This window comes from Bactrocera oleae, chromosome 2, assembly GCF_042242935.1.
Source record: "Bactrocera oleae isolate idBacOlea1 chromosome 2, idBacOlea1, whole genome shotgun sequence".
Lineage (NCBI taxonomy): Eukaryota > Metazoa > Arthropoda > Insecta > Diptera > Tephritidae > Bactrocera > Bactrocera oleae.
In genome coordinates this window covers 59,887,756-60,031,934 of record NC_091536.1, presented here as the reverse complement: position 1 = coordinate 60,031,934, position 144,179 = coordinate 59,887,756, and the positions used below count along the sequence as shown (strand labels likewise).

General features: G+C 34.8%; 6 protein-coding genes and 1 long non-coding RNA gene across 13 annotated transcripts; 1 reads left to right on the top strand and 6 right to left on the bottom strand.

The window, feature by feature from the left end:
• Positions 1 to 6,803: 6,803 nt before the first annotated feature.
• Osi6 (DUF1676 domain-containing protein Osi6) lies at positions 6,804 to 12,621 on the bottom strand. Its single transcript, XM_014239784.3, has 2 exons — positions 12,261 to 12,621; positions 6,804 to 11,321 (listed from the first exon to the last, which is right to left on the bottom strand). The coding sequence occupies exons 1-2, from the start codon at positions 12,405 to 12,407 to the stop codon at positions 10,611 to 10,613; spliced, it is 858 nt and encodes a 285-aa protein (XP_014095259.1). The 5' UTR covers positions 12,408 to 12,621; the 3' UTR covers positions 6,804 to 10,610.
• Positions 12,622 to 30,520: 17,899 nt separating this feature from the next.
• On the bottom strand, positions 30,521 to 32,600 carry Osi5 (Osiris 5). Its single transcript, XM_014239675.3, has 2 exons — positions 31,988 to 32,600; positions 30,521 to 30,955 (listed from the first exon to the last, which is right to left on the bottom strand). Exons 1-2 carry the CDS (start codon positions 32,499 to 32,501, stop codon positions 30,642 to 30,644), a joined length of 828 nt encoding a protein of 275 aa, XP_014095150.3. The 5' UTR covers positions 32,502 to 32,600; the 3' UTR covers positions 30,521 to 30,641.
• Positions 32,601 to 48,027: 15,427 nt separating this feature from the next.
• On the bottom strand, positions 48,028 to 48,623 carry LOC118683897 (uncharacterized). The gene is made up of 2 exons (XR_004979711.2): positions 48,433 to 48,623; positions 48,028 to 48,380 (listed from the first exon to the last, which is right to left on the bottom strand). It is a non-coding gene; the product is annotated as an uncharacterized lncRNA (long non-coding RNA).
• Positions 48,624 to 54,730: 6,107 nt separating this feature from the next.
• Positions 54,731 to 68,193, top strand: Osi4 (Osiris 4). Of its 2 annotated transcripts, none has more exons than XM_036378384.2 (4): positions 54,731 to 55,518; positions 61,857 to 62,214; positions 62,329 to 62,621; positions 67,648 to 68,193. In XM_036378384.2, exons 1-4 carry the CDS (start codon positions 54,942 to 54,944, stop codon positions 67,725 to 67,727), a joined length of 1,308 nt encoding a protein of 435 aa, XP_036234277.2. In that variant the 5' UTR covers positions 54,731 to 54,941; the 3' UTR covers positions 67,728 to 68,193. The 2 variants fall into 2 exon arrangements, with proteins under 2 accessions (XP_036234277.2, XP_014095149.3); XM_014239674.3 differs by lacking the exon at positions 67,648 to 68,193 and adding an exon at positions 62,723 to 63,271.
• Positions 68,194 to 68,314: 121 nt separating this feature from the next.
• Positions 68,315 to 75,574, bottom strand: Osi3 (Osiris 3). The gene is made up of 3 exons (XM_014239679.3): positions 75,072 to 75,574; positions 69,664 to 69,839; positions 68,315 to 69,495 (listed from the first exon to the last, which is right to left on the bottom strand). The coding sequence occupies exons 1-3, from the start codon at positions 75,159 to 75,161 to the stop codon at positions 68,919 to 68,921; spliced, it is 843 nt and encodes a 280-aa protein (XP_014095154.2). The 5' UTR covers positions 75,162 to 75,574; the 3' UTR covers positions 68,315 to 68,918.
• Positions 75,575 to 82,008: 6,434 nt separating this feature from the next.
• On the bottom strand, positions 82,009 to 93,244 carry Osi2 (DUF1676 domain-containing protein Osi2). Of its 3 annotated transcripts, none has more exons than XM_014239678.3 (5): positions 93,159 to 93,244; positions 83,405 to 83,807; positions 83,173 to 83,319; positions 82,925 to 83,082; positions 82,009 to 82,839 (listed from the first exon to the last, which is right to left on the bottom strand). In XM_014239678.3, the coding sequence occupies exons 1-5, from the start codon at positions 93,193 to 93,195 to the stop codon at positions 82,337 to 82,339; spliced, it is 1,248 nt and encodes a 415-aa protein (XP_014095153.3). In that variant the 5' UTR covers positions 93,196 to 93,244; the 3' UTR covers positions 82,009 to 82,336. The 3 variants fall into 3 exon arrangements, with proteins under 3 accessions (XP_014095153.3, XP_036234278.2, XP_036234279.2); XM_036378385.2 differs by having other exon boundaries at positions 82,946 to 83,082; XM_036378386.2 differs by lacking the exon at positions 93,159 to 93,244 and adding an exon at positions 85,484 to 85,679.
• A 3,720-nt stretch (positions 93,245 to 96,964) lies between these two features.
• Positions 96,965 to 136,915, bottom strand: Osi24 (Protein). 4 transcript variants are annotated; one of them, XM_070105448.1, is made up of 8 exons: positions 135,702 to 136,915; positions 107,432 to 107,526; positions 107,268 to 107,367; positions 100,680 to 102,299; positions 100,496 to 100,609; positions 99,118 to 99,270; positions 98,618 to 99,059; positions 96,965 to 98,229 (listed from the first exon to the last, which is right to left on the bottom strand). In XM_070105448.1, exons 4-8 carry the CDS (start codon positions 102,019 to 102,021, stop codon positions 98,019 to 98,021), a joined length of 2,262 nt encoding a protein of 753 aa, XP_069961549.1. In that variant the 5' UTR covers positions 102,022 to 102,299; positions 107,268 to 107,367; positions 107,432 to 107,526; positions 135,702 to 136,915; the 3' UTR covers positions 96,965 to 98,018. The 4 variants fall into 4 exon arrangements, with proteins under 4 accessions (XP_069961549.1, XP_069961547.1, XP_069961548.1 ...); XM_070105446.1 differs by lacking the exon at positions 107,268 to 107,367 and having other exon boundaries at positions 107,453 to 107,526; positions 135,702 to 136,008; positions 136,781 to 136,915; XM_070105447.1 differs by lacking the exon at positions 107,268 to 107,367.
• Between the last annotated feature and the right edge of the window lie 7,264 nt (positions 136,916 to 144,179).

The following is a 144,179-nucleotide window of genomic DNA, read 5'->3' as shown; positions in this document are numbered from 1 at the left end:
GTTGAATTTCTGAAAATAACTTATCTGGCCTTGTGTATGCCGCTTTTTTGGTTACGATGTGTTCAACAGTTTAAGATTTACCTTTATATTTCAGCTTAAACGGTGAGAGCACTGGCCCTCTTAACAAACCCAAAACAAATTACCTCTTTGATTGCAGTAGCTTATCATAAAGAAAAATAGAGCCTTAATCATATTCGGATCATAAAGTAACTACTCCCTAGTACGTTGTATGGAATTAATGAGGCGATACACAAGCTTTTTACTGCTAGGTTATTCCGTCATTTTGGTGTTCTTCATATTCAAATTGACCATCGAGTACGAACAAGCACGCAAATGGTTAAGCAAGTGAACATTTATGCTACAGCATCAACTCACAGTCTGTTACTTGACAGTGCAACACTTCACAACTTTCGCTTTTTCCCAGCACTCGAGCATCCAGCAAGCCCTACGTGAGTAAAGCATTCGTGAATATATGTACATATGTATGATTTAAAGCGACCGGCTTGGGGCAAAATCAAAAGTACATAATGCTAAATGACCAAGCACAATTTCTTGCTCACTTGGATGAATGTGGGGATGTGAGTACAAGCAGCCACACAAGCGCAAGTACACGTTCCTACCTGCTGTAAGATAAAAATTTATAATTACAAGCAAAATACGGAAACTTAAAAATTAATTTCACTTCTGTTTTGTAGCGCGCAGTTATGATGCGGGCCGTGAGGAAATAAATGACAAAAGAAAATATGTTTAAGCTTAAGTCATAAAAAAAGATGAAGAGGCCAACAACTCGAGCGATTAAAGCGGACAAGATGGTAGCATAGTGCCGCGACGCCAACGGCACAGTTATGAGTATTTCACAAAAACGTCAACACCGGCAGTGTGGCTTCGGCCAAAATGAAAACGTTTAAAAGCGGCACAGAAATAAGTTGTCGCTGATTATTTTACAGTCGCTTTAGCGACGGTTGGATGCTGCGCAACGTCCGAAGTATCGATCAACAGTAGGTAGCGGAATCTGTGCTCCCAGTTTCGTCTATTAAGATGTTTTTTGTCGGTGATGGTGCGGGGAAGTGGCAGATGTTGGCGACTGTGAGAGTTGTTGAAATTGTTTGAGTAAACAATAACGACATCAAAATGAAAGAATTTGTATTTAAATGGAGCAGAATTGAGCGACAAACAAATAATAAAAGAATGACTGCTTTAGTATCTTCGAGTATTTCTCGATTTTGTAGCTTTGCTCACCACATTAGGAAGTGGTACAACACTTGACAGTAATATGTCAAAGTCATGACAATTGAACTTCAAGAGTTACTTACTTATTTCTACGGAAATCGCTCTTAACTCTCATACATGTATATACATTTACGGTATAACAAATGAGAAAAAATTATATTTACATGTTTTATTTCATATGAACTTACTCATTTTTTACTTAAATGAAATAAATACAAATTAAATCATGACTTCAGGTCAATGGGCGTATCTCCGTACAAATATAGTAACTAGTTGATATCAATATTTAAGAGGAGGACTTGTTCACTGAGAGTGAAAATTGTCTTTATGCTCAGCAATAATATTAGCAATTAACTTTGTCTAATATAGTTTTATACTGATCATTCCGGAGTTCAAAGCCAAAATATGACATTCCCATTAAATGCATACGCACGTAAAGATACTAAAATAGTGTTAGATCTGTCGATTGTCTAAGCTTTCCAAAGCTTAACAATAGCAAACTTGTTACAAGTGCAGGAGTTGTCATACAAAATTTATACTAGCTGTGGCAAATATCAAATCTTGTTTTATATTTCAGATATTACGGTGCATAATTAAAGCAGCCTGAGTGAATATATGTTCGTTTGGATAATTTGGATATAAATAGTTTTTGATCTATTTGATAATAGTTGATCGATCAATATAGGTATTGTTGTTATATAATGGAATACTACTCATAACGCTGGTATTTCGCAAAATATAAGATATGTACTATTTCGATTTCACATACATACAATCTATCAATCATACCGACTTCAATTTTGTAATATGGAAGATATGAATAATGTGGCATAGGAGAGATCTTTTAAATTTAGGAGAGTTTGAAAACATGGTTGCGACTTATTTAATTAAAAATTTTTGGTTAAAAAATTATATTATTAATTATTAATTACGATTTCGGATTTCAATTTAATATTAAGTTTTAAAATTTTTAATATTAATTAAGTGAGTTTTTTAATGTTAAATAAAAATATTTAATTTTTAGTACCAAAATCAGAATTAAAAATTGATAACAATTTAAATTTTAAAATAAATGTATATTTTAATATTTTAATTTATGCTTAAGATCATTATATTTTTAATCTGATATTTGGCATTAAAATTTTGGTTTTTGGGATTACAATTCTTTTTAATTTCTTAATCCCGAAACTGGTATTAAAAATTTAATTTGGGATTACAAAATAAAAAAAAATCATTCAAATATTTATTTAATAATTTCTCTCTTTTATGCATTATTTGCAACCCCAGTGGGAAAAAACATCTTCTGCTAAATAATTCATCATCATTGTGTGGCATAAATAAAAAAAAAACTTTGGCACACATTCTTCTCGTGCAAGCGTACGACATTTATACAGACATACATAGTTGTACGTGCACAAAATGCTCTGTTTGAAAGCTCTTTTTAGTGAATGCTTGACCATACATTAAGCGTCTCGCCGTTTTGTTCGTTGTATTGCCACAATAAAAGGGAAAAGGTAAGTTACAGCCGCTGAGGGAGCAACAAGCTAATTGAGTGCGCGTTTGCGCACGCGCTCTTGACTCATTATGCGGACCATTAAAACGAAGAGTTAGTAATGACCGCAATGACAAGTGACGAGAAAACGGAATTTATGTCAGTTATGTATGTAAAGGCGAGGTATTTCTACAGAATTTGTATACCCCGAACGAAGTATATTAACTATGCCACGAAGTTTGTAACACGAAGAAGAAAGCGTTGCAGACCCTATAAAATATATATAGAAATGATCAACCTGACGAACGATTTACCTTTGTCTATCTGTCTGTCTGTATTAACGGGAACTAGTCTCACGTCTTTTTCCCCCCCAAAAAGTTGATCATTTGTCAGAACCTCCGGTATCGGACCACTATAGCATATAGCTGCCATACAAACTGAACGATCAAAATTAAGGTCTAACACGAATTACTGTTAAAGGCAAGGCTATAATACCTGAAGAATTTTTTCAGATCGTACCACTATAATATGCTACACTAAAGACTCAACGATCAAAATCAAGTTCTTGTATTTTTTATTCGATAATATATGGTATTTTCACGAAACTAGCGTGAATTATTCTCCAAGGCAAAGCTATAATGACCCAAAAAAAGTTTCCAAACCAGACCACTATATCATATAGCTACAATAAAAACCGAACGATCACGAAAAATGAAGTTCTTGTTTGGGAACTTCTTTATTTGTGAATGATATTCTAACTTCGGTGGGTTGTTTCTTGTTTTGCTTGCTTTGTCCATGGTATAATAGTTTTTCTCACCCAAAATTTGATTGTGTAAGACTTAAAACTGTTGGAGATAGATATAGAGTTATATATAACTCCAAATGATGAATTCCCATAAAAATTCGGACATGAGGTTGTTATTATATAGGGGTTGGATCCGACCATTACCAAGCCCACTAAACATATGGAATTTCATATCTTTCAAATTACTTGATCTTATGAAACAAACCACCTCGTGCTCCATTATCATAGTTTACCTATTAGAATAATAATACAAGTAGGGTATACTACTTAATAAATATAAAAGTGGGGATAAACACCGAGATCTACATCAAGTTTAAGGCAGTTTTATTAAACATAATGTGTTTTGGTGCGAAGAATATGTGACACTGATTCAACTTATATACCAAATTTCTATTAACGAAGTTGTCTTTATAATAAAGATTTCAAGATGTTTCAATGAAACAAAGAGAGCCGAAGAGCAAAGCTTGAATTCCTATGCAAGTATTGTATAACAAAGTTTTGCAGACAACTCGAAATATTCTCTAAACTACAAGTTCATCTAAAGTGCGGTTGCACTCGCACTTAGCCATTTCTTACTAGGTATTTATTTATTTACAAAATTGCAAAAGATATCAGCGTAACCGTCGACTATGTAAGTAAATATTTTTATACTCTTGCAACAAGCTGCTACAGAGTATAATAGTTTTGTTCATCTAACGGTTGTTTGTATCACCTAAAACTAATCGAGATAGATATCGGGTTATGTATATAAAAATGATCAGAATGACCAGAAAATTTGAAATCCGGTTGACTGTCTGACCGAGTAAGCGATAACTTGAGTAAAAATTCATGACACTCAAGGAAGGTTAGTATTGCAGATGGGCGAAATCGGATCATTGCCACACCTACAAAACGCCGTCAAACGAAAACCTTTAAAAAACCATAACTAAGCTGCAAATTAAGATACAAAATTATAATTTGGTACAGAAGATCGTAGTAGCCAGCGACACCTGTGGGCTTAAAAAAATTTTAAAGTGGGCGTGCCTCCGTCTTCTAAATGGTTTAATGTACATATCTTCCAAACCGCTTAATATATATCAACCAAAGTTGGTGAGAAGACGTCATAACCTCGCCCACTTCCCATATAACGGTTGTGTTGAAAACTACTAAACGTGCGCTAACTCACTGAATCAATGACCCACAAGCATTAAAGTTCACAGTCAAGATGGTAGAGAAGGGTTAAATAGGATCTGACATGAAAATTGGGCAATGGTCGTGGCACCACCCACCTTTAGGGGAAATCCTATACCTTAGGAACAGCTAGACCGATTTCAATTAAATTTGGGTTGTGAGGTTACCCAACATTCTTATTAGACACTGCAAAAATGTAATGCGAAATCGAATGACAACCACGCCTAATTCCTATACAACAAGGTTCTTTCACTTTAGAGTATACAAGTCAAACACCAAAAAATTTATCAGAATAAAGCTTTACACAAATTGTACCCTCAAGGTATTTCATCTTACGTCCAAAAATTGTTGAAATCTCACTATAACTTGTGCCAAAAATTTTTAAAATGAGGTCAACACTTTCCTTAGCCCCTTATATCTAACATTAAATATTTTCGATCCTAGGTTCACTTTATATCGCATCTATCGGTCAATACGTAAGAAATCTTAATGAAATTCACAAAGAATCTTTTTCTAATAACCTTAAATGAATGAAATCATGGCAAAACTTATCTAAGTTTGATATAAAGTTTTGCCAAAACCTGTATGTGTTCCTCCGTCTTTATTCATTGCAAGTTGCAATAGTATGTAATGTTCGGTTATTTGTTGTCACAGTCTGAATGATTCGAGTGAAAATTCGAATTTAAAGATTTTGTTTAATTTGAAAGCCACTTAGAGCAGTATTTCAATCAGGGGTGTTGTGGAATTCAAGACAGATTTGCGTAGTTGTTAGAATTGCAAACCAATTCTGATTTTGAATAGTGTCACAGAATCTGATTGGATTTGCGTCTTTTCGAACATATGCAAAACCAATATTCGAATCAGCTGTCTACTAATGTGACAAAATTTTCAAATGAATTATACATTTTAAATGCTGAACGAAGTATACTAAAGTTTACAATGAGTTCCGCTATTTTAGCTTTTATTTTATTTGAAGAAAAAAAAGCAACAAAAAAAATAAAAGGAATATATTAAAAGATCACAGTAATCCACTTGATGCACCAGGGGAGTCGCATGTGAAATTTGGCTTGCATTTACTTGTATGTTTGTATACATGCTTACTTTACAGATTTATATCACATTAACGACTGAATAAATTTTGGGTGTTAAATTACGTTTGTTACGTTTTGTAAATTCTCTTTAAATATCTTGATTTTTCCATAAACTCTATAATTATGACATTTTTTGTTTTATACTTATGTTTTCCCCTATAGAAATAACGATAAATTAAATCGTAACAATAATATAAATTATTTTCTTCACTTACATTTCAATTCTGTCAGCAAAAATCCTATTTCTTTGTTTCTGATAACAAAACCGATAAAATTGGTTTCCGTGACACCCAAAACCGATACCATTTCTGTTTCGAACGTCAAACCAATAATATCTGAATTCATGACACCTATTACATTTTTTATCGGTTTCAATTCTGATTCCGACAACTATCAGATTCTACAACACCCCCGAATATCTTAAATTTTAACTTCCGTGTACTTTGTTCATATAGTAGTCATGTAGCCAGTGTAATAATTTTGTTTTTTAATAAAAAAAGGGCAAGAACAATAATTTGGCATAAAGTGCTATTGCCTTTTTTTCATTAATGTGGGAATCTTGATGTCTTTATAGTAATGTAATATTTTAAGCCAGTTATTTAACATCTTGGATGGAATTTCTGGATATTATTATAAAATCTAACATATAGCCCTAAATGGGTGGTATTCGCTTCATGTCAATAGAGAAATATACCGCGCTATAAGGAATAAGCAAATCAGTTCAAAGCAACAAAAACCTTGCGTACCTTGTAAGTTGGGTATAAACGTTATAGTATGTTATATTAATAAAAACCAAAACCTGTTCTCTAAATGTTAATGAGTGGACCGCTATTAGACCTGTATAAATGCGACCAGTATGTATGCAGTAGATATTTTCAGTGTCATTAATGCCACCTTAAAACGGTTTCAGAGTGCAGAAAAGAAAATTGTGTAAATAAACAATAGCAACAAAAAACTCTTGGAAGTTGGAGAGACACAAAAAGAGTCAATGTAGAGAATTAACAGTAAAACACGATTTAAATATTCTAAAAATTAAACATATTTTTATTTGGTGTTTTGCCATAGTACATATATAGTCTTTAATACTAGTAACGTATTACCCAGATTCTGTTGTCGGACCGATTTAAAACACAGGATCAATTTCAACGCAAGTACTTATTACGCTAAAGTTTTGCATAATACAATTCAAAACTATATCAATGCGTCCAATATTGCTCTTTTGCAATTTTACCATCTTTCTTTAAATATTTTCTATATTTACCCAACTTAAGTGTGCAGGGTATCAATACGGGCAGAAAGTATTTGCGTGTGAAATAACTGCTTAAAATTGAGTAAACGCTTTTCTTCTGTCATCTGCCATCATTCGCAAAGCCCTGTTTGCACCGCTGGTAGCGGCATTACTAACCGGCTTTAATTGTATGCAAAAAATTACACCACATATATAGACATACATTCAAGGGTACTGAGTACTCTAATGTTCTAATTATTGAACAAATCTGACGCGTATAAATCTTAAAAAAAAATGACAAGATTTTATATTTTTTTATATTTAAACTGTTTATTGGTATATTTCTTTCTTCATTTACTTGTCTTATGCGATACTGCCATTATGCGTATATTATTGTTACTTTTGCACCTTATGTGCTGTTGCATTTGATTGTTGTACATTTGTATTTGAAGATTATGCATGTACAATAAGTACTCGGTATTTAAGGGAAATTTTGCCGATAACCCTATCCTTCTTCAAACTATTATGCAAAATTATATATAATAGGACTAAAAATCGAACTAGAACTCTTCGAACTGGATGAGAACTGATTCTGATAATTCTAATTTCCTAGAATATCCACAAATATCAGTTAATTGTATGAGAAAAGACATACGTATACCCAACAAATAATAGCACTAAAAAAAACATGTTGTTAATATTTGCAGATAAACATGTGTATATGTAGGAGAGTTAATTGTTTCGGTTTGGTTTTGATTTTATGAGCGGCGAAAATGCGCAGCTAATGAATGCTAAGAAGGCGACTATAGGTGAATGTGAAATGTGGAAACATTTTTTGATTGCAAGAGTACCAAATCCGGTGAGATAGCAGAATAAGAGTAGTGGAGCTCAAAATGTAGTTTAGGTTGAGGAGGAGAAGTGTTGTGAGGAATAAAGACGAAAACAAAAAGCAAAGTGCAAAACAAAATGGGTAAATTTGAGTAGCGATGATTTAGTGAATTTTGTTAATTTTTTGTGGCTTCTTTGCATAACAAATGACCATTATAGATTATTGCAATCAGCATAAAGTTGGCGTAGAATTGGGTAAATGAAATTTGAGCGCGAATTGATTAGCATGCAAGTGTTGCGACAAAAGTGGGGCAGTGAGGTGTGTGGGTGAGCTGAGCGTCGCAATTTTATATACATATCTATTTGATACTTAATGATTTCAAAGGAAAGTTTATGGATAGTTTAAATAAGGCAAATTAAGGTGAGTGAAATTGAATTTCAAATGCGGTAAATTCCACTTGTGTTATATCTATATCTACATATGTATGCATTCTTTGCTTCTCAAACCCAATCGGTCATTAATTGATTTTTTTGATGCTCATGAACTGAGGAATTTGTACGTGTGCTGTAAAATGCATGGCGAGTGTTTAAGCATGAAAGTGTAGGGTGATTTTCAATGTGCTGAAGTTGCGAATATCGTTTATTGGTTAGAAAATTTACCATGAATGTAAGTTTCTTTGGGCTTGAGAGTCAACAAAGAGATAGTGGTGTACTAAAATTTCAATTCGCTTTTAAGTTATCGATTTTTGATTATGCTGATAGCACTATGTTTAACGCTCCATCAGAAAGTTCAATGCTATTAATTGCTATGGATTTTAAAGAAATATTCGACAATCAAACAATTCCCCCCCCATAGATCTGTCACTGGCTTTAACATTTGCCATTAAATGCACTCGATTAAATCCATAAAGCTGTGAGCGGTTATTATGAGATTAAAATATTTTGATTATCAAATGCTTTGTTGATTGTGTTTGTGTTCTATGAAGTTAGAAAGCGGGTTTCAATTAGTTCAAACATTTGACATGGAAATTTGAAATGTGGAATACGAATTTAAAACCCTAGGAATGTGCAAGTACATAATTCGTACAATGTTATAGTGAATGAATCGAATTTCGCTAAGAATTGGAGGATTTTTAGGAAAATATGTAAAGACGTATAAAAGCTATATTATTAAGCAAAGAATATGAGTGTAGAATTAAGTACATAAATTAATAATCAGTATATATTAATTTTTCTAAATTTTTTAGTTTTAAAATACTATTTCTTAATCTCTTTAAGTGTGGATATTTACTGTAAAGATGATCGACAAGTAATATTTGATGTTTTAGAACCAGAAGTAATCTAATATTTTAAAGAAAATAAATGTTTTTTTTTTTTAATTTTTACATGAATTATTATTCATTCTTTTGTATATGTAGTTTTTTTTTAAGGATGTTTTCAGTTGGTGGTAGTCTTTTTCAATAGCGGGCAGTAAACAGTTGATATATAGATAGAAGATAGTAAGAGGTAAATAGTATTACATAACGCAGAGTGAAGATAATGATAGTGCAGTAAAAGAAAATGCTAAGTACAGTGCATGACTTTAGGTTAAATAGAGATACAGATAGGAATAAGTAGAGTATAGAATAAGATCTTAAGTTAACATAATAAATCTATAGTAGATATAGCAGTGATAAGTGATATATAAAGTAAGAAAACAATTACAAAAGACAAAAAAAGTAGCGGAAAAAGTCAGAGGTAGGAGCGGAAAATACAAAATAGAAAAAGTATATAGAGCAGTAAGGTGAAATCATAGTGGAAAATGGTGATTGAGTAGAGTATTGATAGCTATGATTCTGCTTCGGTAAATTTTTCATTGTTCTTTAGTTGCAAGTTGCACAATCAGCTGACTAGTAGGTACATGCGCGGTTTCTGTTCGATGTTCGTCGATATGTGCTAAGTGAAAGAGTTATGTGCGCGTTATGTTATTTGTTGTAAAGGTTGAAGTGACATGAGTTGTCTGTACGTTCACGTTGTCTTCACGTTATTACATATGCGTGTAGTTGTTTGCATATGGCTGTGTTTGAATAGCCTCCGCGTGGTGAACTTTGTGTGTTGTAATAATGCAACTTACAACAGCAAAGTGCAAAATTGTATTACGCAATACGCATTTACAAAAACACCAAATACTCTTATTGTTGCAAGTACATAACAATATTTCGCTTAATAATTTAATTAAATCATGAAATTAGATGGTTGAACGAGTATGAGGGTCAGTACAGTATGAAGAATGAAGTGAGCTGGAGCGATTCGTTAATTAACATACAGTTATGCGTTAATATGTATAGGTATGCACAATCATCTCACTTCCCGACCAACTCTTTACTGCCTCAGGCACATGAAGATTCGTTTTTGGGTTCGGTTGTTCCAATCGTCTTTCATTCCTTTTGTCCTTTTACATTTCATTACATACATTACAAAATATATATGTTTATGCGATAATAAATAAATTAAAATAAATTAATAATAAATAAAGTTTTTTCTTATGAATTCGTTGCAGTTCGGGTGCCGTTGAATCGATTACTTGCTTCGTAATGCTTTCCTAGCAATATCACTGCCGCGGCAGCGGGATTAATATTATTTTTATGAATGTACTGGTTATATCTCGTTGATTTGTAGTTTATATTTTGTAGTTTGTTTGTTTACATTACCCTAAGTGTTGTTTTGGCTTTTCAGCGCAGCAGCTTTTATGCTAGCAAAATGCGCTTCAACTTCCATGCGGTGCGCTTACCGTCTGGCTTGCTTGTAACCAGAGTAGGCGATTGTTTGCGCAACTGGCGAGCTGTAGGCACCATGGGAGTCCCAGCCGGAGTTACCGCCAGATGACCAGCCGCCTGAAGCAGCGCCCGATGACCAACCACCAGTGCTAGCGCTGGCACTGCCGGAATTCTTTCCGCCGAACAATCCGCCGAGACCGCCGAGCAGACCACCGCCGCCGCCGCCGCCCAAACGGCTCAGACCACTTGAGGCACCAGCAGCCAAGGCCAAGAAGAAAGCAATAACAGAAACAACGAGCGCCTTCTTGGCCAAGAAGAGCAGACCGAAGATAGCACCGACACCCAAAACAGCAATCTTAGCACCGACACCTAATAAGATTGGCAACAATTTTTTCAACAACTTCTTCTTCTTGGTACGCGACTCAACAACCAATTCACGCAAATCAGCCTTGATGTCATCGGGAATGGCACGTGCCACCGAGCGTGCGGCATTGGCAAAGTTGAAGTTCAACGAACGTTCAGCAAAGAAGTTCTTAGCGTGATTCATGAAGTAGGTGCCCATTTCGCTGGTGCGTGCCTCAACGCTGGGTGCAGCCTCCACGGCAACAGCATTGTCATCAAGTGATTTACCCTGACGTCCCTCGTTGGATTTGATGAGTGAGACGCCGCCGAAGACTTCGATTTGTGGATTTTCAAAGAATGATTTAGCTTTGCGGAAAAGCTATTTGTGCGGTCGGAGAAGAGAGTTTGGAAGAAATAAGAAGAAAATTAATTAAAAATTAGGTTGTGGAAATTGAAAAGTAAACTGAACTATTAGTTATTATGATAATATAATCGAATAAATTGTTTGCAATTTTTCACAAGAAAAAACTGTAAAGTTGAGTAGTAAAAATGGCAATTCATTTAAAAGCAAAAAGTATGGAAAAACAGTGATGCTCAAATTCATTTAAAACATTGTGGAATTAAGTTGAATTGCGGAAATGAAATTTTTATTTAAAAAAAATTGAAATACAGGTTTAATAACGGTTCAGTTCAGTTAAAAGAAAAATTATTAAACAGATTAAATTAATGATGGTACTATTTGTGGATTAATTGATTTTCATGGAATAAATTTATGAAATTAATTTAAATTATTAATAAACTTTTTTTTTATATAAAATATCATGGTGAAAATTTTACTAATTTTTTTCAATTCATTTGAGGTTTCTCTTAAAAATCGTTTTTTGGTCATTTAAATTTATGTTACTTTTAAACAACGTTTTAAATAATCATTAGGCCTTTAAAATAATAATACTTTTTGATCAAATCTATTAGCATTCTTAAACAATTATCAAACCATTGACATCATCATTCAAAGGTTATCGGCATTTCTTTTAAAATAAATATTATTTATTGAACACACTTTACTCTTGAAAACCCAAAAATAGTTTGACTTTGTAAAATTTCAAGTAATGTGCACTCTTCACAAGTTTTGTATGCTTTCTATGAGTTGTTCTCCATTATGTGCACAAATCGGAAATCACTTTTAATTAAATTTTCACTTTCATTTCTATTGTTTATCAACCTTTTAAATAATTTCATCAATTGCTTTCGAGTATGTGTTCTTAACTGTGTATTTTAATTATTTGCATTTTTTGTTCTTATGCTAAACACTTCGTACCGTTAGTTGGAGGCACGAGATAGAATCAGCTTCTAAGCACTTATTAAAACCACTAGCCGGTGTGACGACATTATTATCCTTAATGGGATCGGCAAATGCACCAGCGGACAGCAGCAGGATACAGGTGGCGGTAAGATATAAATTCATATTGTTGTAGTTGTTGGTTATTGTCGAACAGGACAGTATGGAAATTGTTTGAAAATTTTTAATTTTCGTGTTTTTACTACACCACCGTTTGCACTGTGTGTTTATTCGAATGGAACAACTTGCGGTTTGATAATTTTTCGACGATGTCAGGCTGTTTTTAAACAGTTCCAAACAATCATCAAAAATCTTAAAATTATGCAAAAAACAAACACAAATACATGCATGGCGGCAGCGACAATGACAACAGAGTGTGAGATGAGTACCGTTTGCTGAAGTTGAGCGCCGTCAAAACGTTGTCAGTTGGCATTGGTGTGGTCATACGTACAACAACAATGCATGCAGCATAGCGTCAACACGGCGTGTGTAGTGAACAAGGCGTCACCAGCGCGAAAGCGAGTAAAATATCGTGCGCATAACAAAGGCAAAAACAATTACAGTGTTGTTGAGCAGCAATGTCCCAAAAAAGCCCTCAACGGAAGACGCTCTCCCACTGGTGTTACAAAGCTAACGGCAAACCTTCAGTGACCGCTTCGCGCAATCGCATATTAGCGTTGGCCGTGCTCTTCCTCTCATTTTATTAAGAATGGCGCTGAAGAGGTCGTAAATACCCAAGTATGGTCGCGTAATTGCTCAGCTTTAAGTGTTACCTTCCGCGTGCGCGTATTGCTCATGTTGACTGAGGTGTGCGCGCGCGAAAGCGCATGAAGTAAGCAAATAAGAGAGTAAGACAAGCACGCTGCTGTCTCCATAAGTCGTGCATCGACTTTCCTTCTACTTGTGACAACGCTCTCCCACGCTCAACGCTGCTCAATGTTCTCTCTCGCTCCCATTTTGACTGGCTCATATCTTCTTCACTTCCTTAACCCAGTGGATTCTGACTACTGCCAGCGCTTGGTTAAATCTGAGCGCATGCGCAGCGCAAAGTGTTGACCACCGACACACCCCACCGTCTGTGGTTACTATCTAGGGCTCATTTGCATCTGCTCTCTTTGTCTGTTGGAGCTATTGGCAAGATGATCGAACTAAAAATTATCGAACTCCACGAACACAAATATAAACACATTGACATATTCACCACCTCAGTTGATGAACAGGTGTTGTTGCTCTTCTGTTGTCGACGAAGCCGACGCTGATGCTGCTGCTGTTGCTCTTCTTCATTATAACACCAACTTACTTATTGTAAACTACGAGTTCAGGCGTTATTGTTGTTGTCGTTTCGATCTGCGCTTTTGTTATTGTATATTGAAATTTGCTGCGCTTCAAGAAAAGAAAGTTTTATAAGTTGTAGTTTGCATAGTGACCTCGACAGCTCCCCGTAATCACCGCCACTGCCCTGCCATAGGTTCCGGATGATGTAAAGAAATAATGTCTGACCAGTTTCCATTTCTTGTTTTCACCTTCCGTTTTCCCTCCTTTACGTTGGCGATGAGCCGATCGCTCGGTTTATAGCCGCTATAAATTTTTGCGTTTTGTACGTTATATAATCAAATACTACGAAAGGAAGTTGTGTAATACGTTTAGTGTGCCGACGTCAGTTGTAAAGACACACACCACAATAGCACTTTATAATTAAAAATTACAATGAAATTGAAACATGCGTTCATACCAACAATTTAAATGCCAACTTAACGATGTTTACGTCGTAGTTATGATATATTCATATGGGCTAATCACATTACATTTCCATTACTCATGTGTTATTTTCCTATGTACTTACTCCAGTTTTATTGCAGTTATGTGCTATCCAAATTTTACTATAACTCTCGACAATCTATATAAATTAGGGTGGGCCATTTTCTCTGCCATAATATTATAAAATATGTGAATACTGGAAATTTGGAATGGAAATGAACCTTAAATAGATAAATCGCTTTTGGTATTTTTTGAAAGTACTTATATTTATGTATGTTTTTTGAAAATTTAAAGTTGATCATAATTATTTATACCGAAGCGGTTAAAATTGTTTTGAAATATACATTTATTATTTTGTCGAAAAAAGCGTTTTATTGTTTAGAAGGCGCCACTTTGTGAAAAGTCAAAATTGTGACTATTCCTTCGTTCGTTTTATTTACTTTGAAAATAAATACGTAGATACCTTTTTGTGAAGGACTTTCAGAAGGTCGCCTGTGACAGAAGTATATTCAATATTAAAAAAAATTGAGGGGGTACATTAATTTTAACATCGCTGAAAGTCTAATCCTTAAAAAAAACTCAAATAAATAATAATAATAATCCATACCCCGCAGTAGACCTCAATTAGCAACAAAAAATTTGCGACTGTATTGTTGACAAAAAATTCTCTTTTAGTCTAAATGCCATTAGTTTTCTAATTGGACAACCAAACATCTATCGAGATTAAGATATACATATGTACATATATGTAATTTACCACCCTTACATGACAAGCATTAATGTTTCGGTTTTCAAAAAATGGTATCACGAAATCTCACCAGCACGTGTCCACAGTGTAAATGGTTACGGGGCATGATAATTACCAGAAAGCGTGATTAAAAATCTATACCTTGGGCCATCATTCAACAAGAGATGATAGATCCTTTCCAAACAAATTTATAATAGTTCTTAGTCAAACAGTCTTCATTTGTATTTTGAACGTTGCTTTGAAGAAAAGAGCATTAACAAGTTGGGAAGTCCAATCCATCAGCCTTTAAATGCGTTTTAAAACTTTTTTGGCACTTATCGTTTAACCCCCGATGTACAATACATTAAATATTGGCGGAACCGAACATTTTATACTCACGCAACTTGCAAGAGTCAAAGCAAAGAAAATACCTTCCGGTTTTAGGAGAATTTTATATTAAAAAATATTGCGAAACAATTCAACATTAATTATTCGACAAAATCGTCAATGGATTACAATCATATTTGTATTTTATTAAGCTGTATTATAGGCCATATACTCACTTGGTTTTATTACTATTTTTTACTTTACGTCAGCTAAAATTGTATTAAAATAATCTTCAATTGATATAGATATATGGGATATGGGATATAAACTCACCTGAAGAAGCTAGATTTATTATAATGAGTTGATGTGAAAACGTCAATCAGAGGATCGTAATTCTTTATTTTAGGGATATAAGGTATAGACAAAAGTGGAGACTAATTTCATTCATATTCCCATTTTTAAGAAAACTTCTTCATTTTATTTTATTCAAGTATCATACATTTTGTCAGGTGGAAAGTCGGAAATTATAATAGGGCCTATATTGGAGACAGAGAAAGCGGTGGGCTAATTGAACTAATTTTGACATTGCTGAGGTATACTTGAGATTATGTTTTTAAGAAATTATATTAATATCTAACACAGGCCTACAAATAAATATTTTCTGTTTGGTGCCGCTAATTTTATGATATAACTTGGCCAATTGGCCTATAAGATGGCGCGTGAAGCTGTCAAAACATTGAAGCTACGTTCAGGTTTGTATCGATCGATTATGAACTAAAAAATGTGTTTTATCATACCATCAATAACATTAATTGTTATCAACTAATTTCGTTTGTTAATTAAGAATACCAATATGCTGTCGTCGAGAAGATGTTGTGTTAATAATCCACATACATTTTGTCAAATTTGTGGTGAATATGTAGTGCAAAAGTTTAGAAAATCTTTAACAAATTCAGTAAAGAAGACATACTTTGATTACTTTTAGATAGAGATGAAGGCTCTGGACAAACCGTGGGTTCTAAACATTGTATGTAAGGTGTGTAGTGAACATTTACGACAGTGGACAGTGGGTAAACGTCATCATTTAAAGTATAGTGCGCCAATGATTTGGGCAGAACCAAAAAATCACTTTAACGACTGTTATTTTTGTGCTGTAGAATTACATGGTATAAATAAAAGAAAAATGACATATCCTGATTTAACGTCTGCTAAAAGACTTCAACTGTGTTTAGATGACATACCATCTCCTATGACTCAAGATATTTCAGATCCTTCCGATTTATTAGATTTCTCGGATACAGAGATGCTGGAAGATTTTGTTGAGGAACAGGAGGTGATTTTGAAGTGTCAACAGCACCTTTACTTTATTCTCAAGATGATCTAAGTGATTTAATTAGAAACCTTGACCTAGCATCCATACTCAAAGAAAGAAATTTGTTGTCTCAAGGTACAAAATTAACGTTTTATCGTGATCGCGAAAAAGAATTTCTCTCATTTTTCAGCTCAGAAAATGATATAGTATACTGTAATAACATTGGTGGCCTATTAATGAAACTGGGTCTCTCAACATACAAGGCTGAAGAATGGAGATTGTTTATGGATAGCTGTAAGCGAAGTTTAAAATGTCTGTTACTACATAATGGCAATGAACATACAGCTGTACCTATTGCTCATTCAACGAAATTGAAAGAAGAGTATCAAAATGTGGATCTTGTCTTAAAAAAACTAAATTACTCGGAGCACCAATGGGTTATATGTGTAGATTTAAAAATGGTCAACTTTCTGTTAAGTCAACAAAGTGGGTACACTAATTTCAAAATATTATAAACACTCCTTTTTTGTCTAGAGATAAGATTATATATATATACCATTGCACATCAAATTGGGACTTATGGAGCAATATGTTAAGGCATTGGATAAAACCGGTCCGTGTTTTTTATATCTTTCACGAAAGTTTCCTGGTTTAAGTAACGAAAAGCTAAAAGCTGGTATTTTTGATGGCCCACAGACACTTTTAATGAAAGACAACTATTTCATACATTCATTGAATACGTTATAAGAAGCGGCTTGAACATCTTTTGTTGCTGTTGTAAAAAATGTTTTAGGAAATCAAAAGGCCGAAAATTACAAAGAATTAGTACAAAACCTTTCAATTAACTTTAAAAATCTTGGTTGTAATATCAGCATTAAAGTACACTATCTGGACAATCATTTAATCATTTATCAAATTTTTATCAGGGTACAAAATGTACTTGAAATCAGTTTTACTTTGAGCGGCACCAAAACCATTGTAGACCTGTGTAATACACACATTGAATGACATGCTCGGTATAAAGTATAATCAATATAGCAGTATTTGGGAGTTGGGGTATTTGTATTTGTGGCGTGTAAAAGATGCAGAGTACCACACAATGTTCCCAAATTATCTGTTACTAGGGATCCGAAATATTTTTCCTAAATTAATTTGACGACTATAGAATTTCCACTCAAATAAGCATAGTTATGAAAAAATTTTGATAAGCTCAATTCGGTATCACCTTCTAATGAAATTGACGCAATGTGAATTAGTAAGTAAACATTTTGTAATTCGATCAATTCGAACAATTTCTTGCGTGAGCGCAAAATTGGCGTATCTACACGCTTAATAATCTCGATAGAAGATGCCTATCTATTAGACTTACCGCAACTGACTAATGTCTAGTTATACTCGTATTAGTATAAGTTAGCCCTTGAAGAAATACCAGGATAAAAAGTGTAGTACAATAAATGCAACGCGCAGAGAAAGTAAGAGTGGAAAGTATTGATTGCCATTAAAACTACATTAGGTACAGCTGTTAAGAATTGAAAAACGTGCATAGCGAAATTTAGGTATGCGTAGAAAACAACAAGACCCGTGATATTCACGTTTGCTAAGTGCAATTAATTGACACAGCCATTGTTACTACTTTATTATAAAATAACTTATACAAATACAATAAATAATTACAATTGAAGATACACAGCAATGATAATAAACAAATATAATATGCAATAGTAGGTATGGTAAGTGCAAGCGAGCTGAAATACTTCCATGTATGTATTGTAAATCGAACTACCCGCTTGGGACTGGCTTTCGAATATATTTATCGTTTGATTTGAGAGCTTGTAGTATAAATATTTTGGAATACAAGGAAATACAATAAAACCGCAGATTCGCTAATGTAGAAGGTAATTTTGCTTCTAAAAATAGTTTATTCTGTTTAGAAGCACTGTGATTAAATGACTATTTTCCATAAAACTCTCTTAAATGTTTTGAAAAGACCATTTTACTATATGTGTGAGGTTTCTAGAAATTTTTTATTAGAACAGAGGGCGATCTATTAGCGAATACAGTTCTAAAAAGTTTTGGATATCAATTATAATATTGTGTGATATTTTATAGATTTTATAGATATTGTTTCGAATTTAACAATCTTCTTCTTTCTTCACCATAACCTAAACGTTTAATCATATTTATCAGCACGCCTTGTCGCAGCCAACGCAACGTTCGTACATATTTCCAGTTGGGTATGTGCTTGCAGGGAAAAAAACTATATCAAACAAGTAAGCAACTTCTAAGTTCGGGTGTAATCGAACATTTCATACTCTCGCAACTTGCAAGGATCAAAGCTCGGAAAATTACTTCAGGTGTTGGCAAAAATGTATATTAAAAGAAGTATTGATCCGATTCAACCCATTTTTTGTCACAAAAACAAATTATTATCGAGAGTAGTATTTATATTATTTTTATTTTAATATATGAATTTCAATTATATATCTTACACATTTACCGATATTTTCGGTTCATTGTTGCTTGATTTGCATAGCGGAAAGTGAAAGAATCAGATGGAATTCAAATTGGTGTTATATAGAAAAAAATCGAAGTTGTAATCCGAATTCTCCCATTTTTGCACTATGTAAATATATATAGAACAAAGTGAACAAACTATTATACTCTGTAGCAACATGTTGCGAGAGTATAAATATGTGAAACTTTCATTTTTCAACTAAAAATCCAACTCCAATCAAATAAGTGTCCAACAAATATGAAATGAAATAACATCTTAAAAAGACCAACAAAAAAATATCAAAAACAACAACACACAATTCATGTACACAAAAGCATTTAAAAGGTTTACGAATAAGCGATTATTGAGCATGAAAAGCGACAAATGCAGTGACTCTGTCATGTATGTATGCACGTACTTCAGTTATTTGTAGGATAGGAAAGAGGGATTAGAAACAGTCACTGCCATAATAAGCGTAAAAGCGCAAATTAATGAGGCAGAAAACGAAAAAAGAAATAAAATTGGTCAAAAGACCAATAGTGCCGCAGTTCGCTACAACTATGCCATGTGAGATGCTGGCAGCTTAGCGCTTTATAGATGTCGGGTCAGGGGCTAGCTATAGCGTCGGCAGGGGGGATTTCAGCGGTGGCTAGGGGTAATGGCAGAAGCAACGGCACTTGTGTGACACATTAGTAAACAATTTCAGCAAAAGTGCAAATAATGTCGCCGCACTAAAGTGAAATGAGAGAGAAATCGCTCAGAAATATGCAAACGCTCAGGCATTGGGCACACACAACACCGCCAACAACAATACACGTCTTTCACATATGCGCATTATTAACACTTGACGTCCGTATAAGTTGGGCGCGCGTGCGCTCGCTCTTACCAAATTGTACTTGGCGTTGCACATTGTTCATGTCTAAGTACACATTACGGCGGATGTTGCGCTGACTGGCAAAATAAACGCCTCTTTTTCATTTGATTATGAATTTACTATGGACGCCACTATGTATGCGCTTTCGGGTGTAATGAATCGTATCGGCAGACTATAATATTTTGCATATAAACATATTTTTCTCTATAAAATTATTTGTGAATGACCATGCAAAGCGCCAAAGTAATAGTATTTGAACCCGTGGTGTTTTTGTAAATATTGCCTACTACGCTTTGTTCTCTTGCCATTATTTGACTACCATTTTTTTTTTAAAAACTATAACTGCACAAAGTAAATATGATTACCGAATTATACAGTTTGACCATACAAATATTACTTATGGTTAACATCAACTTTGAATCAGTATTAAAACTTTTGTAATACGCCAATATTGCTATTCTTGGTTGCAGCTTAACATCGGAAACAATTTAAGAGAAAATTCACTCAAAGGTCAGTTTTCTGTAAAATGATGTGAGCTTTTTAGCACATCACTTAAGAATACAATTGCAGTTTAATCCCAAACATGGATAATATGATCCGAAACTCTTTGAATCAAGAGCGCGCTGTAAAAGTCCACATTTTTTATAACATTTTTTAATGTATTTCTTGGGTATTTTTCGGTTTCCATTTTACAGAAAAATATACGTAACTAAAATTAGTTTAAAAAGCTAGATATCCTATATGACTTCTAAATATATGTAAGTGTATCTTTTAATCACAAAAGATTTTCTAAATTAACTTTTAAAACTAATTTTAATAAAATATTTTAATATTTCAAAACATTTTCCAGTTTTAAATAAGTTAAACATGAACATTACTTAGTTTTTATATACTGAATAAAGAAATATCTTTCGATAATTTATTCGGAAGTCAAAGTTTACATAACATTTGCTGGGAATTCTAGCCAAAATATGTATATACGTTGACAATTGGTAGTGCTAAGCAAAACAATACTCTGCGACAAAATACACGCTCTTTCTTAAAATCAAAGCTATATTAAAATTTTTTAATTAAAGATTAGAAATATACGTAAAAGTCACCAAAAAATCTGATCTCACAAATTACCCATTGATTTCGCATTTTATTTCTGCGGGATTTTTAGTGGTAGTTCATTGTTTTGGTTGTCATCTGTTCAGTAGCTCATGAACTCGTGGTTTTTCTTGGCAGTACTGAAAGTTCATGAGCTCTCTCAGAAAGCAAAGAGAGGAGTTTCGGATCATTTTATCTATGATCCCAAATCCACATGCTGTTGACCGTCCCGTGCTTTGATGTCTTGTACCTTCCTTCTCGTTATGATATAATTATATGGATGTCTGTGTTTATATTGATTATATTAAGCATGTATGTATTTACATGCATATGTAAGTATATTCAAAAACGAAACCCGATGTATACAATTTATAATATAACAAGAAAAAACGTTAACTCCGGTTGCGCCGAAGCTATAATACCCTTCACAAATACAAAGGCCCCTTACAAGAACTTGATTCCGAACGTTCAATTTGTATGGCAGCTATATGACATAGTGATCTGATCTGACCAATTTCTGTGGAGAATAATTTGTTGCCTTAAGCGAAAACTCGTGCCTAATTTCGTGAAGATACCTCGTCAAATAAAGAAATCTTCCATGCAAGCACTTTACTCCCATCGTTCAGTTAATATGGCAGCTATATGCTGTAGTCATCCGATCTATACAATTTTTTGGAGATTGCATTTTTGCTTTAGGCAATATCCCGTGCCAAGTTGCGTGAAGATACCTTGTCAAATGAAAGAGTTTTCCATACAAGCACTTCATTCCGATTGTTCATTTGTATGGCAGCTATATGCTATAGTGGTTCCGACAAATGAGCAGCTTCTTTGTTAGAAAAGGACAGGTGCAAAATTTCAGATCGATATCTCAAAAACTGAGGGACTAGTTCGCGTATATACAGACGGACAGATGGACGTACAGACAGACGGACATGGCTAAATCACCTCAGCTCGTCACGGTGATCATTTATATATATAACTTTATATAGTCTCCGACGTTTCCTTTTGGGTGTTACAAACTTCGTGGCAAAATTAATATACCCTGTTCAGGGTATAATAAAAGTTATACACATAGTATAACTAATATAACTTACTGCCAAATGGTATAAATAGATTTCCATGTTGACATAGTACATACATATGTTTATATATACAGTTATGATTATGTTTGCTAAAGATTGAGACAGGCATGACATCTTGTAGGGGAATACCGAGTTTTGTTAAATTTTTGAGAATGAATTTCACTTTCTCCAAATCGGCCCACATCCTGTTACACTCCATTGCGTTTTGTCTGCATATTTGCGCACCCCACATTATTTTTAGCACTCCAAAAGGTACAGTAGATATGTGTGTATTTGTGTAAAATGACATATCGTTGCAAATACACATATATAATATTTACTACAAATGCGCAATTGCATCCGGCACGACAGTTGCTTATATTGAATCGTTATTGCCGTTTGCATTTTCGCTGAAACTTGAAAAATACGTACATATACTCGTGTGCGTATAAATATTATTTGTGTTACACGTTCTTAGGGAACAGGAACGTAGGCCGTTACATTTTGGGTAAGCTGTTACGTTTGGAATATAGGTTAAGGCTTTGTGATTGAACTTCGCCTTTCCGGCAGATTTTTATGCAAATTTATATCAGCATATGTTGAAATACGTCTATAATTGTAGAATTAATATAAAATATTCACTCGTGCATACAAATATTAATTCGTTTTATAACAAAGTATTTGCTTACTTGGAAGTTTTCGACACGACCAATGAATATCGAATATTTCCTATCATCAATCATGGAATCAACATAATAGAAGTTTTCGATCTAAAAGAGGAGCTTTTTTAACAGCAACCACTTTTGCCTGAAAAACACTATAGTAGGCCGGTAGCCTAAAGCTAAGCTTGACGGAGAGTTCCTTATTCTGAGATAATATACTTCTGCTGTCTCATCAGTTACAAATCTCATGTCAAAGAGCTAAGTCTTATTTCACAGATGCTTTTTTCTTAACTGCCTTTAAATTTAATGTAGCTTTTTTAAATTACATAATCCCGATTTCTCGAACAAAGAGAGTGAGTGACCGAATAAAGAATACTCAGATAACCTGTACTTTCCTACAATCAACAATGTTAGAGAACGACTTGCGGAACAATAGAGAACCTATTTCAATCAAAACGATTAATTATAACATTTTTGTTAAATATAAACATGTGTCGCAAAATTTGATCTAGCTAATAGTATTAGTTTATTGTAGTTTGCTTTAAAAATAAAAAAAAATTGTAATAAATATTTGGCCAATTTGTTCCACAGTATACCATACTGTACTATTTTTATTTATTCATTATTACTTCCATCTTTGGTATATATTCGTTAAGAAAACCGGATGAAGGGATCCAATATGTTTGCGGATTTCCAACCAAATACATACACATTCACAGACACAAACATCCATGCTCACGGTAACGGGTTTTTGGGAATTGTGTAATGGTTTCTATGCTGCTTGTTCGTTACCTGTATACGTACTTTCACGAATAGCCATGCATGTGTGTATAATGAGCTAAGTCTTTATTGAACCTTTTTGACAGCATTGAAACTCTTTACTTCGGATCAATTCATAAGGCGCATCGAATCTCCAAACCGTTTGGGTTATGAGTAACTTATGTAGTTGTGTTGTCGAATGGAGAAAATGTTATTGGTGGCGGCATGCTGTGGTTACTTCACTTGATTACCTAATACAGATGATGATAATGGTGAATAGCGTCGATGACAGTGACGAAATTACTTTCAAGTGCAGTTCACACGTGTTCAAAAGTACCAACATACTATACTCTTAGCAGTAGCTTGGTGAACAGAGAATCTCTTTCACCAAGGTTCAATTAACTTACTGTTGTGTGTAACAACTTTATAAGGCACAAGTGAAGTGCGTCTCTGGAATAAAATTGGTTTTTGTGATTGATTTTGCGATACTAAAATGTGCCGCACTCAAAATGGAAATCAACAATTTCATACAAGTATAACTCGACGCTTCGAGAACACCAATAGAGCCGATTGCTTCCATTATGTTGCTCCTTGTGGCAGGGTCAGCGGTACTCTGAATAGCTGTGCTATGTATTTGCGCATGTTCTTAGCTTATGGACATACATATGTAGATGTTCCTTCGTACAAAATACTTTCACCATAAGTGACTTGAAGAATAGCAAAGGAACCAAACATGAGTTTCTTCACTAAGGTCTTTGATCTCACCATCTAATTCGCTAGTTTAAAGATGCGATATTTTAAAAAAATTTTGAAATTTTACGGATACACAAATGTATGTTGTTGGTATTTCAAAGCAATTTATGCTAAGAATTAATGAACTCCACATATTTATGGATATTTACCAAATTTAATAACACGCGCATTCACATCGTTTGCTTTAATCAATTTGGCATTCCAAGAAACTTTCAATGCTCAAGAGTGCTTGGGTCCGTCTGTCTGTCATTTACTTACAAGACATTTGTCGCGATCGATTCTCAAACGCTACCAGACAGTATCCGCAATCAGGTTGACAATCTCTTACCCGATCGAGAGACGATCTAAGCGCTATTTCTGCTTTTCTTGTTGCTACTTAATATTCAAATAAATAAAAATAGTGAAAGCTGCGATTATTATGTATATTTATATTTATTTATGTACTTACTTCTACATTTTCACATACATAAATGCCTATATAGGCAGCCGAGCATAGTTGCACCTGCTGGCATCCATTTCCAATATATATCGTAAGGGCTAGGTTATGTTAATGAGGCAATATATTCGTAATATATTATTCATGTGGGCAGTTTTCGTTGGATTCTGTATTATACCAAAAAACGAAAGTTACTTTAATCGGTGCCAAGATGAATATTTGAGCTCAGCAATGTTTTTTGTTAGACAGGCTCGAGCTAAAGTGGCTTTCCATGCCTGCATGGTTTAACAACGCCTAAAAGATCGATAATCCCATTAAAATGATAACATTACTTCCAATACACGAGTATTCTGAGCTTATCGTCTAAATTGCTTATTTAACCGCTAAATGAATGCTCTTATCAAAATTTTGTGTTGCTTCGAACCAAAGCAAATAAGTGTGCTGTATATACCATTTCGATTTGTTGCTCCTGAATAGTCTGGTACATTCGTAAAGCTCCATGAAGCGCAAGCACAATAATAAAAGATTCTATAAATCCAAATATTGTAAAAAAATTTCAAAATGAAACTATTCGTCGTTATATTTTTGAACATACACATGGGTAGTCTGCTTTTAGCTCGGTACATTTAACCCAGCGTTGTTTTGACTGTTTTTTGGAGGTCTGCAAAGTGCGGCTGGGAAATGGTGGATGAAGCAGAAGTCCTTAGCCTAATTCGACGAATTTGTCGGTGGCAGCGGAGGAGCTGTGAGCCGCGCATTACCTCGATGATGAGATCTTTTTCTTCGCTAACTGTTTATTCTGTAGTCGATGTATATCAAACTTTGTTAATCCCATCACTTATAAGCCAATAGAGTCCCCATTTTTTGGAGCAGGTTCGCCAGGCGAGGTTGGCGGTCTCGAGGAATATTTTCTCGTTATCTTCTGTGGTAGTCGTTTTTGGAATACCCTGGGTGACTCATCATAAATTGATATCCGGCCATGTTGAAACTCGTAAGCCAATTTTTACGGTCGATATTGAAGAATCTATGTAAATTTTATTCAAACGCTCTTTGAGTTTACTCCGCAATTTCAAAATCACGAATATAATAACCGGATTATATTCTTCTTAATTTTTTTAAGATCCAAGGACAATGCCGCTTCTCCACGCGGCCAAACATAACTTTGATATTTTACTGAAATTTTAACAGAAATTGTCAACGAAGATATATTGTATAACCAGAAAATGTAAAAAAGGACCCCACAAAACGATTAAAAACTGATTTTCGTTTCATCTATCTATTATTGAGTAATAGCAGCTGTTTAGTGGGTTCTTCTTTTATGCATATGTTTTATGACATTACAAAGTAGAGATTTCAACATATATAATATAATGAATTTAAAAAAAAAATCGGATATGTTGACATGCTCATTTTTAATTGAAAATTACGATTTGTTTCGATTTTATGTCGAAGTCCTATCTTCCTTAATATTTTATAGAAAAATATTAGAAATTTAATACATGATTTGATCTCTTGTAAACCGGAAATATATAAACAATTAAGTATTTATAACACTATTTAACTAAATAATTATTTTTCACACTTCGGTCAAACTCGTTGTTACTTTTGCTGCCACTAGAGATTAATATGAAAAATTACATTCCTACTTGGAAATATGCCAGCAAGCGAAGCTGAAATATTTCAGGAATTTGGGTTAATTATCAATTTGCATCTGAATTGAGCGGGCAGATCAATTGACTGAGTCAACAAGGCGTAACGGTGCGTGATTTCGATGAAAAGTGAAATTTCTCAACGCATTAATGTGTGCCCTATACCCACACTTGGGTATGCTCAATAATAATAGCTAAGTTCGAAATAGCAAGGTGCTTAATAGTTAATGTGTGTGTAACATTTCGATAAATTAGTTTTGTGATTCACGCAGATTAAGTGTTTAAATGCAATAATCTCATTCTCTTTATGGGCAAATCAAATATAGTTATATAACAAGCATAATGGGCAGTTACAGAAGAAAGCCTATAGTCACTGGAAAGTCAATAATAGTTTGCATGACTAATAGTAAATCGACTGCTCACATTAGCACCAAATAAATAGAAGTGAATTTTACAACATTATTTCTATTAATTTGAGATAACAATGGGCAGTAGCCAAATTTAGTACATATGTATGTGCAATTGTCAGCTGATAACCTTCTAACTGTACTATACTACAAAATTTCATCAACAATGCCGTCATCGAAATCGAGACTGGGCTGTGATAGAAACACTCTAACACAGACTTACATAAACATACATTCATATATGTATACACATATGTATATATGTACTTACGAATGCATACACAAATAAAATCAAATCACCTTCCACCTTCAACCTATTGCCTCACTCTCCGCCATGTTGGTAGCAAATCAATCAAAAAAAAGCATAAAATGTTGCCGGTATTACATAAAATTTGAGGTACTATATGGTATGGACCTCTCCCACTATGGAGTAACGTCTTAAGTTAAATGTATACATTAAATAAACCATTGAAAAAAGTGTTGAAATCGTTTGGAAAGGGAAAACAAATATGTACGTATGTTTGCTCACGTACGATTATTTGTATGTTTCTGCCGTGTATTACTGTTTTCTGAGAAAGGGAAAGTTATGGCCAGAAATTAGTGTTTGTGATGCTGTTATCGGCAACGCTCGTTACACCAGCTTGCTATGTATGCATGCGCTTGCACAGTGGTTAAAGTTCGCACAAAATGTGGATACATTTTCTTCCGTCCCAGCTGTTTTTTTCACTTGTAACATCTTGCTACAGAGTATTATAGTTTTATTAACGGTTGTTTTTAACGCCAAAAATTAATCGAGGTAACCGTCTATCCATCAGTCCGTTCGTTCAAGTGATAACTTTAGTAAAAATTGGTACACGTGTTTTTTCTCACCCAAAGAACGTTGATATTGCAGATGGGCGAACTCGGATTATTACACGCCCACAAAACGGCATTAATCGAAAACCTACAAAGTGCTATAACCACAAAAGCTCCAAATTAAGATACAAAACCGTCATTTGGTAAAAGGAGACGCAGTGGTAAGGGCATTTGTGGTCTGAATACTTTTAAAAAGTAGGCGCAGAGCAGCCTTCTAATGGATTTAATGAGCATATCTCACCAAAGCTACTTTAACCAAACTTGCCAAAAGGCTGTAATCCCAGAGGTAAGTTAAGCGGAGCTCTCAATCGTTTCGCGAGATAAGTAAAAAAGTGTTAAATCAGCTTTTTATTAATCGACCCAAAACATCACTTACTAGCATTTAGTGCTTGCAACCATTAGCAATCTTCTATCCTTTACTTCCGATTCAATAATACGGTTACTTCTTGTTGAAATCGTCGTCTATTTTATTACACTTGTAATAAGTGAAATGCACTTTTGTTCCACTGTGACTCATCTTCACGCTTAACGGATGTCAATAGATTGTGCAACGAAACGATTTTCTTTAATTAACATTTGGCGAATTAGCATTGGGTGTTGGTCTAAACGGTATCCGTCAGTCAAGTTTTAACTTATCTATTGACGGTGCAAGCGTATGTATGTATTTGCGTGTCTTTATTGCAATGGGCAGCTTTGTTTTGCTGTGAGAGTTTAACATAGTCTACTATTAAACAATAATAATTTGATAGTAATAACCCTAGTGTTAATAAAAATGTTTATGCAAATACAAGTCTACAAAATTCACCAAGCCATCTCTTAACATAACACTAATAAAAACCAACACATATACATATACATACTGGTATTCACGAATAATTACTCGTATTTAATTTTTTACGATGTTTGTGTTGAATAAAAAAACACAAAAAAGGCAATCATTTTTATGGAAGGAAAATACTACAATTAAAAAATAAAAAATAAATAAATAAATGTTGTCATAACAGGAATTTTGCGTTCATATAGTATTTGTACAATTAAAGATGCATTGTGCAAACATCACTTTGATATAGTTTAACAAATAGTTTTAATTACTTCACATCAAACGAAGGCAAGAAAAAATGTTTACTTCGGCTGCACCCAAGTTAGAATACCCTTCACAAATAAAGAAGTTTTTCATACAAGAACTTAATTTTTATCGCTCAGTTTGTATGGCAGCTATACACATAGGGGTCCGAAAACGCCAGATCCGACTAATGAAAAAAAAAAATTTCAGAGTGATATCTAAAAAACTTCTCATATATACAGAACAGACGGCTAAATCAACTCGCAGCTTGTCACGCCGATCCCTTATTTATATTTTAATAACTTAATATACTCTTTTCAGGATATAATAATGCTTTAACTCAACATTTGAGAAATATTCCCCGTATACATACAAGTCCAATGAATAATCGCTGTAGACCAGATTGTTTACTGCTATAATAGGAAACGGGTGCAAACGGTTTCATATATGTATAAAAAAACGTGATAAATTACTGCACAAAGTAAAGAGAACTTTGTATGTCTATATGAACTTGTACTCACGAATATTCTTTTTTATATTCGCATTACTGTCTTTTGTTGGAACTACTATTCAATTACGGTTTTGGAAAGCTTTGAAAAATCACATATACTCTAACACTACTTTACTGTATTTTTTCTTCTGATCAAGCTTCGTTGTATTCCCGCTATATAATTATTTTATTAAGAGTGAAAGTAAATTTATATTAAATTATGCTAAGTTTTAGCGAGCTTTTTGATTATTTAATGAAAAGAAAAGTAACTAATTTTATATAGTATTGTATATAGAAGACGAGAAAAAAAAGAAATTTTTAAACCATTTTAAATATGGACAATAACAATAACGAATATAATAGATAAATAAAAATCAAAAAAAAATACAACGAAGACGTGCAAAGAGAAACCCAAATCAACAAATTACACAAAAATCTTCGGAAAAAATGTCAACATTAAAAGATTAAAAACAGAACAAAAAGAACGTTGGTAGAAATACCAAAAATGTCTTATAAATAAAAAAAAAAACAAGTAACAGAAGCGCAGCGTAATAGAAAATGCGAACAAGAAAACTTTCACCGATTTCTTTTAAAACGTAAAACCATGCGCTGTGGTATCCACCAAGCCGGAGACAAGCTAAAGAGGTTGAGAAGAGGTGAAGTAACGCAGCAGCAACCGGGTATGCTGTAGTGTGACACAAAAAAATTATAGGTACGCACACATAATACACATCGTGAATCGAACGTCTTGAAGGTCTTCTGGGCAAGGGAGAAAAAATTATCCGCAATCTGTTCGAACGCAACAAACATAAAATAACAACAACATAGCAGTTAAACAGTAATACACAAGGTACGAAGGTAAGTGGCTGGTGAATACCTGAGGATTACCTAGTAGGTAATACGAGTGTCATCAATGTCAGCGAAAGAATGCAAAGTGTAAGAAGTAAAAAACTAATTGGATGCATCAAACATAAATAAAGAAATATGCCATTAATCTTGTGGTGAATTTAAAATGCAAAACTGCCGTAATGCATTACGAATGTTGACTAACAAGCATGAGGTGTAATGAAACCTATGAAACACCGCAAAATGAATTATTACCGGCGCCAAGTGATCTCATAACTACTAAACTGATTGTCAGTGGTACCACTCTAAGCTAAATCTAATTAACGCTCGTTCCTCGGCACTACATATAGAATATCCGAGGGTTTTTGTGAAAAGAACATGCTAACTTAAAGGTTAATAGGCTCTTGGGATGCATATAACGTTATCCATGTTTTTGCGATACTCGAGCGACCCTTCTTAAATATTATAGTACTACCATAAACGTCTGTATTCCTCGGAGTGGCTTGATAACTGCATTAACACATTTTAGTCATTATTCCTAATCTCTAAAATATAAATTAGAAATAGTGCTTAGAGCATAACTCATGGCTAGTAGTATGATCTTTTTATGCTTTGATAGAAAAATCGGCACATTCAATTTCATAGGTTTTTTCAACTACTTTATTGAATTTGCCTTCTACTGGTCAGAAATAAGTATTAATTAGTAAGTGTTCTGTCATTTATACATATAAAATAAATAATTAACAACTAGCTAATATATATTTTTTAATAACTTAAAATATATTTATTCGTTTGAATCTATATTAACTCAGCTTGCTTTTGCTGCCAGCCACGATAGGGCAGTCGTAACGGATCATAACTGCTACGTCGACGACGCATATGATGATGACCATCACCACTGAGATACTGTACACTGTGACTGCTTTCATGACCACCATGCATTAGAGATTTTATACCCACAATACCGGCCATCATGAGAGCAGTCATTGCCACACCGAGCGCCTTCATAGCCATTGCTCCAATGCCGCCCAGGCCCATGACTGCCATCATTTTGCCAAACATCAGTGCCATGGCCAGGATCATCCCTTGTCCTTTGTCTTTCTTACGCGCTTCTGTATATTTAAGTACAAAAAATCATTATGAAAATTATAAATCAAGTCCTTTATTATAACTAAGCTGTGAAATTATATAACCAAGTATAACGGTACCAGAATAAAAAGCACTCGTAAAATGTGGAATAAACTATGGACACTTTGATTTACCTATTTTGATTTTACACTCATATAGATATCTACAGATATTTAGGTTGTGCACTTTAGTAAGTGATAAAATTTGTAATTATTTCAAGTTGCAAAGAATATTGATGCTTTTAACGGTTGTCTTACATTTCTGCTATTACATCTATCTAACGGGTGTTTTTTCAGACGTGTGGTTTTCAATGACGCAATACTTTTTTCAGAATTGGCCTTTGTGACAGCTGTTACTTTATTTATACTCAGTTTGGTTTTTTGGTGAAAAAAATACTGGTGATATCAGAAAATGGTTTGATAAGGGTTATTGTACTCTGCGACAAACGAAGTGGTTTGCTGAATCTCGTATAGACCATATGATCCCCGAATATGACTCAGTAAATATTTAAAACAAAGGACGAACATATTAAAGGTAAATTCTTCAAATTGCTTCCGTATCCAACGTATTCTCCGAACTTAACCTACAGCATTTTATTTCTATTCTCAATTCCGGAGAAGATGATCACTGCAAAGAAATACGCAAAGCCTATTTCGAAAAAAAAATTGAATTTTCAACCAGAATTCTAGAATTTCTATAGTTAGCCTATTCAATATGACAGCTTATTGTGTGATAAAAGCGTAATAGGTTGACTTGATGGAGTTGCGAATCATACCAGATGTGATTTTCTAGATACATGATCCTCATTAGCCCAAGTACATTCCATTTTCTTGAATTTTTTTTAGTTTGAGGAAATAGAACTAAGAATTCTTGATTTAACAACTATAAATAGTGGGATAACTTTAGGTCTCGATATATTTCAGGTTTTCATTATTTGGCTTTTGCGTATTTCAAATCTTCAGCGTGACAAATGTTGACTGTGCTTTATTGAACACTTTTTATAGTTTAACACCCACCTTGAATACCGTCCCCTTGAGCGTTTCGTTCCACATCGTACGCCAAATAACGTTCACTTTCATCGGCCAGTAAATCAGCAAATTTAATATTCAATTCATGACTGCGCAAATACTCTGAGACATAGCCCAAGAAGGTGTCATCATTCTCCAAAGCAGGCTCCGCGGGTATATCGTTTAACACTGGCTCAATTGGTACAATTTCTAGGCCACGCATCAACACCAATGGTTTATCGCGTCGATTTAAATTCTTAATTACGTTGCGAATGGCCCGAGACCCGCGACAATAAATTGAATCCGAGTTTAATGAATTGGTCAGGCAGTCTTCCGCTTTATAGACAGTGCCGATAGGACGCGAGGGGCTTTCGATATTCTCACGAGTTGGCGTTGGTAGAAAACCTTCCGTACCGGGTGTGGCATTATTCCTACCTTCGGCTGCTAATGAAGCGATTGTGGCGCGTGCACAATAAAGTGTGACAATTATTAAGACGCAGGACAAGTAATTAAGCATCCACATTACGAGTGTGTTATGTACTAACTTAAGGAAGATAGAAGTTTTGTTTAAAATTCAATGCGACCGAAACCGTTTTGCCAGTAGAACTGCTGCAAATTTGTTACAATTTGAAACTAAACCGCTTGTAAAGCCTTACTCTAGATTTTATAGAAACTTTCCAACTGCAATCCTATTCCACCGGAACGCTGTATGGCCGCATAAAGAAACGTTCAAACAAAACGAAAGTCTACGTAATTACCTGCTACAATTCTCCACTCGAAATTATACCGCAAAGAAAAGTGAAATGGAAATGAAAGGCTTTGGTCAACCTTCCAATCACCCAAACCATATCAAGCGGCAACCGACGTTTACTCCGTTTTTACGAGCACTAATTCTTCTGCTCCCTGCAGTGTAATTTTCCTCTTGAGTGGATCGGAAAGATTTCCCATTTTAAACGCTTAATTGGCTCAACTTCTTGGACACGCACACATATGCATTTATTATATTTGCACACACACACGTTCAGCAACGAAATGAATACGCAGAGAAGAAATGACTTTATTTCAAGGCCTCAGAAACAGTGCAACTGCTTGCGTGCAAAGTGTAGAAAATTAGAGGGGCCGGATAACGTTTAGAAAGATATGACATTCATAATTGTACCAGAGCTTTTATTGCTATGTAGAAGGTAGTGGTCTCTTAAGTGGTATGTATTAGCTGAAATGCTATTGTTTATTAGCAAATGATAGTGATGTGGTTGTTACATTTGTCCAAACCCTCATTAAATATATTTGAGTATAACAGTTCTTATTATACCCTGCACAGGGCATACACATGTGTATTAAGTTTGGAATGAAGTTTGTAAAAACCCAAAAAAAAAAAAACGTCTGATACCATATACGAGTAGAGTATATGTAAATGATCTGCGTGACAAGGTGAGTCAATTTAGTCTCTCAGTTTTTGCCATAGCATTCTAAAATTTTGCACACGTTTTTTTTTCTTAAAGAATCTACCGATTGTGGGTCACCTACATATATCTCGGACCACAACAGAATAGAGATGTAATTCAAACTGATCGATCAAAATCCAGGTCTTTTATGGAAAACTGTTTTACTTGGCATGGTATCTTCACGAAATTTGGCATGGCTTATTATCCGAGGCAATTCTACAATCTGCAGATATATTTTTATACTCTCGCAACCTGTTGCTACAGAGTATAATAGTTTTGTTCACCTAACGGTTGTTTGTATCACCTAAAACTAATCGAGTTAGATATAGGGTTATACATATATAAATGATCAGGATGAAGAGACGAGTTGAAATCCGGGTGACTGTCTGTTCGTCCGTCTGTGCAAGCTCTAATTTGAGTAAAAATTGAGATATCTTTATGAAACTTGATACACATGTTTCTTGGTACCGTAAGATGGTTGGAATTGCGGATGGGTGTAATCGGACCACTGTCACGCCCACAAAACGCCATTAATTAAAAACAAATAAATTGCCATTACTAAGCTCCACAATAAGATACAAGACTGTCATTTGGTATACAGGATCAAATTAGGCAGAGCCATCTGCAGTTAAAAAAATTGTATTTAAGTGGGCGTGCTCCCGCCCATAATAGGTTTAATGTGCATATCTTCTATACCACTGAAGCTATAATAACAAACTTTACTGGAAACAATTGCTTTTAGCATCTCTATCGACAGTGTGAAAATGGTTGAAATTGGGTGACAACTTTTTTAACAAAATTTGAACTGCAGATGCCCCTCCATAATGTAATAATGTATACTAAATAGCAGTCTTTTATGTTATTGTGGAGCTTAGTTATGGAAATTTATTTCATTTTAATTAAAGGCGTTTTGTGGGCTTGGCAGTGATCCGACCCATCTGCAATACCCAGAGTCTTACGGTACCAAGAAACATGTGTAGCAAGTTTCATAACGATATCTCAATTTTTACTCAAGTTACAGCTTGCACAGACGGACGGACAGACGGACAGACAGTCACCCGGATTTCAACTCGTCTTTTCAACAGGTTGCGAAAGTATAAAAAAGTTACATAATAATTCAACAATCAAAAACCATATGGAGTACAATCAGGTATGGCATCTCATTAACTTATGTCGTAGACTCACTTATTAGTTTCTACATTGTGTCCGATTTATTTATTTTAAAATCAACCTAATAAAATGAGATAATATACTTGTATGATATAAGCTTAACCGAAGAATATAAATTAAATATATTACGGATAAGGGACTTCAATCACGGTCTAGCTCGATTTCATTTATATTTAGCACTTATGCACATTGTGTTTAAGAAAATAAATTCTTGTCATATCATTGAATTCTAGTTTAATTAAGTAAAAGTATGATATTGGATATACTATAGTTCAATGACGAAAATGTGCGATATCGAACCACGAATTACACTAGCTCTCATATACCACATAGACACACACAGAATAAAATTGGGAGTCCCCATACTTTAGTTGATGTTTTCCTCATGGGGTCTATTAAATTAAGCTTTGATTGTGTTAAATCATATACTTGTATATCTCATATGGAATTGCTAAGGCATCCCGAAAGGTTAATAGAGGAACACCACGGGGTAGGGTACTTTTCCCACTGCTCTGGATCTTGGTGGTTAACGACCCAGTGAAAGAACTCGAGAAACGAGGCTGTCGGGCGGTAGCCTACGTTAACGATGTGGTTCCTATGGTAAAGAGAAAATTCCTAAATACCGTCTACGAGCTAACTGAAGGGTAACGTGGTATCCAACTGGACGAAGCGGCCTAACCGTCAACCCAAGTGAAACTGAAATTGTTTTATTTACTAGGAGATATAAGATCCCAAAAGTGCCTCTTCACGTCTTCAACCTGTTGAAAAATCTAGGGCTTATCCTTGATAGAAAGCTTTCTTGGAGGCCAAATATTAAAGAGAGAGTAAGAATCGCATCGGTTACCTTATATTGCTGTAGGGGAGCTATAGATAAAAGGTGGGGACTCTAACCAAAGGTAGTTTTTTGGCTCCGTTGTCAAGCCAATAATATGCTAGGTGTATTCGTCTGGTGAAGGCCGCTCGAAAAAGCTATACTTGCTAAAAAGCGTGAGCGTATCCAAAGAGCGGCTCTCATCGGCACCTCCGGTGCTCTACGGACTACACCAACCATAGCACTTAATCCCATTTTAAACATAGCAACCATTGCCGGTAGGTTTATTGCAGCGTAGTGTGCTCTAAAGCTCAGGGAAGCTGAGTATATAAAGGAGTCCGAACAAGGACACGGCGAAATTCTTTCCTCCTTCAACTGCATCCCTGACAAATGGATCTCTACGTCGATGAGGCCACTCGTGGCAGCTTCTTCTCTGCTAATATGCCGACGAGAGACATGTAGAGATGTGGAGAAGTCGCTGGAGAAGAGGCGTAGAGGACCTTTTCACGGACGGGTCGAACCTAGAAGGGTTGGAGGGGGAGTTTTATGTAAAGAGCTCTCCGTCAAACTTAGCATTAGGCTACCGGATCACTGTAGTGTTTTTCCGGCAGAACTGGCTGCTATCAAGCTGGCATACGCATTCACTTTGACAGCAGAGCGGCAATACTAGCTCTATCCTCACTTGAAATAGCAACAAGCTACTTCATCATTAGACTCGTTTGGGTACTTGGCCACAGTTGAATTGCTGGCAACTGCAAAGCCGATTAGCTAGCTAGAGGGGCACGCGTGCGTCGCTCACATCGGAACGAACCGAGTTGGATCTCCATTGACTTCTTGCGTTCTAGCATTGAAACAATGGACATCGCGGGCGCTGGTCAAAGACCAGCTGCTGTGCGACTGCGATACCATTTTGGTCTGGAGTAAAACGTAGCAGATCCACTGAACTACTTGCCTTGAGCAAAGCTCATCTTGCTGCAATCGTAGGAGTTCCTACAGGACACTGAACAGTAGGCATCCATGTGGTAAAGCTAAAAATCTTGACGGACGCTAGTTGTCAAAGTTGTATGTAGGAGGGTGAGGTGGAAACATCTAAGCAGTTTTTCCTCTATTGTCCAGCCTTTGCACGACTGAGCTTTAACATCTCGGTAGTCTTACCTTCAGTAAACTAAAAGACATAGCCGAAACTGACGTTAGCCGTCTCAACAAATTAGTGATATGCTCAAAGTATATAGGAGTTCGTATGATCCAGTATATAGGAGTTCGTATGATCCAGTATATAGGAGTTCTTAGGTACCACAACGGAACAGCGTTCTAAGCTGTCCAAGTGAGATCCCTGTTAGGATTGACCTCCTAACCTAACCTAACCTAACTCATTTGAGTTAATTAGGTTGATCTTAATATTACGGACATGCAAAATGTAGTAATGAAACTAAGTGAGTCTACGACTTTCCTTTCACCCTTTCATCGAACAATGAATATTGAATTCTTTCTCAATAGTTTTAGCATAAAGTTTTAGTCCTTCTTTACTTTTTAATAAGTACTATTCTCCAAAAAACTATTTTCCTTAGGTGTTAACTTATATTTTTATACTCTTGCAACATGTTGCTACAAAGTATAATAGTTTTGTTCACCTAGCGGTTCTTTGTGTCACCTAAAACTAATCGAGTTAGATATAGGGTTATGTATGTATATATAAATGAGCAGGATGAAAAGACGAGTTGAAGTCCGGGTGAGTGTCTGTTCATCCGTTTGTCCCTCCGTCTGTCCGTGCAAGCTGTAACTTGAGTAAAACTTGAAATATCGTAATGAAACTTTGTTCACGTGTTTCTTGTCAAAAAGTAAGGACGAGTTTGTAGGTGGACGTAATCGGACCACTGCAACACTTCCAAACGCCATTAATCGATAACATATAAAACGCCATATCTAAGCACTAAATAACGATATGAAACTGTAATTTGATACAGGGGATTGCAGTAGTAAGTGGCATTTATGGGAAATCTGTAAGATATTATATATTATTGAAATTCAGGGAAAATATTTAGGTATATTAATGATAATATTGTATTATACTCTTGTGTGAAAAATGGATTGTTTTGTGTCAATATTTCTCTTAGCCCCATATACCTAATATGAAGATTTTCGAACTTCCAGTTGACTTTATACCAGATATATCGGTCAATGTGGGAGTTATTTTAATGAAATTGAGAGCGTGTTTTTTTTTATAACAGTGCATCTTTGTGCCTAAAATAGATAAAAACTGGCGTTAGCCTCCATATATGTTAATGAGTTTTTAAGTATACCTGAGCAATGGCAAAAATTAATGCAATGAACCCCTCCATTCCTTTGCCCCCAATATACCCTACATGATAATTTCCGATTCTCCACCTGACTTTGAACCGTTTAGGTTGGTCAAAGTGTGCGATATTTTAATGAAATTAAATGGACATGTTTTCTTAACAGTCATAAGATTATATTAATGGTTTGCGGCTCAGTATAATTGCAATTGGTATTAGTCTAAACCTCATATCCCTAATGTAATGAATTCCGATCGTCTGGTTGACGTTTTCCACAACAACTCAATATATTAAATAACAATGAATGTTGAATTCTTGCAACAGTTTTGCCAACACCTGAAGGTATTTCCCGGCTTTGATTCTGGCCCAGAGTATTATTATCTTCAGTTAATTAAATTTTTTTTTTTTTTAAACATTCACGATACTGTCAATGCTAGATTTTAAAAATTTAGATTCCACTGAATATAATCAGCCTGCCTTGTTATGTTTGTGATATTAATGTAAAAATTATTTAAAATGCATAGACGAATTATAGTAACAAGCAAACAGATGATGGGAAAGATAGCGGATTAAGAGAAAGTGAAATCTGGAAAAACAAATTTCGTCCAAAGCCAAAAATCCAAACCCAATAAAGGCCATATTAGGAAACCACATGAAAGATGTGGGAGTAATCAAAGAACAGAGCACAAGCAAAAGATGAGTGGTAAAATAGGAAATAGCAACATTATTTCTTTTACATAATAAAAGCAAAGCAAAGAAATTATGGGAAATTTAATATGAAAAGGGTAGTAAGCCAAACGGAACCGGTCCACTTCTTAGCAATAGGCGCTTGTAGCTGACATGATTAAATAATAGGCCATTTTGGCGGATCTTGCGTTTGAGAACGAAAGTAAATACGATCGACCGTAACCAAAGATTGGAAAATTAGAAGAGGCTTACTTTAATCTTTTCATAATTACAGCACACAAATTTACGCAATTCAAATTACTGTAATACTTTAAGACAACAATTTTGGGAACATAACAACAGCAATATATTTTATAGCACGGACAACAAAGGGGCGGTCTCATTCTCATAATTTGAGATAAAGAAGTAAATTGGAAAAATAAATTAAATATTTTCACAGCGAAATTACAAAGTCACCAGCCGTTTAACTCGACAGATCGTTGAATGACGGCACCGAAACGCGCCCGCTGTTAGGCGCGAAAGAAATAAAAGAAAGTCACAGTCGACAGCATAATCACTAAATATGAATGGAAATCAAAGGCTAACAAAGAAAAATCCATAAAAGTCAAATTATTATAAAGTTTTAAAGTACTTAAATGGTTAAGCTCTTGTAGCTTGTAGGCGTCACTTGTGCTCCCATCACACAATATTCATTTGTTAACGCTGTTGATTAAAAAAACATTAAAAAACGAACTTTGATTGCACCAAAGCTATGATATATATGATACAAACTTGTCACGCTCATGATCATTTATATATAGGGTCTCCGACGTTTCCTCCTGGGTGTTACAAACTTCGTCGCAAACTTAATTAACCCCGTTCCGGGTATAAAAATGATATATTCGTATACGCGTGATTTACTTACTTAAATACAAGTACAACTTGTATATACATATACTTTGCGTACAAAGTTTACCTATCGGCGGACAGCGCCTCCGTAACTACCTCGTTCTGGTTCCGTTTGGCACCGTCTTAACGCAACAGCATCACTGTCATAACAAAGTGTTCGTAAACACACACACCCACTGAAAACATTCCATAATCGTGTGGTTTTATTATCGTCATGCAGCAGTCATGCCGTCAACAATCATTCAACCATACGACCAACTTTCACTCTCATCGAATGAATTTTCGATTTCGATTTAACTTCTCTATACCATTACATATGCATGTATGTATGTGTGAGCGTTTATATTATATATAGATATATGATATTTCTTCTCTGCCTTTGTTGCGCTGTTTGCCGTTATTGTTGGGATTCTTATATTAAAATAAATTATTATAATTTACATTTCTTTCGCCTACTTAGTGTGTGCATCTCTTGTGGACTCTCCTTCTTCTTTCATTAACATATTATGATCTTGATGTTTGACTTTGGAAAAATTGTAAACCAATAAAAAGAGAGGTCAGTTAAATAATCGCGTGCATCTCATAGTGGTCTCAATGTACTTATGTATGTGTTTGAAGAGGGTTTTTCTAAAGCGAACACCCCTCGGTAGGATAGGACAATGCTTATTTTTGAAAACGCTTCTGATAAGTTCCAATTAACAGCTTGACAAACCAATTAGGAGAGATATTAGGGCCAGTTATATGTATAGGTATAATACATACGTATTAACGGAACAATTTTTTGTCAGGCCCATTATGAGTATAAAAAGATCCCGATGAATATTACTAAATCTATTCATATCAATGCTTTGATGTATTAAAAACCGTTAAATATTACCCTCGGCCCTGTCTGATGAGCTTGAAACTTTCGTCGCTTAATTTAGAAAAGTAAGTAACAAGTAAGGAAGGACCAAGTTCGAGTATAACCGAACATTTTATATTCTTGCAACTTTTAAGGATTAAAGCCGATACCTTCTGAATTTCAATAATTTACAGGGTCTAAATTTGGGCAAAATGTTTTTTTTTTATGTAGGTAATTTTATGCCATTATGGTTTGAACAAAATGATGGCCAAATAGCCACTACGGCTCCGTATTTCCACCCGTTTACGCCAATATTCGATGATCTGGTGCAGCATTTCGGCTGGAATTTTGGCTATACTTTGCTTTAAAATACCTCCAGAGGTGAAATTGCGTTTCCTGAACAACACTAGGGTTCGACTCACCCCAATTGCTACCATTTTGTTTGTTTACGAAGTCTTAAAGCCAGAAATGGGCCGTATCTGAAACTATCGTGTTTTACGCGAAGAGCTCTTGCAGTAGCAAGACAACGTGACATGATAAAATGGCAAACCTTACTGAATAGACAAACAAAAATTAACACAAACTCGTAAGTAAACATGACCGACACGAGCTGTGTCATCCCTATTAACAGACGCTGTATCTGACATATTGACGGATATTTTTGATAAAAATTCCGGAATAAAACTGGCATATTCGGTATCAGGGGCTTGAATAGTTGTAGTGCAATTTTGACAATGTTTGGTTGTGTTAAATGAGAGTAGGTGGCTTTCGTCTGATTTCGCCCATTTTCACACCGTAATGTAGGAACGTTAGGATAATAAAATTTGGTTGAAATCGGTTGAGTAGGTCGCAAGGTATCCATCGAATAAATTTAACACCGACTTTTGCAAAGCCCTCTCGTATCATTTCGGGTGTAAAATTGTATGTCTCTGGCCCATTTATTTATAGACTTATCGCGCTTTTTGTAGTTTTTATTATAGTTTGGTTATTATGTCATGATTTTAATTCTCATTCCAGCACATTTGACTTATCTGACTCACTTTTCAAAATTAAAAATACTTTATTGTTTTCTCTTAATAAATGAAAATGTAACAATTTATTATATTGTAACTTTAGATCTTAGCTGTTGAAATTTTTGTTTCTGTAGCTGAGCAGTTTTTAGATCTCAACACTTAAAAAACTCTCTTGCCTTTTCTGACTCGGCTAATTCCGCGCGTATGCGGATTGCGCTCTCGCGTCGGTTGGGCGGTAATCGGTAATCGTTGGGTTATTATTATTATTATAGCTTGAACGGTTTAGGAGATATATACATCAAACTATAAAAAATTCAATCACAGTTGCTCCTTAATGCAATTCGCTTTACTAATATAGCAAAACTTTACATTAACATAACATAACAAACCGTAATATATTGTAGCATAACATACTACAATATAACATAGCATAAGTATGTTCGCATATACATATATAGCGAGCATATATATATATATATATATATATATCTGCAAAATTTTCGATGCAAACGATACAACAACAAATAGTAAGTCGTACATATACATTTGTATATGCTAATAAAAATATCTTGTTGCTTCAGTTCATTCACAGCATCAGTTAGCGGTTATTCAAGAGCGAACCGCCAACTATTCGGACGTGAAACGCAACTTTAAATGAACATACATATGTACATACATCGTACAAGCATATATATTTGTCTGTGTAATGTGAAATTTGAAACGAGCTAAAGCTGCACTTTGTGTGTAAAAGCATTGAGTGCAGACTTACACTGCCACATATATTGCTTTCTTGAACCATTTTCAACTAGTTTTTGCAGTAGCGCACAACACACTCATGCAATTATGCAGCCAGGATTGGTACATGCATGAACATACCTTACATATGTACACATTTCGTCTGGTGAGCATGTTTTAAAGCAGAGACGTGAGTGCGCTCATGTATATTTAAATGCATCACTCATTATATACATACAAGTATAGATGAATATGTATATACTTAACTATATAAGTAAGTATATATGTTTATGTAAATATATTGTATATTTATATGCATAAGTTTGGTTAGAAAGATATAATTACGGTTTGTTTATATTTTCGTTAGAGCATGGTGTGAAATGTTAAAAGCTAATTTTTAGCATTTTACTTTTGTTATCGTTTTGAAATAAATAGTCATTCACATTTTTCTTAGCTTTTCTTTTATTTCTTATTTTGACTATTAGTTTTTGTTTCGTTTTGGAATTTCTTCTTTTTTGTTGGCGGTGTTGGCTAACAAAGTAATTGTGGTGGTCGCGGTGTTAGCCACCACATTGCCACTGTCACTGCCACTGTCGCTACATCATCTGCTAGTGCAAATTGATAAATTGACAGATGTTTTATGGTTTACTTTGCAGTAACTTTCCCTTCGATAGTTTTATTAACGGTTTCTTGTTAGTAGACCAAAGAGCGCTCGTTACAAATAATAGAGAAATATTGATATTTTACAGAACTCAGCAATTAAATTTCCATTTGTTAGATTTATTTATATTTATGAATTGCGTACGATAATGGTTTAATTGTAACAAAAGTAAATAAGGACTGAAAATAACCGTTATTAGGCATTACAAAAACTAAAAACTAAGAGAAAATTGTTATTACCATTAGAAAATATCGTAAGATCTAGAAAACCCATAACTTTTCTCCTTTTTTAGAAGTATCTTATTATACTCTTGCAACATGTTGCTAAAGTGTATAATAGAGTATTGTTCATCTAACGGTTGTTTGTATCACCTAAAACTAATCGATATAGATATGGAGTTATGCATAAATTAATGATCAAGCTGATGAGATAAGTTGAATTCCGAGTGACTGTTCTACTGTCCGTCCGTCTTTCCGTCTGTCTGTTTGTCCGTCCGTGTAAGCGATAAGTTAAACATAATTTGAGATTACTCGATGAAACTTGGTACACATGTTCCTTGGCACCTAAGGGGGATAAAAGGTACAACGAGTTGCATTAGTGGGTTTGGCCCCGCCAATTAATAAGTTTAATGTACACTTCTCCTAAGCCAAATTCGCTCAGGGTAAACCTTTTTGGCATCTCTACCCACCACGTGAAAATGGATGAATTCTGATTATAACCCCGCCCACTCCCTATATAAAGGTTTTGCTAAAAGCTATCAAAAGCGCGATAAATCTATAAATGCGCTAGAGACGTAAAATTTTACACCCTAGATGGTATGAGAGGGCTTTATAGGAGCCGGTGTTAAATTTAGACGATGGGCATGGCACCGCCAATCTTCAGGTGAAAACCCATATCTCGGAACGTACTTGATCGATTTTAACTAATTTCGGTACGTAATATTGTTCTAATATTTCTGTGCGAAACTCTGCGAAAAAAAACCACGACCACTTTTCATATAACACAACTTTAAATTCCATTTGTTTTTTTCACTTTCCAGTAACAAATCAAGAATCAATCAGTGTATCCAGATAAGACTTTGCCCGAATAGCGCCTTTGAGGCCGCCCAGATACCGAATATGTGGACCCCAATTCTTAATGGGAACTTTTTATTAAAAATTACGGTTAATCTGTGAGATATACTCGTATTATGAAAACTCGGAGAAAATCTTTTCTGAAAATAGTATGTCTGTACGTCAAGAATGAGTTCGGTCGGATCAAAAAATGGTCCCCATATACCTAATAGAATACGAACTACCGGCTGACCTTATAAAGCCTTTGTTGTAAATAACGAAGTTTAATACACAATTGTCTACTCACGCCAAAGTTGTTGCTCGAATTATTTTCTCAAAAAGTTGTTCAAATAAAAGAGCACATGATAAGGAATCACATCATCTAAAAACCTATTTTAGTATTAAATGGGCCTCATGATGTTAAAACAACACTTAAAGATCCCAGCAGTTCGCTCAAGTACACACAACATTAAAATAATCATGTAAGAGATATGTATATAATAGGCCATTTCCATTATTGTTAGCACAGTTTATCAGACAAATATCAGACAATTATCTTGTTTTTAAGTTACAATCGGCAGCATTCTTCAAACTTTTGATACTTCATATAGTCCCTCGATCTGCGAAGCTTCTAGTTATCTAAGGCGAGTTCTAGGTAAGATGTGTTTCAGCGTCTTTCTCACGCCACTTCCTGCATGTGTCGTTCTTGCCCTGCCCATTCGGCTTAAATGCGAGGCTAGTAAATTGTAACCTGTCACTAAGCCAACAAACGTTCTGCAGCGTTTTCCACACCGTATGAATAAAAAATTATGCGCGTTTTCCTTCGGAGCCGTTGCACATGATCTTGCCGACCCTGTATGTTCTTAAGGCATTCTTTATCACCTTGATCCGTTTATAAGTCGGAAATTTAATTATTTATCATTTTAACGACTTGTGTATTTCTTGTATTGGTTCGGTAACTAGACAGATTTCACTTTTGGCAATCATGTCAACTATTTTGTTTCGCGGAGTGCCCATGTGGCTTGGAACCCAGTATATATGTAGCTGCTTCCTGGTAGCCACTACATCTACTGCCTCCCAGTTTTTAAGGATATTCTCTGACGTAATACGATGTGCGTTGGGCTATCGACATATATTGTGATCTTCTTTATATTATTTTCTACGTTGTTAACTAACTCAGCCGCTTTCCTAATCTCACAGACTTCCGTCTGAAAGATACGGCAGTATTCCGTAAGCTTAAAGCGTCGCCAGAGATCTAGCTCCGAGCAATAGATTCCAATTTATGATCAGTTTGTGTAGATGTTGCGAATTTCGTTTTCGGGCCATCCACTCTCCACCAATCCCCTGCTTATCGAGCTATGCCAAAACGTTCTTGTGAAGCATTCAACTTCCTGGATCTACGCTTCGTAGAGGCTTGCGGTGCTTTTGATATATTAATGTAGGGCTTGGACAATAATTTCCTTAGCCTAGCTACCTCGGTTTTCTTTTCTACCTTACTACTCTCTTTTTTATACTCCTTGAGTACATCTTAATATTCCCTCCAGCAGGACTCATCTTGACCGGTTCGAAGAGTTCCTTAACACTACGCGCAAGTTATCCGAGCCCCTTGTTCCACCAAGGTGTACTGGCTGGCACGCGATGTAATACGCTTTTTAAATAATATTTGTAAGTGTGGCTGTTCGTTCCTCTAGTTCAGGGATTAGGTCACACTTCTGCTTATTTATATGTACATATATATAACTCTATATCTATCCCGATTAGTTTTAGGTATTACAAATAAACGTTCGGTGGACAAAACTATTAAACACTGCACTTGTGCGCCTAAAACTATGCAATTGCTTTATTACTGTTAATAATTTAACTAAAAAAGCGGTTGCGGCTTAACAAAATGTACTTTACTGTAGGTAAGCTATGTCATAAACGGCTACTTTCGTCTCTGAAAATATGTATTAAAATGTATTGTATAGTTAGCGTGTTTGAAAAGATTTCCATAAACGATTATTAATATACTAACATAAAACTATAAATTAATAAAATTATATCTAGAAAATATTTTGGTGACTGGAATAATTGCATAACAATGAACCGCTAGGCTAAGCCCAGTAAAAGTAAAGTGTGGCCATATTATTATTCAATTACTTTTATAAAATAAATAATTTGCCACAAAACAAAAATACGCTCAGATACTCCCAGATGTTACTTAAAAATAATCCATTTGCCGTAAAACATTGGGCAATAAATATTGTCTAACTTTGAAACAATAATTTTTTAAAAGTCACTAACCACAAATACAATGAGAACATGCTTGACTTGTGAGTTGTTATCATGTTATCTTTAGAAACGTTAGCCTCTAGCTTACAGCACCGACGTCATTTTCTGATTTCTTCTAAATTTCTGTAGAATCTTCTCCATACCAAATTTTCGAAGCGTCTGCATTGGTCATAAATACTAACTATGTTAGGTCACTTCAGTATGCTATATATGTATGTACGTAACGTATGTTTACAACAGAAACATCAAAGGGCTTCCGCCAGGATTTCCTTCAAGATAAATTTTTATATTTTAGTTCTCAGAGATTGAATTTATGCGTAGAGAAGATACATATTTATTTGCTATATTTTTAGATCCTGTAATATTGAGTCAGCTACCTTCAACTCATATGTGAAGTGTATGGTTGTGAGGCAGTACATTTTTAAACACTTTTGCTTAAAAATTTTTGCATAATTACCGTAAACGGTTGCACGCATATACAAAGCAAATACATAGGCTTAATTGCCTGATCCCAAATTATTTTCCAATTATTATACGCATCGCCTAATTCATTGCAATTTTTATTGTTCGCTTCAATGCATCCATCTCTAAATGTACAACGAGTATTGAAAGCTTAAAACCAGAGCAAAAAATTATAAGAAAAAAATACCAACCAACCACAAAATGAGAAAATGCAATAACATAGACGTATGAAGCTTATACATTTAAAAAAAAGCCAGCGAAAGAAATTGTAATAAAAAAGGAAAAAAAAAGAACGAAGTAATTACTACGAGTATAAATTGCTGTTAACCGCATTAATTGGGAAACAATTAGATTAAAGCGTGCAGACAATTGGAGAAAAGTAAACGCACTCAATTATGCGAGTAATGAGTAAAATATACAAACATATATGTATATATGTATGCTATTTAAATATAATATTATGTTGCTTAGTAAGCGATGATGTGAGTAGTAAATTCCAGCGAAACAGAAAGGAAAAATAAGAAAAGCAAAAATAATAGAAATCTGGGTCAGTGAAAATAGCACTAAGAACGGTAAATTTAAACTAACCAAAATAGTATTTGTTCTGTCTGGGTGCAGCGCATTTATTTGAGGTTACGATGTCGTGTTTAAGCAAATAATCATTTATGAAACTTGGCTCTGCAAATTGTTCGATTGCGTTGATAAAAGACGCTGTTGAATGCTAAAAGCGTGCTCAACGGCACAAAAATAGGAGGAGGTTGGCTTAGAACAATTGCATGACTCCAGCATAAATAACAAATCTCATTTAGAGCATGGCGGCTAAAGTAAATAAACAGAACCATAAATTGTCTTCGTGTGTTTTGTGCTTTCGTGTCGGCATTTCGTTATGCAATATTACATATGCCTGAGGCTTCAGTTGTCTGATTTAAACTTTTGTTTCCAATTTTCTTCGTCAATTTGCAACTCTTTGGTGCTTACAATTTAGTAAGCATCGATGCTCCTGGAGTGCAATAGACCGTTTAATTCTTTTGGATCTACTTCTTCTCTATTCAGTTTAAAATTTCGTTAAAAGGGATTTAAGTACAGTGCACATATGTGCGAAAAACATTTGGAAAAGTTGAGAACCTCGAAACACCAAATAAAGTTAAGTCTTCTTTTTACCATCAAATATTGAAAGTAACAATGGGTGGGTCTTTTATGCTTATGCAGAATCGTCAAACTCGTACAGAAAGTCAGGATATGGCGTCACCTACTAATTTCATATCCTATAGATTTCTCGACTGTTTTCAACGTAATATGGTTCGCGGCCCGTTACACTTAAACTAGTGCTGTGACCTAAAAAGGATCGAAATCAGCGTATAAATTCATCTAACCTGTGTTAGTGGTTTGAAGTTAACAATAGATAAAATCATTTACGTTCCTAGCCCCCCATATACCAAATGGATTGATTTTCAAACTTCTAGTTAACTTTGTGTCGAATATAAGATATAGGTAAAACTTTGCAATATAACGAGTACTAAAAATTGATGATATTGACCAATTTCTTATATTATCATAAATAGGCGCACGACCTATAAGTTAATTGGTTTATAACTTCCCGCAATAATACTGAATATTGAATCCAAGAGCAGTTTTATAATTTTTTAGATACCTAAAAATATTTTTCACAACTAATTCTTACGAATTCTGACAGTATAAATAGTTAGTATGTACCCGAACTTAATGTTTCCTTCTTCATTTATTTAAATATTCTAGAAAAAATCTATAACTACTAAATCAATCTACACACGAGGGCTGCTAGGTAAAAATCTACTACCGTGTAGTACATTCTCATAGACGGCTGTTGTCAAAGTTTGTTTCGAATTGGACACGTCCTTTTGTTTTGATCTCATCTCAAAAATCACTTAGATCATTATCTTGCTTAAGACTTTGGGCAGTGTTTGACGTTCGTTGCATGATCGCCGATGAAACATGAATCCACTGGTACACACTAGAGAACAAGAAACAGCCAAAAATGTGGAGTCCACCCTTCGTTAAAGAAATTAAAGCATCGTTGGGCCAATTATGCCTAACTAAAAAAAAAACAATGATAAAAAAATTGCATTTTTCAAAATGTACCATTACATCTTTTTTCTGTGGTAAAGAACGGAAATTGATCCATCTCCGAAAATTTGTATCTACATGATTTGTTATTGACCAGGTCTGATTAGATGAAAAAAGTTATATGTATGTGGTAAAAACACGCTTTTAAGCTAAGGCAATCGCATAATTAGCTTTATAAATTTAAAAAGTTTTTTTCAAAGCCACTAAATCAAAACTTTGTGACAGATTGCCGAAGTTCACAATAGCATAATTCACATTTGAACATAATTTTTCATTCACCCGAAATTCGTGATACGAATGTTTCGATCGCGTGAAAATAAAACTACATACGAGGTGTGTTCACAGAAAAATGTGAATTTTGAATTTTATTGAAAAGAACTTATTTATTAATATAGATATATTTCCCTTCAAAGTAATCCCCTCGAATATAATACACTTGTGCCAACGCTTTTTCGAATCCTCGAAGCTCTTCTGAAATGCGCGTTTCGGTATAGCCATAAGCTATTTCTTCGATTCTGACTTGATCTCATCAGTTGTGACAAAACGCTTTCCTCTAATTGATTTCTTCAGTTTTGGAAATAGAAAAAAAGTCACTGGGAGCCAAATCTGGTAGTTTGACCAAACCTGAATTGTTGCTGCCGTCATTCAACAACTCCTGAGCGATACTAATGCGACATTGCTTTTGCTCAAAATTTAGCAGTTTCGGAACAACTTCGCTGCCACACATTCCAAACCCAAACCATTCGAGAAAATTGAATGGCGTGAACAGATTGATGTGACAACATCCTCTGCAACTTCCTTAATAGTGATTCGACGATTTTCAAGAACATTTTCTTTTCACTGCTTTGATGTTTGCATCGCTTGTTGACGTGGTCGCCCCTCCATGATGCTCATCGTCATCAGCATCTTCTCGGCCTTCTGTAAGGCGCTAGTGCCACTCATAAACACTTCATTGAGACAAAGTGGGCTCACCGAATACTGTAGTCAACATTTCAATTGCCTTGGAGCACTTTATTCCATTTTTATCGCAAAATTTAATACATATTCTTTGACCTATTTCTTTAAAAAGTTAAAAATCGAAGAGCTTAGAAAAACAGGACTAATCTTTTTTGGTGTCGAAAACAAACTACTAATCGAAATTGGCTCCTAATGCACGCACATGATAAACATATGTATCCGATTATAACAAAAGCAAAATATCGATAATCGAATATACACAGCCCGCGAAAAACCGAAATCCACTTTTTCCTTCGAACACAGCTAAAAAGCACATTAATTATTTATTCGAAATAGGTTCCATTAAACTCAATACATCGATTGAAAAAAGCTGCCAGATTTTTTTATGTTATATATTGGAATCTTCCTCGGTTGCCTGAATGGATGAGATATTTATATATTATTACGCTAAAACTATTAATACAATAACATTAGTTATCAGTTGTATTTTCTATTAGTCGAATTTCAACCACCGGCGACCCTAAGACTAGGCTCCTTCATGTTGGTTTTCAGTTTTGGATATAGAAAATAGTGACATGGTGGTAAATCAGGCCTCATTTTACACCCTGCCTTTATTTCAATTGTGACCGGTGTTCAAAAGCACGATGGTATGTCATAGATTGGTTATCCACTTATCATCATTATCGAACAGAATGCGAGAGGAAATCGGAAACTACATTGAATGGCTTCTTGACAAAAAGGTAAAAAATTTGGAAACACAAAATACACTGAATGATCTGACTGACTTAAGGCCGTTTTCTCAATACTCGGTTAATTGGATGTATTTCTGCTGCCCAAACCGGTTTTCGTAGACGACGGGACGAAGCGGAAGCACGGAGGGACCATGCCACTAGTGCTCTTTTTCGTAACAGCTTGCTGCCTAATGTACATTTTTTATAAAAAAAATAAGCCGGCTAGTTAAATTTATATGGAAATACTTTTCTTCGTATACGTAAATGTTTAAAAGCTGAAATTTTAAAAATTCCTAACTCCAAAATGTTTCATACGGGTCAAAATAAAAAAAAATACGTGTCCAATATTATTTCTCAAACAACGCTTTTGTACGAAAAAATTTTTTGAATGTAAATGATCGATGGAATGAGTCATATATAACCCTAAATTTGGGTGAAAACTTAACCTAGCCCAAATATAACGAAAGTCAGAATTTTTGAAAATTTGGCTGACTTTACTCCATATAGATTGCTGATAGTATGAGAGGTACCTTAGTGAAGTCCAGGGAACATTTTACATAGCATGTTAATAGTATGTGGTATTGGCAAAATAGGTAAAATCGGGTCAATACTACCCCCAACTCCCATATAGTACATATAATGATTTTCATTTTCTTAAAAAGTTTTATTGCGAATATCTCGGTGAGTGTATGAGTTATGTATTTAAAAAATTGCATGAAAATATGTTCTCAAATATACCTGAGCAATGTCCAAATTAATGTAATCAGCCTTTTCTCTGTCCCCAATTCTCCCCATTTAATGATTTCCATCTTTCCACCTGACTTAAAACCGTTCAGGTTGATCGAAATGTGTGATAGTTTAATGCAATTAAATGGACAAGTTTTCTTGAAAATTATGTGGTTTAGCGCTGAATTAGAATGAAATTGGCATACCTTGGTTTAAACCTCATATCCCTAATATATAACTCAATAAAATTAAATCTATGTTAATCACTTTCAACATAAGTCACGAAGATACCAAATTGGCTTGTAAGTTATTAACGATTTCTTCGAATAATGGATGTTTATTTCTTTCGCAACATTTTTAATATAAAGTTTTGCCAGCACCAGCGTTTATATTGTTATTATTTTTGTAAGAAATAATTGCTTCAGGTTCTGAGATATCGTTTTTATTTGACGAGATATCTTTACTAAGTACGGCACAGATTATTGAGTAAGGCATCGCTACAATCTTCGAACATATTTTTCAGATGGAACCACAATAGCATATACATAGCTGCTATATAAACTGACCTATAAAAATCAAGATAAAGATCATTTTATGCCCTTTTGCGCTACAAAAAATGCACCTGTGAAAGGTATTATAGCTTCGGTGTAGCCGAAGTTCTTGTGAATGCTGCAATAGATAACGTGCATGTTGTATGATTTAAATATAAGGTTCCGTTATCTTTGCAACTCCACCAGTAATGCCAATAATATTTGTTTTTTAAATGTGTGCTGAAAGCCGATTTTCAGTTTTAAATATTCATATGTCTGATTTAAAATACATTAAAAATACATTAAAAATATCGAAATACTATTTTTAAACTATATTCCTTTCTAAAACCATTCCATTTGTGAAAACAATTTTAATTTAATTTTCATCTTTCACTATAAGCCGGGTGCACACCATTTAACTAAAGGAAAAGCTAGTTATGCGGCGTATAAATGTAAAACTACAAATATTTTAAAATATAATGCAATGTAAACACGACAACGCAGCATTCGCCATAACTAAAGCAACGCAACATGAATTCACTGCAAAGCAAACATTTGTATAAATTTCACTCTGCCCATGGTGCTTATACAAAACTTAATTACGATCACTCGTTTACAGAATCGGTTTACGTTACACACATAAAAAATATATTAAATTAATTTATTTTGCGTGAAAATGAAAATTAAAACCTGTGTTTATCAGTAGAAAACGGTGCTGTAAATACTACAGAGTTAGAAATGTGCAACAAACACGCACAAGTCGGCTTGTTCAAGTAAGTATGCACCGAAATTAATCCATAACTATGCGCGCTAATAGTGGTTTTCAATGAAAATAACAGTGTTTACTATATGCGTTAACATCATTACTCAATTTACTATAAATTAAAACCACTTATTAGGTGATTTGCATACACACACACACACACATGCCACTACATTAAAAGTGTGTGAAAACTGAAAGTGAAAATGAAAATTAGAAGTCTCAGTTTGTTCATCAAACGATTGCTTTGAGCACCTTACAGGCAACTGTACCAACCTGAATAAAAGCTGGTATATAATATGATTCACGTTGTAATGGACAACTGAATCAACCGTTGCCTGCCTTACAAAGAAAGAAGTGATATACCTTCCCTTAAAATTTCAGACTGCCTCCTTGATCTACTTCAATCCATGTACATTTGTAAGTAATAAAGGTACCTCTGCAATATTCCTGATAATGGCAATGAACGAGATGCTCTTTTGTTCCTCAAAGCAAATGTCTAAATTCGGGTACCCGAAAGATACAGAGAGGCTAGTAAGATGGCTGTGAGGCTTATCTTTGAATTAAGTTCTTAGTTTTTTTGGCGGATTTTGTATAATTTGTCGCAATACTGATTATTTCATTTGCATAACCTATAGAATTTCGAGATAGATTCTGCCAGAAATGTGTCTTACCTTAGTACTTATATTTTCGTCTAAGAGTAACCATAGTGAGAAGTGCGATACATACCATAAATGTGCGAATTAACACAACAACAAGGTTTCTGCAAGCAGCAGGAAGGACGGGTCACTATTTTTAATAGGAGTGGCACCTCTTTAATGTTGGCTGATATTACTTATACCACACTCTAGTATATGCACATTCGAGTGTCGAATTTTCTTTACAATAAGCCGAGAAGCCATATAGTTTTGAGTTGTTTATTTAGAGTTAAACTGTTACCAATTGATTGAGGCCACACCATCGTACTAAAGTTTTGTTTTTGAGTGCTTACCATTGTTTGAGATCAAAATAAATGATTATAAGGAATGAGAAAGGCCGACCTTCAACAAATTTAATCTTCAACAAAAAAATATCATAAATTAAGGAGAGGAAATCGCATTTATGAAATAGCGTATTGAAGGTATACAAAGTTATTTTTTATCCCTCTGTATTTCCCAATTACAGAGTTTTCGGGCAACATCATTACTTACGTGACATTGAGTATATGATGTGTACAATATTTGCGGTTTTTCTTCTCACTGAAAGATGCGGAGATGTAAACTTGTGGTTTAAATGAAAACGCGTATTTAAAAGAAGAAAAATTCCGTAGTTTACGTTGCCTTATAATCACTATACTTTATCTATATATATAATCATATTTCCATAAGTTTTAATCATGCATAACAGCACACATAATTGGTCTACAGTACTAATACTTTAGCGGCATTGAAAAGAAAATTAACATAAATACAGATAATCTTGTATAGCCAGGGTAATTATGTCTTGTAATCAGAAAACCCCGAAATTTATCATAAATCATTATTCGTTTTTTTTTTTGAACGATCATATCTGCGTAGACAAGCGAGTTCTCATAACCCCTCGAAAATGACTCCAGCTGATCTCGGCTGATATACCACCGCTACACTTATATCCTTATTAGAAACCGGTTTAACGTAAAACCAAGCTAATTGAATAGGATTTTATCTGCAGTTGTGGCACAGAACATTTTTTGAAATGTGGGCAACACATGTCACTACAACTTGGTGTTTCTAATTATCTTGCCTGATTACCTCAGTTCTACTTCTGATAGTATTCAACTGCAACCCCTTTTCACTTAATGATCTGCGATTTGGATGCAGGCACACTTTCCTCCTTGCCTCTATCTAAACGAATTAAGGAGAAAATGAGCAGCGCAGAGCCGACGCACCGAAGCCGCACAGCAATATACGTACTGTTCGCATGCAACACCACGAGCACAATATGTAACTAGCTACACATTTGCACAGCAAAGAGCTAATAATCTGCGACAGGCAACGGCTACGAACGTATTGCTGTGTGTGGCATTTAGTAGGTGTTGTGTGACTGACTGAAAGTGACGGTGTTCGTGATAGAGCCAACATCATTCATAAGCGCGCGCCAGGGGGTACACCTTGGCATTGGATGTTGTTACATATTGGTATGGCAGTCAATGCTAATGTGATGAATGCTCATGATTGCTAGTGCTGTTTGCTACATACCACATATTGCATGCCGCACTAATATTTGATACTTGCGAATTGCAGATATGTTAGCCGATATGCTTGCAAAAACAAAAGGCGCCACAAATGCCAAGGCGGTGTAAGTGAATATTAAAAGCATAGAAATTACACATGATAAGTGCGAAGATTGCAACAAAGAAAAATGGTATCTAAATTACTGTCTAATTAATATACAATTACATACACATACATACTTAAATACAAATGCGAAACGTTCCTATGCACATAGGAGCAGGGGCAGATAAATCTGTACGGTCTTATTGGCTCGCAAAGACAATAAAACCATGTTGCATGCCCAGTCGAGTGTTTAGTCGACATCGCATTTTGCCGCAAAATACATTCGTGCTCGCGTTCTATCGACATAACTCCATATAGTCTTGGCTCGAAAACTGTCCGAAAAGTGGTGCAACAGTGGTGGCGAATGTGCAGCCGCGGCGTCCAATGTCAAGGACATTTGCGTTACATTAACGGTCAGTGTAGACAATAGATGTGCTCACAATATAATATAAATACGAACATACTCGTATAAAGTTACAATCAGAGAAAATTGCCATTATTCGTCAATATAAAAAATTGAAAATTCGGCAGAATGTCATACTCGAATAAACGGGCGATCGCAGCTTCGGGATTCTGTTTGTGGCTTGTTCTTTGCGTGCAAATTTCCGCTGTGCGATCAGCATTGCATTCGCGTGCGCTATCATCGGTTGCAAGTGGCAATAGTAATGCCATTGGTGAAGGCGAAGCAGAGACAGAGGAGGCAGAGTCCGTTGCGGCTAATGAGCCAAACTATAAAAAGCAACAGCCTACACGTCAGAAGTCAAATGTCAGCGCAAAAAGGGACTTTTCGGAAAAAATGTCTTGGCAATGTGCGAATAATGCCAGTTGCCTTCATACACTAGCCAGTGACATGTTGCAAGCTTACAAGCACGGCGAGACCATTAGCTTGGGTTTCATGGATTTGGCAAAGTTGCCACCAGTGGGAGATAAGCACAAAGAAAAATTTGGTAAGGTCGCAACGGGCCGTGGCATTTCGAGTTTTGTTGATTTTATTGGTGGAAATGCTATACGTATACCAGTGGGGCCGATGGTGTTCAGCGTGCAACGCGCGGAGGATGATGACAATTACATTGAAATTGCGTTGCTGAAGAAGGCGAGCGGTAGTCAAGGTAGTTTTGCAGTGTTTTAGGAGTAAGAATAGAGTGATTATTAATATTAAAGTGTTAAAGTGCAAAAGTGATTTATTAGCACGTATCTTAAAAAGTGTGAAGTTGCGTAAACGTAAAAAAACAAAGCTACAAGCGAAAATACTAACAGAAGTAATAATTTAGTAAAAATAAAGAGAGTAAATATTTTTCCTGAATAATTATTATCATGTCTTTTAACGGAAGAATTACAACTATAACAACAACGAAATTATATACGGCTTATGAGTGCAATAAATTATTTCATTTTATTATAAGCAAGAAAAAACGTTAACTTCGGTGCAGCCCTTTCCTAATGCCCTTCACAAATACAAAATATTGATTTTGATGGGTCAGTTTGTATGGCAGCTTAACAATTTCCCCGAAGATTACACCATTGCCTTTAATAAAATCGTATCCGAAATTTCATGAATATATTTCGTCAAATGAAAAATTTTTCCGTACAAAGACTTAATTATGATTGTTTAGTTTGCATGGCAGCTATATGCTATAGTGGTCCGATGTCGACGTTTCCGGCAAAGGAGCAGCTTCTCGAGGCTAAAATGACGTCGACATCTGAAAAACTGAGGGATTAGTTTGCATATTTCTAGACAGACGGACATGGCTAAATCGACTCAGCTCATCATGTTGATAAATTTTATATATTATATATAGTTTATAGGGTCTTCGAAGTTTCCTTCCGGGTGTTACAAACTTAATATACCCTGTTCAGGCATATATATAATATATTTGTAGAGAGAAATGTTTGTGGTCTTATTTTAACAATTTTCACAAAAAGTTGTTAGGGCAATATAAAACCAGCGTTTAAAAGCTAAAATTTGCAGGATCACGCTAGCAGTTTGACTCAGAGTTTTCTAGTAATGATCATATTGTTATCCTGTTTTTAGTATAATAAGATAACTAGTACAGCAGTTTTGAAGAATTTTCTCTGAAGCGATAGTAGTGAGAACTGTTTGATTCCTCTTAATTTTTAATACAAGTGTACGAAGTTTGATCAAGAGAACTAAATTTTTAAATAATTCTTCTATCCTAGATCAAGAGCAAAGACCGAATTATCAGAGCGGCGTGTTTGAGTCAATCTGTAAATCATTAAGTAATGTTGAACCATCATCGACTATATTTTATTCTTTTGAAGTTTGTGTTTAGTTCGAAAGATAACGTTTTCTCAATTCCTTTCGTTTAGTCCCACATTTCAAAATTGTGTATACACAAATCCGCTAGGAGCAGCCTTCCGTCTTCAGTGTGTAATTTAGACCATTTCTATGAAACAATACTCAATTTATTATACAGCACCACAAACATCTCGGCTCTAGTTTTGAAACTCATTCGTGATGTATCACAATAGCTAGACGATATCTTTAGACATTTTAGTGGTCATGTTTAGCTTGTTCTACTTAATGAAACGCAGAATTAAGAGTATTTTTATTTCCTTGTGTAGATTGAAACCACCCTCGTATAGTATAGAAACACGCAAATTTTGAAAACGAATTTTTCTAAACAGAAGTCTTGAATTGCTTTAACCCGTGTGGAAAATTCATTCACGAGCTTTTCAAAGTAAGCATTCAAAGCGGTGACAATCTACCCGTTTAAGTGCCTTTTCGAATTTTAGAAACAAAAAAGAAGTTGCATAGAGCCAAATATGGAGAATATAGCGGATGAGGCAGTAATTGGTAACCTTGTACAAACAATTGGGCTATGGCGGAGATGTGAGCCGATACATTGTCACGGTGTAGTGTTTTTTTTTCTATGATAAATGATAAAAGAAAAAAGAAAAAAGAAAAATAAATACGGACTTTTGAGATGCCTACTATTTCGCACACCTTCAATCGGCGGTCTCTGAAATGGTCAAATAAAATCAGTACATCGGAAAAAGTCCTTTTGTTTTTATAAAAATTATACCGTTATCTAAAAATACATTCAGATGGAAGATTTGGTCTTATTTGGAGGTATTTTAGAGTATTTGGCTAAGACTTTACTTTTTACTAGAGTAGACTATACTTTTTTATTGTTGATGCACGATGAGTAGTTCTTTAAGTGTTCATTGATTCAGTATTACTTTGCGTTATCTAATGTTGAAATTATTAGAGCTTATTTTAGCTTTATAATATTTTTGGATGAATAGCAGACTTCTATTTCGTCGTTTCCCTTGCGAGGATATTTGAATTGAAAAGTTGAGTACATCAGATAGTTATATAAACATTTGGATATAACTTTTTCTTCATGGAAAGATTTAGGCAGACATGCTTGAAAAAATGTACAAAAATTTTTTGATATCTCGTTTCATATCAGTAATTTCAGCTTTCACTATTTAGGTAGGAGACATTCCTATAAAATTTTCATATATAACAAGAATGATTCATAAATCTTTTATATAAATATAAGTATGTCATAGTGTCATGTAATTAACTTATATGACAAAAAATATAAATTTGGGTGCGTAATACAAAAGTATCTGATCGAGTTTTATCCCGTAAATAAATGGATTTCCGATTAAAATTAGTTAGATATAAATGCTAGAATCATGTTTGTGCTACACATACGAGTATGTCCATACAATTATTATATGAAAATAAACTTAAAATATATAGTTGTAACTACACTTTTAGATACATAAACTTTAAGGTTTGGCACTACGCATTAATTCAGTAACTTTTCCCTTACCGGGCCTTTTCGCCATATTCTTTTATCTAAAATCGGCGCAAATGGTACTTTGGAAAATATAGTAGAATCATGTTTGTATTTTTTGTATCAAATAAACGTTACACATAGGCCACACGCGTGATTGGTTTCACTAGGATATGTATCTTCCTTATTATCAGAAATATTAACCGAAATTAGAGTATTCATTTTATAAGTGCTCGGAAAGATATGGTCCGATATCATAAGATCACATAATGTAAAGCGAAATATTCTCACATATTTTTAACCAAAAAGAAAATGTCCATTTCAATCATTAAATAGATATATATGTAGATATATTCTAAACTATGTAAATCAGAAGGGTGAGAGTTCCCATATTTGGTATATTGTGAAAAAAAAAAAAATTATACGAACGTTTTTTATTGCTATTTTAATGTGTTATATTATTATGAAAATAAGTGCTTTATACATAATGTGGCTTATCGCTGAATGTACAATATTTTTTGTCAGTCTGTCTTCAGAGAATACAAAAAAACTGGATGGTTTGCTCACGCGCGCTTAAATTCAATTGATACATCTGAAAGAGTCATAGGTATTCGTGGCATCAATACATTTTCGCCTCGAAACTTTCGATTCAAAATGGTGCCTTCGTTAATGTTTGTCTTTAATTTTTTAATAACTAATCTTGTGCCATTGCAAAGCTGTGGTGGGTTTAAATTACGAATCCAAATAATAAGATCCAACGTTCAGTTGTAAATGATGTGGTGGCAAGCCCGGCATATCTAATGAATTCAAAAACTCAATTGGATAATTCACAGCTTCGTTGGCATCGCAAACAGCATCAATAGATTTATATTTCACCAAGTCCCCTGACAATGACTGCCTTATTCTTGAATTTAACCCATTGACGTCCACAGTTTTTACTGCCGAAATCAATCTTTCTGCCAGTCAATCTTCTATATTGTGTGTACATCGGGAATATTATCGATGAGAGTATTTTCTGAGTTGAAGATTATGCAGAAATCCGTAATTTTCTGTCGGCAGTATTTTAATATACAGCTAGTTTTCCATTGCTAATATGAACAATTGTTTTAAGAAAGTTTTGGCAGATGCATCTCGAAGTATATAAACGCACATGTTCTCTGTCAGTTGTATTTTTTCAACATTACGACACAGTCGCACTTATTTTAAGCAAGCGTTTTTTTAATCAGCTTACGTTGAACGTGGAGTGTCTGTCTGAAATCACCTGAGAGGAGCTAGAGAGTGCCGCCAAAAAGTTTGTCACTGTGCATTCATTCAAATTGTTAATTTCTCACCGTTTCAGCACTGTGACCATGGACGATTGTGTTTTTATGTTGCACACTGCATCTGGGTTATTTTGAATGTTTGAAGGCTTATATGTTAAATGAGCTGTTCTACTTCCCTTTAATAAAGGTGCTGTGATGCCAGATGATACAACGGCCATTGCGATGTCATTTCTTGATCATATATCAGAAAGAAGTAGCGAAATAAGGAATGTTTTGCACCTAATGCATCAAAAAAAAAAAAAAAGAATCCCCATTGCTCTGCCTAAACAACCAGCATAATGCGGTCGTCTATACTTTTTTGTTTTCATTTGAACAAAACTATTGTACTCTGTACAACATGTTGCAAGAAATTTGCGTTGATAAAGTACACGATAAAGTTTTTTCACAATTAAAGATAGTAGGCATAGGCATAGTGCCAATAGTTTTAATTACTTCTCATCAAATGAAGGCAATAAAAAACTTTAACTTGGGTTCTACCCAAGCTAGAATACCCTTCACAAATAAAGAAGCTTCCATGCAAGAACTTTAATCGTTCAGTTTGAATGGCAGCTTTATGCTATATGTAGTTGTTCGTTCCGGAAAATTTTGGAAAATTTCGTCATTGCATTAATTCAAAATTTTGGGAAATTCTCCCCGTATATTTGTACAAGTATAATGATGATAATCACAGTAGACCAGATTGTTTGCTGCTACAATATAATGGGTTCAAACGGTTTAAAAAAAAATAATATAATAGATATATGGATAAAATACATGCGAAGTGATAAATTACTTCGCAAAGTGAAGAGAACTTTGTATGTCTGTAATTCTTTCTCTTACAAAAATCGATTTCTTATTCGTATTACCGTCTATTGCTGGCACTTTTATTAATCTACGAGGTTGATCTACTTGTAGTTTTGATGAATCACATCTACTCTATCATTACTTTACTGTCTTTCTTCTTCAAGATACCTTGTCAAATAAAAGAACTTTCCATACAACGAATTGATTTGATATTTCAGTTTGAATGACAGCAAAAAAAATTATGCGCTACGTCTCAGATGGTTTATCCGTTGAGTCCAATTTTCGATGACCCGTTCGAGAATTTCGACTGGTAACTGGCGAATGACACGCGTGTCCAAGGCCTGACTCGATTGTCTGCATAGACTTTAGATATTACATATCCCCACAGGAAAAAGTCTAACGGTGTGATATCGCACGATCTTGATGGCCAATCGAACGGTCCAAAACGTGAAATTATCTACTCACCGAAGTGTTCTCTCAATAAATCCATTGATTAATGCGATTTGTGGAAAGTGGTGCCGTCATGTGAAACCAACTGTCGCCGTGATCACGAGCTTCAGTTTTAGGCATCAAATGGGCAGTTACGATAACGGTCGCCATTGACAGTCTCACTGGCTTAATTTTAAAGAAATATAGACCGATGATTCCACCGGCCTACATACCACACCATGCCGTGGTTTTTCTGGACGAAGTGGCTGCTCTTGAATCTCTTCAGGTTGCTCCTTGTCCGAAATGCCGCAATTTTGCATTACCCAGAAATGGGACTCATCGCTGAACAAAATTTATCTCGAAAATGTCGGATCTTTTTTTAACTTTTCAACACTCCATAGAGCGAAGCGATGTCGCTTGGGAAGGTCGAGCGGCTTCAGTTCTTGCACAAGCTGTATTTTGTACGCTTTCAATTTAAGATCTCGACGTAAAGTGCGCCAAGTCGTTCCATGTGTCAGGCCGAAGTGGCTACGAACGGCTACAGCCGCTATATTTTCTTTATTACGTGCTGGACGTGGTATAGTGGGTCGAATATTATCCAGTAAAGAATGCTGGGTCTCAAAATGGGTGATGGTGTTGCATACGCTCAGTAGGCCGACTATGTTGACCATAAGTTCAGCAAATCGCGCGAAACACATTCTTTACAGGAAGTGAATTTTCGTAATATAGTTGAACAATTTGTGTAAGACTTTTCATGATGAAATGCCGAACAATACTTACAAAAAATAACTTAACAGCTTGACATGACTCACACGTGATCTGTCAAAAAAGGCTATTGAAAAAGGTACTTCTACTTGGATCACCCGTTATAATAAGGCTCCGTAGATCCTTACCTAGCCTTTGTTAGTCGAATTAAATTATATCGCGATATATGGTTGGCTTTATGCAATGCGAATAAATTTCAGCAAAATTAATTCGTTTAGCATAATGTGATTTTATGACAAAATAATTTTGGTATCGTTCCTGGCACTAATACTACAATATTAATGAATATCATATAGCTGTTAAGTACGGTAAAACTATAAAAGGACAGTCTTTCTTTCTTTTATGAAATTACTTGTAAATTTAATTTGTTATTTGCAGGTCGAGGTGGCCTAGGCGGCGGCGGTGGAGGTGGTGGAGAAGGTCTTCTTAGCAGTTTAGGTGGTGGTTCAGGTATTGGCGGTGGCAATGGTGTTGGCGGTATGATGGGAGGAGGAGGGGGTAATGGCGGTGGTGGTGGTCTTCATGGGCGATTCCGCAAACAGAAACAGGAAAAGGACAAAAAGCAATTCCAAATGTACATACCAATGTATTTAGCTGCAACCACATTTGGATGGACTATGGTAGCTGCAAAAGCAGTCGGTTTGCTGACGCTCAAAGCATTAGCCGTCTCCAAATTAGCATTTATAGTAGCAGCAATGGTTATTGTTAAAAAGCTTATGGATAATGCCTCGGAAAAGTGAGTATCTTCGCATAATTTTACATATTTGCACAGTGCTTCACACATATTTGGCTATTACTACTTTGCTAAGGTTTACATGAATGTAATTAAATTTCCTTCACTGCAATACAGAATGATGTATCAATTCCCTGAGCACACACCGTACATGATGCCATACAGCATGGATTACGGCATGCACCCCGAAATGGCATCGGGCGGTGAAATGTACCCTGCCGGATTGCAATTAGCCGCAGCCCCCATGCAACACCACGGCGTCGGGCATTCAGGTATCGAAAATCTCGCTGCAGAAAGCAGTTTACATCACAATATTGCTGATATGCAAAACAGTACACAGGTGTTGGCTGCGCTGAATGCGGTACATTTGGGACCGAAAGTAAAGCGCGAGGATTCCTGGTTGGGAAAAAGTGAGTATACTTAGCCTGGCAACCATTAGAGGTCGACCTTGACAATATGTGTATGTTTGCGATTTTCCTACCTTTCGCTTGCATTCAATTACATATCCCAGTTGGCTGGCGAATGCCACTACGCTCCGTTAATAGTCCATTTAAGCGAACATTTCACGGGCATCCGTTTAAGCCAACTCGTTATAATGAATTATTGATGCGCAACCAGAATTGGCGCCGACGCAATGACGAACAAATAGCTGTAAAAGTGGCTTTGGCTGCAGCAGCGGCCACAAATGAAGAAGAAGAACAGAATGAGTTGGAATTAGGCGAAGACGATATATTCAATGAGAAGGAGAATATTAAAGATACGTTCGAGTTTTTGGGCATGCAACTGAATAAGAAATCAGGAAGTGTTCATAACCTTTCATATAGTTAACTAGCCAAACTTGCATATGTATGTATATACGTGTGTATGGTATATATTTTACAATCGGTCAAGGAAGAAGATAAATTTAAGTTAGAATAATAAACAGGCTTTTCCATAAACTTTGTACTTTATTTTGCATATCTTGGCTCATTTTGGTGCAAGGCGGTGTTGGGTTGAGTGGAGCTGAAATTCATAAGTTAGGGATGGCACAATACTTGTATATTTAGTATTAGACAATTTATCTTAACCTGACCTAGAATACTATTAGTAAAACCAAGTAAAAATTAACTCCGGAGCCACAAGACAGCAATGGCGTTTATGTATGTATATCTACAAAATATATAAAAATGCATCTTGTTACATCTATATATCCTCGCGTGGAATCTTGTCTCAATCCGCATGTATGCGGTTTCAGAGATGGAAGGTTTTGTGTTCTAGCCAACTGTTTTTTCAGGAGAACCCATAAATTTTCGATTCGTTAGATAATACCTCCCGCATCCTTGAGGCAGCAGACGTGTTGTGATTGTGACGGACCACGAGAGCTAATATTGTGTCTTTTTTAAACTTGCAAAGGGATCGGTGACCAAACATAAGTGTTTTGGCAATATCCCGTGCCGATTTGTTGTTTTTAGTCATTAAATATAAATGTTAGAAAATAATACTCCAAGTTTGTTGCCAGGGAAATAACTCTGCTAGGCCTATTAACTAAGGAACTGTTGCACTATATTGCGTTAATTCATGTAACAATTTCACCAATTTTCGGTACCAAACTACAATATAGCCAACTTTTCCTCACCGACACTTATTTTCAGTGTTTGGGGAAAAACGCGTTTAGGTAAAGTTTTGAGCAACCGAAACCATTTGCCGAATCAACTTCAAATTTTTGGAGGATATTTTCAAATGTATGTACATTTGATATATAAGCGACAGTTTTATATGTTAATTTATAAGTCAGCTAAAGCTCGTTTTCATTTTTCTTTAATGGACAGACAGAAATACGGATATCAAACCTTCTCGTCACCCACATATATCTTGTTTAGTTTTGGGCGATAGAAACAACCTTTAGGTGAAAAACACTATTATATTCTGTGGCAAAAGGTTCCGAGTTCATTTTATATTTCTGACCATTTACGGCAATCTATCCCAGATTCTGTTATTATTTTGTGATGATATTTCGTAACTATGCAGACATGTTCATTTTCTTATAGAAAGATCGCACTTCACAGGGTTGCATTTGGCTTTTAATATTTGTGAATTAATTGGACAAGTAATGTATTTCGCCATTATCTGGTAAATTGCAAATAATTAGGTTTTAACTTGCTCTTGATCAATCAGTAATGTTTTTGAATATTATGTTAAACTTTATAATATCAGTAGTACCCGAGACGACGTCCATTAACCGGAGAACAATTACAGTAATCCACTGCCCACTATAATAGCTCAAGTTTATACTACTTATGTATGTATGTGCAACTAAATTTAGTTTCGTTAGTTTATAAAACCTTACAACAATCAATATCCACTCCCACCATTATTTAATTGGTTTATAGAGATGCTAAAAATAATGGGCACAAAAGCCGGAGAAGTATTTAGGTTCAGAAAATTATTATGAAAACGAGTAAGGAAGGGATAAATTCGGGTGTAAAAAACATTTCATACTCTTGCAACTTGCAAGGATCAAAGTCGGCTAAATACCTTGAGAGGTGATATAAAAAAAAAAATGCGAAAGGGATAAACTTAATTGTTCGACGAAATCCTGAATGTACTAAAGTCAAATTTGCTATCATATTAACTTATCTTCAAGGTCATAGGGTATATTATTATCAAACAAACATTTTCCCCGAGTTTCAGTTATATATGTCACAGTTTTAGCGATATATTTGGCGAAAAATCAGCTTTCGACTCGGAGGTCCTTATATCCGGTATCTGGGGGCTTGATTAGTTAGGGTTCGATTTGGAAATTTTTGGACCTGTGATGGCATACCTGAAAAGAAAAATTCGTGCAAATTTGAATCCCGATATATTAATTAGTGCTTGATTTGTACTAATACTAAAAAGTGAAAAAATCAGATGGAATATTAAAATGTGTTATATGGGATGCAGGCGTGGTTACCGTCTGATTTCGCACACTATGAGATGAAATTGGTTGAGTAGATTCGGATATACGTGAGATCACCTAAATGTGGCGATGCCATGCCCATTGTCCAATTTTGACCTCTGCTCCTATAAAGCCCTTTTTTGTCTTCTCAAATGTAAAACTGAATGTCTCTGACGCATTTCGTTATTGATTTATCTTAGTTTTAGTAATTTTTAACAAAATCATTATGGGAGGAGTGGGCGTGATTATTAGCTGATTTCACCCGCTGTCGCTATAGGAGTCAGAATGATATTTCTTGTGCAAATCACATTAAGCCTAATAGGGTGCGAAGCCAGTTTTAAAAAATTGTTCAATCACAGGTCCCCCTCATTATTGCGATTCGTTGTACACAAATAACGGTCTTGTATCTTAATTTGCGGCTTAGTTATGGCAATTTATAGATTTTCGATTAATGGCGTTGGATGGTCCGATTCCGTTCATCTACGAACTTGTCCTCACTTTTTTTGCCAAGGAATACGAGTATCAAGTTTCATTAAGATATCTCAATTTTTACTCAAGTTATTGCTTGCACGGACGAACAGATTTCGGATTTCAACTCGTCTATATATAACACCGTTAGGTGAACAAACTATTATACTCTGTAGCAATTTGTTGAAAGAGTACAAAAATAAATTCACTTCGCTTTACCTTTTACTTTATCCATATATATGTACATATGTATATATGTTCTTTCGACAAATTTATTTTTCATTATTGAAATTTTATTCGAGAGTATACATATGTATGAAATATATAGTAAGGGCCTTCGGAAAACCGTTTCAGACTCTTATTAGGATAATTTCCTTACCCTTTTCGGTAGTATACCTATATTGGTTTAAGTAAAGAGTTGAAATCTGTGCATACACAAAGGAAATTGATTTCATTATCATCATTCTATTCAGAAAAATCCAATATTTGTTATTCAAAGTTGAAAGCAGTGAAATCCCTTTCAGCCTTTCAAACATATCGCTTTCAGGGTAACGTAGAAAGCAAAAACTTATAATTATTTTTAATTCATCAAAGCTTTGTGATGTGATTGGGATCTTACATTTCTTAAGGCAACTATGGTATATATATAACTATCTAAACTATAAATCTGTAAATTTAACCGGTCACCCCTTTGCATCTAACGGAAAACGTTTTGCTGGCTCTTTTCAGTCACATTGCTTGATACGAAGGTCTTTCTCTTGATTTTCAATCAGTTTGAATGGCAGATATAAGTATGCTATAGAGGTCGGATTTCGGCGGACGTGTGCAAAATGTCAGAACGATACCTCAAAATCTGAGGGATAACTTCGCGTATATACAGACGGAGATTGGTGAAAATTTATATATATATTTAGAGTTTCAGCCGTTTCTATTTTGAATTAAAACCGAAAAAAGTCAGTAAGCTTTATATATGTTGAAATTTCTACTTACTGATGGTATAAAATATATATACATTGCATTTACATTATATTGTACTACCCTCAGTTTTCGAGATATCGACCTTAAATTTTGCACACGTCCTTTTCTCACCAATTTGCTCATTTGTCAGAGCCGCATATAGCTTCCATACAAATTGAACGATCGCATCAAGTCTTTGTATGGAAAACTTTATTTTTTGACCTTCTCTTAATGAAATTTGCCATCGCTACAATCTCAAAAGAAATTGTTCACGTCGGAACACTCTAGCCTATATGTACATATGTAGCTGCCATACACACTGATCGATCAAACTCAAGGCTTTGGATGAAAAACCTGTTTATTTGTTATTGTATTTATAAGATTTCTTTACGAAAATCGGCATATATGATTATCTAAAGTATCGCTACAATTTCCGAAGTAATTGTTCAGATCGAACCATTATAGCATATAGTTGCCTTTTACACTGACCAATCAAAATCAAGATACTTTTCTTTTTATACCCTTTTACGCCATAAAAAATACGTATTATACTTGTAGCTTCGATGCAGCCGAATTTAACGTTTTTTCTTGTTTGATATAGAGTTTTGTAACACCTCAAAGCCCCGGCTTTGATCTTTGCAGATTAGGAGAGTTTAAAATGTGCGGTTACACCCGGATTTAATTCTTTCTTACTTTCTAACTCGTAACGTAACCTAAACGATAAACATACTATATTTGAAAGAACATTTTACTATTTTTCATTCAGGGTTGATTGATACAAATAAAAATTCAAGCAGTCTTTTTGGTTTAACAAAATCATGAACTCTGTCCTACTAGTAGTAAGACCACTAATGGTAAAAGATAAACATATTTTATTGTTTACTGCCTGCTAAAATGGAAATTAATTTTATTCTCTGAAACTAACTTTGGTTTACTAATCTGGATTTATTGACTATATTCGACCGGCAGGCGCCTATCAAAAAGTTCTAAATATAAGCATTATTAAATTAGCGTATAATTTATTAAAAATATACATCAAAGCAAAATATATTGAAATTGATATTTTGTTTTTGATATTTCGAATTCTGTTTCAGCTGCTGCAGTGGGAATTGGTGTTAGGCGGCCACTAGTTTACAATTACCTGCAACCACACCACCCATATTACCGCGCATAACAACAACGATCTGATGACTGACTCACGCCACTCTTAAGAAATGTGCAACTCCCTTTTGATATGTTTTATTCATATTGTAATTACAAGTTATATTTGTAATTTATTTACCGTAGATTTTTAAAGCAATCATACAAAAATGTGCTGAAAATACAAAAAAAAAAAATCGTTATATATAAATACGTATGTGTTATGGATGCGTCCTTCTCAACGATTTAAACTAAATGTTAATGCAGAAAACTGTTAGACACACATACGTCATAAATTAATTCTTATTATATTTTAGAGCAAGTTTAACTAAATAAATGCAGCTTAGCAAGAAATGCTACAAAATCTAATAAAATATAATATTGATAAGATTAGCCGTACATTGAAACACCATAAACGAAATCTAGAAATAAGTAGGATAAGTAATCTGCCCTGTTGCCAGTTCCATGGAAGAAATATATTTATAAATCCTTAAAACAGATTACGTGTTTATATTTGTTGATATTTATGACATCGATTTCTTACCTTGGAGTTGTTTAACCTCTTCGATTTGTCATTTGTTTACAAGGTTTAAGAATAACTAAAAAGGTAAACAATAAAGCGATGTTGAAAGCTACATTCGTTTTATTTTAATAAATTATTGTACAATAAATAATAAAATAAATATTACCTTACGAAAATAAAAATATTATTATACAATTTTTCTCTCTTACATAAAACAATAGTTGGGTTAAGTAGTTAAATAACGGGTTGCGAATAACATACATATATAAATTCGAAAAAAAAATTAATAGAATAAAACAGTTAGATGGTTAGCAGCACCGTTCCATATTATTATTTTCCATTTATTCCATGAAAATAAAATATTTTGTTGGTAAAATAAATATTTAATAGATATCTTTTATTAATAGCACGAATAAAAGTATATATTATTAATTTGTTTGCTTTCGTAGTGTTACGCAAGATAACCGACTGAACTTACTCGTCTGTAGTTATTAGCTTTGGATTTTTACATTTTATTGCAGTTTTTCTGCAGCTGCTTGTCAATTAATATTTTTTAAACCTTTTTATTTTATTTTTTGTTTGGTTGTCCCTTACCTTCTGTCATTAAATATTCCTATTCGTTTTTAATGAGTACTCTTATATATCTGTTCATAAATAATCGTTTGTACCATATAATTTATGTATTGACTATCTAGCTTGTGCCTAATGCACTTCCTCTGTTGGCATTTGTCCACTGTATGCCATATCCTGCGCTTCCTGTGCCATTATTTGCGCCGGCACTTCGGCCATGCCCTCTATGAAGCCGTTCAAAGCTCTCGCCCAACCCGAACTGTATGTATCGTGATGCGGTACTTCAACGATATGCTTCTTTTGGGACAGTAATTTCTTCAATGCGATTATCACCGACAGCAGCAGTGCAATCTTGGAGACAATTAACGCTTTGCCCGCCAGCAGGAATAAACCTTTGAGCATTATAGCGCCCACCATGCCCGCCTTGGCCATCATTATCATCAACATTGGGCCCATATTTTTCATCTTGCCACGTCCTTCTTCGAACGTTTCAACCGGACTCACAGATACGCCAAAGTTTAAATTGCCTTTGGGTTCGGTGGTGAGCACGAAGTCTGCATTGTCGGAAAATTTATATCGCAGCGTACGTGAGCGTATGAATTTCCAAATTTTTCCGGCCATCAGCAGACCTAGCGTCTCATCATCTGATTCAATGGAACGAGCTAACATTAAATCATCATCGGGGTCATCCGGTATGGAGTCGATATCTCTGCAAAAGAGAAATTCGAAATAAATTTTAAATAGTGTTGTTGTTATTTTTATGTGTGTCAACGGCAGTGTATTATTTTGATGTGCTTTTATGGCTTTCGATTACGACACTTATTCACTAAAATAATTTCGCGTAGACAACTTCGGGACAAATCTACCTATTGCTTACCTATTTTGGGAAACCCTTAGATTATCATTAATATCGATTGAAGACTTTTGAAATATTCGATTCATGTACACAATCAATTTGAGCATCATACACGAATGATTATCCCTTTGGCTGCATTTAATGTTCAGTTTACGCAGGAATCCCTCTTCCAGTTGATTACGATTCACTATGGGAATCTGTTGGCGAATTGAATAAAGTGATATATAAATATGTATTAAAAGTTATTAATACTATAATTTAGCAAGTAAGGAAGGGCTAAGTTCGGATGTAACCGAACATTTTATACTCTCGCAAAGTCAAATGGTATACTCGTTTTAGATTTCTTTGTGGATTGGCTGATATTTTCGGTAGAAGGTTAACTATAGGCACTGGGGTCCACATATAATATTTAGTACTTAGGGGCTTGAACAGGTTTGGTTCGATTTAGACAATTTTTGGTCACAAGGTGGCATACATTAAACGTATTATTCACGCAAAGTTTTATCCCGATATAATCATTGTTGCTTGATATGCATAGTGGAAAGTGAAAGAATCAGATGGAATTCAAAATGGTGTTATATGGGAAGTAGGCGTGGTTGTAGTCCGATTTCGCCCATTTTCGCACTATATCATAGAAATATAGGGGGAATGTTACGCACCGAATTTGGTTGAAATCGGTTAAGCAGATCCCAAGATATGGGTTTTACCTAAAAGTGGGCTATGCCACGCCCACTGTCTAATTTTGAACGCGGTTCCTATAAAGTAATCTCATACCATCCCAGAGATAAAATTTAATGTCTCTGGCGTGTTTAGTGCTTGATTTATCGCGCTTTTAGTAGTAACAGTACCGTTATATGGGGAGTGGGCGGAGTTGCCACCCGATTTCAACTGTTTTCACACTGTAGGTAGAAGTTCTAAAAACCTTTGCTACCAGTGAATTTTGTTATTATACCATTAGCGATTTAGGAGATATGCACATTTAACCTATTAGAGGCGGGACCACGCCCACTTTTTAAAAAAAGTTCTAACTGCAGATGCCCCTCCCTAATGTAATCCTGTGTACCAAATAACAGTCTTGTATCTTATTGCGGAGCTTAGTTATGGCAAGTTATTTGGTTTTGATTAATGGCGTTTTGTGGGCGTGGCAGTGGTTCGATTACGCCCATATGCAATAACAACCGTCTCACGGTACCAAGAAACATGTCTACCAAGTTTCATAAAGATATCTCAATTTTTACTCAAGTTAGAGATTGCACAGTCGGACGGACGGACGGACAGACAGTCACCCGGATTTCAACTCGTCTCTTCAGCCTGATCATTTATATATATATACCCCTATATCTAACTCGATTAGTTTTAGGTGATACAAACAACCGTTAGGTGAACAAAACTATTATACTCTGTAGCAACAGGTTGAGAGTATAAAAATATTTCATATTTGTTTTAATTCAGAATTCACAAGTATTCAGAACTCAAAAGTTCTTAATAGAACTCATAATTTCGGACAGAACAGCATTAGCAAACATTGAAATTAGTAAGTAGTGTTAATCAATGTGCATTGAAGTGACCGCCTTTATAGGTCGCAGTAAAATTAACTTGTTTTTTTTTGCAGCCTTTCCCTTTAGATTTTCGAACACAAAGAGCGGTATAACTATATATATAAGTACACTTTGCTTTTTAAATAATAATGACATGTCATACGACATTCGAGGTTTAGTACTGTATATTTAAAATTATCCTTTATATAAAGTACTTCTTTTCAGCATGTGATCGATAAATATTTGACCTATGCATATGTATGTGAAATATCTATACGAAACTTTCATCGTAACAATATACAAGTATAATATGACATGTGGTAAGCTTTTACAAAGCTCTCCGGTGGGAATTATATTACGGTTATCGTCCTACTGGTTTCACAAGACTTCCAAAACAGTAAAACCTTTAACTCATATGCATTTGTGTATAATAAATTTCTAACCTAATTGGTATTTTGGACGTGATTCCATTATAGATTATATTATATTATGTCTATGTATTGTAATCTGCAAACCTTGGCTGTGTACTACATTTTCAACTATTTTATTATACTCTCGCAACCTGTTGCTACAGAGTATAATAGTTTTGTTCACCTAACGGTTGTTTGTATCACCTAAAACTAATCGAGTTAGATATAGGGGTATATATATATAAATGATCAGGCTGAAGAGACGAGTTGAAATCCGGGTGACTGTCTGTCCGTCCGTCCGTCCGTCCGTCTGTCCGACCGTGCAAGCTCTAACTTGAGTAAGAATTGAGATATCTTTATGAAACTTGGTAGACATGTTTCTTGGTACCGTGAGACGGTTGTTATTGCATATGGGCGTAATCGAACCACTGCCACGCCCACAAAACGCCATTAATCAAAAACAAATAACTTGCCATAACTAAGCTCCGCAATAAGATACAAGACTGTTATTTGGTACACAGGATTACATTAGGGAGGGGCATCTGCAGTTAGAACTTTTTTTAAAAAGTGGGCGTGGTCCCGCCTCTAATAGGTTTAATGTGCATATCTCCTAAACCGCTAATGGTATAATAACAAAATTCACTGGTAGCAAAGGCTTTTTGAACTTCTACCTACAGTGTGAAAACAGTTGAAATTGGGTGGCAACTCCGCCCACTCCCCATATAACGGTACTGTTAAAAACTACTAAAAGCGCGATAAATCAAGCACTAAACACGCCAGAGACATTAAATTTTATCTCTGGGATGGTATGAGATTACTTTATAGGAATCGCGTTCAAAATTAGTCAGTGGGCGTGGCACAGTTTTTTCCCACCAATTTTATTTCATTCTTTGTACTCCTCTTTCTTTTTGTACTACATAATAAAGAATCTCTGCAGGATTGCTCCGAGCAGATTATTACATAAACTTCTGCTCCTCTAACACATATGTGTTAATATATATATAGATCAATTTCGAGTTTATTACATAGAACAAGTTCTGAAATTAACTTTGCGTTACAGAGGTTATAATTGTTTGTGATCTATCAGTTGACTTTGTATTATAAAGTTGACACCATATATGGTATGTACTTATATAAATCGAGAACTGGGGAAAATATCTGAATGAGTGATATGAATCCATATCTTTCGCTAGCTTTAATTCGATACATACTTTTTGTATTCATTAGGGAATTTAAAATCCATAATTCGGGCTTAAGTAAGATATTTAAAAGAAACCACTTATAAGTGGTACTCATAAGACCTAAATTCAATACATTCGCCTATAAATTCGAATAGTCTTAATTCTAAAAATAATATGCCACAAATTTGTAGATTAACTAAATATTTCACTTTTAATCTTTGCAAACTACACAGAGATTAATATATTAATAGCTAGAGACAAAATTTGTATTATCTCACGACTATCACTATATGATTTAAACCACTTTCACGCCATATAAAGCAGATATTCAAAAACCTTTACCGCAAAACACTTTCAACACAACCGTACCAGTCCGTGTATATCTTATAACGGGTTCAAATCTGGCAGAATGAATGCCCATTGCCGTTCTATTCACTGGGCACATTGTTTCCGCTGTACAGCGATACCAACACTTTAATTTGTATACCTTGAACAGGATATATTAAGTTTGCCACGAAGTTTGTAACACCTAGAACAAAACATCGGAGATCCTATGAAATATATATAATAAATAAATGAACAGGCATGACGAGCTGAGTTGATTTAGGCAAATCCGTCTGTCCGCCTGTATATACGCGAACTAGTCTTTCAGTTTTTGACACATCGGTCTGAAATTTCGTACACGTTCTGTTTTCCCCAAGAAGCTGCTCATTTGTCGGAACCGCCGATGTCAAACCACTATAGCATATATCTGGCGTAAAAACTGAACGATCAGAATATTGTAAGACATATTTTTATTTGTGAAGATTATTATAGCTTTGGTGCAACCAAAGTTAACGTTTTATCTTGTTGGAAATAATTTCAATATTTTTATTTCCCAAAGTATCCCCAGCCTCATCACAGTGTGACGATTGTATGATTATATATGATCTGTTAATTAGCAAATGAAGTAACTTTTTTTTATAAATAACTCAGCTCCACAAAAACAAAACTTTTTTTTGTTGCGCTGAATATCCTGCGCACCTTTACATACAAACATCAGCACTGCCAAGATCCTAACCGAAACTATGCAAAAAAATGATGCGGAAAGTTTTAAGGTTTTACTAAAAGTCAGACCTGTTTTGCTCAATGAAAACTTCGCTTTAGTTTCAAAAGTAATTCGCATGGACTACTCAGAAACAAAGATGTCGCTAAACACTCAGATATGGGGATGGAATAAGAGGGATAAACATCTACAACAAAGTTATGTATATCCTCAAAATCAACTCAGTGGTTCAATACGTGATCTACTTGTAGTTAGGAATGATAAAACAATTTGTTAAAGCGTTGGACGTGGAAGTATTATATAAGAAATAATAAATAAATATTTTATTTAGTTTATTTTTTTTTTAAATTTTTAGTGTAAAATTAAAATAAAGATTTAAAAACAAACGAGAGCAAATCTTGCAAACTTATTGATAGTTTCATGAACTGTGGGCACAAATATATCCAAAATCGATCTTATATTTAGAGAAACAAAACAACTTTAGACCAGTGTAACTCTACGACAAAGATAATTAACTTTTTTATATGACAAGATATCCTATATAGGATATTGTCCAAGCTACAATATCCGAACAAATTTTTAAGATCGGACAACTATGGCATATATATAACCGATCGATCAAACTCAAGTTAAGGATGGTCATAAAAGATCTTCTTCCGTATTTAATAACCTTAATTCGACTTGAGTAGTTTATATCAAACAAGAAGGAATAAGTAAATGATTTTCAATTGGATACCAACCGTTGGCTGGTTATGTTTTCAGATTTAGTAATTCAAATAGTTGCTATAAGAAATTCACTTGTGAAGGGTATTATATCTTCGGTGCTGCTGAAGTTAACGTTCTTTCTTATTTTAGATTATATTGTTCGCATTGCTAAATCATGGGGATTCATTTTAATTACTTAAATTCAGTTAATAATTCTATTACAAATTATTATTGACTTTAAGTGTAATTCTGAAATCTTCGGACGAAGCCTGCCAAACGCAGACGGAAATGTCGAATACCTCTAAAACATATATATGTATATAAATTTTCAGCGTGACGAGCTGAGTTGATTTTGCAATGTCCTTCTGTTGGTAGCTAGTGTTATCGCTCTGAAATTTTGCACAAATCCTTTCCTCACCAAGAAGCTGTTTCTAAAACATTCCTACAATATCTGAATATATATATCCTGTGAAGGCTATTCTAGCTTCGGTGCAACCGATGCTAACGTTTTGTCATGTTATGAGGTCACTTAGTAAAACTTTATAATTACCGCATTTTCACTGGAACTGATGGCGGGAGTAGCACGCACAGTAACGATGGCAAGAAGTGATATTACACCAAACGATATTAGCGCTTTCATTTTGCACTGGTTTCAAAGAGTTTTAACCGCTTCGATTATAGGGTCTATTGAAGCGTGTATTCAGCGGCACAATACACTTTTCTTTGGAATATTCTGTAGTTTTCAATGCTATCTAGCTCACTGTTCCCGACTTGACGCACACACACACTCAAATACACCAGGTTACTGCACTTTAACCGCTACATGTGTGTTTAATTTGACAGGATAACAAGCGCATGCGTTGCAGGATACGCGCTTTTAATCCTTTAGCTTTTAGTCCTTTTAATGGTTGGGCTTAAATTTGCACACTTGCACCTCAAAAGATTTTGCTATTTTATTTACAAATCACATTGACACTGCACGAACGGTTAGAATGCGATGACATCGTCGTGATATCAGAAGACCTAATGCGAATTTCATGCCCGTGATTAAGATTTTATATGCACTACTAACGTACAGGCGGCAAGCGGCAAGCGACTATCCGTGTGGCTTCTTCGGGGCAGCTTGAATTGCTGCGCTTTGCAGCTAACCTGACTGGCGCTGCTGCTGCTAAGCTGAGCGGGATCAGGCTGCTTGTTGTAGTTGTTAGAAAACCCGATCGGCGGCTTAGTTGTAGAATCCCAGTTAGTTAAATGAATGAGTGATATGCCAAAAGAAGCAAGTCGACAGTATGTTGCAAGCAAAATAACAACGGGTTCAAATTTGAAAAAAAAGAACAACAATAAATGCAACAACTTGTTTTTCAAGTGCAAGAAATAAGATGCAACAGCCACTACTGCGCGCAACACAGCCTTTACCAAAGTCATTGTTGTTGTTGTTTGTGTGTCCCGCACATTGCAACTTGCAGCAAATAAATCAAAAGCAAGGCAGCAAATTGCTGGAGTAGACTTTGGTTTTATAAACTTTAGTTTATTGTTGTTAATCTAATAACATTGCACTTAAATAGTTGCACACATACATGTACAGATGCGGTTAGTCGCTTCTACTTGGCCGACGTCTTTGACCAAGTTAGGCGGAGAACGACATCTTCCTAGCACTTGCCACTAGCATAACGTGCGCCACACTTTCCACCTTACCGATGCCCATAAGTATATACATACATATATGCGTAGAGCTATATCAAAGCAGGCAGCACTTCTAACATTCAGGAAACCTAATTCCCAACACTGATTTCCATAGTGAAAATTGAAATTTTCTTTAATGTCGTTGGTTGCAGTTCAGCGTCATTACTCACATACTCGCGCATACGCAGGCATAATTATGCTTGTGGTTAAACCACACACGAGAAGATACCTTATTTACGATTTTCACTTTATTACTGCAGGTCGACGGCGGTGCGCGTCTGTAAATAAATATTTGCGCTTCTGTCTTTTTTGTTTACAGTGCAAATTGCCATCACAGAAAGTGCAACACTTTCCAGTGTGGGAAAATCTCTTGAGACTTTTTTTCATCTTTCTACATAATTCGCAGTTCACAATTAATTGTTTGCGCGTTGAAATTTGTGATTCACACATTCTTTAACTACTCGTCTGCAGTTAAATCACCCAGTTATAGACCTCTTTACATATGTACATAAGCCCAACTTGTCAGCTTTCGGTTTCGGTTAATGTCTGATGCTTTTTTGACCAGATCAGAGAATTCTTATTGTAGACTGGTATGTTTCCTTACTGATATGATATTTCAATGAAGGGTTCTTACATTTGCAAATACACAAGTATCATTTCAGATATGTTTATAACAATCCAATTAATTTAAAGTTTACGAGGGTTACTTGTTTTTATCAGTAGAGTTTTGAACATGAACATCTTCTGACAAAACCAATCTTCCTATGATATAGATATACTTGTACATACCATATTTATATAATATATATATTTCATGGTGTAGAATTTGTCGGAAACTGCATCCATTTTCAAACATGAAAGCTATAAGTATCTCACATTTTATTATGCCAGAAAGATGGTGCCAAATACATTTTGTCAAATAAGCTGTAAATCAAATGAAACCAACAAACAAATAAGTGCCCTTTAAATAATATCTTCTAGTATAGTTACGAGCGATAAAATATATGCATCCATGATTTCCGAAGATGGCTTTCTAAACACTCTAAAATCATACTGGGAGCAACCAATGTAATTTCGTAAGCTCATTATAGTGGCCGCTAAGGTTAGACGTGTTTTTAGCCTCGCGATTTTCGTTTGTTAAAAAAAAAATTGGTCAAAGAATTTGTTCGTAAATTCTTGGCCAAAACAATACTGTAACGATGTGCCAGTCTCCATATTGGTCAGACATGAGTTCGTGTGACTTTTTCCTTTTTCTAAAAATAAAGAGAACTTTAAAATGACGTCGTTTCATAAGATAGATGAAAATCGCTGAAAGAGCTAAAGGCTATCCCAAAAACCGAGTTTGAGAAGTGTTTCGACGATTGGAATCAGCGTTGGCATAAGTACATAATATAGAATGGCGAAACTATTTTAAAGGCGACAACATTAATATATTTTTTTCAAAAAACCAAAATTCCCGTTATTTATTGAACACACGTCATTACAGCAGTATGTGGTATGCAAATTACTACTTATCTACCGTAGTTTCGAAATAACTTATACTTACTTCACAAACATCAAACCTCCCCAAAAAATAATAAACGTAACCGGATAACCGGAAAATTTTTTTTTTAGTAAATTTACCACACAACGGAAAAACGAATTTGAGAAAAACTCCGGCAACATAATGCAAGATATTTTGCTTCTAAATGTAAGAAAGAAAGTTAAGACACAGTCATGTGAACCATATATTGTCTTCTATTACATGTATATTCCACAACTGACTTGCACAAGAGCAGAAATACCAATGCTATTAAATGTGCTAAATAATCTTCGTCCGAAAACTGGGTTAACTTGCAAAGAAGAATGCAATAAGGAAATTATCAAGTCTAGAATAAGAACTTGATCATTACAATTTGGAGAAGCAGCCGAGAAAAACTGGTTGAATAAAAACTGAAAGGATTAATCATTAGCACAACGGCACGTAAACCCGCCATCACACCTCCTTTCAGCGCAGGAATGCGGGCATGAAGAGCACAAGTGCCTTTTTATTGAAACTGCAATTAATATATGTTTGTATAGAAAATCATAAAGTTCAATAAAAGCAGTTGGCGAAGACAGAAATAGCAGTGACTGTTTCACACAATGGACAAGCGCACAGCTCACCAATCTACTAACAGACTAACTGACATATTGACTCGCTGATAAGTTGCACAGCTGCGCGGCCATTTGAGCATTCGCTATATTCATGTAAGCACACAATGCCATGTTTGGAGCTGTGGCAAATACGGTTAATGTTGCATTGTAGCAATTTCACTGTATATCTCTAATCGGCATTTGACCAGCAAACCCGCTACCTCGCCATCTATTGTAGTTGGCTAAGCAACTAAACCACGCGCCACCTTGTGAGCTAGTGCCGCTGTCAGCGCATAAACACCATCCACCAGCCGCCAGCAATTGTTGTAAGCAGCTTTCTTTTGAGAAATGTTGCTTGGATGCAACAACAATATGGTCATGACCATGGCGGCCGCTAGTGGCATGCCACTTGTGTTTTCGTACAATATGTAAGCGCAAGTGTGTGCTTAGTGGTGCGCCGTTAAGTGCCTTTAATGGTAAACATTGAACGCTTTATGGCATTAAGTTTTCACGCGAGGCAGACTCATGGCAACAATAATAACCGTGGGGGTTGGAAATCGATTTCTGCTAAAGATTCAGTCGTTACCACTTCCCAAGCTTTGTTGAAATATTTTAGTTGGTTGTTTAGGCAATCATCATGCTTTGAAATGGCATGAGTTTTGCAGATTAATAGTGAAACTGATTACAAAAACATATACAAATTATCAACAGTTTTTTGCTTAGAATATACATTACTCACATACTCAACGAATATAATACATCCAGTTCTTTTTCTCAAAATATATGGCTGTTCATTCGCGGTCGAAGGTGCTATATTTGCGTTAGACATCTGTGAGATTCTTTGAGTAAAAACCCTTTTTCTTTCACGATATGATGAAAAACGGCTCCTCGTTGTAATTTGATAAATTTTAATGGGTAAGCCGTTAGCAGCGGACAGTTGGGTAGCTGTTGTACGCAAGTCGTAACTTTTGAAAATTAATGGCAGGAAAGAGATGTTTGTTCCTGTCTTAGTCAAAAAGCGTTTCTTTGTATTTTTGTCTGCAACTTGTGCGATTCATTTCTGCGTAAGAAATTACCATCATCTCTGTTTGTCAAGAATAACGGCATTTGAGGTTCATTGTTTTCGACAGCAATTTGTTGATACCAACACTCTTCTCGACTATTGGATTAACTTCGTATGTATGATCGGTCATTTTGTGTTAATGTTATTGCATGCGTTTATGAACGTGAATACAATTTTTTGAAGGAATTGCTGAGTTCCAATTCAGCTGCACGAACTTGAATTTCGCAATAAGAGCTACTAATTTGACTTTATTGGTATTCAACACGAGGACAATTGTATATCCTTTTACTGAGAATTCGGAAGGACTGCCAGGTGATGCAGCGAAAATAGGTTATGCAATTCCGGAACGTTCTCGCAAGCAAGCGGTAGCGCGTCTCATCTCAATGGCAATGTCATCATTCTCAAATGGAAGCTAAGGGAAGTCGATATCTACCGCTCACGTAGAAAAAATGCAAACGATGAAAGTTTCTACATGGATGACCTTATGACTTATTTGGTGAAAACTTAAAATAAACAAAAAGGGGTGTTCTCTCCAAACTTACACAAATATTAGACCCATTGGGCTAGCTTTCATCTATAAGTACAGTCGCAAGCTTTGAACTTTTCAATCCAGCTTGGTCTGCAGAAAGCCTGCAAAAGAAACGTACTTTATAGGAAGCTTAATCCTGAGTCGCTCTAGAATTTGGGTTTTGAAGAACGTGTAGCAGTCACTTGATGGTAATGCGTTGATTGCATCCCTGAGCTGTGCCTTTAGTTTGATTGCAGATAGAACTGTAGCGGCTTTTTTTATCCAATATGATTCCACTTGCTATACATTAGAAATTCATCGTTGTAAACAACGCTTGGATAGCTGCATTTGGACATCTGCTGTCGTTCATAACCCCCAAACCTTATACGCGTGATTTTTTGTTTACGGGGTCACCAGTTTTTAGTGATTGGTAGTAGAGGGAATGATTACCGATTTTTATGGCACAATTAAAATTTAACTTCAGTTAATTTTACAAAATGTTTAAATTTATTTATATATACATATATGTATATATAGAGTTAATGTAATAAGTTGAAATAAAATAAAACACAATAGACAAATGGATAAAGAGCGTGGTGCCGACCGTGTGACCAATTTTAAATTTGATACATGACATTATAATTATATCCACTAGCCCTATAATAAATAATATATAGACTTTTGAACGTTGGGCCGACTTTATACCATACCTCAACCATCAATCTGTGAGGAATCTTATTGAAAATCAGAGAACACCTTTATCTGATAATAGTATGTCCTGATGCCAAAAATTGTTAAAATCGGGTCAATACTACCACTAGACAACATGTACCTTATATAAGACATTAAAACTACGGTTTGGCTTTATATGGTTAATACGTCAGATATCTGGATATATAAGAATATAGTTAAAAGCCAAAAATGTGTGAAGTTGGCCAGGGAATTACCCCCATACCGGCAAATTACCTACCATATAGTACAAATATTGATTTTCGTTATTCCAGCTGACTTTGTACCTAATATATCTGTAATTTGGCGACAACAGAGGGCTTAGATTTTTTCTACAATAATAAAATCTAAATAAGTAAAATTGGCGATTTGTGGTTTTTCGGTCCAAATATTTTCCTACTCCTCAATAAAACGATTTTCGTTTTTCCAATTGAGTTTATACCCTATACATGTATCGGCCAGTATGAGAGTATTTTATTAACATAATCTTAAGCGAAGATATTATTTCAATCATCTAATTCCATCATTTACACACTGTCCCATTAGCTGAAAATAAATATATATACAAAATGTCTTGCCTTTGCCCGTTGAGAGTTTCTGATCTTCAAAACATATCTTAACTTATAAAGTGAAGTAGCACAGAAAATGTAATCATTGAAACGGAAATGAAATTAATAGAAAAAGTTTCACATTAATCTCCAACATTGGTATTGAAAAACTTTCAAAGGAGGATATTGAAATTAATTCAATTGAAAATGAAAATATACACATATGTATGTAGGTACTTTGTACTACCTAGAGCTTGAAACAAAACCAAAGCGAATAGGAGGAAAACTCCTTTAAAAAAAATTGTACTTAAATCATGTAATATGGATGTCAGTACATATACTCGATTGAATGACTATGTTGACAGGATGCCTTTTGGTTGTTGTAAATGATTTGTGTTACAAATTGAAGCTATTCACATACTAACCATATAAAAACGTAGGTAAGTGGGAACGTCATAAGAGGAAAACCTATTGGAAACTCTTCTCTTCTCTTAATACAATATTTCTAAGGTAAGGATATTCCATCGCTGTTATTGTTGTTGTATTTGTTTGGCTGACTTTTTTTTATCGCTTTTTTTATTACATTAGAATATTAGAAAATTATGGTGGGTAAATAAAACCTTTCTTTTCGCTTGGTCCTCTGAAAAATAGGTGTTTAGACACCTTTTAGAAAGTTGCCTGTTTTACAATAATGGTTTCTTATAATTTCTATTTTTGAGTCACCCTAATAGTAGAAACTGAAGGAAAACTTCAAACCATCCAAACCAAATTTTCCCACCAGGCTGCATACGTGAAACAACAGCCGATTACTGAAACCCATTAAAGTTAAAACAACATAGCATTAAATGGTAATTCAATTTATGAAAATAGTTTATAATTTATTTATATAAAATACATTCAATACATATGTATAGGTATAATAAATAATTTAGCTAGGACAATGGATGAGAGCCCAACACTAAAGTTACGTAGTGATTGAGCAACTAAAATATTTACAAATCAACTGTCGATGAAACCACGCAAACCACGCACTAGCATATAACAAAATCACTACAAACAACAGAAACTTAACTCATAGAAGAAAACATAAACATGAGCATAACTTCAAAGAGTGATGTCACTGGGATGGCAAAGGGATATGGCTGCGCTCGGCCGACTTTCGTCGCAGTCTAACTCTTCTGCTCACTCTGTATATCCTTGCCAGTGTTGCGGCCATAATATCCCGAGTAGGCGGCTTCGTGAGCATCACCAAAGCTTACAGAATTACCGCTGTTGCCAACAGTTTGGTAATTTTTGCTGTAGTAATCTGTGTATGGTTTCGAAAAGGAAGGATCCTGGCGATAGAATTGACCATGTCCAGCGCCAGCACCTTCGTAATGATCATGATGATGGTAGTAAGTGGCTGAGCCGACGCCTTGTGGAGAGTATTCGGGAAAGGTGTTTTTGCTGCCAAAGAGGCCAGAGAAGGCGCCACCGCCAAAACCTGGGCCACCTTGTGGACGACACAATTTGAAGTAGGCAAACAAACCGGGCAGTATGATAGCAGCCAAGCCAAGTATTTTTTTCAAACCAGCAATGCCAAGGATGAAGGGCAAAAAGAGCAACAATTTCAGCTTAAAAATTTTCAATACCAACAACAATGGGATGATCATCTTCTTCAACTTCTTGCGAGCTATTAAGAGGAATAGTCAAGAATTCAAATATTAATTTTCGATTCCATATGATTTAATAGCAACTTGAGGAGATGGATTATTTACATGTTTTGGAGCGCGACTTACTGAAGACGGGCGCATGCTTATCCTCAATGACGTCCAATTCGCTGTCAATGTCGTTACCAATGAAACGTGCTGAATATCGCCCCGCCTCGGTGAGCTCCTCAGGCACGTCGATTTCCAATGCTGTGGACTTGACAAAGCTACAAACGATATGAAGAAGGGTAAAATTTAAAAAAAGAGTAATAAGGATGGTGAAAATAATTGATAAAAATAAACTGTCAAACTCTCACCGTTCAGCACGTCTCAATGCGTATTTTACCAATTGGTCCCAATCGGTATCCTCGTTGCGCGGTTCCTGGGAATACTCGAATGGCTCTTGCAAGAGGGAGCGTTGCTGCGTTTCGGGCAAACGAATGACGCGGGCGAAATCAGACAAACTATAAAAAGGAGAAAAGTTATATAAGTTAAGTTTTAATATTTAAGTATATTTTACATTAGCGATGGTTACCATGTATAACTTACGCATATTGGTCGCGATAGAAAATTTCATCGAAACTGCCCAGCGCTTGTGTTTTAAAGCACTCGGATAAATCGCCACTCACGCAATTTTGATTTGTGCGCGCCAAATAGGGGTCATTATCCTGCTGCAGGCCAATTAAACTCAGGAAAGCTGAACCCAAACCACGCTCCTGTCCATAGCTTACAGCAGGCGACTGCTGCTGCTGTTGCTGTTGTGGATGCAATTGTTGTGGCTGCGGAACGAAAACCTGTTGAACATTTTGTTGTTGCTGTTGCTGCTGTTGTTGAGGTTGCTGATCGGGCAAACGCAGCCCCTGACTGGCTGTCATCGCAACACTGCAGGCCCAAATTAGCAACAGTGCGGGCCAAGTGTGCCTTAGATGCGTTTCTGTTCGTGTTGTCATTGCTGAAAACGAAAAATAAAGATAATTATATGAAGAGAAAATCGAATAAAATGCAGTGATGAATGTTGATAAGCATATTTTACATATATAAATATTGGTTAATAAAAATGCGCAAAATTTGCATAAACTTCACAAACAAATTTCACACTCTCTCTTTTACTACGAGAGGTTTATCTAAGTCGAACACAACAATAACAACTTTTGCTGGTTCACGTTTCACGATTTTCCCGCGCAATGTCAAGTTTACTCCTCGAAAACAACAACAAAATCACACGCGCACAAATGCATATGTAACCATCAGTATGTACATACATGTATATACATATGTATGTATGTAGGCGAAACTTGTACCAATCGTTTTTGGCGGTATTGACTGCGTCTCGATCCAGTTTCGAAATGAAATGACCAAACATCGCCAACAGTTTGAGAAACTCGCAAAGCCCGTGGTCGCCGGTCTGCCAACGCAATGTGGGCTTTTCACTTTGCTGCGACGATCGAGATCGCCGCAAGCGCAGCACACATGTAAACAATTTTAACTAAAATTTATAATTTTTTCTTCAACTTTCGGCTTTTTTCGAAGAATATCTTTTACGTATATACCATAGTATGTATATGCGTCTTTCTGATATAGAAACACAGCGGCAACAAAACGGAAAAGTGACCAATCGCTTTATGATTGCTCTGCGTTGACCGCATTTAACTCGTGGCTTTGCTGGCTACACGGTGCAGAATCTCTTTGACATCTGGCATACATTCGGTGGACGACGCAATAATAACCAACATGCATGCGTGCAGTGAGTACTGCGCTACTGGGTGCTGCGCATGAGCACACGCAAAAGTCACTGAATAGAAATAATTCAATTCTTTTGTCAAGCGACTGACACCGTTATTTTCTATTGTTTAGTATTGTGTTTGCCCATTTTATATTTTTATTTATAATTATTTAATCAGTATCAATTTAAAACAAAAAACTTTTTTCTGCTTTAAGTGCGTTCCACCATTACACCGCCGCTGGACAAAATAGTATGAAGCGCTTCAATTCGCTTTAAAATGCGATACAGACCATAATAAAAAACAACAAGTAAATTTCACTTTAGTCTCAGCTGTTTTCAGTTGTTGTGGCACGTATGGTTGTTGTGGTTACGTATATAGCAAATATGTATTTATATATTTGATGATACCTCAGCGCTTGCTTGACTGCTTTCTGCCAGCTGTAATGGCGCTTTGCATTTGTGTGTGTGCAATATTTTCTATTTCATAGATTTAACTTTAACTCAAGATATGGCCCAATAGAAACCAAAGCACATGTACTTATACAATATTATATGTAAATGTTCATCATATCAGACATACTTATGTTTTTGTGGTAATTGCAACCAAGTCGAATTAATACCTAAGCATTTTTGTTGGAGTAAATGAAGATATAGAAGGTAAAATACTGAACCCTAACCAAGTTGGATATAATATTGTATTTTCAAAGTTAGCGTTAGAAGAGAAATATTGGGTTTCTAACTTTCTAAAATCGAAGCAGGTATATAGCATAAGACCTTAACGGATCTTTAGTAAGCACATCAACGAATTTAAAACTGCAAAAATATTCAATTTTAAAATTATTTTCAATAAGTAATTTCTACTTACAAGTATACTCTCATAGTAAATTAGTCATACACATACTTACAAATATGAGAAGAATTCCTATCCACTATTTTCTTCTAACCTTCCTTGCCTCTATAATTTGTATTTCTTTTATTTTTGAGTCATTTATGTGAGTACTGCTGAGGACAACGACGCCGCATCTTCGTACCGCATTTTCACTAATTAAACATACCCAACGTTTGTAATGCGCGTTTCTCTTTCTTGCGCTTGTCCATTGACTTTTGGCGACTAACTGATTGCTGCGGCACGGACCGCTAGTTTAACCGATAGCCAAAAGCAACAACGAATGACAGCAAAAATTTGTATTTCTGCTATGGTTGTTGCTAATAATGCTATTACGGTTGACGAGCGCTTAAGCGCCATGCTCACAAACTGATTTCTTATATCAGCAAAAGAAGAGAAATAACCGCACAAAGAAATGGACATAATTACAATACTTGTAAATTGTTTGGAAATAGTTTAATGTAACGTAATTTAAAAAAAATGGTCTCCATGCAATATAGTAAATTGTGAATGTAGTTGTTGTTGTTCAATCGTAACGGTTGCTGTTTGAATGAAATTTTATTATGTTTCAGAGCGACTTCAATAATGTTGCTTGAGTTGAAGCATTGACGCGAATATTGAACTATGGTTTACAATTCCCATTCCTTAAAACTAAGTACCGAGAAATATTGTACCTAAATTTTCTTTAGAAAGTAATTTTTGAATATTTATTAATTTACAGTCATTTTCAAAATTTATAAGTTTCAAAAACTAAAAATTGAGATTAAAACAATAAATTGAAAAAAGTTGAAAGGTTAACAAATTGCAGTATTGATTTATCTTCAATCATACTTCATTTAAGTATGTGAGATAATGAATACCTCCTTCAGTTTTTTCTGGGTAATTAAAAAAAATTGTCAGTAATTTTTTTATTCATTGTGGTTTGACCATAACTTCTGGCTTTTTCTCAATTTGGCGAAGTTGCAAGTCATGCCCAAGGTAGTGTTTTACGTCATTTAGAAACATTAAACACATTTTGACAGCTAAATCTATCTATCTTAGGGGGCGTCCATAAATTACGTAAGATGATGATGATATTGGTCCATTTAATCCAAATTGTATGTACATGCTTAAGATTTAATCTTAGGCGTCATCTTTCATTCATACTTTGACGTTATACATATACTGAATTTCATACCTCCATATTTATTTTTCACCAAATACTTAGCTCAATTTTGTCTGAATTTACGGTACAGTGTAGTCCGTCCTTAGTTTTCGCGCCACTGTTAGCCGAACTTGCGATTCGATGAACGAGAGCGTGCGAGCTGAGTGGCAGCAACACACGGACAGGTTCTAACTTGCTTTGTTATATATGCATATGATTCTTCACGACCGTTTTCTGCCACCTCCATACCCTATAACTCAGGTTTATAGACATTTGACAATTCCGGACTTTAAAGAGCATGACGGAAAGTCATTTGCTCCATTTCTATTACGAAACTGCCTACCGATTCAACCGCTAAATGCCGTCGTCAGCACGCCTTATGGTCTCTATTGCCCAAGTATACATGATGATTTAGAGAAAATATGCTGCAGTACATGCGATATTTCCTTTGCATCTATCACAAGAGTTGTAGAGCACAGGCGAGCCGCCCACATTGCACCAGCTAAACAAACACGTATGCTCCGCAAACTGCGACCATCACGGATTGTCACAAGACGAGCTAGTGAGTTACTGTGCGCAAGCGTCAACGGCTTGGAGTGATTAGATCAGAACGAAGTTGAAGGAGCAGATGATTTTACGGAAAATCATATGGACATGTTGGTTCCAATAGTCTCTCTTGAGACAGCGCATAATTCTCCATGGACTGAATTAGGATAGATATTCTTTTTTTTACTCGCAGTAGTCACGATTTAAGTATTCTATTGTTAAATTTTTATTACATTTATAACTCTCGGCAATATTGATTATATTATTAATTAACTAGTCGTAAATAAAAAGACGACAATAACAACATAACATGAGATTGGTGGTTGGAGAGGGGGTTGAATAAAATCTATCGACATCTCACCAAGGGGGAGGGGGGATAGAAAATTAAAAAAAAAACGCTAACTTCGGTTGCGCCGAAGCTATTATATCTTTCACAAATAGAAAAGCTGTCATATAAGAACTTGATTTTGATTTGTCAGTTAATATGGCAGCTACATGCTATAGTAATCCGATCTAAACCATTTCTTCGGATATTGCACCGTTGCCTTGAACTATAATTCGTGCGAAATTTCGTGAAGATATCTCGTCAAATTAATAAGTTTTCTATACAAGCACTTGTTTCCGATCGTTCAGTTTTTAAAGCAGCTATATGCTTAAGCGATACGATACCGGCCGTTCCGATAAGTGAGCAACTTCTTTGTGAGAAAATGACAGGTGCAAAATTTCAGATCGATAGCTTATACATATACAGACAGGCGAACAGAAGGATCAACATATATATTTTATTGAGTTTACGACGTTTCCTTATGGGTGTTACAAACTTCGTGGAAAACTTAATATACCCTGTTTAGTGTATACAAATATACTCGTACAAAAAAATTAATAAAAATGTCGAATGGACCAATACGAGTATACTCGTATACGAATACGTAGTAAATAGCAAAAGTGTTAATTTGCTTTGTTTAGTCTGGGAATTGTTCTGAAAAAGGCAAATAAAGATTATACCTGGAATGGTTTCTTTTGTGTGACAGTTATCAATAAATAATCCAGAAGGAAAATATTTTATTTACCGGAGCAGAAGCAACTTCTTTGCTATAATTCGTACACATCACCACATACTTATTTAAGCTTCCTTACTTTAGCGCCACCAAATACACTGGTCTTTACTCAAAAAATGTCCATTCTTCATACTTTTACAATTTCGCTTTTAAATTACAAAAGCTCTAATGACCAAATTATCATTGTTAAGTTGTGAACTGCTACCGGTTTTCCGACGCCTAAAAGGCAAAAATATTCGTTGTGCAAATTTGTGTTAAGACTTGTAAGAAATCGCACAAATTAACAAATTACTCCCATTTGCATCGTGACAACTTGTTGTTGATAGTGCCTCGTTTATGGTACTTGGTATTATGCTCATAAATATCACTGCCATCAAAATCAACAGTTATTTATAGTTGTTTATGGGCGCATGGGCCATGAGATACATTTTGTTTAGAAAAGAAGCGAAGAGTTGCAAATATGAAATTTTAGAAACAAAAGCGACAATTTCCAATTTTACTAAGCATATCTAATGCAGTAACAAAATATGTCATGACAGTTTGCTTCTTAGAGTTCACAGAAATATAATGATAATGTAAGCTTCCTGAAGTGGACATAAAGCGAGGCGACCACAATGCTTGCCACTTTCAGGTGCAGCCAGCGAAAACGAAAGCATGGCGAGTATCTATTTACAATCTGCGCGTTAAAATTGTTACCGAAGTTAAAATGTTTAGATGCTTCTCAAAAGCGACGTTGATTTGCGTCTAAGCTCTTAACAACGTCATTGTTGTTTTCTTTAACATACATATGTATGTCGATACATAAACATAACATAAACTTTTACTTTCAGGTTTCCCGCTACACAAACTCTTGGCGCCTTAATGTGACTGAGATTTCATATTTCTTCACATTTATGCTTTCTTTTCTCCGTTTCTAACATTACCATAATTTGCTTTCGCAAACTTTTTATCTCCAATCGTGGAATGGAATAAACGTGCGCGTTTACGTGCCGGCATAAACGCCCACACACACACACACAAATACTTTTGCTCCGTTGCGGTGGTTATGTGGATGTGTGTGTGTTTGAATGTGTGGACGGCGTAAGAGCGCTGGTTAAAGCCGTTGAACCCACAATATCTGCTCTGGCACTATTCGTCTCAAAAGTGTGACTGTACGTTTGTGAGAAAATACAGTTCCTGAATTGAACTTTGACCACTTCAATGTTATTATAATTTTTCAGCATCACACCACAAGGCCGGCGAGAGATTACTTATTGCATACGTTCAACGAAACTGTTGTGAATTTCAAATAATGGCATAAATCTGTTGTAGCAATACAAAATCTAATTTTTGTAATAATAATAAGTAAATTTAATAAGAAGTTGTTTTCGCTGGTAGGCGGGAGAATAAAGATGCCTACCGCTACATGGAAATCAATCATTGAAGCATTGAACTCTTTAGTAGAATCCCCTTCCAAAAACTTTTTGTAAACGGTCCAAATATCATATACTTTTGGGTGTATTGTATATCGGTTAGAATAAAATTTAAAAGATATACATATGTATGTTCTCACTAATATGTAAGTCCTTGAATTTACAGCAGTTGCAACAAATGCCTATAATGTCCTCGCATTATTTCGTTAAAATAGTTCCAAAACATCTTTTAATATCCGCACGAAACACCCGTATGTAACGGTATGAACTTAAGTGAATATCTTTAGCGCATTCTTCACTCAAGAGTGTCATCACAATGACAAAATTTATCACAGATGTCTGCAAAAGCTCGAGGTACTTGGCAAATTGTTTTCAAGGTAAATTTAAGAATGCTCGCTTCTTGAATTTCCAGACCGGCAGAATTTCGACCAATTAAACTTTTTACATACAACTTTGTCAACGAACTATTTCAGGAGCGGCATAAGGGTTATTTGATGTGATGTTATGCTGTAATTGCTTGGAAATTTCTATTGGGTGCGAAGTTTTTCGTTACCAAGTAAATCAATGGCAATTTAATAAATGGAAGTTCTTGACTTTCAAAATTTAATCAAATTTTAGCTCTGAGTGTGATTAATAGTTAACGGCTGCATTGCAGAGTCAACGAGTAATTTAGGTTATGTATATTATTTAGTGCTCTTCTGAACAGCCTGTTTGTTTGTACCATATTCGACTTAAAGTTACATAAAAGTTGTTTAGCACTGAATAAAAACTTTTTAACACCACTGTTCACAAGCGAAATGAAACGGTAGTGATTATTCATCAATAATTGTGAGCTTTCCAATTCACTGGACGTGCACAAGCAAAAACTAAGCTACTTCAATGCCGGTTTGCCTAAAATTATGTTCCATATCTTACTAATGCTTACGCAATGAAGACACGCGATTCAGCTTATCTTGTAACACAGCTAAAATGCCTAAAATTATGCAATAAAAAAGTGCAGTTTTTCATTTTATATCATTGATGTTTGACTTGATTAAGCAGCACAAATGTACGTTTGCAGTATTTTACAAAAAGCAAAGGAAAACGTTAACTTCGGTTGCACCTAAGCTCTTCACAAATAAACATTATTCCATACAAGAACTTGACTTTGATCGGTCAGTTTGTATGGCAGCTATATACTATAATTGTTCGATCTGAACAATTTCTTCGGGGACTGCACTGCCTTGGAAAATAACCCACGCGAAATTTCATGAAGATATCTCGTCTAATAAAAACGTTTTCCATCCAAGTACATATGTATACAGACAGACAGACAAATGTGGCATTTTCGCTTGTCATACTGATCATTCATACATATATTTTATAGAGCCTTATGGTAAACATTTCCAATATTTTTTATGAAATAGTTTTCCATCATCCAGATATGCATATACAGATATATGTTATCTATGGGGGAAAAGTAAGTAAAAGTAAAAGTAAAAACCCATACAGAGTTTTTCTTAGAAGCTATGTATTGTATTGCATAACTGTTAAAGATTTCATTTGAAAATTATTAGTTGAATTGTATCCATAATTTCGTGCGTTTTGTAATTACTCATTGCAGCAGATAACAGTAAAACAAATACCACAACGACTGAAATGAATTTATTAATTTCAATTAATTATTTTTTAGGAATTAAAAAGAATTTTTCAAAACTAAATAAAAATACTAAATTCGGTTCGCTCTAATTATAATATATATTTTGAAATTTATGTTCTCGCAAAATATACTAAAATAATTGGTGATTTGTATTTCGAGCGAAATGATGCGTACTGAAAATGTTTATTTTTATGTTTTATTGTGGCTCATCAAGCATTTCCATAGAAAGCATAAATTAAAGCTGAATATCTGCATTTGTAATGTGTTTATTTCGACTATTCAATGTCAAATAGTAGCGAACTTTACTTTTGATAAAAATACGATGTACTATTTAATTAATATTTCACCTATTACAGACGAAGGTCAGCAAATGCTTATGAATATTTACAAGTTGCGGCTATTTGTATATCTTTTATATTGAAGTTCGCATACTGAATCGTTTGCATTGCGCAACCGCAAACGTCTGAAGTAGGTGACCATTCACACATTCACGAACACACACACATGTCGCAAATGACGCTAAATGATCGCCCATTTACAGTCCACACTGCGTTACGAGCACAACTCTTCCGTCCACCGACCGTTACACCGACACACTGATAGCTACCAATTTTTACTCACAGCTTTATTTATTTTGCTTTCCTTTTTGTTGTGTGTGCCCATATATTATTTTTATCTTTATTTAACGCTGGCTTCTTTGGAAAGCTTTCGTTTTCATTGCCAGTGTTCACAGAAGCATTGACGACCTCTTTATTTCTGCGCTTGTGTTCAGGTTTGTTTTTGCAATTTTCTTTGTAATTGTTTGCGAGATTTCATCTCTCACTCGTTCGGGGCCGACCTTCTTTCGCAATTTCATCGGGTTGCAACAGCAATTATTAGTTTTGTTTATGTATGATATCTTTATATTGGCATTATTATGAAATACTCTCTAGTATCTGACACATTAACATTCACTCGTTTTCGTGGCAACAATTATCTACCATTATTGAGGTGAGTTTGAGGTTGGGTTGAGTTTTGGTTGCAGGAAGGGGAAGTTGTAACACAATAGTGGGAAGTTTAGAAGAAATTACAATACAAACCCTATACAAATAAAATTGGTTTCCTAGTCCAGCGTTTTTTAGTGTTATACCGCACTTAAGTTCGTCTTTTCAATTTCATCAATTAGACTATTACATTTGTTATAAATGTTTACACTTAGTGAAAACTTTAATGCAATAAGTAACCTGAAAAATTTGTGAAACATTTCAGTCAATTACACTGTAAACAAAAAAAAAAACAATTTTTTGTCTTCGGAAAAGTTGTAATTTGGTTGTTGGGCAGAAAACCTTCCTCAACAGTATGTGAGGAATTTAAAGAAGGATTTTAAGAGGAAAATAAAAATTTAGGTCCGTTTCGATTACAAAGAGCCGACTGTTGTGCGAACCGTGCATACACAACGATTTTATGAAGAGCTGTTGCAATACCTTCAGCAACAAATTAGTCATGTCTGTTTAATAAAAAATAAAATTAATTACATAAATACACAAATAGACTTTTCAAAGGGATTTCTAAGAATTATTCGCCAACCGGTTTTTTATAATATATTTCAAAATAAAAATGAGGGTTTTAATTTCGATGTCAAATTTGCATTTACGAAATACTACAAAAAAAAATTTTCCTTTTTAGCAATTTTTGTTCAATGAAATAACGATTAAAATGGCTCAAGGAATTCAATAATTGCCAGAAATCGCTGTTATTTAATCACTTCTATCCACAACATTCATAAAATACAACAATTGTTCATTAGCTTATTACACAATCCTCACTGAAAGTTTGCGAGGTAACAAAAAAAATTATTTTTTTCAAAAACATAATAAAACACTTTCAATGCACTAAGTTTTAAGACGACTGCTCACCTTTTGTTGTTGATTTTAATCGTTTAGGGGTTTTCATAAAATATCCTTCGACGGTTATGCGTCTACCACTACTTTGCACCGCTGGCTCTACAAATGAACTGTGCCAACGCCAAGCGACCGTAAGCAATTTATATGAAAACCTAAGATTTACTGGATCACAATGCGAAAGAGCGATTTTTGTTTTGAAACGAAGAAACAATGACGCTGAGTTGTGGAGTTGGTAAAACCGAAATCGAGAAATCTATAATTGCAAAGGGTAGAGGAATAAGCATGTGAAGGCGCAAAATCAAAGTAAGCCAAGCAGTTGACACAGTGAGAAATTAAACGCCGAAAAAACTAAAACTAACAACAACAAAAGAAACGATAATAGCCAAAGATTTAGCGCGACGTTAAAGCGTCACTGTGATGCGCATTATTGCGAAAACAACAACAACATCAGCCGAAATAAAGTACAAACCCAAACTTAATCTAGTAAGGAAGAGCAAAGTTCGGGTGTAATCGACCATTTCATACTCTTGCAACTTGCAAGGAACCAAGCCGGAGGAACACCGATAGGTTTTAGCAAAACTTTATATCAAACTAAAAAATGTAGACTGTTATTTGAAAGAGATTCTGTCTAAATTTTATTAAGACCGGTAGGTGCGTTTTAAAGTGAACCGGAGGTTCGAAATTATTTATATTAGGTATATGAGGCTGATTTTACACATTTCTGGCACAAGTTATAGTGCGATTTATTTGTAACTTTACTTGTTAACTTTATTGATGTTTCATTTGTATACTATAAAGTGAAAGAATCTGACGGAATTTAAAAGCTTGTTATATGGGAAATAAGCGTAGTTGTCGTCCGATTTCCCATTTTTGTACTATAACATTGATATATGAGAGGAATATTATGTACCGAATTTGGGTGAAATCGGTTAAGCAGATCTCAAGATATGGGTTTTCACCTTAAAGTGGGCGGTGCCACGCCCACTATCTAGTTTTGAACATGGTTCCTATAAAATCCTCTTATACCATCCCAGAGATAAATTTTAATTTCTCTGGCTTGTTTAGTGCTTGATTTATCGCGCTTTTAGTAGTTTTTAACAGTACCGTTATATGGGGAGTGGGCGAGATTGCAACCCGATTTTCACTGTCGATAGAGCTGCTAAAAAAATTTGCTGCCAGTGAATTTTGTTATTATAGCTTTGGCGGTTTAGAAGATATACACATTAAATTTATTAGGGGATAGGACCACGCCCACTTAAAAACTTTAACTGCTGATCCTGTATACCAAGAAACAGCGTTTATATCTTATTGTGGAGTTTAGTTATGGAAATTTATTTGTTTTTGAATGATGGCGATTTGTGGGCGTGGCAGTGTTCCGATTACGCCCATCAGCAATACAAACCATCTTACGGTACCAAGAAACATGTGTACCAGGTTTCATAAAGATATCTAAATTTTTACTCAAGTTACAGCTTGCACGGACGGACTAACGGACGGACGGACGGACAGACAGACAGTCATCCGGATTTCAACTCGTCTCTTCATCCTGATCATTTATAAATACATAACCTTACATCTAACTCGATTAGTTTTAACAACAACAAACAACAAAACTATTATACTCTGTAGCAACAAGTTCCGAGAGTATAACAATAACGACAGCAAGTCAGTTGCGGTAGGTTGTTAATTGTTTGTTTTGATTGTTTTCTGCGTATTTTTAGTCGTTTCCTTTTATTCGATTTCCCATTGCTTGCCTAGTGAAGTGTATGGTGTCTGCAGACGTGTGACGTTAACTCTTGCAGCGTCGCATGAGCCCAGCTTGCACCTTGAGAAAACCCACCAAAAACATTCGGTCAGGTTGAATTACACACCGCCGCAGCCTTGATGCCTTCGTTCAAAGCCGTATACGACGGAATGGAATTAATGCGACAATAAGCGACAGCTGATCGGAAAACATGTTCACAGTGTATTAGCGGTGAGGATGAGTCACGCTAGGTGGGAAAATACGAAACGCATAGGCGCAACAGTTGCATACATACATACATGAAATTATGTAATCCCTTCAACTCAATCGTCTTTACGCTTTGCCATCCATTCAACTGAAGTCATACAACTCAAAACTTATTCACTGTTATTCATTAACTTGCTGTTTGTCTGCACCTCGGCTAAATGTGTTTGGCCTGTGGTGAATAATCGCCAATTATTGTTACCGCATCGCACTGCGAGATTGGCTGTTTTCATGCATACACACACACAAACTTACACGTGCTTCGTAACAACTTGCATGCTCGGCAGTTGTCTCAAATTGTACCACATTTACTTTTTCCTCAGACAACTGGGTTCATTATCTCCTTCGGCCTTTGTAGCTCATTTACCTTTCCATATTTCCACTTTGGTTCGCGAGTGGCGAGATTAATGCCTTGTGGCTGTAGCTGTAGCTCTCGATTGCTGCCGTTTGTCACAGCTGTTGCAACACGCCCACTGGGTTCGTTACTCATGTCCTCTGTTGGGTTTTTCATAGATTTTCAAGTGGGTCCAGCGAATTACATATTTAAATATTATAAGCTGTTATGAGTTTTCGCTTCGGGCAGTTATTGAACGCGTGACATTCAATCGGATGAGACTGAACTTTATCTGGGTCGCCTGCGGTCAAACTTTTTAGGTTTTAAGCGTACATTAATTAATCACATGTTGAGGCTAACAGATGTGTTAAACAAATAACATTTCCATAGTTTTATAACGCCAGATATATATAAAATTACCACTAATTAAAGCACCACCACTAGAAACGATCTTTTGTGAATCGACATATGAATCGCAGCAATTGTTACCAAATATTAGAAAATGCTAAAGGTGTTTCCAAATGACGTCCCAAATGAGGTCCAGAAATTATAACAAGATAATCTTGATCAATATTGAAGATGAGAGAGCAAATAGTTTATTATAAGCAGTCTTTCTGCTCTAGCTTCTGAATGGTCTACAAAATAAACTCACTTTTGCACGAAAAGAACCAGTTCCATCTATGTGATGTTATTTCCCTTCACAGAAATGTTAATGATATATGTAACGTCATCAGCGTAATTTTATTATTTACAAATGTATTTAAATTTATGTTTAATATATGTATGTATACTAGATAATACATGGACCAATTTCATTCCATCATCCATCATTTATGCGATATGTATGGTATATTATATTAAACCAATTAGAAGGCGGGTTCACGCCAACTTTTAAGCCTTAGAAGCCACTTCCTTCTGTATTCCTGTATACTTTACATCAGACTTACGATTACATAGTGCGTGAGTATAAATAGACTACTGGAGCTGGAGGCTCAAAAAGGAATCCCCTTCAAAGTAATCCTCGTGTTCAATCGTGTCAAAACCGGACAGGTATACTTAATATAATTTACGGAAGCTTTCTTCAATAATAAAATCGGCCTATATACAAGTATATTATGTATAACTTTAATATATTGAACGAACAACTCGTAAAATAAATACGATAGTTCATGTGATTATTATTCTTACGTAGACTACTTCACGTACATGTACGTATCTAGTGTTCGTTTCCTTTATAACATAAAATTTGTATTTTTCATAGTTGGAACTATTCCAAATATTTCAACAATTCGACAAACGCTTTTTATATGGAGGATTTTTAGTTAATCGGAAACTTGCTGTATGTCATGGTTTTTGGTATCCTAATATAAAAATTTATACAGATATTGTAAAAAAATAGAAGGTGTACTTCATTTAAGAAAATAAGTACTATTTATTGAATGATATTTCCGTTAAATTTTTACTAAATTTTATTGGCAATAGACTATTATAATTATGAAGCATAACAATGATCAATATAAAGAATTTAATAGATCTGATATTAAAATAAATATCTATAAAAACAACACAATTAATAACAAAGTTCGTTTTACGTGTAAGCTAAAATAAAATGTTTCAATTAAACTAGATACAAATATACTTAAATTTTCTATTTCAAAGATTTTATAGTTTAAGTGCCATAGCTTAGAAGTTTTACGATGAAATTATTCTGTCGAATAGCTTGAGGTCATTTCGCTTTTAACACAATTACATGCAATTAAAGTCTAACTCAAATTTCAAATTATATTTGGTTCAGAAGAAATTTTATATGAGACGCACATATATATACACATATATATATATATATATTAGTATATACATAGGATTGTTACTTATGCCAGCACTTGCCCCAGAGCAAACGGCGTAAATAATTTATTCAAAAACTTTACTAACTATTTACTATATGTATCATATATGTTAGATGTAAGTAAATTAATAAATAAAAATAAATAAGTTAAAAATATTAGATAAATTAATTTAAAAATAAATATACGTAGATTAAGTTTCATGCTAAATATGTATGCTCAAGTATTTACAAGTATTTTTTTTTCCTTTTTTCATTGAGTTTTGATTTTTATTATTATTAAATTTTATTGTTGATTAATAAATTCGTAGCGGCTTTCAGTTGTTTACTTTAAAGTATTTGCAAAAATAATCAAAAAACTCGAATAATATTTATGAAACTATGTGCTAAAGTTTTTGTAAACTTTTTTATTGAATAATATTTTTAGCCAACGAACTTAAGGATGCGTGAATTTTTTGTACAAGATTAATTTATTCTCGATTTGGCTTTTCCTCTAACAGTCTATTTAAATATATGTATAGTTCATACAAAACTTGTACACCTGCAAATCTGAATTTTTAATGCCAATGCCCTCAATTCTCGAACGTTAATCATTTTCGTTTACGCTTATCCATTTTGTCTTCTTCACGTTTGCCAGCTTCGCTTTTGCGGTTGCTAACCCTTATCAAGATGACGGTTCACCTCCATCTACGCCAATTTTCGTGCTGATACCAATTTGTTAATATCGTGATATGTTGAGACCATGGCTGGATTCTCGAAATCTTTAAATTCCTGACAACGATCAAACGATTTTTCACAATCAATGCCATCCTGCCCGTCCTTGGCGGCGCGCATATACTTGAAGAATCTCAAAATATCTGCATTATCAGAGGTTGGTTTGCGCAGCTCATTCAACTCACTGCAAAAAAGCAAAACAAACCAAATAAACCAAATGAAAAATGATACTTAACAGTTAAATATTTTAACACTTGTTAATATTTCAGTATTGAGGTTTCCTAGAAAACTCAGTTTTGTGCAAATCGTTAAAACTCTGCAATATTTTTAACCTCATAGGAGCCATGTACTTGCTACCGCTTTACAAAACAGTTTTAATTTATAAATCATACTTGGTGAGAGTGAGGAATCGTACTACTTATATATAGACTCTCAACCACACCATCAAATTTGAACTTGCGCTCCGATCAAGAGAAAGCTATGTAAGATAAATATATTGCCTACTTTTAGGCATCGTCAATTGTGTTTCATACTCCTACACGTCATACATATAATTTTCAGACAAAACTTACCGCGATAATTGCGCAGACACTAGGTTACTATAGGGCGCATATTTCGCTGGATTTGCGTACATTAGACAAATCAGCTTTTCACGACAGTTCTCGTTGTCGGAATTTAATTTCAATTGTGCGAAAACAGAATCCAAGCGTGAGAGCAATGGACTGTAGAAGGGGTCGTAGTTGGAAAGCAGTAGCGACGAGGCTGGCACCTTTTGGAAAGTCTGGAAAGTGTTGGTGTTTGCTGGTGCAATTGGTTTTGTACGCATTGGTGCGCCGAGGCCCCCTCCGCCTAGTCCTCCCCCAGAGAAACTGCCCGAGAGCGAACCGGAATTTTTAAACGACGCGGAGCCGATGGTCTGTAATGCACTCAAATAGCTGTCTGGCATTTTGTTTTGTTGTTCAATGCGATTTATGCCACCTGCCGCATTGTAAGTATAGTGTGTTTGCGAGGCCTCTGCGAATGACAGTTCAGAGTAAAATAAAAAAATATAATAAAATTTAGCTAAACTTACCCGCTTGATTGTAGGCATAGCCATCCTCTTTTGTGGCCTCCTCGACGGCGGCGAACTTGTCATCGTCAAAATTGATGGTATTATCACGGAAATCTAAATCCTGAGGCGTATCCGGCGGACGTATGAAGAGCGGCGCAGAACCCGAGACGATGCCTAAAGAACAGATGAACAAATTCTTGCAATTTTACATTTTAATTTATTATACGGACAACTAAAAGTTTTCGTACTTTTCTCAGATTTTACTGTTGTTATTATATATAAATATGTATGTATGTATGCTGGGAGATGTTCCGGTGTGAATGTTGCATTGAAAATGTTGCAGCAATCCACATTGTCATTACTAGAGGCATTAAAATTTTTTTGACAACTTCTTTCAAAAATGTTTACAGAACCACTTGTTGTAATAATTCCATTTACAACAACTCATCATCAGCAACCATGAAAATGACCGCACGCCCAACGTATGGAATGGCAGATACAACACTGCTTACAAACACTGAAGTTTCAAGGCATACCATCCAATGTTGCGAACCGACTAAGTTGGTGTGGCAATTTCGAATGATGTTACATTGATTTTTTGTTGCATTTAGACTCAACATAAACACTTAATCAGGACTACTAGTTAATGGGTCAATGATACGAATCACAAGTGAGATTTTGCGACGCACGGATCATAAAGAAGAAATTGTGAGCAACAACTCTCTATGTTTATCATTGTCATGCTCTTAAGATAGCCCATATCTCGTCCCCTAGCGATTACAAAAGTTAGTCAATTCAAATGCGAGATCGTAACCCAAACATTTCGAATGATCGATTGAAAATAGCCTTCCTATACAATGCTAACCTCGAACACTCCATCGTAGTTACGTGGGCAGGAGATCTGTGGCAATGTCAGTCAGTATTGACAAAGCGCTGTGACCTGTCACAAAATTTGTTGAGGCGGCTAATATCAATTCTACCCAATTTGTTTAACTTTAATGTTTATATCTCTGTCTAGAACAGTGAGAAGAAAATGTCTTTGGCCTCACCGCCATTGTTAGAACTCTAACAATTACGGAAGTTAAACCTTGCTTAGAGCAGTCCAGTCAATTTAAAAGTGTAAAAAGCCCAGTTAACTTAATTTGTTGCCGGGTTAACACGACAATATGAAAATGGCCAAAAGCAACGATTTTTATTCATTTTCTAAATTGCTTCAGTATTTCTTCAAGACACTGAAGCTAATTAACATTGAAATTACACATCATCAAGTACCTTTGTGCCATTTAGGCCAGATGTTTTAGTCATTAAAACAATAGCAATAACAAAGCTACTAGGGCGCGGAATTGCAATTTTGTCCCGAATATTTAACTCTCACTCGTACGCGTTGAGCTACACTTACCCTTGCCCAGGAATTTGCTGAATGAGCCAATCAATACCGGCATGAACAAAGCCAAAAGCAATGATTTCAGCACCTGCAAGCCTATATACACTGGCCATAATGCCTTTTTCAAACCTATGAAAAGTGGTTAGCAGAAAAAGCAATTAATTATCGGAATGTATGCAATGAACACATTAAAATGCACCTGAAAAGAAGAGCAGCCTTCCAGATTCTAAGGCACGCGGTATATTCACACTCACATTGCCATCTGACTGACGCACAACGGCCGGCAGTGAATGCGGCTGGTACTGCAAGTGGTGGTGACGGTGATGATATGGATTGGCGTTGGCGTCGGCATGCCGTGTCGGACGCTCTTTGTACGAGCCACCGTCCGTTGTGTGATTGTTTTGTAAAGTATTTACCAGTTCATTAGAAGGCTCATATTGGGCTAGGTTGAAAAAATTTTCCGCATATTCGACCAGCAAGGCCTCCAGCTCCTTTATATCACCACCGACTACATTTTGAGACACATCCGCAAAGTCTGTTGTTATCGTGGCTGTTGACTCTGGGGTGACATTTTCTTTGTGACCACTTTTTATCTTCCTTTCCTCTTGAGCTAGCTCAACAGTAACGAAACTTTTCAACGCTTTGCTTTTGTGTACCATAACTGTTGCTGTTGTTGGGATGTTAGTTGATGCATCCACTTTTTCAACTGCTTGTCTTGTTTGCTCCTTTCCGTTTTTGCTATTACTTAGCCTGAACGTTTCTCCCCCTCCAGCATTTTGTTTGCCATTCGTTACCACTTTCAACTTTGCCACCGTTGCTCCTTCGGCTGTAGTTCTTATTTTTTCGTCAACCCTACTGATATCACGCACCATGTTGATATTGCGCTGTGCTATTGGTGTATTGACATTCACGGCCACACCATCGTCACTGTTAACCTTTTGACCCAATGCCATTTGGATTCGCAGGCCGTTATCTGTTGGCTCAAACACACGATACTGACCTCCATTCGTAAACACATTTTGTGCAATATATTCTGGACTAATGTCTTTGGGGATAATCGGCCGGAAACTATTGTTATCTTCATTGTTCTTTCCCCCCTCAATCGATAACGGTTGACTATATTGTGCCGTTCGCGTCGCTCTGTGGCCGGCTGTATCAGAGTGAGTGCTGATTATTCCCTCGCTGTGAGGGTGTGGCGTTTGGACTGCTGTTGCGTTAGCAATTACGCCGCTGTGACACATCAAAAATGCTGCTATTGTGAGAAGCAGTGGGGTCCTGACTTGTGCGCTGGGGCTGAACACATAACTCTTGATGGTGGGATTTGTGCGACGGGAGAGTCGTTGTCGCTGTGGAACGTGTTTTCTGGTATGCACGATATTGCTTCGTTGTCGATGTTGTTGGCATTCGTATTTACCGTTATAAAATTTAGTTTTATGTATCACTATTGTTATGGTTTTTTGTTTTGGGTAAAATGTGTGCGTCATAATGTTTTCACTCATTTTTGCTAAATTATTCGGCCTCGGATGCATGCCTATTGCCATCAAGCGCTGTGTTTGCTAGGGTTCACCAGTATTCTTTTACGTTATTATCCTCAACTGCATCTTATCTACCACATCACGGGAGAATGCGGTTTGAGGAATAAATTTGCTGACTAAAACTCTAATTTGTTTGTTCTCTTTATCGTCTGCCTTTGTTTGCGCTTCTTTTGTCTCCTGGATTTCGTAGTACTTTTTTGCAGCCAAGATCCGTATTAGTGTTTTACTAATGAGAAACTCCTCTTGAGATTTTCGTATGAGGTTATATTAAGTTAATTTGTATCCTAAAATAATTAGAAGAAAAAAGAAGAAAGAATTTGCTTCAATCACAAAATCTACAATAAATGGCAAATGAGTCCGCTTAACGTTAATTGTTTGAACAGTTAACTTACGTGTACTATGCATACAAGTATGTACATCTTACTATAAGCTTAAAAGTCCTGAAATGGTCCTAATAACAATCCCTACAATTAAAATTTAAATTTTGTTTATGAGCTCACATGTGTGATTAATTGATTCTAAACAGGACCCAGGAGTGGGATATTTTATTTAAAAAGTTTGAATGCTGAGGATATTTAATAAGGAATGCATTAATGTTAATTCATATCGTGGATGGTTTAACTCAAAAATATTGTTAGATATTACCAACTTGAAAAATAAAATAAAAAAATTAATAAACAGTTAACACATGGGTATAGATGACAAAATACCATATAACTTTTAAGTTATATGCGAACATAAAACCAAACAAATGGTGGAAAGAAATGATAAGCAGATTCTACAAAAATTCGTTTTTACCTTTGGACCGAACATCTTTGATAATTTAAAAAATATTCTACACATTTTGTAGCATAGTACAGGCAACTGGGTCTACCAAATGGAAACATATTAATAATTAAGTCAGGTATTAAGTAAAAAAATAACTATAACAATATTTTTTGGCAATTCTTAAATCCTCCACTCTATATTAAGATTAGTACTCTTAAGGATTTTTCTTTATTTTACATGTAATTTTTTTCACCACATCAATCACACGAAATGTGAGCGGTAAAAATAACGAAATATTTCATCACATTTACATAGATACAATTTTTTTGGCTGAAAGTCAAATGCTGACTACCATCTCTAGCTACTACAGGGTGGTTTAATTATACTTTTATGTGAGTAGAATTTGTTCGCGTATTGATTATCCTGAAGCACTGCAAGTTACACAGTTCTAAAAAAACAAATTATGACTTTAGCGACATATGACTCTGTTAAGTCTTGAAGCTATATTCAGGTGTGTAACGATCGGTAATAACATAAAAAATGTAATTTTATCATCATTTTATGTAATTATAATTTCATGTATTTGTTTTTATAATTAACAATATCGATATGCTGTCGTAGAGAAGGTGTTATGTGAATAATCCAAATACATTTTTACAATACGCGGAGCCCTAGAGATGTCTTGGCTACCAGCACCAAAACATAGATCTTATTTGAGAGGATTGGTTTTAACACATAGACTAGCATCACTAAGAACGTGCTGTGAGTTTAGAACTGTATGCGATGATGCAATAAGTGTTATCTCAGATAGACTACCAATAGACTTAGCAGCACTGCGTTGTTCACTAGTGCGTGACATTCGACACGTTAAAACATCCAACCATCATGCTCAAGATCTTGGAAAAATCGACGAAAAGTGCCTTGATCAATGGCAGAAAGTGTGGAATGCGTCAAGTAAGGGACCCACACCTTGATACCCAATATTCAAGAGTGGATTATGCGCGAACACGGCGAGGTGAATTGTTACCTCCCACAGTTTTTATCTTTATAAATACAAGAATGTTGAAACACCGTACTGCATGTACTGTGAAAATTGCATTGAAACGGCAGATCACCTCTTGGTAAAATGTGTCCGTTTCCGAAATGAAAGGCGAATACTCTCCTAGAAACTAGGGAAACCTCTATCAGTACATTCCACTGATATTTTGAGTCATATGCTCTCTTCCCAAATTAAATAGGATACAGTATGCGACATAATAACGTATATTATGCAAAAGGCCTGCGAAGATGAAATTGCTGAAAGACCGAGAGCGCAGTCCCGAGATACTGCAAGACACAATTAGGTCATCCTCATAACGAAATTCATATAAAGGAGCATTATTGTATACATATAATACCTGCTCTGCGAAGGAAAGCCTAACGGTAGTTCCGAAGGAAAACACAGGTCTGAGAGCAAGGGGATGATTTAGCACGTATGCGCTCTACACTTTATATTGTATAGTGAATCGGGCATAATTGATGGGCCCGTACCAATATATTACGAAGATTTACACCCATTTTTGGCGAATCCATAAAACAAAAAAATAATATATATATATATGTTGTAGTAGTTCGATTTGAAATTTTTTTTTGGAGATTATAGCGATGTGTTAATGTTATGAAAATACCTTGCCAAATAAAACGGATTTCCATACAAGGATTTGAGTTTGATCATTCAGTTTGTATATATGCTATAGTGTTCCTATATCGGCGGTTCCGAGAAATGAGCAGCTTCTTTGTAAGAAATGAAAGTGTGCAAATTTTCAGACCGATGTCTCATACACTGAGATACTAGTTCGCGTATATAGAGATGGACAGATAAACGGACATGGCTAAATCGATTCAGCTCGTTACGTTGATTTTTTACATATAAACTTTATAGCGTCTCCGACGTTTCCTTTTGTGTATTACAAACATCACAGTAAACTTATTATACCCTATTCAGTGCATAAAAATCCACATTTACTTACAATCTGCTTTAAGATCTTAAATTTCTTAACTTTTTTCATATATGTACCACATCAAAGCTAACTGGATCAAAAAGCATTTGCCTTTGACATTGTACACCGTATTGGGCTTAGTTAAGTCTGCTGCGTGTTTTCTAAGTATATCTTTCAAGAAAGTTTCCCGGCTTAAGTAATGAAAAACTAAAAGCTTTTCTCAGGGTACCGAACATACTTGAAATTAGTTTCTTTTTTAACGGCACTAAAATCACTGTAGGCTTGTGTTTTTTTTTCTGCTACATATTAAACGCATATTCGGAATATCACTAAACTTACACTTCACTTTGCAAAGCCTCAAAATCGGTTAACAAAACCAAACTATTTTGTCTTTGAACTACCCTTTGTGTATGTAATACATCCAGTAAAAGCTTAGCAAAAACATTTAATATTAAAAATATGTCACGACCATAGCACAGCATAAGACTTTTTGCTTTCCTGACTTGATATTGCTATCCACGTTACAGCACTTTTTTGAACTCCACAAATACCCAGCGATTTTTCCGTCCTTGTTGTTGCAACACTTTTTGCTAGAGCCAATAGAAAATATATTATACATATTTTTTCCGATACGCTCTGGAATTGAGTATTTTACCAAAGTTTAAAGAGGTTTGTTATTCCAAAAACAATTTGTAATACAAGTATGTAGTAAAGATAGAAATTTAAGGTTATGCATATGTATACTTTTATGATTTTACGTATTCCACCACGATAATAAAAATTAAAATGACACGCTTTAGAACCGTTTTAACGTTTTCGCCTATTTCCAAGTTCCAAGGAAGTTGTTTACTTAAACTTTCCCTTGATCGACTTTTTTTCATATTTTGAAAAGGGGAAAATTTTATATTTCTGCGAATTACTATTGACTTTTTATTTTTCTTTCTAGCGAATAATCGACTTATTTCATGTGAGGCATGGAAATGTTCATAAAAAAATTGGTTTCTAATCTATGAATTTTGGAACTATAAAAATGAAGTACAGACATTCCTTGGCTCGGAAAATGTGCCGTACCTAGTACAAGCTATGCTTGAAATACACTCTCTTGACAAAATCTGATGGCAGAAGCACCATCGGAATGCTTGCTAGCATAATTTCCCAAGCAACGCCATATTGAATATACATACATACATATTCATATATCATCCGGTAATGGATAACTCATGTGCTAAAATTTCGTAGTTGGTAATTAGAGTATTTTTCTAATGATATGTACAATATTATAAACGAACTCTAAATCCTCGAAAAAACCGTTAGTTAAGTTTTCTTCGAAGGTCAGTAATTATTTATGATAAGGAACCTTTTCACAATGACGGCACTGTTACGCAAGAAATTTGAATTATAAAGAATACGAGAATATTTTATATTAGAAACATAAACTACTAATTAGCAGTGAATATGCATATGTACATGTATATGTACTGAATTATATTCAACAAAGATTTTTATTTGTAAAATACGTGACAAGATTTTGAATGTAAAATTAAAGCGTTCGATATATTTGTGTCATTCGGATGGTTAAAAAAACGGAATGTTTTTTCTTCTTGGTGCTTCGAAAAATTAGTTGGTAGACACCTCTAAGAAAGGCGCACCAAGTATCAGCTCTTAATTGCAACAGGAAGATTAGCCGCTTTACCGTTATCTATTTTTTTCTTATGATCGGATAGAAAGATTCATATCTCCTTTCCAACTACGTGAAAATAAAATATATTTCGTTTAACGAATTTTGTAGAAAATTGAGTGCTCTACAAAATGGTCTCTAACAATTTTTTCGTAAACATAACCGTTTAAAAGATAGAGATAAAAGAAAGGACAGTTAAAACTTTACTATTTTCATATATTTTTTAAGGCAAACTTTTTAATTTTGAACTTTATAACTGAACGAAAAAACAAAATTGCAAAGCTCATTGTTTTGTAGTTTTTTGTTTTTTAAGTTTTCCTTTGATAGGCATTGATGTTTGACAATGAATACCTCGTAAGCACTTAACAAAAAATTATAAGAGACCTTTTTGCAGCATTCTATTCAAAAAAAATTAATGAAACGAGATATATTGTAGGTAGTTGGAAGCGGGATTTGAATTTTACTATCTGATAATAATAAAAAAAGAAAACTGTAAGGCGGAACATAACACAAACAATTTCTACAGAGATTGTATCGCTTCCTTGAAAAAGAATTCGTGCCAAATTTCGACAAATGCGCAGCTTTTTTGGGAGAAAAGGACATGTGGAAAATTTCAGATCGATATCTCGAAAACGAGTGACTAGTTCGCGTATATACAGAGTATGTGTTATTTTATTGGTTCTCCGACGTTTCCTTCTCTGCGTTACAAATTTCGTGGCAAACTTAACACATCCTGTTGAGGGTATAAAAAAAAATGTGATAGAAGGCATGGATGGGAGAAATGAAGACCCGCTTTAATGGCATTACTGAAGTACTTAATGACGCACATAACATAAGTACGAAATATTTGGTGCCAAATCCTTAAAAAAATTCTGCTGCATTCAAAACCAAAACGAAGAACCAAGTGGCAGCAACGTAAGTGGCAACCTGAAAGTGTACTCTAAGTCATGCTTAAAATTACAGCTATGCCTACATAAATTGAAGACGGTACCTGCTTCTGTGTGGCGCTTACCTCCAGGGGCGTGTAGAGTAGCAAAATATGAGCTGCAGTTAAGTTGATTATGAAGTGCAATTTATTTGCAAAAACTAAAAAAAAACAAAAAAAAATAAAAATAAATTAAAATTAAAATTAAAATACATGAGTGCTTTATTCATTTTGATGAAGTGCTGAGGTTTAAAAACAAAATTAACGAAAGGAGATAGCAAAAGCTGTGCTAATTATATTTTACTTTTGAGTAAGATTTATTTTTAATTTTGTCGAACTACTTTTTCAGTTGCGTTTGCTGTAAGTGATCATTATGTTTTATTACTATCCTCATTTTCCTTTTGGATACCGTATATCAAATAAAATTTTCAAAAATATTTATTACAAAAAAGTGAGTTTCGTTTATGAATTTACAATTTATTACAACTTTTTGAAAAAAAAGTTTTTCCAATAATGAGTTGGTATTACAACCTTTAAAGCCACTGTTTAAACGGTGCTTTTAAGTAAGTATATAATGCCAATTTTGACCCCCGATTAAAAGATTAAAAATAAAAACAATTATTGACCTTATTATTCTAATTTAAAAAAATTTGAAATATATCGTCAGAAAATATAAGATGAAATATAATGAAGTTATGTTGACTTTCTAAAGTCTAATTTATAAAAAACTTAAATCCTAATTATGGTTTTATGTCATACATTTTTATAAAAACTCGTAAAAATGATTCCAAGAACAATGAATCAGGCTTAAAGATGGAATCAGAAGAAACAATTAAAAATTGCAACTATTTATTGGGTAAATCACCGCCACACGATTAACAGCCGAAAGGCCCAATTTTCGACCACTTTTTGCAACAATTGGGGCAGTATGTCAGCAATAACGCGCAGAATATTCTTTTCCAGAGCGTCAATCGTCTAGGGCTTATCAACGTAGACAATCGACTTCAAAAAATAATACACCAGGGGTGGTAAATCTCACGATCTTGGTGGCCACGCCACAAGCCCACTACGCGAAATAATGCGCTCTTCAAAAGTTCAGTTCAGATGTTGAAAGCAATGGGAGTTCATATCAACATTCTCCAATTCAGGCCCGAAGAAGTTATTAATCATGGTCGGCTACATTTTTGAAGAAATATGGACGAATGATTCCCTCTGCCACACCAAACAGTGACTTTTTGAGGATATGCGACAATTTTGTTTAATAACGTACCCATTCAACCGAAAGTGAGCTTCATCGCGGAACAAAATTTACTTGGCATTGGAATCCATCTCTTTTTGGGTCCATTTGTAAATGTTGTTCGAGAGTAAGTCTATTCATTATGAAATGGCAAGCCAAACTGAGTATAAATCAAGTAAAGACCAACTCAGAAAGTCTCATTGAAAACCAGCCGTCTAAAAAAACACCCGAAATATTAATGTATTTGAAGAAATGATATGTGATTTGCAGTTTCAGGTGAACACTTTTAGAATGTAAATAATGAAAACAGTTATTAATAGGCATGAAGAAATGCTACATCGTTTACTTATTATTGAAAATTCGTTCAGATAAAAATCGCTTTCATAAAAATTGCAAATTTTTTAAGTATTATAAATTATTTGATACCGTTTCAGGATTAGCCGACTATACTGTACATAAGAAAAGTTGCAAAAGAATGTATTTCTATCATATATATCATGAATATTTCATGGCCCACAAAAAAAAAATCAAAAAAAAAGAAATGTTTAAAACCATGTATTAAAGATTTAATTTTTGGGTTACATAAATTTTAAGCTCAAAAAATACGAATTTTCTTCGGTCTGGCAATGACTCAAAAACTAAACAAGGAAGGAATGGCTAAATTCGGCCAATATTATCCGTTCAGTTAATTTTGTTGACATATCTTACATATTCACGGTATAAAGCCAATGAAGAGTTTGAAAATCTTATATTAGGTATGCGAGAGATAGGGTATTTAACCGCATTTTTTTTGCTATTACCACAGAAAAAGATGATCTCTGAGTTTCATTGAGATACATCACATATCATCACAAATATATGCGGGTCAAGGCAAGTTTTCACCCGATTTGATACATTTTTTAGATAGATTAGATTAGAATTTTATACACAAAGATAAATTGGTATATGAAAAACATGCCCTCTTAATTTCATTAAGATAACTTCCATATTGACCGATATTTGCGGTATAAAGTAAGCCGGAAGTTCGAAAATTTTTCTATTACGTATATGGGGACTAAGTGAATTATTGATCTGATTCAACCCATTTTTAATAACAGATAAAGACTCCTTCTGAGCTTCTATAATATAAAATATAAAGCTCGCAATAGCAATTGTGCTGTAGTGGTGCTTAAACGATTTATTCTGAGCGAATTTGGTTATTATAACTATAGCTGTTTAGGTGATATGTACATTAAACCTCTGAGACGTTTTTTCAAAATGTTAGCTCACCACCCACCACCAGCCTTTTGTTACTGCGATCCCCTGTTTCAAATTACAGTTTTATATCTTGATTAAGTACTTAGTTATTGCCCGTTTGTAGGCGTGGCAGTAGTCCGATTACGCTCATCTGCGAACTCGTCCGTACTTTTTTGCCAAAGAACACATGTACAAATCTTCGTTACGATATCTTAATTGTTACTCAAGTTACAGCTTGCACAGGCAGATATCCGGATTTTAACTTGCTTCGTCATCCTGATTATTTGTATTTATATAACTCTATATCTATCTTGATTGGTTTACAAATAACCATTAGGTGAAACAAAACTATTATACTCTGTAGAAACATGTTAAAAGAGTATAACAATTATAACTTTGAAACTTTTCCACATTAGAATGTTTTGGACATCACTTCATATCTGGTCTGATTATTTCGTAAAACTGTGAGAAATTTAATTCAATTTTTATAAAAACTGAATATTACTTATTAAAAAAAATCATTGTAGCAAACCACTGGGCGGCTATTGATTTTTTCTGCTTCACATTTCAAATTCTTCTAAGAGTACATGAATATTCCAGTGTTTTTTAATATTTATTCTCTTTAACTTTCAGCTGCCTTCTTTTATACTCTCCCTACTCTGCAATTTCCATACTGAAACTAATTTTTTGCTTCATGAACTTATTCCTAGACATAAAAAGAAGCAATTTGTTCACCTTTCTTTCTTTCCCCCTTTGGTGCCTTCATTTTAGTGTTGTAATTTTCGTTTTATAACTTCTCTAAATGTGTGCTTATGATATTTCTTTTGGCGCAACTCTACACTGCATTGTTGCATGCAATATTTGTGCACATTTATGATTATTGTTGTTGTTAACATATTTATAATTTGCCAAAGAAAGTGAAAATTGGCGGGCTTCCACGCGGCTGGCAGGGCCATTCGCCTGCGGTGATTATGCTTTATTGTTTTTCATTCACTTGTATGTATGTATGTATGATATATTGCTGCTTCATAATCGAGAAAAGCTGAGTATTTGTTTATTTACTTCTTTTACCGACTGTTTTGGTTATTTTATTTGACTTTTGAAATGTTCGCCATAATTTACCTGCCGCTGAATCATTTCGCTTTCACACCGCCAATTAAACCGTCGACGTGTGCGCCTGCACGTGCAGTGTGTAACAAAAAAATACTTAATTGTATTAAATTTAATTTAAAGCATATCCCCCGCCAATTGTGGATGTCACGTACGCGCGTCGGACTATTATGCAACAAAGCCGTTATCCGTCGCGACATATCATCCTCCGTGGAAGCACATGTAATATGCTATACCAAAGCATATGTATGAATCTAGCTATATACATATATACTTATATAATTAAATAACTGCCACTCTCTTGTTTCTAACACTATATTTGCACGTTTAGTCCAACTCTTGCTATAAAAATGTCATCAACTAAATTGCTCGTATGGTTAGTACGCGCTAAAATTTATTTGTTGCTGTATGTATGTGTGCATGTATATCTGTAATAATTATTACCGCACTAAATACATAATTGCACTCGTTTTTATAATTCACAAAATTGATTTACCTAGTTTTTAATATGATAATTTTAATAATTGTATTTATGTAATATTTTCAACTCATTTAAAGATTGTGAATTGTATTCATATACATGATCCACTGATCTGCGGAAATTAAGTCACCTTCTAAGGGCACATTTTGATAGTTAGCTCACTTTTGATGAAAGTTATGTTATTCTTATGTATAATATTGTATAACAACTTCAATATCCGAAGCTCTAACTTGTACATATCTTTGTTATAACGGGTGTTGTTTTTAGACGAGTGGTTCTCTATGAGGCAACACTTTTTCCGGATTTGCTTTTTTGACAGCTATAACTTAATTTATATTAAGTTTGGTTTGATATTTCATAATGAACAGACTTACTCTGGAAAAACGTTTGGAAGGCGTAAAAATTTATTAATAAAGTAATGCATCGAAAAGCGCGACGCATCGCAAGAAAATTTTTTCAACGATGATGCTCACTTTTAGTTGAATGGGTATGGTAAAAAACATAATCGTCGCTTTTGAAGTGATAATGATCCACAAGCCATATTTGAAACGCCGTAACATCCCCCAAAAGGGACTATTTGGTGTGCCTAATGGGCAGAGGGAAGTCTATATTTCTTCAAAAATGAAGCCGACCATAATGTTACAGCCAATGGGAAACGCTATAAAGCCTTGATTAATGACTTTTTCTTGCCTGAGTTGGGGGATGATAATGTAAATGACCTTTTGTTCCAAAATGATGGCGCTACATGTCATACAGCCAACGAAGCAATTAATTTATTGAAAGAAACTTGTGCTGAGCGCATTATCCTACGCTGGGACCTGTGCTGTGGCCTCTAAGATCGTGCAAATTAACACCGCTGTAAAGCCTTGGAAGAGAACATTCGTAGATCCTTTTATTATTATTATAACTTTTTTGTAAACCATTCACTTTTCATTTTGAAGTCTAAAATGTAACCTTTTTATGCAAGTTCACCATTTCGTGAAAACCTAATCTACTTTATTTAATGTACCAGCAAGAACTATGTAGATTTAGATCCCGTTTTTTTTCAATTTTTCGGAAAGCACGAGTTCGACAATAATGAAGTACTTCGCTGCCTTATAAAATATCATACAAATTTTTGTACTCTGCCAATATGTTGCAACAGAGAGTTTCGCTCTCGAGATGGCACAGACGATGTGCATAAGATTCAGAGTAAAAATTGAAAAATGGCAGTGACACCTCCCACTTTTAGTGAAGTGTGAATACCTTCCATAGCCCCCATATATCTAACACTAAGATTTTCGAACTTCCTATATATACAGTATATATCTGCAAAACTGTGTTTTTCAAGCATATACCATACCCATCACAGACAGAGAAGAAGCTTTACGCACAGCCTTGTGGGTTTTTCACTTTCATAAGGTCAATGCGACAGCGCAAGTAAAAAATATTTCAAAGAAAAAAGAAAGCGAAATTTCCATTTGCGAGCGCAAAACTGTGTTAACATTGAGAAAAGTTTTTACATTACCATTTAAATAAATTTTTGAAGTGGCAAAGTTTGGCATGCCATGTTGACAACTGGTTTGCGTTCTGCTTCATAAGTTGCCTGTGACAGAGGACAAGTGCGCAGTGGCGTCCGGCGTCAAATGCTAAGCCCTGTTATATTGTCCTTTTGCGTTGAAATGATTTGTTTGCTATAATCCCGAGCTATCTGCATTGAAATGGTCAGTATTTCGCGTTGTTTTAAAATTTCTACAGCAATAACTTTGGCGGTTACTCAGTGGCCGAAGCACAGCTGAGTCGAGAATTTAAACTTTATCGTTTTGCGGAGTCGGTGTAACCATGAAAGGAACATGAGACATTTTTTCTTCAACTTTTATTATCAAACAAATTAAATTAATTAAATTTCAAGCGCAACAGTTCTATTAATTCTTAAAGCATAAAAGTTCGGATCTTCTTGTGTGTAATTTTTACAAAACATATTATTTTAGTTTTCGAGTTTTATTTTTTTTTATTTCTCCAAAAATGCTAGCCAGAATAGTTTGTATTTTATGTCTGATATTGCAAAATGCGTTTCAGAAGCTTTCACAATTTGACGGTTACTGATTTTATAAGTCAATAGATCTATTAAAACTAGATAACAGCGACAAATGAGCAGCTTCTTGGTGAGAAACGGTTATATGCTAAATTAAATATCGATTTCTCCAAAACTGATGGACAAACGGATAGGCAGACGGACATGGCTAAATCAACTCAGCTCATATTGCTGATTATTAATGTATATATTTTATATTAATGTATATATTGTTACAAACTTTGTGGCAAACTTAATATACCCAGTTCAGGGTATAAAAATTCTTAAGATCCGTCCAGTTCCATATGGCTTGCAGGCAAAAATTATTGCTCTGTAAAGCTTATGAGAATGTGTTAATAGTTTAACTTTATCACGAGAATAATGCCAAATATCAGAAAGTTTTGATAATGAAAAATACAGCTTGAAAATCTCATGTGTTAACATGATCTCGTATTTTTCGAATGATTTCAGAAAGAACAAATGCAACCGACAAATAAATCGAATATGGACTGCCTTTTTTGAAGGAAAATCTTTCTCTGCCGATTAGCAATACTCAAAATATAACTGAGTTAAAATAGAGATAAAGGATTCAAAATTAAAGTCCATTCATACCATACACTGTATAAATTGATCGACTGATTTCAACAACTGCGGTAAACAAACTGGTTGACAGATCGTGCTCATTTTTAGCCAGTGCTATCAACTTAACAAAAAAGAAGTGCTGAAAATATTCAGCGCGGGCAGTTTAAATGACAATTTCCTGAAACTTTCTGGTCCCAATGTATATGTATATATTATATTTGTGGTTTGGCTTATTAATTTGAAAACTTAAATATTATTGAAATTGAGGGTTAAAACATTACGATTACAATTTAACCACCTTTCGGTGAGGTATAAATTATGTACCTTACTAAAAGCGAAATTTTGGGTTATAAATTATATTATTGTTATCATTCCGAGATAATCCAAAGTTTTCGTTCATAGTAACTAGCTTCTCACTTCAGTTGGAAAATAAACTTGAAAGCATTGTTTTATTATACTGAAACATATTTTTCAGAAATTACCATGTATACAAGTATGTATATCCACAAATAGTATTTTTCAATCACATAGCTCGGATTTTAAAGTTATACTCGTTTTAGGGTTACTCCGCTTATATTTTAAGATATGTGTGATGTTGTTACTAATAAGTAGTAAATAATAGGAAAAGAACATTAGAGGAAATATTTTTGGCATTTATTTATTGTTGTTAGATTGGGTATGTATGGATCTGACTTCAAACTTAGGCCTTAACTTTCATTCACTAGCTTAAAATTTTGGACAACAAGTTACCAGAAATGGAAAGGTATATGCTGATTTATTGCATTTTTAAATATTCACTTTAGATATTTCGAGGCTGAAGCTTAGAAATAGTGGCAATTTGCACTAGAAATCACTGCTTAAGCTTCAAGCAGACTCATGTCTAAGTACCGTATTTTCTTCAGTCGTTTGTGAATTTCTATATGATTGATTAAATTAATGTTCATTAATAAAGGTGAACAAAGCGAAATTTTTGCAGATGTATTGCAAGGTATATAATGAATGGAAAAAGAGACACAACCGACATGAAGATAGTATTAGCCTAGTTAATCACTCTGACGATTAGAAGCGATGTACGGTAAATTAATTAAAGCGAATTATGGTATGTAAATATAAGTATATTGTGAATATATTGTAAGCTGATTTATAGAAGTCAGTAGCTTGAGAGTATAAGCAAGCTCAATTTAGCAGACATAAGAAAATTTGCAGAAGAAAGGCTGCTGACCACATAAGTGAAATTAGTTCACCAGTTAGTATGGGTTTTTTATACATAATTAAAGACATAACACAATATATTTCTTCGAATAATATTTATGAATGTGTTTGTGTAAATGTGTGTACTTGTTACTTCATCGCACACTGAACTTTATAAGGCCGTTATTCCTTTGTCTGCTTTGTGTACTAAAAAGTACTGTCTTTTGTGACTTAACAGTGTGAAGATAACTCTTAGAGCTCCATAACCATTTGTCATTCAGTTTTTAAGCACTTAACCGGTTTTTCTCAAAGTTGGTTGCAACATTGGCCAAGACTATATGCTCACGCAAGCAAATCTACTTTTGACAATGGCAACACTTAGATTGCTTTAAGAGTCGATGAAACACACTTTTTTACTTTCTTTACAATAAAAAAATTAAAATAATAATAAGAACTTTTTAAAAAGTCAAAATCGGACATTATATAATTACTCCTGGAGTTTACTCGCATATTCGGGTCATTGTCATCTTCGAAGACTCTTCCACAAGCGAATAGCGGCACATTAATAACCGGCTTAGCTTTAGTTTTACAACAACGGAATTTGTCCATTTGGAGTGAGCAGCGAAGTTGGTATTAGAATTGCTTAGAATGTCGTTCTGCACCGATTGGCTCTTTGATTTACCCATACACATACAATTGGAGAGTTACTAGCTGGAGTAACTATCCATCAGCGCAATAGATAATCAATGGATATGAAAGTATACCAAACACCACGCTTTTCTTAATAGTTGAAGAAATAAGTAGGCAAAGAAGTATTTTACAATAAATATTCTACTTAACCCATATGCTGCACTGTTATTGGATAAATACATATAATTAAAGTTCAATTTGTATATTGCACTGTACCAGTTATGATCGCATAACGGTTTTGAACTTACATACGTCAAATTTAGTCATATACGTATGTGTCTATGTCAGTTAGATTTGTGATGAAAAGATAGCCAATTTGGAGGTAAATATGCTTTGAAACAACATCAATACCACCCATCCGATCCGCCAATTAATGAATTTTAACAACAGCTTGAATACTTTCTATAACATAAATTTTTCAAAAGAAATAACAGATTGATTTTTTAAGACGATCATAAATTATTCATGAAAACTATCAAAATGCTATCGCACATATGCAAGGTATGTTCTATAACTAACCGACCTTTCTGGAAAAAAATGTACATTATTTTATCTTTGATTTACAATAAAAGCAAGATATGTTATAAAACTATGTAGCGATCAAACCTGAGATTATAATGATTCTAAAAATTATTCGGTAACATTAAACAAGTTTGCTTGAAAACGAAAGACTTATGCCTTATGCCTTATGCTTAATTATATTATAATAGAGCTTTCCAGAAATCTTGAAATATTTTACAGTCAAAATTGCGTATTCACGTTTTCATTTAAGTCGAAAACTTTACTCCACTTTATCATTTTAAAATTTGAAATGTGTCGAAGCAATTGACTAAAAATGTTTTTATAACTGATCAAAAGATTGCAAAATATTTTGATAAGGTTTGAGTATACTACGATATATATCGACAAAATATCTTCACAAAATTTGGCACGGTTTATTTGAATTGTTGAAGACAAAGGCACAATTTTCGAAGAAACTGCATAGATCGGACCACAATAGCATATAGCTTCCAAACAAACTGATCAATCAAAATTCGGTCCTTGCATGGGAAACTTTTTTACGACATATCTTTGACGAGACTTCTTCACGAAATTTGGCATGGCTTATTATCTACGATAACGGTATTATCATAGTAGTAATATATATATCATATAGAATATACATTGCTGTCATACTAATAGCTGAAATGTGGTTTTTGTTTAGTATTTTGTGGCATTTCATTATGGAGAGACCTACGCCTGAACAACGTTTACTAATTTTTCTACTTTATTACGAAATTTCACGTTCTGTAAAGAATGTGTTTCGCGCGCTTCGCTCAACTCATGGTCAAGATAATCGGCCTACTGAACGTACTATTCGCAACACCATCACCCATCTTGAGACCCAGCATTCACAATTGGATAATAATCGACCGAATAGACCACGTCCAGCGCATAGTAAAGAAAATATAGCGGTCGTAGCTGAGAGTGTACCCGAAAACAAGCAAAATTGCGGCATTTTGGACAAAGAGCAACCTGAAGAGATTCAAGAGCTGCCATCTTATCCAAAAAAAAAAAAACAACGGTTTGGTGTGATTTGTAGGCCGGTGGAATCATCGGTCCATATTTATTCAAAAATGAGAGAGAGAGTGAGAAAGGTGAGAACGTAACCGTCAATACCGACCGTTATCGCGCTGTGACAACTGACTAGTTGATGCCTGAAATTAAAGCTTGTGATCTCGACGCTATTTGGTTTTAGCAAGACGGCGCCACTTCCCACACATCGCATCAATCAATGGTTTTATTGAGAGAATACTTCAGGGAGCAGATAAATTCACTTACCAGCTGAAATGCTTGAACGAGTCATCTAAAATTGGACTCAACGGATAGGTTTCCTCAAAATTGATCACCCTTTATATATAAATTGAGATATCTTTATGAAACTTGGTACACGCGTTTCTCGGCAAAAAAGTGAGGACAAGTTCGTAGATGAATCGGACTACCACCACGCCTACAAAATTCCATTAATCGAAAACATATAAAATACCATTACTTAGCCGTAAATTAAGATACAGAGCTAAAATTTGGCGCAACGAATTACATTATGAAAGAGCAACTGCGGTTTGGGCGTGGACCCGCCCCTTAATAAGTTTATCATATATATCACTCAAACCAGTAAAGCTATATTAACCAAGTTTGCAAAATACACATTTTTCGAATCGTTTTTACGATAGTGTAAAAAAGGGTAACCGGATGATAACCCTGACCAATCCCCATATAACGGTTTTATTAAAAACTACTAAAAGTGTGATAAATCATTAACTAAATACGTCAGAGACATTAAATTTTACATCCAGGATGGCACAGGAGAGCTTTATAGGAATCGGTATCAAAATTGGATGATGGGCGTGGCATCAAACACTTTAAGTGAAATCACATACCTGGGGACCTGCTCGACCGATTACAAACAAATTCGGTACATAACACTCCTATAATGTTCCCACGCCTGCTTCCCATATAACACAATTCTTATTCCATATGATTTCACATTCCAGTATACAGAAAAAGCACCAATAATTATATCGGGATAAAACTATGCACGAATAGTCCCTCTTAAGGATGCCACCTTATGACCATCAATTGTCTAAATCGAACCAAAACTATTGAATCCCCCAAATACCGAATATGTGGACCACAGCGCCTATAGTTTGCTTTTTACCGAATATATCGGTCAATGTGTGAGATATATATGTAATTGAAATTCGGAAAGAATGCTTTCCTGAGTGTCAAAAATGGGTTGAATCCAGTAAACATTTCCCTTAGCTCCAATATATCTTACAGTATAAAGATTTTCTAACTTCCGGTTGACTTTATACCGCATACCATATATCAGCCAAAAGTTATCTTAATAAAAAGGAGAGAGTGTATTTTCCTTATCACAGAATTTTCAAACATCCGGTTGACTTACTCCACATATCTTGGTGACGGTATGTGAGGTACTTTAATGAAACTCACGAGCCATTTTATTCTGTTAATAGTATGTTGTATTGCCAAAAATATATTGAATAAAGTCGGGTCAATACTGCCCCTATCTCTCATATACCTAATTCAAGATTTTCAAACTTCCGGTTGGCCATATACTCGTACATGTATATATTTTAGCAAAATTAAAGTTTAATGCTGAAAATATGTGAATTTAATCTACGAAATACTCCAACTCCCAAATACTACATATACTGATTTTCGTTACATATTTTATCAAACCTTATGCCGAACATGTCGTTCAATGTGTGAGTTATATTTGGTATTTATAAAATTGCTTGAAAATATGATTTTAAGTATACCTCAGCAATGTCAAAATTAACTCAATCAGCCCATCCCTTTCTCTGTCCCAAATACAGTCTGTATAAAAGTTTACATCTGACAAATTGTGTGATACTTGAATAAAATGAAATGATCAATTTTAAATAAAATATGTGTGAAAATATGAATGAAATTCGTCTAGACATTGGTCCAAACCTTATATCGCTTAAATAATGAAACGCGATCCTCTGGTTGACGATTACGCATCAACTTATTATATTAAATTTAACTTCTTCAGTTGAGTTTTCCATATATCACACTAATTTGAAGATTATTTTAATAAAATTTTAGCTGACGCGAAGAAAATTATAGTAATAAAACTAAGTGAGCCTGACGAGTTGAAATTCGGGTGACTGTCTGTCCGTCCGTCCGTCTGTCCATCCATCTGTGCAAGCTGTAACTTGAGTAAAAATTTAAATATCTTTATTAAACTTAATACACATGTTTCTTGGTACCGTAAGACGGTTGGTATTGCAGATAATCGTAATCGGACCACTGCCGCGTCCACAAAATATAAAATTTTGCCAACGCCTGAAGTAATTTCTCGGGCTTTGATCCTTGCAAGTTGTGAGAGGATAAAATGTTCGGTTACACCCGAACTTGGAACTTCCTTAATTGGTTGTCATTGTAAATAGTCTGTTAAAAATTGTTATTTTTTTAAATTCAAAATAAATGAAAATATTAATTGCTACAAAGCTATTAAAATTAATCGCAATTCCCGAAACAAATATTAAATTTCATCAGCGCTTTTAATTTCAGACTCATACAAATACACTATGCGATAACAATATGTTAGTTAGTGACTGTCTGGGTTTTTTTAAAAGCTACCAGTAACAAAAAAGTTGATTATCTATAATCGAACCGGCAGATGACAGTGAACAAAATCCCCAATAACCATTTCAGGCTTTTATGGCTTATAAGTGAAAGTTGTTGAAGAAATTGCTGTACAACAATCCGCAGCGCAGTGTTTGGATTTCTCGGGCTAGTGTGTTTGCTTTGAATGGTGCGTAGCTCTCTTCAGCTGAGCGTTTGGCAAAGTATAGCGGGAAAACTTAAATGTTTTGACTTAAGTGAGAAGCACCGGATTTGCCGGTAAATGTTCATTGGCACGCCTTTAAACTGTGTAAGTAAGTTTTAGAGTAATTGTGGCTTGTAAAAGAGTGTACAATTGGAGTATGTGCATTAATTTGCCTCTCTTAGTTAACTCCAAAAGAGAATGTGTTTAACTTAAAGGAGATTTTGAGCAAAAACCTTATCTACCAAAATATTATATTTTTATCAAATTTTTTTAATTAAAAAACACCATCAGAAAAAAATATTTACATATTAACAAATTAAAAAAAATATATATTTATTTTTATTGCGTGAAAGCATTATGTTTAGTTTGATGCATATATGTACACAACTATGTATTTAGTTGATTTATAGAGTCAAAAGGTTTCGAGAATGTGTGCTCAGAGGATTTGAGTACTGCTTTAGCACGCTAAATTATAAAGAACTAGCGAACCCTGCCCGCTTCGCCGGGCTAGATTTTGCTTTATTTTTCTTAACCAACAAAATTACAACATTAAACATTTATTTAATTCATCTTTTAAATATATTAAATTATTCAATTATCTTCGTATTCATTCTCTTCAATTCTCTTGAGCGGGTGAAGATTATTACGTACACCCATATACATGTTAGTAAATATCGCATCGGGCATCGGGACAATAATATATAAAATGTAATTATTATTTTTTTTAAGAATTAAAATAATACAATAATATAATAGTACATGATAAATATAAAAATATAAACGATATAAATAAGATAAAGTACATTGATAGTTATATAAAACTAGTTAAAATGATTTCAACAGATGTAAATGACAGATAGAAGTCATAAGTTCTTTATGAATAAAAACAAGCAAAGATATATTAAATTAATAGAACAAAAAGCTAGTAATTATAAATATTACAATATGAGCGATGACCATTTCACACAGCAGACTCATTAGTTAGTTAAAACCCATCTTACCCACTGGCCAAACTATATTTTTTGTTTTTTCATTTTTTCAAGCGACATACAATTGGCCGTGTGAAAAACACGAATTCTCCAAACTTAAACCGGGATATTCAACGATTGACCTTGAGCTTTGTTGATAGTTATTGCAAACGCAAGACGCAAAGGGAATTGGAGCCGCTTAAACTCGAACGGTAAATCATTGGATATCAGCGGTATTCGTGGAATCAGTACGCTTTTGAATTTACCACCGATGATTGTGGCTTCGATTATATTCGGTGACAATTTTTTAATTGTTAATCTAGTTCCGTTGCATAACTTAGGTGCGTTTAAATTGCGAATTAGATGTCGATTGACTAATAATTGATTTCTTCGCCGGGAAGTTTCAATTGAGTTTGTTAACGTCATCATTCTTTGGTGATAAAATTGCGCATCCATAAAGCCAATTCAAATTTTTGTAATTAATTGTTAAATTTGGAAATACTTTGTCGATAACAGCTTGAATATTTGGTGCAATCCGTTTCTGCATTCGAATGGACGCCAATTTCAAATTAATCAGTAATGTTTTGGCTACCCCCCTGGTGCATCAAGAAAAAATGTTTCGCCTATCTCGTTTGTTACACGCTGCATGATTTTATCATAAGCATTTTTTTGGTCCGGCATCAGTAGTTTTACATGAGTATCTATATAGTGTTGTAAATGCTGCACATCGTAGAGCTGCTCTCTCGTGAGATAACTGTCCTAAATATTGTCTATGGTTCTTATCAATGCTAGCATTCCAAGTAAACTAAGGACTTTCTTATTAATTGATAAGCATATATCCTCAATTAGTACGAAAGCTTTGTTGAAAATATCGTCAGAGTACTCTTCGTTAGGATCAGTTACACGCGATTGCCTAAGAATATATTCACTGATACTTTCACGTTGCGTTTTCCACAGCTCTCTTGGATTCGACGGAGCACATGTTGCTCAAATGCTTGCAAACAAAGTTGGAATTTGTTTCGGACAATTCATAAGTAATGCTTCAGTTAATGTTGTATTCCAATGCTGATCACTTTTAAGTAGACCTAATCTGAAAGACGCTTCCCGATAAGTCTCGCATTTATTCTCATCGATAGTTTTTAACGCGGTAAATGAAGTTGGGCCTTTAATTGTATGCAATAATAATCAGCATTATTCGGAACAATTGCGCCATTCTTTCTTCACATAAACTTTTTTTGAGACGTGTTCCATGTGTAATATTTACACAACTCAAAGAAAGCGGTGAGAGTAGTGTGCGGTGGTTGCGCAACTTGAGCTTCTGCATTTTTCTCGGTGAAGTAGACACGCTGACCATTTTCCAAATGAACAGCTAAATGTTGAACCGTTGGAAATCGGTCATGAATGCTAAATGAAAATATTCTCCAGACTGCTTCATTGCTGCTGATATAGCGTCCCATCTGGAATTGTTCAAGCTCATCAGTTTTATTAGCAAGCCCAAATACTGCCATGTCACTGCCTTTGTTGACGTATTTGCAAATATAATATATTTTATGGACTTTACTGAGTTACAATACTCAACACTGATGTGGGCATCAAACATTTTTGAAAGCAGCGGTGAGTAGGGCACAATCCATCTGTTGTCGATATCAACAACTACGTTGTGCATTTTTAGTGGGGTTATGTATTCACCTTCATCTTGATACCTAACATCATTCCTTAACTTTCTTTGATTTAACTTGCCTTGTATTCTTAAAAATCCTTAATTATTTACTTTAATATACTTTATTATACTTCAATATGGTTCATAATGACAACGTGTCAACACAAATTTGGGTTATAAAACAATATAATATTATCATAGTAAATAAAAACTGTATTTGACAGTTCAAAAAGAAAAGTGCTCCAACTCGTGAGGTCAATCTAAAGATATCCTGAAAGTTTCATTGAAATCGGTCCAGCCGTTTCGGAGTCTACACGGAGACACACACACTATCTTTTTATATATATAGACAATAGAAGAAGATAGATAGATAGATATAGATATCGTATGTAATAGTAACTAGAAATCACGATGATAACTTTTTATTGTTTTAATGATTATATTTTATCTCAATGCTCTAATTTGCTGAATTCTATATTAATTAACATAAATGATGTTACTGAGAACATAAACAGAGTGATTTAGATGGTAAATATTGGAGGTATTAACGGTAAAAATCACTCTAATTTTTTTAATAAAAACTGATGTACTTCGCTTTTGTATTGTTCTGTAAACATTTAGCGTTTAATTCTGACATGGTGTTTAAGTGCAAATGAATAACTTGCGTATATATCTGCGTAACTTAGCTTTATTTTCATTCACGGAATTAAAAATAGCACTAAGTTTCTTAATCGCATCAAAGCATAGCCGTTCATTTGACATTTTCTACAATTTAACTAAATAACTGAGAATTGATTAAATTAGAATGCAATTCAGTGTTTTTCAGATAATTTGTTTTCTTCTGACCTTCAACTTAATTTTCTTTTCTTGCGGTTCATGGCCATTTAATGGCTTTTACTGTTTTGGCTTCTTCTCCATCGTAATAGCGCGAGTCCACGCACAGAAGTCGCTTATATGTAGTATTATTGACTGGCGTATATTATATTGTGCTTTTAATTGCCATAGAACGAATTTGTTTTTCTTGAATTAAGCGCCGCTATTACGGTGATATATGTAAGAATATTACGGTAAGAAATGAAAACAAGTAACAAAGGGCTAAGTTCGGATGCAACCGATCATTTTATACTCTCGTAAATTGCAAGAATCAAAGCCGGCAAAATACTTTCTAGTGTTGCAAAACTTTATAAACAAAATTGTTGCGAAACAATTCAACCTAACTAACTCAAATGAGTTATATATGATTTATAAACTCAATCAGTGTTATATTTAATATATGGGGAATATGAAGAACACATCAACTAAATAATGGAAAATCCAATTCCATTCCGAACCAGTTAAAAACATTATATGTAGTACATGGACCCGGGGTAGTTCATGTATCGATTTCTTGCATACTCAAATTTACTGATATATGCGGTATTAAGTCAACCGGAAGATGAAAAATATTTATATTAGCTATATGTGGACTATTGTGGTATTGGCCCGAATTACTCATTTTTAGCACAAGGGCATGCTGTCATCAGATTGACAGATATTTTAGGTAAACAGTTAGCCACATGCACTGGGGTCTGCATATATGGTACCTGAGTCTTTGAAAATATATAGTCCGACTTCGACAATTTTAGGGATAACAAGTAAGAAAGGGCTAAGTTCGGATGTAACCGAACATTTTATACTCTCGCAAAGTCAAATGGTATACTCGTTTGAGATTTCTTTGTGGATTGACTGATATTTTCGGTAGAAGGTCAACTATAGGCACTGGGGTCCACATATTTAGTACTTAGGGGCTTGAACAGTTTTGGTTCGATTTAGACAATTTTTGGTCACAAGGTGGCATACTTCAAACGATTCACGCAAAGTGATATAATCACTGTTGCTTGATATCCATAGTGGAAAGTGAAAGAATCAGATGGAATTTAAAATGGTGTTATATGGGAAATAGGCGTGGTTGTAGTCCGATTTCGCTTATTTTCGCACTATAACATAGAAATATGAAAGGAACGTTATGCACCGAATTTGGTTGAAATCGGTTAAGCAGATCTCAAGATATGGGTTTTCACCTTAAAGTGGGCTGTGCCACGCCCACTGTCTAATTTTGAACGCGATTCCTATAAAGTCATCTCATACCATCCCAGAGATAAATTTTAATGTCTCTGGCGTGTTTAGTGCTTGATTTATCGCGTTTTTAGTAGTTTTTAACAGTACCGTTATATGGGGAGTGGGCGGAGTTGCCACCCGATTTCAACTATTTTCACACTGTAGGTAGAGGTTCTAAAAAAATTTGCTTCCAGTGAATTTTGTTATTATAACATTAGCGGACGGACGGATTTCAACTTGTCTTATCAAGGCTCGCGGTATCTAACTCGATTAGTTTTAGGCGATACAAACAAAACTATTATACTCATTAGAAACATGTTGCGAGAGTATAAAAAAACGTTAACCTCGGTTGCACCGAAGCTAGAATAGCCTTCACAAATAAAAAAGTTTCCATAAAAGAACTTGATTTTGATCATTCAGTTTGCATGACAGTTCAATTTTGATTGTTTAGATTGTATGGTTGCTATATGCTGGTGGCCCGATATCGGCGGTTCCGATAAATGAGCAATTTCTTTGGGAGTAAAGTACGTGTGCAAAACTTCAAAACGAGATCTCAAAATTTAAATCAACTCAGCTCGTCATGCTGATCATTTGTATGGGTATATTACAAGGTCTCCGACGTTTCCTTCTGGGTTTCATAACTTTGTGGCAAATTTACCACGTTCAGGGTATAATCACAATCCACACAATGCCTGATTTGTATAAAATAGAAAAAGTTTAATTTATAACCTTACGTAAGCGAATACAAACTGCTTACTGTACTTGCATTGATTAACAGAAAATAGTTGAAGCGTAATCGCTAATTAAATAGGCTTAAGTTCAAGCGTAGTGCTCGCTGTTATCATAGATAACTTCAAAGTAACCTGTAATCTATCAAAACAGCGAAACAGTGCGGTTTACTTGCTAGAAACTAAGTGCACAATAGCATTAATACATACCTTAGCATTTATCAGAATGCCAAGGTGTGGATTCGCGTAGGGCTTTTGTATGCATAGCAACCACTAATCGAACAAAAATATCTAAATACTCTTATAATATATTTAATTAATATACGTAAAACGACTGCTAAATTTTAAGTAACAGATTTGTTCAGAACTAAAAAAGGCCTTATAGATTGCATTCTATTAAAAAATATGCTTCGAGTATCTAGATTCCCAAATAATATTTTAAGGAAAGATGGCAATGTTAAGCGAGACATTATTTGGTTGGGTGTTTTTTTTTTCTTTTTAAGATCTTTTTAATGGGTTTAAAAAGTTTTTACTTTACTTTATTTAGTAAACTTAGTTCAAAATGTCTCTCTGAATATGCTTTTATTAGAAAGTTGCAAAAGTGTTATTAAATGGTTACCAGGAATAGAAAAATAACTTGTTCCACAAACTCGAGTTCAGTTTGTATGGCTGCTATATGTTACAGTAGTCCGATTGGGACGATTCTAACAAATAGGCAGCTTCTTGTGGGGAAAAAATGTGCGAAATTTCAGATCGATATCTCAAAAAATGAGGGACTAGCTTGCGATTATACAGACAGACAAATGGACATGGCTAAATCGACTCAGCTGATCATATAGATATACACATATTTTATAAAGTTTAACAAGTTAGCGCGGCCAGGCCCCCAAAAAGATTTAATATACTTACCTTCAGAACCGCTGAAGCTAAATCAACTAATATTCCCTTTAGCATTTTTTCATACATTGTGAAAATAGGTAAAATCAGATTGTAATCACGCTCCCTTCCTCATATAACTGTTATCTAGAAAACTGCTAAAAGTGTGATAACTTACTGAATAAATGCTCTACAAGCATTTAATTTTACAGCCAAGATGGTAAGGAAAAGTTTTATAGGTTCAGGTGTAAAAATTGGCAAGGCTCGCGGTACCAACTATCTTTAGCTGAAACCCTATATCTCAGGAATTACAATACTTGACCAATTTTAACCGTAAGTGAGATTACCAAAATATTCTTACATTGTGAAAATATGCGAGATCGGGTGAGAAGACGCCAATTTTCTATATAATAAACTATTCAAACACCAACGAAGTTATCCGAGTAAAAGTTTGCACTAATAGTCCGCTGAAGAAGTTTCGTCTTACGCTGAAAAATTTTCGAAATCGGACTATAATTCGTAAAGGACCCTGATAGCGAATTTGTGAATCCCAGAGCCTTTGGCTGACTTTTTACCGAAAATATCGGTCATTATGTGCGGTGTAGTATACGTGAATATTTTTATGGTTTGTGCGAAAAATGGGTAAAATCAGGCAATACTTCCCTTAGTCCCTTCTAATTATAGTGTAACCTCATGCCTAATCAAACCAATACTTGCTCTAGTTTAATATAAAGTTTTTAAGCACCGGAAAGTATTTATCCGCTTTTTATCATTTCAAATTTCGAAAGTATAAAAAGTTTGGTTACACCCGAACCTTGCCCTTCCTAACTTGTTTCCATTATCTTGCCTGAAACACATTTTAATTGCTACTTATACGTTCTTGTTTGCACTAAAATTTAGACAGATGTTAAAAAACTTGTGATTTTTACTTTAAAAATTCGCTATACTGTTTGAGATGGAATTATTCGACGCTTAACAACTCCATAGACCCCATACGATTGGTGAGGAAGGCAAGTTTAAGGTATTTTAATATGATAAAGATCAAGTTCGTAACTAGTGTTTAATCATATATAAACAATTGATTTCGTTAGTTACGGAAATTATCGATACCTAATATTCGGCTGTTACGGTTATCATAATTACCTTATTGAATATAACAGTTTGACTAAAATGAAAACTTTTTATGAGTTGGCACTCATTATGGAACGGCCTATGACATTTAAAAACTATTCTGAAAATCGAAACTTTTGCATTGAATATTTTAAAAATTTAATAATGAAACAAAAATTTTGATATTTGTGCTCGAAATTTTCATATCTTTACATATCTTTGTCCCTTGGCAAACCTGAACTACAGTAATGCTGCAATGGTGTTTGGTCCCTGCTTCTACATTAAAAGTGTCTTTGCTTTAAAGCATTTCTTACACTGCATAAAACACAAACAAATCATTTGGAAAATCGCATCCTTAATGGCTTAATATAGAAGAGAACGTTAGCAACTGCATCTGTGCAAATTGTTGTCTTATTGGTTGCATTGAATTAAAATATCAACGGAGCAAAGCTTTTATGGCTGCTATGTGTACATAAGAACGTACGTACATACAAGGTGCGTTCCAAAGTAAACAGGACTTTTAAAAATAAGACAGAACAAATGGTTTTATCAGCAAAATCACTTAATTTTATTCAAAATAGTCTCCTTCTGCTTTAATACAGCTTTTTGCACGGTCCAAAGGCGAGTCGATCGAGTGTTTTAGCTGATTGCCCGGTATGGCCGCCATTATGCCGGTGCAAGAATTTTGAAAGGGCTCCACGTCTGCATAACGCTTTCCTTTCATCGGCAAATGCATTTTCCGAAAAGGTAGAAGTCACACGCGACCATATCAGGTGAATACGGGGAGTGGTTGATTGTTAAAATGTGATTTTTGGTCAAATAATCGGCCACAACGCATTATCGTGCAATAAACGCCAACTTCCATCTTCGCGACGACTTCGGGCCGAACACGTCGAATACGGTGCACCAAACGCTTCAAAACTCCAAAGTAGAGTACCGCATTAACGTTTTGGCCGGGGGGAACAAATTCTTTGTGGACAATACCCTTGGAATCATAAAAACAAATCAGCATTGTCTTCACTTAGGACTTCTCCAGGCGCGATTTTTGGCCCACATGTTCATCGTCATCTATGTAATCACGACCACTTTGAAAACGTTAAAACCACTCGTGCACTCTGCTACAGGAAAGGCCATCATTGCAATAAACTTGTTTCATCAATTGAAACGTTTCGGTAAGAGTTTTGCCAATTTTAAAACAAAATTTTATGTTGGCTCTTTGTTCGAAGCTCATTTTCGCACCGATGACAAAAACATACTGACACTTAAAACGCAATAACTTCACTTCCAATAGATGAAATGTCATAAAATTTTTACTGGAAGTCGATAAAGGATAGCAGATTGTAACGCACTAGTCGACATATAGATGGCGCCACTAGAGTTTACTTTGTTACTTTTTACTGTTTACTTTGGAACGCACCTTGTATGTATATGTACTCATATTAATGACTATATTCGGCACACTATGCCTTCATACTTATACTCAAGTATTTCCGCATTTTCTTCCATTGGTTTTAAACCTATGTAACTGCATTAATTAATTCCCATAAAAGTAAAAAAGAAAATCGAAACAATCATCGTACAAATACACTAAAGTGTCTCTAAACCCAGATTCGTTAGTGGGTTAAAGTAATAAATATCAGTCAATGAAAAACAAATTTTATGGGGCATGCTCTTGCACTTGCACACATTCATGGCTATAGACGACGACGGACGACACACAATGCAAAATATTTTCACTCAGTCAGTAACAAGTATTTTGTCTTCTCCATAAAAGTGTAATTGTCGCTTGAAATTTTAACTCCAAAAGCCACTTCAACAGCACTACCGGCTTGGCTACATTAAGCAGAGTACGAGGACGGTTTGTTAATTCATTGAGCTATTTCTCTTAGGAGATTGATGTCTAATCCATTCGGTTCCAAATCGGTGATTTTCTAAAAGAGTATATTGGAGAACAGTTCTTTGTTTTCCTCAAAAAAATTTTAAATGCTTTTCTAAACAAACATATTTTCCAAACGTGTTCTATCTTCTGATAGTCTCTAGTCTTTAGGTGTCGGAAGTAGAAACTTGATTTATTCGTAAAGTATTTAGATTTACGTATGAAAATGACGAGGTTAAACTTAAGATGTGAAAAACATATTGACAATCGGTGTTTAACTATATAAGGATAAGTGAGAGTAGTGGGCGTTTCGAAACCGACAATAAGTGTGGGTATTTAGCGAGATTCAATAATGACTTCAAAATGGAGTCGTTATAATTATTCACTACATCGTCAATATAGAGGTTTTTTTTGGAAGTGATACAATGTTCGTCTTTTATAGACAGAAAAGATTATGACTTATCATTTTACACTCGTCGTTCATACGTCCCCTACATACATATAGATAAGCATACGCATCTACATATGCACCATATATAGCATTATCATGCATCAACAACTTAAAGAGGTAAAACCAAGAGTATTTTTAAAGTGGTGGTGAGAAGGATGTCTGAATTTTTTTTGTTGTCATCCTACTTCATGACTTTCATTTGTTGTATTACTCAGCAGATTTTCCAGTTTTCGGATGAAAGCATTTATTTTCGTTTAGATTGCATAAAAGTTTCTAGAAAAGTAATATTCAGCTAAAAACATTTGTTGTGAATCTCCATCGGTGTGAGATGGGGAAAATAAGTGAACTTCATTGTTGCTGAACTACCACGTTTATATTGATGAAATCGAGTGCACGTGTTCTTATGCGGAGTAGATAGATATACCCATTTACTTGTATTGCTAAAGGATAGAAACGCACTTTTATTTGCATTTCACAAATAATTTATGCAGTAAAGGTATCTGATTACTTGATGGCATGTTGTATAGGTGATCAGAACTCATCAATTAAATAATAAAAGTATGTTCTTAAGCAGCATACTAACGAATAATCATCGTAGCCCCCGGCCAAACTTGGTCCTTACTTTCATAATTTATTCCACCCGGATTTCAAGCGTTGGTGACGAGTGGTATCCACACTGAATATCTTTTCAATCATCCATTTATGGTATTGAGTGAAATACGTACATACATATATTTAATACCGAATACTTTCAACTTTTCAAACATGTTAATAAATGGATGTCAAAATTCTGGTAATGTTTGAAGATGTTTTAATCATCCCTATTGGCGAAATTTTCTGCCTTGAATTAAGTAATTTATGGAGAAAGTAGAAAATAATAAATTATATCATTGTGTTAGCTTCTAGCATAGCAAAAAAAGCCTAAAGCAAAATAGGGTATAATAACTACTTCATTTTTTCGGTTGCGCTCCGCAACACCAGACAATTAATCCAACCAAGAATTAACAACTATAGATATTACTACAAAGTAAGTTTAATGGTGCCTGTTTTGTAAAATCAGAAGTATTTGTTAAATTCTCTACGGATTCTGTGGAAATAATTTTTTCTTCAAAGTATAACACCATAATTACCTTGCTATTGGCTTAGTATATTTTTTATGTATTGTTCTCATAAAGTGGTTAAATTAATTATAACGGTTATCATTTAATATAGCCATTTATGATATAATATTTTCTATTTAGCGTCATGGTGATACTATATATAAAACATTCTTAACATATTTGATTATATGTTAGTTAGAATTTCTGAAATATTTCGAATACAGCATTAAATATCCTATTTATATATGGTCCAAATACTTCATTTAATGAGATGATTGTGAGATCCAAAATTTAAATAAGTCTAATGGCAAATATCGGGTAGATTTTTTGATAGAAAATCATGCTCGTGTCTGCGATTATACCTCTGGACCTACTGATGGAACTGCAAGCAGTGATGTTTCCATAAAATCGGTTAAGGCTTTTTTAAGAAAATATATTACATTAACTGCAACATTGTTATACCCTGAACATATATTAAGTTTGTCACAAAGTTTATAACATGCAGAAGGAAACGTCGGGTACCCTATAAAATATATATGATCAGCAAGATGAGCTGAGTCGATTTACCCATGTCTGTCTGTCTGTATATACGCGAACTAGTTCAGTTTTTGCGATATTGATCTGAAATTTTGTAGACAACCTTTTCTCCCAAAAAAGCTTCACATTTGTTGGAACCGCCGATATCGGACCACTATATTATATAGCTGCCATATAAACTGAGCCAGAAAACTTAAATCCTTGTACAGACACCTCTTTTATTTGTTAAGGTGCCTTCACGAAATTTGGATTGGATTATTGTTTAAGGCATCGTTGTCAAGCACAAAAAAAATTTCACAGATCGGACTTCCCTAGCATGTAACAGCCTTACAAACTGAGCGATCAAAGCAACATTTTTACTTGTTTTATATTCAAAAGTATATGGGCCGAATGAGAATTACGGTAAGCTTTAAAAATCCGCAAGCGGCGGATTTTTCATGCAATTTTTTTAAGGGCTTGACGATATTTACTTATCAGCAGTGTCAACAATTGTTTCTTTATTTATACCTCTTCAACCAATTGCATCTAAGTTACATTAATATACATTTTAACGAATACAATCAAAATAGTTATGCACAGAAGTGAAAATTTAAAACATTTGAGTGCAATTTTTAAGTGAGAAAAATATAGTGTAACACACTTATTACGGTTGTATGTAAACAGTAATCAATTACTTTAATTTCCTTTGAGTTTAATAAAGGCGTACTCATCACATTTGGAAAAAAAAAACCAGTGAATGTTTTTTGCTAGGCGAATACTAACCTCAGACTTTATCCAATAACACAGTCATAAAATATTCATTAAATTAATTTCAGTACCTTCCAACTCACATCCCATCACCGTAAACCCTGTCGACCAGTGATGACTTTATAATTAACAGCTCTGTGCATATTAAATGAAAGCTTTTCACTGTGCTGCACACAGCTGAAGCGGGGCAATGAAATATTTACACATACATATGTGTGTGCATATATAAGTATGCACAACAAGTTGGAAAGGTTTATTTTATTGCTTTTTTTGTTGTTTAATGGAGTTGGGATTGCTTTTGCTACAGCTGGAGATTTTGCTGCGTCGTGAAGTTAAGCAAATCTTGGGTGAAGAGCGTCTTGCTTCCCTTTTTTGTGATTTTTAACGCTGCTATATTGGTGAATTCGTGAAGACTTTTTGTTTTGGGTTTCTACTTTTCGGTTTCACAACCACGCGATTAAGTATTTTTGAATAAAAGAAAGTGTCGTCAACATAAGGCCAACATAAAAGATTATACAATATGAAATAAGCTTTCAATTTCTTAGCTCATCTAAGTGGTTAATATCAAAACAGATGCGATGAAGAAAATTACTCCCTGAAATATAGATCTTTTTTTGGCTTTGTGTATTTATGTTTTGATTGAAAAGTTGTGAGTAGTGGCTATCTTCATAATAACTACAACTTGGAGAGTTGGAGAGACTGAGAAGTTAAAACGATGCAAAGATATTAACACGAAACAGGTTGTGAAGGCGACAAAAGTTGTTCAAATTACTCATTTAAAAGACATTTAGTATAATTTACTCTTCATTTATAGTTTTATATTTCCTGTTATTTTCGTATTTTTGTGCTTTGAAATGATAAAGGAGATTCTCCCTAGTTGTAGAGTTTCTGCTGTTAGATAGATTCAGCTCTCCACTTCCGTTTGGTTTGTTCCGCTTTTGCTACTTGAAGTCTGACACACCGTGGATCTCACTTTCAGGTATCCAGAATAGAAATCGCTTAAGCAGATTTGTAATAACCTCAAGCCGCTTTGTAGATGCATCAAATCCCATAGGAGTTTTCTGTCATCACAAAACTTTTTTTTAGCTGCTCGATTATGACCTCCGTTGGGGCCACAAAACCTAAACTAACCTTTAGCCCCTAAAGAAGCCGTCGATAAAGTTTTTCTTTCAATTTTGCATTTATGTCAAACAACATGCTCTATATACTCGTATCCTACCTTGGAGAAAAAAGCTCACTTCCATTTGTGTCTCGTTATGCAGATTAACTCAGTGTTGTAGCCTCGACTATGAGTTGTACAAGTACAGGCTAATTAGAATATGTGTGAACAAGAAAGAGACTCATGAACATACTTTTGTTTATGCACAAAAAACCATAACTCATTTCATTAATTAAAGTCACAAAAGAAATCAAAGTGTAAACAACAACTCAACATGTTACATTTATGTTTTTATAATATATGCGACCCTAAGCCAAGCTCAATAAAATACTCAACAAACAAGGAAGGGCAAAGTTCGGTTCTACCCGAACATTTTATACTTTTGCAACTTGCAAGAATCAAAGCTCGGGAAATACCTTTAGGTGCTGACAAAACTTGATATTAAAAATGTTGCGAAAGAATTAAACATCCATTATTCGATGAAATCGTGAATAAGTTACAATCAAGTTTGGTATCTTCTTGACTTATATTGAAGGCCATAAAGAATAATCCGGAAAGACGGAAATCATTATATGGGGCATATTGGGGGCAAAGGAAATGACGAGCTGGTGGCATTGATTTGGAAATTGTTCGGGTATACTTAAGAATATATTTTCAAGCAATTTTTAAATATATAACTCACACATTGAACGACATATTCGACATAAAACTTGCCAGAAAAACTGAAATCGTTATACATATGTAGTTTATAGAAGTTGGGGGTAGTATTGACCAGATTTGGTTTATTGTTGCCAATACCACATACTATTAGCATGCCACATACAAATAAAATACTACCTGGATTTCATTAAGGTATACCACATACCATCACCAATATATTGTACCATATATGGAGTCAACTCACATATTGGCCAATATATGCGGCATAAAGTCACCCGGAAGTTCAAAAATCTTTATATTCGGTATGGGGGATAAGAAGTATTGACCTGATTTAACCCATTTTTGACATACAGACATAGTATCATAAGGAAAATAATATTATATATACCAGAAAGTCAACCATAGGGTTATGCGGTGATTGGGGGCTTGAACAGTTTTAGTTCGATTTGGACAATTTTGGGACATATGGATGTATACTTTAAAGGCAGTTTCGGTGCAAAGTTGTATCCCGATGCATTAGTTTTTGTATGATTTGCATACCAAAAAGAGAGAATCAGATGGAATTTAAAATAGTTTTGTATGTAGAAGGAAGTACGCGTTGTAGTCCGATTTCTTCCATTTTCGCACTGTAACATGGGAATATTATATGAGTTTACTGAATTGGGTTGAAACCGGTCAAGCAGGTCAAGCAGGTCCCGAGATATTTCCCTAAAAGTGGGTGCTGCCACGCCCATTGTCAAATTTTTGTTTTGGCTCCTATAAAGGGCGGGGTTGTCACCCGATTTTACCCATTTTCACACTGTCGATAGGGGTGTCCGGATTTCAACTCATCTCTTAATCCTGATCTTTTACACCAATGTAGCCCTATATATTACTCGATTATTTTTAGATAATACAAACAACCGTTAGCTGAACAAAATTATTACACTCTGTAGCAACCTATTGCAAGAGTATAAATATATGAAATGTATAAAATAAAGTGCGTGCAAAAAATAACGTTTTTCCTTTGCGCGATCAATTTGCGAAAAACTCTTTTTATCTTTTGCAAATTAACACATGTTCCATTCCGATCACTCCCCCGTACAATTCGATCGGTATGTCTCGATCTTCTGATTGTGTCACATCGTGTCGTAAAATGAGAAAATATAATATTTAGTATAAGAAACAGCCTTTCTAACGAAGCATCCTAAACCACATTTGACATTACAGATTACGAACAACCCCAAACTCAGTGCTTTCTTACTTGCTAATTAAATACTTATTAACAGTGAAATCTATTCTAACTCCTATTCACGTATTCTGAAATTGGCTTCCATTGCTATATGTATATATGTATACCTGTATATATGACATTATATACATTTTAAAACTTTATTAAAGTAAAAGTGAACTCAAACGAACTATTTCCAAAATTTGCGTTCACTTACCACTTCTGCTTTCCGAGGGCACATCACTTTCTCCTTCAGAATTCCTTACAACCTTGTACTTTCGGTTGATTAATACAATTCATTATGCTTCTTCGGGAGTGAATTATCTGAAGCTGTTATCTTTCGAGATCTCTTTGCCAAAGATTTCACCATCCAACTGAAGGCATTTTATTAACACTTTTTATGTTTTTCTGTATGTATATATGTATATACTTTTGTGTGTACATAATATTTTCTTCACAGCACTTAATATTTTTACTTTTTCACTTTTAAAAACACACGCACTTACAACAATACGAAAAAATATCTGCAAAATGTAAGGAGAAAAAAGTTTATATAATTCAGCTTATGCGTCCACTTGGCGCTTTAACTGCATTTATCTACCACTAAACCAAGAAAACGAGTTATTAAGTGGAAAAGGATGCAGCTTCATATCAATGTTGTTGCTGCTGTTGTGGCGTTTTCCAGTGCATTTAACTCCTTTCACTCAAGGCGAACGTGACACGCAAGAAAAAATGTTTTTTTCATTTTCGCAGAGCAAAACAGTTGGGTGTATGTGTTTGTTTATAACTAACATTCCTTATTTTGCTGGCACACTGATTTATTTCAGGTAATACAATCATTTTTTTCTTGTATGCTGACTCCCCCAAAATTCTTCTTCTTTAATTCGGAAAATTTCGGAAAGTCTTGTAATTGTTTGAAAATTTTCATTAACACTTGCCACGATATTGTATTTTGATATTGTTGTTTTTGTTAAGGCCGTTCAATAGTAATTAAATTAGTTGGCAAGTAATCCACTTATTTAGAAAGTCCAATTAACAGTTAGCAAATACGAATAGTATTAAGCAAATTGATAAATTCGCCAATGTCTACAATGTTGCACCTAAGCAAGCCGGAAGCCACAACAGCGGCGCGGGGGGTGTTTAAAATGGAAATTAGAGCGATTACTTTCGAGCGATTGAATAGTTGAGGTGCCGCTTGCTCACACATGGAGACACACATACACAACCGTTAAGCTCATTTATCAACAGGTTTTTGCCATTTTCGCTTGTTGCCGCCGTTGCTGCAACTTAACTCACACTGAACTCGTACCAAGCACCTAAAAAAATTAAAAAAAACCGAAGTTCAAGACAAATAAATAAGTGAAGTTTCTTCTTCGTTACACAAATTTTTGTTAGCACTTTGTTCTGCGCACACGCGACTGTTATCTTTCAAGCGAGTTCGTTAACTGATCACTTTAAGCCATCTTTAATGCCGCGAACTTGGCTAAGAAGAGCGTTATTTTCGCCGCTGAAGACACTACACATATACATACACGCGTTGTAAACCAAAGAGCGGTTGCAAGCGCTAAGCTCAAGTCTCTTCCCACCAATAAGCTCTCTTTAATTCTGCTGCTATTACTCTCTTCCATTGCTTTTGATATTGGCTTGGTGTATTTTTGCTTATTTTTTCTCGCGTTTTTGGTACAAAATCGTCGTTTCTATTTATTATTCTGCATTTGTCAACTTGCCACCAGCACTTAGCCATTGTCTGCTGCTGGCCAAAATGAAGTGACAAAGTGTGTCGGGTTTTTGTTAGATTCGCCACGGCTGCCTTTTGCCGCTTCTTAGTGGGGGTTTTCATATGCAGCCGCTTGGAAAATTTGTCACTAGAAAGTTTTGCCAGACACGCATTGTTCCCAGATGAATAAACACATACTCGTATGCATGTTTCTGAAGCAAAACTCTTGACGTTTCCTGTAAAATTTTTTTTAAAGAAGTTAACTGAATTTTTGTAACGTTGTTATGAATATATATACTATAATCAAAAGGAAAAAGCTCAAAAATTGTATAAAAAATTAATAAACTTTATCATATTTAATCACCCTCTTATGGAATACATGTCCATAAAACCCCCATCAGAAACTAAAAACCTGTGCGACGTGTACAACCCTTATAAGGTCTATCATAGATAGTTCATACAAAGAACCTCAACAACGAAATTGTGAAATGATTCGATTCTGATATGCGGTGTGGCCAAACCAGATTCAGTGTGTAGCTGTGTAGATGCTTCTTCAACGCGCTGTATTGTATTATATCTGCGTTATCCCATCCGATACGTAGAAATGGAAACAATATTATCTGGAGGGAGTATAATGGAGTTCATTAAAATTTCGATATCACCTCTTGATCCTTTTTAACAGGTCATGAAGAGTGCAGAAGTTGATTAGAAGAGTGAGATGGCCAATATTTGGTATGTATTAGGGTGGGGCGAAATTTTTATTTTTTATTTATTTTTGCTTAGCCTGAGGGTAAAATCTGTAGATTATAAAAGAAGAAAATTTTTTTAACATCTAGAGGCGGCCCACTCAATTTTAAAGTAAATTTCGAGTTAAAATTTTTTTTGGACAAGAAAAAATTATTTTTGTTTTAAGCTCTTTGCATTTATAAAAAAAATTACCGAATGTGACTGTTTTTGACTTAAAATTTGTTTAACGCTTAAGGAATGCATGTTGACGTTTAAGACTTTTTTTAAAACTCTAATAATGACCACAAACATTTTTTTTTAAGTTGATAACTTTTAATTGGCCAGAAAGAAGACTCTCTACAGCTTCTAGAAGACTTATCAAAACTTTTTTACGAAATAAAAATTTTAACTCGAAAATTTACTATAAACTGAGGGAGCCGCCTCTAGATGTTAAAGAAATTTTTTTTTGTCCAAACATTTTCTTTTTTTATAGTCTACAATTTTTACCCTCAGGCTAAGCAAAAAAAAATAAAAAATAAAAATCCACCCTAATATGTATGTATGTATATAGATGAAGATTGTAGAAATAGACATATACGGTAGTTTCCTCTCATTATTTTATTCCGAATGCATTTGACAGTCAAAAAAACAATACATTTCGTTACGTCACGAAAGAAAGAAGAATATGGCTTTGTTTACGATTATAATACTATGCAAATTTGACAGTTCGTTTTATTTAGGGCGTAGCACTGAGAAGAGTGATTTGTCTTGGCTCAAGGTCTTGCCAGTGTTCGCTTGAAATTAGTTTTTTTGCGTTGCATGCAAATGTCGCAGGAATAATTGGATAAGAATGGAATAGAGTAAAGTGAAGAGCCTGCAGCTTTAAAATTGTTCCATGCTAGTGATGAAAACAGAGAAATATGGAAGATCCCATCTGTTTGTATTTTACTTAATGCTACATAAATTTTGGGTTTTTACTATTTGAATTCAAATAAAATGCACTTTGGTTTTAACATTCATTCGCAACATTTGCAACTCAGCTCAGTGACTGACAGTTTTAAAAGCTAAATTATCTTATCCCATTTATGACAACTGCGTATGCAACAAATTCCAATTGTACATAATGTTTATAAAGCACAACTTGAAAGTCAATCAAGCAAGATGACGTTGGTATAACTAGAATTTGCATGGCACTAGTTTTAAAAAATCAAAGTGAGGAATTGAAATGAATTAACTACTTAAAAAATGGGCTTAAAATTGCCTTTGAGCGCTTCGCAAGAGAAGAAGAAATTTAATCCAGAGCATTTTTAAGTTTCAGCAGTATCTTTTAACTGGCCAAGTACAGACTTTTTTGTGATTTATTTTCTAAAGCTATGTGCGTTATGTTGAGCTAACATTCTCATCTAATTATAGCATGAAACCATTTGCTTGCTAACCTACAAGTACAGTATAAAGCCATTATATTTGGTTAAGTTAGTTGGAGATTTGAACCGTTTACATTAATTTTTAGTCAAATTGTTTCAACAAATTTTTTTAAGATATCTCACATATTTTGCCATATATAACGTAAAAAGTCAACCGAATGAACTGAATTTCGCTAATTTTTGCAATTAGAATTTTATACGTATCAGGGACACTATGTGTACTCAATTCAGTTTCGAAACCCTCACTGATGTCAAATGTATCTATTGTGAGGAAATTGATGCTGGCTTAAATTATAACATAATGGTATTACATGGAAAGTGGGCGTGGTTGCAGTTTGATTTCGCTCATAAATGATGTCAACCTGTCTATAGCGACAAAAGCGACAGAAATACATAGCTATGTATAACGAGACATTCAAAGGTGCCGGAAATAATGGATAATAATCCGTATCTAGATTTGTATAAGCGCGATCGGATTATGCTATATGGCATGAAAATGATAAGAGTTCGTACTCTCAGATACTCTTCTAAGATGGACACCAACGTTGATTCCGTTCGGGTAATTTCGGTGTCAAAGATCCACCACGCTCTGGAAGGCCACTTTTCGAAATGTCGCTAAATTAATGGAAATCGTTAAATCCGATCATTATGTAAGCACTGTTTCGATTGCCCGAGAGCTAAACGCCATCAAACCTCATGGACCGAATTTCCATCTGCAAATCACTGCTAGATCGCAACAAAATCGATCAATTTCTGAAGCGGATGGTTACCCAGTGGTTTGCCAATAAGGACGAAGGTTTCTATGTTATCGCTTAAAATGGTTTATATTTGAACTTAATCGGATGATTTTACCTAAGCTTTATAAAACATTCATCTAATGATTTTATTTTTACTAGACCTTATCTATACCAACAACTAGAAAATGCAGCCTTCCTGCACATTCTAAGTAACATTTAGCCTTCCCAGCTAACCTTGTTAAATTAATTCGGCGTAAATCAACACCCACACTTTCAAATGAATACAGTTTATAGTAAATAATTAGTAACGCCATGATGTAGAAATAATTGGAAAGCCAGGTCTTTCGCGTTGATGAAGTCACAATTACACGCATTAATGGCTGTAACGTGACATTGAAGCTTAGCTAGGTGTTCACCGAAGCGACGCCCTTTCGAAATACATACTTCACACATGTGGTAGTGCATCTTAAACTAGTGGCAATACTATATACTTTTGGGGCAGGCGTTGTTTTGTGTATAAAATATTTCTTTTTCTCCCAAAATTTCATTGGAATCTTATTAAATCGAATCCCTGCGAGACTCCGCCTTCGCGGAAATATGATTTTGAGCTTTTTAAAGCTCTGAATTATTTGGTCTCACCGAATGGCGCCAATATCGCAAGATAAATATATGGTCGGTGGTTTGATATTTGTCTGTCAAAAATTAATTTAACGAGTCAAAAGCAGGTGCCCCGAAAACTGCTACCACGAAGGATAAGGTGACAAATGTGTAGGATCTCATATTGGTAGACGACTGAAAGTGCGCGAGATAGCTAAAATAGCGGCCAACTCAAAAGAATACGTGATTTATAATCCCGCATTTGGACCACCTTCGTAGTTATACTTTCTAGTCAGGTGGTCCATTCCATTTACCATGGATCTATTAATATATGCCACTAACGATGAATTTTTTTATTCATATACTGCCTTTACTTCTTAATCATAGTTGTGACTGTTTAGAACACCACTAAAACATACATCCTTTTTTACCACTTTCATATTATTAATTTTTTTTAGAACTTTAAATCATGTGCAATGTAAGTTGATTTGTCATTCGATGTAACAGTTTAAATTCACACTTTTGCTAGATAATATGGAAATTTTAGTTATTAGGTATGAACAGATGATGTCCAATTATACTAATTATTAAATACTAATTCATAGGTATTAAATTTATGTTATATATGGCATATTTATTTATTAACTTGGTAATGAAATGAATTAGAGCCCAGCGAGCGCACGAAGGTTAAAAGGAGGGGAGATTTTCTGGAACAGGGTGAAAATTTTCTGCCTAAGTTGAACTTTTACGCGATCTAACAGGTTTAAAGCCACTTGTAATATAACAGTAATGTGTTGATTGATTATGAAGTGGTGAATTGGAAAATATAGCAGAACTGTAATTACGTATACTGTAAAATTACGTATACCATGAAAACATAAAATAAAATATTTAAAATAAAAAAAATATTAAATTTATTTTTCTACAAAATTCGTTCAATATAAATATCTGTTCAATTTTAAGTCTATTATTATATTTTTCATTGTAATAACTTATAGTTATTTTACGAGTTGACTAATAGAACAATCAATATGAGAAATATAAATTCTACCACTTATTATTACTGCTTGTTAAAGAAGTGTGCCCATTCCATGGATATCAGTAGATATTAATAACCAACTATCAAATTTTATAACAAAAAAATGTATGCATTGAAACCGAACAAAATAATAATATTTAACTTCATTATTGGTGCATCAAGCGAATGGTCAACAACACGGTACCAATAAATGCTGAAAGTAAATAATGAGGTACGAGATAAATTAAGAAAAACCGCGAATAAAAACATACTCTCACAACAAAAAAGTATCAATAATGGCAATGCTTACCTCTTGAAGCAGTAAACATTACTGACACAATTCACATTGTGGACTTGTTTCAACACATAGTACTCGAAGTACTTGTCCGACTAATAAAATACGAAAGTAAAAATTGCTATTATTGTTGTGAACTACTTAGTATAAAATTGACCGCGAAAACCAGCAAAACAAATAAAACTCTGAGCAACTGATGGCTAACGACCCACAACCAACAACTGAAAACCAATAATCAATGGCATTATGCTTTAAAAACTGGCTCACATGTAATTTTATAACAAAGACGTCCAATACTGCATTTGAAAAAGAGAGAAATTACTTTTTATATTCATAACAGGTATATACTTGTAATGTTCGGTAGTCGGTGTACGAGGAGTTGTGCGAGACTTGATGAGCATAAAATGACAACAACTCAATATAATGATATAAAGGAATATACAAATAGCTTCCATACAACTGACCTTAGTCATATTTAAAAAATGCAGATAGCATAAAAGATTTCGATTCTTAAAAAAGTATGACCAAGGCGGTACAATATTAGTCGCGTAAAAGCAGAACAGTCTCGAACGAAGTGTTATGAAGATGAGGTAACGCTAGAGGGAGTTGCTACAGAGTATAATAGTTTTGTTCATCTAACGGTTGCTTGTATCACCTAAAACTAATCCATTAGATATAGGGTTATGTATATATAAATGATCAGGATGACGAAACGAGTTGAAATCCGGGTGTCTGTCTGTCCGCCCGTCCGTCCATCCGTCCGTTTGTCTGTGCAAGCTTTAGCGTAAAGAGCTATAACTCAGCCTTAAATTAAGATACAGAACTCAAATTTTTCACCTGTGGTGTGATGTATATATCTCCCAAACCAATAAAGCTATATCGCTGCAATTTGCACACGTTAACTATTTTCAACCCTTCTTACGATAGTGTAAAAATAGACGAAATCAAATGATAACCCCGCCCACTTCCCATATACCGGTTTTGTTAAAAACTACTAAAAGTGTGGTAAATCAATAACTAAATACATCAGAGACATTCAATTTTACTCCCAGGTGAGCACAAGAAGGCTTTAATAGGAGCCAGCATCAAAATTGCACGGTAGTGAAATCACATATTACGGAACCTGCACGACCGATATCAACCAAATGGAGGAAATCTGATAACGACCGCGCATACTTCCCATATAACACAATTTTAAATTCCATCTAATACTTTCACATTCCATTCCATTATACAAATAAAGTACCAATTAATATATCGCGATAAAACCGTGCGTGCACGAATTGTCCCTCTAAAGTGTGCCACCTTATGACCAAAATTTGTGCAAATCGAACCAAAACTGTTGAAGCCCCCAGATACCGAATATGTAGACCACAGCGCCTATAGTTTGCCTTTTACCGAAAATATCGGTCAATGTGTGAGATATAGGTATATGTAATTGAAATTCGGAAAGAATGCTTTCCTGATGATAGTCTCTCTGAGTGTCAAAAAATGGGTTGAATCCAGTAAACATTTCCCGTAGCTTCAATATACCTTATAGTATAAAGATTTTCTAACTTCCGGCGGACTTTATACCGAATACCATATATGAGCCAAAATGTGAGTTATTTTAATAAAAAGGAGAAAGCGTATTTTCCTTATAACAGAGTATGTTTGTGCCTAAGATAAGTAAAATTGGGTGAAAACTTGCCCTAGCCCTGATAAAACTAATCACAGTTTTTTCAAACATCCGGTTGATTTTACTCCACATATGTTGGTGACGGTATGTGAGGTAATTTAATGAAACTCGCATTTTATTTTGTTAATAGTATGTTGTATTGCCAAAAATATGGTGAATAAAATCGAGTCAATACTACCCCTATCTCTCATATACCTAACTTAAGATTTTCAAACTTCCGGTTGGCCCTATGCCATATACTCGGACATGTATATATCTTCGCAAATATTGGATATACTATAGTCCAATGCTGAAAATATGTGAATTTAAGCTACGAATTACTCCAACTCCTAAATACTACATATATTGATTTTCGTTACATATTTTATCAAACCTTATGCCGAACATGTCGTTCAATGTTTGAGTTCACTGCCCCCAATACAGATTGTATAATAATTTCCGACTTTCCACCTGACAAAATGTGTGATACTTGAATTAAATGAAATTATCAATTTTTAATAAAA

Excerpts from the sequence above, each read along its gene's own strand:
- Osi5 (XM_014239675.3), bottom strand. The coding sequence starts at position 32,501 with ATGTGGATGCTTAATTACTTGTCCTGCGTCTTAATAATTGTCACACTT. Across the intron at positions 30,956-31,987 it reads TCAAGGGGACGGTATTCAAG|AAGCGCGTAAGAAAGACAAA; the intron begins GTGGGTGTTAAA and ends TTAAATATACAG.
- Osi6 (XM_014239784.3), bottom strand. The coding sequence starts at position 12,407 with ATGAATTTATATCTTACCGCCACCTGTATCCTGCTGCTGTCCGCTGGT. Across the intron at positions 11,322-12,260 it reads TCTCGTGCCTCCAACTAACG|CTTTTCCGCAAAGCTAAATC; the intron begins GTACGAAGTGTT and ends CCGCACAAATAG.
- Osi24 (XM_070105448.1), bottom strand. The coding sequence starts at position 102,021 with ATGGCAATAGGCATGCATCCGAGGCCGAATAATTTAGCAAAAATGAGT. Across the intron at positions 100,610-100,679 it reads AAGGCTGCTCTTCTTTTCAG|GTTTGAAAAAGGCATTATGG; the intron begins GTGCATTTTAAT and ends CACTTTTCATAG. Across the intron at positions 99,060-99,117 it reads CTATGCCTACAATCAAGCGG|AGGCCTCGCAAACACACTAT; the intron begins GTAAGTTTAGCT and ends TGTCATTCGCAG.
- Osi2 (XM_014239678.3), bottom strand. The coding sequence starts at position 93,195 with ATGAAAACCCCTAAACGATTAAAATCAACAACAAAAG. Across the intron at positions 83,320-83,404 it reads TTCTATCGCGACCAATATGC|TTTGTCTGATTTCGCCCGCG; the intron begins GTAAGTTATACA and ends TCCTTTTTATAG. Across the intron at positions 83,083-83,172 it reads GCATTGAGACGTGCTGAACG|CTTTGTCAAGTCCACAGCAT; the intron begins GTGAGAGTTTGA and ends TATCGTTTGTAG.
- Osi3 (XM_014239679.3), bottom strand. The coding sequence starts at position 75,161 with ATGAAAGCGCTAATATCGTTTGGTGTAATATCACTTCTTGCCATCGTT. Across the intron at positions 69,840-75,071 it reads TCAGTTCCAGTGAAAATGCG|ATTCCCATAGTGAATCGTAA; the intron begins GTAATTATAAAG and ends ATTCGCCAACAG. Across the intron at positions 69,496-69,663 it reads CTAAGGGTTTCCCAAAATAG|AGATATCGACTCCATACCGG; the intron begins GTAAGCAATAGG and ends TCTCTTTTGCAG.
- Osi4 (XM_014239674.3), top strand. The coding sequence starts at position 54,942 with ATGTCATACTCGAATAAACGGGCGATCGCAGCTTCGGGATTCTGTTTG. Across the intron at positions 62,215-62,328 it reads ATGGATAATGCCTCGGAAAA|AATGATGTATCAATTCCCTG; the intron begins GTGAGTATCTTC and ends ACTGCAATACAG. Across the intron at positions 62,622-62,722 it reads GGATTCCTGGTTGGGAAAAA|TTGGCTGGCGAATGCCACTA; the intron begins GTGAGTATACTT and ends TACATATCCCAG.